Source organism: Salvelinus namaycush, chromosome 14, assembly GCF_016432855.1.
Source record: "Salvelinus namaycush isolate Seneca chromosome 14, SaNama_1.0, whole genome shotgun sequence".
NCBI classification, from domain to species: Eukaryota; Metazoa; Chordata; class Actinopteri; order Salmoniformes; family Salmonidae; genus Salvelinus; species Salvelinus namaycush.
In genome coordinates this window covers 23,190,670-23,331,660 of record NC_052320.1, presented here as the reverse complement: position 1 = coordinate 23,331,660, position 140,991 = coordinate 23,190,670, and the positions used below count along the sequence as shown (strand labels likewise).

General features: G+C 41.7%; 5 protein-coding genes across 10 annotated transcripts; 4 read left to right on the top strand and 1 right to left on the bottom strand.

Annotated features, from left to right (window-relative positions):
* Nucleotides 1-30,681: 30,681 nt before the first annotated feature.
* Nucleotides 30,682-32,252, top strand: LOC120058900 (heat shock protein beta-7-like). 4 transcript variants are annotated; one of them, XM_039007647.1, is made up of 3 exons: nucleotides 30,682-30,838; nucleotides 31,826-31,941; nucleotides 32,073-32,252. In XM_039007647.1, exons 1-3 carry the CDS (start codon nucleotides 30,685-30,687, stop codon nucleotides 32,250-32,252), a joined length of 450 nt encoding a protein of 149 aa, XP_038863575.1. In that variant the 5' UTR covers nucleotides 30,682-30,684. The 4 variants fall into 4 exon arrangements, with proteins under 4 accessions (XP_038863575.1, XP_038863574.1, XP_038863577.1 ...); XM_039007646.1 differs by having other exon boundaries at nucleotides 31,808-31,926; XM_039007649.1 differs by having other exon boundaries at nucleotides 31,808-31,941; nucleotides 32,115-32,252.
* A 5,022-nt stretch (nucleotides 32,253-37,274) lies between these two features.
* On the top strand, nucleotides 37,275-54,029 carry LOC120059285 (zinc finger and BTB domain-containing protein 17-like). The gene is made up of 15 exons (XM_039008221.1): nucleotides 37,275-37,423; nucleotides 38,551-38,756; nucleotides 45,296-45,475; nucleotides 45,682-46,011; nucleotides 46,098-46,187; nucleotides 46,371-46,588; nucleotides 47,595-47,737; nucleotides 48,030-48,330; nucleotides 49,119-49,206; nucleotides 51,064-51,180; nucleotides 51,594-51,714; nucleotides 51,800-51,930; nucleotides 52,764-53,036; nucleotides 53,196-53,285; nucleotides 53,374-54,029. The coding sequence occupies exons 2-15, from the start codon at nucleotides 38,552-38,554 to the stop codon at nucleotides 53,805-53,807; spliced, it is 2,721 nt and encodes a 906-aa protein (XP_038864149.1). The 5' UTR covers nucleotides 37,275-37,423; nucleotide 38,551; the 3' UTR covers nucleotides 53,808-54,029.
* A 2,034-nt stretch (nucleotides 54,030-56,063) lies between these two features.
* LOC120059284 lies at nucleotides 56,064-73,628 on the bottom strand. 3 transcript variants are annotated; one of them, XM_039008219.1, is made up of 7 exons: nucleotides 73,551-73,628; nucleotides 71,467-71,528; nucleotides 66,022-66,091; nucleotides 59,288-61,595; nucleotides 59,093-59,167; nucleotides 58,834-58,866; nucleotides 56,064-56,991 (listed from the first exon to the last, which is right to left on the bottom strand). In XM_039008219.1, the coding sequence occupies exons 3-7, from the start codon at nucleotides 66,064-66,066 to the stop codon at nucleotides 56,783-56,785; spliced, it is 2,670 nt and encodes an 889-aa protein (XP_038864147.1). In that variant the 5' UTR covers nucleotides 66,067-66,091; nucleotides 71,467-71,528; nucleotides 73,551-73,628; the 3' UTR covers nucleotides 56,064-56,782. The 3 variants fall into 3 exon arrangements, with proteins under 3 accessions (XP_038864147.1, XP_038864145.1, XP_038864148.1); XM_039008217.1 differs by having other exon boundaries at nucleotides 66,022-66,078; XM_039008220.1 differs by lacking the exon at nucleotides 66,022-66,091.
* Nucleotides 73,629-80,482: 6,854 nt separating this feature from the next.
* LOC120059283 (dolichyl-diphosphooligosaccharide--protein glycosyltransferase 48 kDa subunit-like) lies at nucleotides 80,483-85,008 on the top strand. The gene is made up of 11 exons (XM_039008216.1): nucleotides 80,483-80,738; nucleotides 81,342-81,452; nucleotides 81,563-81,649; nucleotides 82,392-82,495; nucleotides 82,729-82,823; nucleotides 82,963-83,056; nucleotides 83,184-83,332; nucleotides 83,475-83,622; nucleotides 83,837-83,957; nucleotides 84,068-84,174; nucleotides 84,327-85,008. The coding sequence occupies exons 1-11, from the start codon at nucleotides 80,504-80,506 to the stop codon at nucleotides 84,474-84,476; spliced, it is 1,401 nt and encodes a 466-aa protein (XP_038864144.1). The 5' UTR covers nucleotides 80,483-80,503; the 3' UTR covers nucleotides 84,477-85,008.
* Nucleotides 85,009-85,515: 507 nt separating this feature from the next.
* LOC120059280 (pleckstrin homology domain-containing family M member 2-like) lies at nucleotides 85,516-138,678 on the top strand. Its single transcript, XM_039008214.1, has 20 exons — nucleotides 85,516-86,257; nucleotides 87,202-87,308; nucleotides 87,390-87,499; nucleotides 87,932-88,031; nucleotides 101,701-101,788; nucleotides 102,029-102,203; nucleotides 102,643-102,696; nucleotides 103,725-104,001; nucleotides 104,350-105,198; nucleotides 109,296-109,365; nucleotides 113,147-113,237; nucleotides 113,502-113,566; nucleotides 114,250-114,338; nucleotides 114,615-114,747; nucleotides 116,279-116,469; nucleotides 129,840-129,905; nucleotides 130,237-130,396; nucleotides 135,036-135,215; nucleotides 135,931-136,047; nucleotides 136,200-138,678. The coding sequence occupies exons 1-20, from the start codon at nucleotides 86,198-86,200 to the stop codon at nucleotides 136,335-136,337; spliced, it is 3,120 nt and encodes a 1,039-aa protein (XP_038864142.1). The 5' UTR covers nucleotides 85,516-86,197; the 3' UTR covers nucleotides 136,338-138,678.
* Nucleotides 138,679-140,991: the final 2,313 nt, after the last annotated feature.

The following is a 140,991-nucleotide window of genomic DNA, read 5'->3' as shown; positions in this document are numbered from 1 at the left end:
TTTGAGTGGCCCAGCCAGAGCTAGAACTTGAAACCGATCTAAACATCTTTGGAGAGACCTGAAAATAGCTGTCCAGCATCGCTCCCCATCCAACCTGACAGATCTTGAGAGGATCTGCAGAGAGGAATGAGAGAAACTCTCCAAATACAGGTGTGCCAAGCTTGTAGAGTCAAATCTAAGACTCGAGGCTGTATTCGCTGCCAAAGGTGCTTCAACAATGTACTGAATAAAGGGTCTGAATACTTATGTAAATGTAGTATTACATTATTGTTTTTTATACATTTGAAATAAATTATATTTTCTTTGTCATTATGGGGTATTGTGCTTAGATTAATGATGAAAAAACAATTTAATCAATTTTAGAAAAAGGTTGCTACGTAACAAAACGTCAAGGGGTCTGAATACTGTCCGAATGCACTGTATATTGTAGCACTTAAATAAGTAACAATTGGGTTGTCTCACCTAAAATATCTAACTTGCTTTTTTTATTGTCATTATGCCATAGGAAGATCACATTTTAAATAAAATGATGCAGAAAGAATTATATTAATAATGATGAATTTAATTTGGAAAGGTATTGCCGAGCTTCAAGTCAGGAATACATTGAGTGTGTGCCTTTTTTCAAAGTTAGTTGAAAATACAAATGCCTAAAAAAGTAACATTTCGGAGGGTTAGAAATGCTTTTTGAGATTTCAGACAGTGTAATGTGTAGTTTGATATGCAATTTCAATGTGGCAGTAAAGTAGTATTTTCTTCTTTTAAAAAAAAATCAAAAATGAAATTGAGGTTTGGAATTCTTATTGGTCTATTAACTAGTTAACTGACCTTGTGATGTCACGAGGCAGGCCATAACTCCATCCCACCAGAACAGACAAAAATTTCAGGCGGTCTTTTCAAACAGCTCTTACACTAAATGGGCATTATCATTTTCAATGTCATAGTATTATTCCAACCACATAGTGTGGAAACATACACTGAGGATACCAAACATTAGGAACACCTTCCTAATATTGAGTTGAACCCCCCCTTTTTCCTTCAGAACAGCCTCAATTCGTCGGGGCATGGATTCTACAAGGTGTTGAAAGCGTTCCACAGGTTTGATGACCCATGTTGACTCCAATGCTTCCCACAGTTGTGTCAAGTTGGCTGGATGTCCTTTGGGTGGTGGGCCATTCTTGATACACAGGAAACTATTGAGTGTGAAAAACCCAGCGTTGTTGCCATTTTGACAAACCGGTGCGTCTGGCACCTACCATAACCAGTTCAAAGCCAGTTAAATATTTTGTCTTGCCCATGCACCTTCTGAATGGCACACATACACAATCCATGTCTCAAGGTTTAAAAATCCTTCTTTACCTGTCTCCTCCCCTTTATCTAGATTTAACAAGTGACATCAATAAGGGATCATTGATCACCTGGTCAGTCTATGACATGGAAAGAGCAGGTGTTCTTAATGTTTTCTCAGTGTATATAAAAAACAGGAAAATTACATTTTTGACTACTGGTTCTTTAAGCAGACAAATTAGCAGTTTCTTGATTATAAAGTAAACTACATTTTATACTTTATTGAACAGTCTATTTTTTTACTTGTCCTTTTTACACTGAGCTGGGATTTATTTGTAATTGAAAGTTGTTTTTCAGTCTCAATAAACTATTGCCTTTCATTCATATTTGGTATTTATTAGGATCCCCATTAGCTGCTGCAAAAGCATCGGCTACTCTTCCTTTGGTCCACATGAAGCATGACATAATGCATAGTACAGAACATTACTAGTCAAGGACTGAAATACATACATTTAAAATGTAACACACAGCCTACGTATCAGTACATACAGTGCATTCGGAAAGTATTCAGACCCCTTCACTTTTTCCACATTTTGTTACGTTACAGCCTTATTCTAAACTGGATGAATTTTTTAGAAATCTTTGCAAATGCATTAAAAATAAACTATCACATTTACTAAAGTATTTAGACCCTTTACTCAGTATTTTGTTGAAGCACCTTTGGCAGCCTCGAGTCTTCTTGGGAATGACTCTACAAGCTTGGTACTCATGTATTTGGGGAGTTTCTCACATTATTTTCTGCAGGTCCTTTCAAGCTCTGTCAGGTTGAATGGGGAGCGTTACTGCACAGCTATTTTCAGGTCTCTCCAGAGATGTTCGATCGGGTTCAAGTCTGGGCTGTGGCTGGGCCACTCAAGGACATTGAGACCTAAGTCATTCGCGGGTTGTCTTGGCTGTTTGCTTAAGGTCGTCCTGTTGGAAGGTAAACTTTCGCCCCAGTTAGAGGTCCTATGCGCTCTAGAGCAGGTTTTCATCAAGGATCTCTCTTTCTGTACTTTGCATCGTTCATCTTTCCCTCGATCCTGACTAGTGTCTCAGTCCCTGCCGCTGGAAAACATCATCCCAGCATGATGCTGCCACCATGCTTTACCGAAGGGATGGTATTGGCCAGGTAATGAGCGGTGCCTGTTTTCCTCCAGACATGACACTTGGGTTTCAGGCCAAAGTGTTCAATATTGGTTTCATCAGACCAGAGAATTTTATTTCTCATAGTTCTGAGAGTCCTTTAGGTGCCTTTTGGAAAACCTCAAGCGGGCTATCATGTGCTTTTTTACTGAGGAGTGGCTTCAGTCTGGCCACTCTACCATAAAGGCCTGATTGGTGGAGTGCTGCAGAGATGGTCATCCTTCTGTAAGGTTCTTCCATGTCCACAGAGGAACTATAGATCTCTGTCAGAGTGACCATCGGGTTCTTGGTCACCTCCCTGACCAAGGCCCTTCTCCCCCAATTGCTCAGTTTGGTGTGGCGGCCAGTTCTAGCAAGAGTCTAGGTGGTTCCAAACTTCTTCCATTTAAGAATGATGGAGGCCACTGTGTTCTTGGGGATCTTCAATGCTGCAGACTTTTTTTGTATACCCTTCCCCAGATCTGTGCCTCGACACAATCCTGGGCTCTATGGACAATTTCTTCCACCTCATGGCTTGGTTTTAGCTCTGGCATGCACTGTCAACTGTGGGACCTTATATAGACAGGTGTGTGCCTTTACAAATCATATCCAATCAATTGAATTTACCACAGGTAGACTCCAAGTTGTAGAAACATCTCAAAGATGATCAATGGAAACAGGATGCACCTGAGCTTAATTTCGTGTCTCATAGCAAAAGGTTCTGAATACTTTTATGTAAATAAGGTATTTCTGTTTTTCATTTGTAATACATTTTGCAACATTTTCTAACCTGTTTTCGCTTTGTTGTCATGGGTTATTGTGTGTAGGTTGATGAGGATTTTTTTTTAACTTAATCCATTTTAAAATAAGGCTGTAATGTAACAAAATGTGGAAAAAGTCAATGGGTCTGAATACCTCCTGAATGCACTGTACACACTATCTAGATCTAATACATAGTACAGTGCAAATTACAATACAAGATTTATAAAATGGCTGTGTCTCTTCACAGTACCCTTTGTGCAGTAATGTGTTGTTTATCTGTTTTTTGAAACTGGTTTTATTGCTAGCTTGAGTTACCTGGGGTTGCAGAGAGTTCCATGTAGTCATGGCTCTATTTAATACTGTGTGTTTCCCAGCCTCTGTTCTGGACCTGGGGACTATGAAGAGACCTCTGGTTGCATGTCTTGTGTTGTACCGATGAGTTTCCGAACTGTGCCAACTGATTGAATAGACAGTTCGGTACCTTCAAAACATCAATACCTCGCACAAAGACCAATAGTGATGTAGTCAATCTCTCCTCATCTTTGAGCCAGGAGAGACTGACATGCATGTTACTGACACTTTCCCTCTGTGTACATCTAAGTGCAATACGTGCGCTTTGTTCTGGACCAACTGCAATTTACCTATGTCCTTCTTTGCCGCACATGATCACAGAGCTGGGCAGTACTCCAGGTGCAACAAAACTAAGGCCTGCAGGACCTGTCTGGTCGACTGAGATGTCAAGAAGGCAGAGCAACGCCCTATCATGGACAGACCTCTTCCCATTTTAGCAACCATTGAGTCTATATGTTTTGACCATGAAAGAATTATGCTTTTAGTTTTTGAGATATTTAGCACCAGCCTATTGCTAGTTACCCATTCTAAAACTGACTGGAGCTCTATGTTAAGTGTCTCAGTTATTTATTTTACTGTTGCAGCTGACATGTATACTGTTGAGTCGTCAGCGTACGTACATAGACACAGAGGCTTTATTCAAAGACAGTAGAAGGTCATTTGTAAAAACAGAAAACAATAATAGCCCTAGCCGGCTGCCCTGCGGCACACCAACTGAATTTGCATGAAAGAGGCTTCCATTAATCAACATCTATTAGATATGTAACTCTCAATCCATGATAAGGCAAAGGATGATAAATCGATAACACCTACTGTATGTTTCTTCTGTAAAATAACTTTGTATTTCATCAAACACAATTTATTCCAAAATTTTGCTAAGCACTTGTAACAGGCTGATTGGTCAACTGTTTGAACCGTTAAGGGGTGTTCTGCTATTCTTGGGTAGTGGAATGACCTTTGCCTCTCTCCAAGTCTGAGGGTACACACGGTCTTCTAGGCTTAAATTAAAGATGCGACAAACAGGAGTCACAATGTATTCTGCCACCAACTTCAGCAATTTACCACCCAGGTTGTCAGTACCAGGTGGTTTGTCCTCATTTATAGATAGCAAAAAAAAATCTCCTTCTTTCACACCCACTTTGTGGAACTCAAAACCTCAGTGCTTGTCTTTCATTATTTAGTCCATTATGCATGAATATGAAGGCTCAGCTTTTGTTGTTTGCATGTCATACAGTACCTAAGTTTCCTAATCTTGTCAACAAAAAAGTTATTAAAGTGTTTGGCAATATCGAAGGGTTTTGTTATGAACAAGCCATCTGCCTCAATGGAAGATGGAAGATGGAGCCGAGTTTGCTTTATTGCCTAGAATTTAATTTAAAGTACTCCTGAGCTGTTTACTATCATTCTTTATATAGTTTACTGTATCTTTGTTCCATAGTATAGTTTCTTCTTCTTTTTGTTTAGTTCCGTGATTTCTCAATTTACTGTATCTTTGCCAGTCTACTGTGTTGTCAGACTTATTTGCTATTATTTCCTTTCCCTCATCCCTCTCAACCATAAAGTTTTATTTATTGAATTAATTTCTGTTGACTGATTGACACTCCAAAACACCACTTACCTTAACTTAAGCCTGATATTTGATTTAATTTTGCATTGTCCACTTGGTGATGTAGTTTACACACAGTACTGAGGATTTTGTTTTTCTGTATCAAAGTTTATTTGTATATTTTATAGGCTACAGGGGAAGGGATTTTAAAATTAAACCTGGATGTTATTATAATATGGTTGTTCATACTATATTTACACACATTTGAGTCACATGTGTTTGCTTATATTAAAGAGTTGTGTATTACATAAACTTAATTCCAGTTTTGGATAGATATGAATGCAGTTCCTGTGTCAACATACAGTCATTTAAATCATTTGAGATGGAAAGGGAATTAGATTCTCATAGCAAAAAAACTAACAACCCCTGAAATTGTGCTCCCGTGTGGCACAGCGGTCTAAGGCACAGCATCTCAATGCAAGAGGCATCACTACAGTCCCTGGTTCGAATCCAGTCTGTATCACATCTGGCTGTGATTGGGAGTCCCATAGGGTGGCTCACAATTTGGGCCAGTGTCGTCCAGGTTTGGCTGTGGTAGGCCGTCATTGTAAATAACAACTTCTTCTTAACTGACTTGCCTAGATAAATAAAGGTTAAAAATATATATATATATATATATATATATAAAAAGTTAGACTTTATGATTTTGTTTGTTTCAAAAGAGATGAGATCTTGATCTGCAATTAAATGACTTTTCCCTTTGGGAAATCCCCAACGTGTAGTATCAGAACGTCTCCCATGAACTTTAAGCTTATGTTAAACTTCACATAATAAGACCGGTCATCATCCATTTACTCAACTGGTAACACAGGCTTTTCGGGATTTAAAATCTGTAATGAGTCATGGTCAACATGCAGATGACAATGAAAACCGCTGTACAATGTATTCTAGCAAGCCCAGACCTGCCCTTTTCTTTAAATTGCACTTGGTGTTGACCAAGCCTCTCCTAATCTCATTCAGGCTGACCTTGTATTGAAAGTCACTTGGGTCTGGCACCATCTATTTTAAATGTATCAGCTGGGGTTGATTGATGCAGGTAACAAAGCATGTAATGCATTCCATAGATAAGACGAACATACAAGAAAAGGAATGTAAATATTTAGATAGACTTTAGTCTAGCTGGGAAAATGGGCAAACAAAGAACTAACAAGGAAATAGTACAGGTAGACAGAGCGTGGGCACAGTGATAGTCATGTAAGCATGACTTTGTCATGGTCTTTGTCCTTGACTTAGTCTAGGCCTGCAGTGTGTAATCTACGACACTTTGAGGTGAATGTGACACCTAGAAATAGTCACGGCTTTGTGTGAACAGAAAAGAAAGAAAGTCTTCCACCCTTCCAGTGTGTCTCAAATGAAGTGGAACCTTTTGTCTATGTTCCCAGAGGGAAAAACAAGAGCAGAACCACAATAAGCTATTTCCTTGCTAAATGTTTGTATTCAGTTTGTGTGGTAATCCATGTCAGAACATATGTAAGCCGACAGTTGTTGTATGTCTTGTCAGTTTATTTGTATGTACAGTAATTTCATTTTGCACACCTTTGGTGTGTGTTCGAGCTGGTGTGTGCCTATGTAACAGACGTCACACTGCTTGCTTAGTGAGTACCGCTTCCAACGCCACCGAAAGGTTAACAATTCAGCAGCGCAAGTGGTAAAACTTCAGGCTGAGAAGTGAGTTTCACACATTCCCACAGGGGTGCAACTTTCACTGGGGACTGAAATTGCATTTTTGTCCCCCCCACAGTTTTATCATTGGAATGTGATACAAAACATGGCAACAGTGTGCTTTAGGACCATGCGGCGCCTCTGAGCGGTCGGGTAGGCTGTTTGGAGTGTTTATCCGACTGGATAAAAATATACATGTCCCCCCACTTCTAAAACCAAAGTTGCGCCCATGTGCTTCATTTACCCCCCAAACTTACTCCACAGCAACCTTAGCGTTGAGCGCATATGCAGATATAACGTCCCTAGCACCATTTGTAACACTGCTTGCTTACTGAGTACCACTTCCTCCTAATTCGTCTCCCATCAAGACTCAAACTCAGGACTTCTGCTTTACTAGCACACATGACCACCCTCACAAAGCATCTTACCAGTCGGTGCCACTGAATAGTTAGCAATTTGGCAGCGCAAGTGGAGACACTTCGGGCTGAGGAGTTTCACACATTCCCATGTGCTACACATGCATGCAGTTGTGCGCTCACACGTCATACGGGGCTTAGCTGCAGTCCACAATAGCACATGCAGTGATTGTGTTGAAGGCTGTGAGTCAATGCCTGTGTCTGGGACACATGGTAAAAGTAAAGTCTGCCCTGTGGATTCTTCTGTTTGTGGGCCCGCTGTGGCTTTTACTCCTCCTTTTTGTGGCTTTGAAGATGTTCTATAAAAGAGAGGGGGAAAAGAAACGATCATGCCACTGTTCACATATGAATTCTCTCGTCCATTCCTTTTTTGTTCTAGGTAGGCTTGCAAAGGGAGGGTATATTAACTTTTGAAGTTTACCAGTAAAATACCAGAATTTGTATAACTTTCAAGTCTTTTGGGGAATTTTATCACATGACATCTAGTGGCCTTTTTGGTACTGTGTCTGTAATTATCTATGGCAAACTGTGTGGCCTTATCATATGTACAATGTATTAAATAATAAAATAAGATGATTTTACAATAAAAATAGAATAACAAAGCAGTAAAACATTATCCTAAATTTAAACCACCAACTTAGTGAATACCATTGGTGTTTAATATGAGGGTTTCAGCATGAAATATCCATTATATTTTTTACACACTTTTATTTATTTTACTATATCAATATGTCTTTGATGTCAATGTTTTTGTGCCAAACTGGTGCCAGTTGTGAAATATGTCAATAGTTGGAAATAGTTCATTGAAAATAATGCCATTGTTGATTATATGCTTTTTTTCATTAATTAGGCTATTTTCTCTTGAATCATATGGTCTATCCGCTAGAAACTCATGGACAATATTAACACCTACAAACAATTAATACTATATATGAATACATTTTTATTTCATGTTTTCAAGTAAAAATGACAAAAGTTAACATAGATTGCCATAGATGACCTGTTAATTACCAAAATTACAGAATTCTCGGTAGTTTTGCAAACCTAGTTCTGGGTAGCTCTCATTTTTATGTGTGGATTTAAAACCGGCAACACTGTGGAATTTAAATCCGTGCTAATTTTAGAGATGGGTTCCTGACCAAAAAACACATCCTCCAATTTGGTCTATATTGGTCTTCCTTCGTCTTTCAGTTCTCTTTTTTTCCCCCTTACTCTCAGGCTTTTAAAAATGGTTATCTTCCTAAGTCGTTCCCCCATGTTCCTGCTTTCATTGCGTTGTCATCTATAAAGTCCTCTCTCAGATATAAAAATATTGCAGTGTAATGATGTGGACAAGGTTTTAGATTCTTGTGAGAGAGATTGCTTGCCAAAAACAATGCATATAAATTGATGCTTGAATGCTGAAGGTAACGGCAACTTTTTTATTTGTTTTGTAGTACCAGGCTTGGTATAGAAAGGTTTATCTTATTTGGCATAATCACTAAATACTCTCACACATATTGCAGTGAAAGCATTTCAAAAGCTCTTGGTTGGTTGATCCTGTGAAGGATATTGCACAGAGTCTCGGTATTAGACCCCCCCAAGGTGACGTCCATGAGATTCTCAGCTTCCGTAATATAATGCCTTCAGAAAGAATTCAAACCAATTGACTTATTCCAATTCTACATTGTGTTATTACAGCCTGAATTAAAAAATTTATTAAAACAAAATAAATCTCACCTATCTACACACAGTACCCTGTAATGACAAAGGGAAAACATTTAAGACATTATTGCATATGTACAGTTGAAGTCGGAAGTTTACATACACCTTAGCCAAATACATTTAAACTCAGTTTCACAATTCCTGAAATTTAATCCTAGTAAAAATTCCCGGTCTTAGGTCAGTTAGGATCACCACTTTATTTAAAAAATGTGAAATGTCAGAATAATAGTAGAGAGAATGATTTATTTCAGCTTTTATTTCTTTCATCACAATCCCAGTGGGTCAGAAGTTTACATACACTCAATTAGTATTTGTTAGTATTGCCTTTAAATTGTTTAACTTGGGTCAAACGTTTTGGGTAGCCTTCCACAAGCTTCCCACAATAAGTTGGGGGAATTTTGTCCCATTCCTCAAGGCAGAGCTGGTGTAACTGAGTCAGGTTTGTAGGCCTCCTTGCTCGCACACACTTTTTCAGTTCTGCCCACAAATGTTCTATAGGATTGAGGTCAGGGCTTTGTGATGGCCACTCCAATACCTTGACTTTGTTGTCCTTAAGCCATTTTGCCACAACTTTGGAAGTATGCTCGGGGTCATTGTTCATTTGGAAGACCCATTTGCGACCAAGCTTTAACTTCCTGACTGATGTCTTGAGACGTTGCTTCAATATATCCACAGAATTTCCCCCCCTCATGATGCCATCTATTTTGTGAAGTGCACCAGTCCTTCCTGCAGCAAAGCACCCCCACAACATGATGCTGCCACCCCGGGCTTCACGGTTGGTATGGTGTTCTTCGGCTTGAAAGCCTCCCCCTTTTTCCTCCAAACATAACGATGGTCATTACGGCCGAACAGTTCTATTTTTGTTTCATCAGACCAGAGGACATTTCTCCAAAAAGTACGACCTTTGTCCCCATGTGCAGTTGCAACCCGTAGTCTGGCTTTTTTTTATGGCGGTTTTGGAGCAGTGGCTTCTTCCTTGCTGAGCGGCCTTTCAGGTTATGTCGATATAGGACTCGTTTTATAGATACTTTTGTACCGTTTTCCTATAGCATCTTCACAAGGTCCTTTGCTGTTGTTCTGGGATTGATTTGCACTTTTTGCACCAAAGTACGTTCATCTCTAGGAGACAGAACGCGTGTCCTTCCTGAGCGGTATGACGGCTGCGTGGTCCCATGGTGTTTATACTTGCGTACTATTGTTTGTACAGATGAACGTGGTACCTTCAGGCATTTGGAAATTGCTCCCAAGGATGAACCAGACTTGTGGAGGTCTACAATTTTTTGGCTTATTTCTTTTGATTTTCCCATAATGTCAAGCAAAGAGGCACTGAGTTTAAAGGTAGGCCTTGGAATACATCCACAGGTACACCTCCAATTGACTCAAATGATGTCAATTAGCCTATCAGAAGCTTCTAAAGCTATGACATCATTTTCTGGAATTTTCCATGCTGTTTTAAAGGCACAGTCAACTTAGTGTATGTAAATTTCTGACCCACTGGAATTGTGATTAAGTGAAATAATCTGTCTGGAAAAAAATTTTGGAAAAATTACTTGTGTCATGCACAAGGTAGATGTCCTAACCGACTTGCCAAAACTATAGTTTGTTAACAAAACATTTGTGGAGTGGTTGAAAAACGAGTTTAATGACTCCAACTTAAGTGTATGTAAACTTCCGACTTCAACTGTACATGCATTAAGTATTCACACCCCTTTGCTATGACACTCCAAATTGAACTCGGGTGCATCCAATTTTCTTTGATTATCCTTGAGATAGTCACTACAACTTGATTGGAGTCCACCTGTGGTCAATTAAATTGTTTGGACTTGTGGACCTTTGGACCTGTCTATATAAGGTCCCACATTTGACAGTGCATGTTACAGCAGAAATGAAGGAACTGTCCATAGATCGCCGCAATAGAATTGTGATGGCAGCATCATGCTACTGGGATGCTTTTCAGCTGCAGGGACTGGGAGACTGGTAAGGATAGATGAAACAATGAATGGAGTCAAATACAGGCAAATCCTTGATGAGAACCTTCAGAGTGCAACCGACCTTATTAAACTGGGGGCAAATATTTACGTTCCAACAGGACAATGCCCAAATCCAGATGTGCAAAGCTGATAAAGACATACCCAAGATGACTCAAAGCTTTAATTCTCGCCAAAAGTGATTCTACAAAGTATTGACTCAGGAGAGAATACTTAAGTAAATGAGATATATCTGTACTATTTTCAATAAATTATCAAAAATGTCAAACAATGGGTGAGTGTGTATTTATTTAATCAATTTTAAATTCGGGCTGTAACACAAAGTGTAGTAAGTCGAGGGGTATGAATATTTTGTCTGTGTGGAGTCTCATTGGTGCTTCTTAACAGGAAGAGTTTGCTCTGCAAAAGCTTTGAGTTTAACTACACACAGCCTGGGTGGTATAGTTGTACATGTGGGCCCCAGGTTTGGTCTAAATAATTCTAAATTTGGATGATGCGTTAAGCCACAATAATATTCACTCCAGTGCTGCTCCCTCCTCTGGATATACAAACCCTCAGGGTTAAACACATTTCACATTTCACAGAAAACAAAAACAAGAAGCTCATCATTCAATTGCTCTTGGCCCACACAGCAAGACATGTCTTTCCCAACTTTATTGTCCTTTTAGCCAATCTGCTATTCATCCACTGCTATGTTTCCTTGTGTCTACATGTTTTGTGGGCCTGTAATCGTTGGTGCACAACGTGAACCCCAGCAGATAATTAGTCCTTAAACCAATTAGGAGGCAGATGGAGGAGGCTTTGTCTTGCCTTGAGGCCTAGCCTTGTTATCCAGCTCAGGACTAGGCCTTGGCCGAGGTGGTTTCCCCCAGCTCTGGCATCGTTTTAAGAACCAAGTGACATTACTTCATCCCAGTTCTGGATTAATACAATTTCCTGTCAGTGTGGCTTTGGAAAGACCTTGCCAACTTAGCTGCAGGCAAGGCACCAAAGTCCAAAAGCCACGTTTTTGAGAACAAGGTGGCCATTTTAGGTTTGTCATCGTGACGTGTGGAGCTTAAAGTGCTACCTGTGGTTTTGGAGAGAAAGTGGAGAGAAAGGGATTAGGAGTGGCAGGGAAAAAAGAGTAGTGAATTCTGCAGACATTGGTTTTCAACATTTTCTGTCCATCCTGCAATCCTTGAGTCAATGTTTTGGTTTCATTGTGCTGGGAACAGTAGGAGGCCTAGAAGTGCGAGACACAAGGCATTGTGCATGTTTAGGCAGCATGGTTCTAAGCCATCATCGAGTCAGATGGGATAAAACTCTCCCGTAGCAATCCATGTTGGGAAAGCTACAGCCACCTCCCTGTGAAGTGTCATATGGTTACTGTGGTGGACACGTATTTGTACACTTCGTTCTTTCAGACAAATGTTTCCCAGTGGTCATATTGTTGTGCTTGGCCTATGTTGGTGAACTCTGAAAAGAGTGCAGTTGTGATTTTAGCAAATGTTAGAAACTCAGGTCTTAATGGACAGTTTTGAATGATGGATTTTCATCATTTAGAAACAACTTATGGCACTTTTTATTACAACTAAATAGTTCATCTTTAACTCAAACATTGACTCAATTGAAATAAATTGCTTATTAACAAGAAATCCCATTTTCTCCAGAGCTTTCACTTCCAAATCTGAAAGCGGGTCAAATCCATCAATGCAATTGTTGGTTGTTATTACTCTGCAAATTAGTCCGCAGTCTGATAAAGCAAATTCCATTGTCATTCTCCACTGATTGCTCTTATAATCAGGTTCATAGGTTTAATTGATTATCATTCGTGATCTATTTTTCTCCAAGGAAAGGAACAATGCCCTTACACAAACAATTACAAACCTTGCCAATACCTGTGAAACATTCAGATTCTATGCTCTAATAAAGTTATTATTGCCAACAAAGTCTCTAAAAACAGTACACTGTCTCATAATGGTCTCATGACATGAGTCCCTTGTTTACAGTATAATCACAAGGCGTAGAATCACCTCTTCGTGGTAGTTTTTATAGTATTGTGAAGTGTTGGAACAAGCTCCACATCAGACACCAAATGAAACAAAAAGCCTACTATAAACACCAGTATTCCACAAAGACATCCTATTGAATCTTTCACATGGTGCTACTCTGCAGATGTCTGTTTATCTGACTTTCCTGAGTTAAAATGATTAAATGTCTCCTTTAATTAGATTACTGATTTCATTTGTGTTCTTGCCGTCAAACATGTCAACACGCTGGAGACAGAGGAGAGGAAAGTGGAGAGTCAATACAAGCCTCAGTAATAACACTGACAATAGAAAGTTGTTGATTTAGACCCTGGATTTGAGAATAGCTGTTTATCTACACTCCCTAGAAAGAGGTTTACAGAAGGAGGGGGGTCAAGACAGGTTATGGGAGAGAGGGGAGGGGACATGAGGCGAGTTTAGGGCCAAGCTAGTTCACTCCAGGGAAGACAATGATTGGCACTTCTGGGAATACACCAGAAGACACATTTTCCCAGCGTATGTTTCATGCAGAAACCTTGACATAAAGTTTGGTGGTGTGTGTACATGTGATTGTGTGTGGTTATTTCATTTTAGTTATGGAAATGCTGCACTTGTATCTGAACACCAGTAGAGGTCAGCCTCCTCCTACATACTCTTCTTTCTCTTACATTCAGATCATACATGCAACCATAATCTGATTTCAACTTAGCCATATCAATTACATTCAAAGGGCTTTACTGGCATGGGAAACATAGATAATAAACAATCAGAAATTAACTGAAAACATTACACTCACAAGTTTCAAAACAGACATTTCAAATGTTTTTATTGGCTATGTACTGTCTTGTAACAATGTGCAAATAAACTCAGCAAAAAATAAACGTCCTCTCACTGTCAGCTGCGTTTATTTTCAGCAAACTTAACGTGTAAATATTAGTATGAACATAAGATTCAGCAACTGAGACATAAACTGAACAAGTTCCACAGACATGTGACTAACAGAAATTGAATAATGTGTCCCTGAACAAAGGGGGGGTCAAAATCAAAAGTAACAGTCAGTATATGGTGTGGCCACCAGGTGCATTAAGTACTGCAGTGCATCTCCTCCTCATGGACTGCACCAGATTTGCCAGTTCTTGCTGTGAGATGTTACTCCACTCTTACACCAAAAAAACCTGCAAGTTCGCAGACATTTCTGGGGGGAATGGCCCTAGCCCTTACCCTCCGATCCAACAGGTCCCAGACGTGCTCAATGGGATTGAGATCTGGGCTCTTCACTGGCCATGGCAGAACACTGGCATTCCTGTCTTGCAGGAAATCACGCACAGAATGAGCAGTATGGCTGGTGGCATTGTCATGCTGGAGGGTCATGTCAGGATGAGCCTGCAAGAAGGGTACCACATGAGGGAGGAGGATGTCTTCCCTGTAATGCACAGCGTTGAGATTGCCTGCAACGACAACAAGCTCAGTCCGATGATGCTGTGACACACCGCCCCAGACCATGACGGACCCTCCACCTCCAAATCGATCCCGCTCCCGAGTACAGGCCTCGGTGTAACGCTCATTCCTTCTACGATAAACGCAAATCCGACCATCACCCCTGGTGAGACAAAACCACGACTCGTCAGTGAAGAGCACTTTTTGCCGGTCCTGTCTGGTCCAGCGACGGTGGGTTTGTGCCCAAAGGCGAAGTTGTTGCCGGTGATGTCTGGTGAGGACCTGCCTTACAACAGGCCTACAAGCCCTCAGTCCAGCCTCTCTCAGCCTATTGAGGACAGTCTGAGCACTGATGGAGGGATTGTGCGTTCCTGGTGTAATTCGGGCAGTTGTTGTTGCCATCCTGTACCTGTCCCGCAGCTGTGATGTTCTGATTTATGGATCCTGTGCAGGTGTTGTTACATGTGGTCTGCCAATGTGAGGACGATCAGCTGTCCATCCTGTCTCCCTGTAGCGCTGTCTTAGGTGTCTCACAGTACGGACATTGCAATTTATTGCCCTGGCCACATCTGCAGTCCTCATGCCTCCTTGCAGCATGCCTAAGGCATGTTCACACAGATGAGCAGGGACCCTGGGCATCTTTCTTCTGGTGTTTTTCAGAGTCAGTAGAAAGGCCTCTTTAGTGTCCTAAGTTTTCATAAGTGTGACCTTAATTGCCTACCATCTGTAAGCTGTTAGTGTCTTAACGACCGTTCCACAGGTGCATGTTCATTAATTGTTTATGTTTCATTGAACAAGCATGGGAAACAGTGTTTAAACCCTTTACAATGAAGATCTGTGAAGTTATTTGGATTTTTACGAATGATCTTTAATAGATAGGGTCCGGAAAAAGGGATGTTTCTTTTTTTACTGAGTTTAGTTGAAGTACAAAAGGGAAAATGAATAGACTGATAAATATAGTTTGTATTTACAATGGTGTTTGTGCTTCACTGGTTGCCCTTTTCTTGTGGCAACCGGTCACAAATCTTGCTGCTGTGATGGCATAGATATGGGAGTTTATCTTAATTTGATTTGGTTTCAAATTCTTTGTGGGTCTGTCTAATCTGACTGAAATATGTCTCTGTTAGGAAGTGCAGCTCAGTTTTCACCTAATTTTGTGGTCAGTGGGCAGTCTTCTCTCGGGAGCCAGGTCTGCTTACGGTGGTCTCTCAATTGCAAGGCTAAGCATTCTCTACTTTTAGGTCAGTCACAGTGGTCAGGTATTCTGCCACTGTCTGCTCTCTGTTTAGGGCCAAATACCATTCCAGTTTGCTTTGTTTTTTGGTTAGTTCTTTCCAATGTGTCAAGTAATTTCATTTTTGTTTTCTCATGATTTGGTAGGGTCTAATTGTGTTGCTGTCCTGGGACTCTGTGGGGTCTGTTTGTGTTTGTGACAAGAGCTCCAGGACCAACTTGCTGAAGGGACTCTTCTCTAGGTTCCTTTCTCTGTAGGTGATGGCTTTGTTATGGAAGGTTTGACATTTGACTTAGAATTCTAGTAGGGTGAGGCCGGGTGCTGAAAACTGTTCTAGTGCCCTCGCCAATTCGTTGATATACTGTATATGTTGAAGAGGGTGGGGCTTAAGCTGCAGCCATGTCTCACCCCATAGCCCTGAGGAAGGAAATCAGTGTGCATGAATATTATGTTGTATGTTTTTTCCCCCAAAACTGCTTTCCATCAATTTATATAGCAGACCCCAAATTGAGTCAAAAGATTTTTTGAAATCAACAAACCATGAGAAGACTTTGCTTTTGTTTTGTTTGTCAATTAGGGTGTGCAGAGTGAATATGTGGTCTGTCGTACGGCAAATTGGTAAAAAGCCAATTTGACATTTGCCCAGGATGTTGTTTTCACTGAGGAAATGTAGAAGTGTGCTGTTTATGATAATACAGAGGATTTTACAGAGGTTGCTGTTGACACAGATCCCACGATAGTTATTGGGGTCAAATTTGTCTCCACTTTTGTGGATTGAGGTCATCAGTCCTTGGTTCCACATATTGGGGAAAATGCCAGAGCTGAGGATGATGTTAAAGTATAGCCAATTGGAATTTGTGGTCCGTATATTTTATCATTTAATGTAGGATACCATCAACACCACAGGTCTTTTTAGAATGGAGGCTTTGTATTTTGTCCTGTAGTTCATTCAATGTAATTGGAGAATCCAGTGGGTTCTGAGTCTTTAATAGCTGATTCCAAGATTTGTAGTTGATCATGCATATGTTTTTGATGTTTATTTGTTATAGGGCCAAAAATATTGGAGAAGTGGTTTATCCATACATCTCCATTTTGGTTAGACAGCTCTTTGTTTCGTTTGTTTAGTGTGTTCCAAATCTCCTTCAAAGCTTCACTGCTTTAATCCTGCTACTTTAAAGGATATATTTTCAGGCTCTTTTCAGTTAGCTGATCCTAGGATTGCAGGAGATTTTGAGTAATTACTCAATTCATCACAACTAATTTAATCCTCCATCTTCAAATACATGTCATCACACATTCACCTCCTTCTCTGCTTACCACATAGCAATGCATAGAGTAAGGGATTGTCATGGGAACAGGATTTTCCCAGTGATGAGGATTCGACCGTTTCAGGGGAGAGCTCCCGCTTGGAACTCTAGTTAAAACATTACTAGTGTTGAGGTCATTTTGATGTGTTGAGACAAAAATAATGTCGACCGATACACACAAATACTTGCTGTGTGTGCGCACACCTGAGTTGTGACAGTCCGAGTCGGCAAACCCAATGACACTACATTTCCATTCAGCAGCTTACATTGTGTCAAAATGAATGTATTTACAGAAGGCCCTATGTCATGTTCACAAGAGAGTGTTTAACAGTTAACTGTTGCCAGCCATCTTATCACCAGAAAGTAATGTATACATACTGTATGGCATGTGCGTCATGTTGGTCTTGTGTTCATTTTGCTCACTACATTTTACAGCTATGCAATATTTAGAGGCAGACTTGTCAGGATCTACGAGATTCACCTTGTTTAGAGACACCACAACTCAAGACGCATCTGGCAGCCAAGGCTACCGTCATGGTTGGATGTGTATGATCGCCAGTGGTGGAAAAAGTACTCAATTGTCATACTTGAGTAAAAGTAAAGATACCTTAATAGAAAATTACTGACGTGAAAGTCACCAAGTAAAATACTACTTGAGTAAAAGTATCTGGTTTTAAATGTACTTAGGTACAGTGGTGTAAAGTACTCAATCATACTTGAGTAAAAGTTAAACATTTAATTCCTTATATTAGGCAGTGGTGGATGTACTTCAGTATCAAAAGTAAGAAACGTAAATCCAAAAAGCAAAACAGCCAGACCTTTTATTTAGCTTGAGCTTTTCTGAAAGGTAACAGTCTTACAGCTGCAAGAAGAACAGATTTAAAAAAGTGGATTCTCAAATAGGCAACATTTCAAAATACATCTCTTACAGACAAAATATAATTACGCCTTAATGGAATATAGCCAGTAAACGTAAGCACTTAATCACTTTGCTTTAGAAAAAACATCCTATAATAGAACTCTATACATAATTTTTTTTTTTTTTTGAGCTAATCAAAAGTACACACCTCACTGTAGGAATATGAGGACATCACCACTAATGGAACTATTAGAAATCAGTGTGTCAGGTCATGCCATTGTAACAAGGACACCTATAACTTGTGAATTTTAAACATAAATTAACAAAACGCATACGGCATCCGTGTCCTTGGACTTGCTAGCATTAAGCTGTCATTACTTGAAGTTGAGGAATTTACATTTCATCTTCAGTAAAAGCTGGTTTTCAAAGTTTCTGGAGTCCAGCCTTGCTCTCCTGGGGCTGAAAACAAATCCTGCAATGCTGAACAGCCTTTCACAGGCAGCTGATGCAGGTAAAGGTGTGTTTAACCTCAGAGACAGCTTACAGACTGCCAGGAAGGACTTGAGCAACGCCATATGATCAGCTGAACAGGCTAGGTATCCGTCCAGCTGTTTGACACTTTCTTGTGTTTGAGATGTAACCATGGCAGAGAAGAAGTCCTCATCTGATGAACTGGTGCCACCACCTAGCTGCAGCAAGAGTTCTTCCAGGTGGTCCTTGATGTAGTCTATTCCTGAAACACAAGGAAGATGACAATAGAAATCATGCAGTTGTGAGCCTACATTAATCCATCCCCCATCTATATAAACCAAGCAAGAGGGCTAAGTAAGCTACCCATTTGACTGAACTCAAAGTCAGGAATGTAACTTAAATGGGTGTTTCTCAAATCTATGCGGTGTTAAAATGTACACTATACACAGTTGATTATGAAGAATATACTGTTAATTAACCCCATGTTGTCTTACCCATTCTGATGGTGGTGTCATCCTTTGTCCACGTTGTTTTGAATTTGGGGAGAAGGATTGTAGCTGCTATCAGCTCAGGGTCGTGAAACATGTGCTGAAGCGCTTCTTCAGTCCCAGTTGTAGCGCATCCACCAGAGGCTTACAGTACTTCAGGAACAACTTGATTCTGTCAAGTTCAGTGATCAGCAGGGTGATAGTTGGAAGTAGGCCCCCTATCTGGATATTGGTTTCAGCCTGCAGAATGTTGATGGCCTTTGCGACTGGGCTCATGGTGGCAGCATACTCTGAGAAAGGCGAGTTCAGCTGGATTGAACCTATGAACAAAATATATACAGTTGAAGTCAGAAGTTTACAAACACCTTAGCCAAATACATTTCAACTCAGTTTCACAATTCCTGACATTCAATCCTAGTAAAAATTCCCTGCCTTAGGTCAGTTAGGATCACCACTTTATTTTAAGAATGTGAAATGTCAGAATAATACTAGAGAGAATGATTTCAGCTTTTATTTTTTTCGTCACATTCCCAGTGGGTCAGAAGTTTACATACACTCAATTAGTATTTGGTAGCATTGCCTTTAAATTGTTTAACGTGGGTCAAACGTTTCGTGTAGCCTTACACAAGCTTCCACAATAAGTTGGGTGAATTTTGGCCCATTCCCCCTGACAGAGCTGGTGTAACGGAGTCAGGTTTGTAGGCCTCCTTGCTCACACATGCTTTTTCAGTTCTGCCCACAAATTCTATAGGATTGAGGTCAGGGCTTTGTCCATTTGGAAGACCCTTTTGCAACCAAGCTTTAACTTCCTGACTGATGTCTTGAGATGTTGCTTCAATAGATCCACATAATTGTCCTACCTCATGATGCCATCTATTTTGTGAAGTGCACCAGTCCCTCCTGCAGCAAAGCACCCCCACAACATGATGCTGCCACCCCCATGCTTCACGGTTGGGATGGTGTTCTTCGGCTTGCAAGCATCCCCCTTTTTCCTCCAAACATAACGATGGTCATTATGGCCAAACAGTTCCGTTTGTTTCATCAGACCAGAGGACATTTCTCCAAAAAGTACGATCTTTATCCCCATGTGCAGTTGCAAACCGTAGTCAGCCTTTTTTATGGCGGTTTTGGAGCAGTGGCTTCTTCCTTGCTGAGCGGCCTTTCAGGTTATGTTGATATAGGACTCGTTTTACTGTGGATATAGATACTTTTGTACCTGTTTCAGCATCTTCACAAGGTCCTTTGCTGTTGTTCTGGGATTGATTTGCACTTTTCGCACCAAAGTACGTTCATCTCTAGGAGACAGAACGCATCGCCTTCCTGAACAGTATGATGGCTGCGTGGTCCCATGGTGTTTATACTTGCGTACTATTGTTTGTACAGATGAACGTGGTACCTTCAGGCATTTGGAAATTGCATCCATGGATGAACCAGACTTGTGGAGGTCTACAGTTTTTTTCTGAGGTCTTGGCTGATTTCTTTTGATTTTCCCATGATGTCAAGCAAAGAGGCACTGAGTCTGAAGGTAGGCCTTGAAATACATCCACAGGTACGCCTCCAATTGACTCAAATGATGTCAATTAGCCTATCAGAAGCTTCTAAAGCTATGACATCATTTTCTGGAATTTCCCATGCTGTTTTAAAGGCACAGTCAACTTAGTGTATGTAAACTTCTGACCCACTGGAATTGTGATACAGTGAATTATAAATGAAATAATCTGTCTGTAAAATTAGTTGTGTCGTGCACAAAGTAGATGACCTAACCGACTTGCCAAAACTATAGATTGTTAACAAGAAATTTGTGGAGTGGTTGAAAAACAAGTTTTAATGACTCCAACCTAAATGTATGTAAACTTCCGACTTCAACTGTATATAATAATACTGTGTTTCCTAACCCTATACAAAGGGGACCACTAACCGTTTCACCTGATTTAACAACAGTAACCAATGGCTGGATGAGTAGTTGACTAAATGGATCAATGATAGTGTATGGCTACAACATGTGAAATAGTTATTAGTCCCCAAGCAAAGGGTCAGGAAACACTGAAACAGATTTAGACAACATTCAAGACCTTCAATTATGACAAAATAATGCATAATCCTTACTTACACTGGAATCTCAGTCTGTGCAAAAAACTCTGACGGCCACCTCTCCTTTGCTTCCGCTGCTTCCACTGTCTCGTTGTTTTAATCTTCTCCAAAAACTTGGAAAGCTTTGAAGAAGTTAGAGCCATTGTCTGTTGTTCTCACAATCTTAACCCGGATTTCAAACTCAGAATGGATGTCATTAAGGGCGCCTGTCAACAAATCAAAGGTGTGCGATCCTCTCAACCGTTGACAGGGATGCAGAGCATCTGTTGACTGTCAGGGTCTATCCAGTGGGCAGTAACACCAATGAAGCTCTGTCTTCTTGTAGACCAGCAGTCAGTGGTGGTGGCGATGTGGTCAACTCCTCTCATGGCCTCGGTCAACTTCTTATTTTCATTGGAGGCTTCATCAATCCTGGAGCACAGTGTGGGCCTTGATAAGATCTTTGAGTTAGGCTGCAGATCCTGGACAAACTCTCTGAACGGTTCTTGTTCTACAACAGCAAATGGTTGGAGCCCTTGGACCACATACTTCACCACAGCTTGGTCGATGGATTTTTGAGACACTGTCTTCAGTAATGTGCTCTGCTTGATGGTGGAGGGAGTCTTAGGGGCATGTTTTCTCTTCAGTGTGTTTGCCGTCAGTTCTCCATACTTCTTAAGATGGTGTACATGCTCTCTCTGAAATAAGAAAAGGAAAAGAGAAATACAGTTACTTAGCTAGATAAACCAAATACTTAAGGTATAGGATCCTAATTTTAAAGCTATAAACAACATTAGTTAAGTGAGTTTGCCCACCATTTAATATTACAATGAGAAAAAACTGTTAATTGATCTAGCTAGTAGGTTACGTCTAACTTAAGTCTATAGTAATTAGCAAGGTAAGAACAACTTTATCAACTAACACAAGGAATAAGATGGCTAGCTAACTGGGTGTTAGCTAGCTTGCTTGACCAGAGAAAAGGTACTGTACCTGATAGTGATAGAGCCCATCTGCCTGTATGGATGGATTTGCAAATATTTGATCCAGCTGGGAGATATTTGTGTGTGTTTGAAGTAAATTGATGAGGATCAAGGTCCTTCTATTGCTCCCACGTTTCCACAGCAACAAACAATTGTCTTCACAAAATCTCCTGGGGGGGGGATCTCAAATGTGTGTGTGTGTGTGTGTGTGTGTGTGTGTGTGTGTGTGTGTGTGTGTGTGTGTGTGTGTGTGTGTGTGTGTGTGTGTGTGTGTGTGTGTGTGTGTGTGTGTGTGTGTGCCTGTTTCCACCACCGGCTCATCTGATTACCCGGACCCCAGAGGAGACATGCCCAGATTGATGAATCTGTAGATGTTGTTCACAAGCTCTTTTTTGTTTTCATTATGAATCGTTCATTTGAGACGAAAAAGGCTATATTGTAAGAATTCATGAAAATGTGCTTTTATGTCTTAATTTAAGGTTAGCAGTGTGGTAAAGGTTTGGTTTAAAATCAGATTTTCTGACTTTGTGGCTGTGCCAGCTAATGCCCACTCTGCAGAGCTGATGAAAAACGGAAAAGCCAGTCAGTCTGGAAGATTGCTTATGTAATTTCACTCACCCTGTGTGTATGTGATATCGCTCTCTCTGCATGCATGTACACATGTACACACTCTCGCTCACTCTCTGCTTCTCTAGACTCTCTTCCTTTTGTTCTAAACTCCAGTCTCACTTTACCTTTTCACCTGATTCTAAATGCTTCACCACTCGAGTCTCTCTCTCTCTCAGCTGTAAATTAATAATTGTGGCTGTGTTCAGGCTTTCTGAACTTTTCCAGTAAGAGTAAGGGGGGAGGGGGGATTTGGTCATTAAGATGTGCAGCGGCCATGACTGAAGCCAAATGAGAGTTGACTTCGAGGGGGGGGGGGGGGGTTAATGTGGGTGTCTTTTTTGTGTGTGTGTGTGTTTGCACATGGCAAGCATTTGTACATTCACTCTGCCAAAACAGTTTACAGTTAGTCACTCACCATTCTAGATAACTTGCCAACTTCTTTCGCCAATTAACTTCAGCCGGCTCGTGTGCGACCGTGGCAAAATTGGTTTGACATAGGCTAGCCAATCTCTAGGGCTACTTAGGGAATGTCAATAATTTACACAATGTAAATGGGACAATATTATTCAATCTTTTAGTTTGTCTTTTTCAATATTTGTACATGAATTTCTAAAATGTGTAGTTGGTTTGAGGTTTTTAAGACATTGACATTTGGAGCTATTGGCATTTTTAAATATTGCTTGATTTACTGATGGTCCCTAAATTGCCCCATAGGGATATCGAATGTCAAACCAAATTGACCATGGGCATTATGATCAGGTCACATGTAGCTGCGCTCCGAATTTATGATTAATTGGGTGCTGCCAGCTGTGGGCATGTGGGCAGGATTGAAATAAACCCTACCCATTTATTTCCTATCATCTGACTGACTTTATGACAAATTATCCTATTTACATTTTGTAGTAAATTTTTACACTAGAATAAAAGTTTCTGACTCATGTCAATGCCACATCGGCGGTTTTCAAAACGAGAAGCTGCTTTTTAGGGGCAATTGCTTTTTAAAACTATAAGGAGGCTATATACCCATTGTCTTATTCCACATTTTGTTGTCTTACAGCCTGGATTCAAAATTAAATCAATATTTATTTTTCTCACCTATCTACACACAACATCCCATAATGACAAAGTGAAAAAAAAAAGGGATTTTTCTGGCAAATCTATTGAAAATTAATTCAGATCTCATTTACATAAGTATTCCCACCCCTGACTCATTACTTTGTAGAAGCGCAGCTGTGAGTCTTTCTTGCTAAGTCTCTAAAAGCTTTGCACACCTGGATTGTACAATCTTTGCACATCTTTTTTTTTTAAAGCTCTGCAAGTTGGTTGTTGATCATTGACATTTTCAAGTCTTGCCATAGACTTTCAAGACAATCTAAGTCAAAACTGTAACTAGGCCACTCAGGAACATTAAATGTTGTCTTTGTAAGCAACTCCAGTGCATTTTTGGCCTTGTGTTTTAGTTTATTGTCCTGCTGAAAGTTTGTCTTCCACTGTCTGTTGGAAAGCAAACTGAATCAGGTTTTCTTCTAGGATTTCGCCTGGGCTTAGCTCTATTCCATTTATTTTTATCCTAAAAAACTCCCTAGTCCTTGCCAATGACAAGCATACCCATAACATGAAGCAGCCACCACCATGCTTGAAAATATGAAGAGTGGTACTCAGTGATGTGTTGTGTTGTATTTGCCCCAAACATAACGCTTTGTACTCAGGCCATAAAGATTATTTATTTGCTATGTTTTTCCAGTTTTACTTTAGTGATTATTGCAGTTCTTATTGCAAACAGGATGCATGATTTGGAATATTTAATTCTGTACAGGTTTCCTTCTTTTCACTCTGTCATTTAGGTTAGTATTGTGGATTAACTACAATGTTGTTGATCCAACCTCAGTTCTCCTATCACGGCCATTAAACTCTGCAACTGTTTTAGAGTCACCATTGGCATGGTGAAATCCCTGAGCAGTTTCCTTCCACTCCGGCAACCGAGTTAGGAAGGACGTCTGTATCTTTATAGTGACTGAGTGTAGTGATACACCATCCAAAGTGTAATTAATAACTTCACCATGCTCAAAGAGATATTCAAGGTCTGCTTTTTTTTACCCGCCTACCAATACCCGCCTACCCTTCTTTGTGAGGCATTGGAAAACCTCCCTGGTGTTTGGTTGAATCTATGTTTGAAATTCACTGCTTGACTGAGGAACCTTACAATTATCTGTATGTGTGGAGTACAGAGATGAGGTAGTCATTCAAAAATCATGTTAAACCCTATTATTGCATGGAGAAAGTCCATGGAACTTAATATGTGACTTGATAAACACATTTTTACTCCTGAGCTTATTTAGGCTTGACTCCTGAGTTTATTTAGGGGGGAAAAATCACTGGATGATGTCTTTAAGTTTAGTATTTGGTCCCATATTGCTTGCATGCAATGACTACATCGAGCTTGTGACTTTACAAACTTATTGGATGCATTTGTGGTTTGTTTTGGTTGTGTTTTAGATTATGTTTTGCCCAATAGAAACTGAATGTGAATAATGTATTGTGCCATTTTGGAGTCACTTTTATTGTAAGGATATATAGAACATGAATTGTGAATAATGATGAGTAAGAAGGTTACAGAAGCACAAAGATCATATCCCTGAACAAATGCTAACCTCCCCTGTTATTGGTAATGGTGGGAGACATTCTTAATCATATCATTAGATGGCATGGCATTCGACAACATGGGTCCCATTATGCCTGGCGAAAACCAAACACTGCCTTCCACAGTAAGAACCTCATTCCAACGGTCAAGCATGGTGGTGGTAGTGTGATGGTTTGGAGATGCTTTGGTGCCTCAGGACCTGGACGACTTGCCTTAATAGAAGGAACTATGTATTCTGCTGAGGTCATCCGTCTGGTCATCCGTCTGTGGGCAGAAGCTGAAGTGCAGCTAGGTCATGCAGCAAGACAATGATCCAAAACAATGGCCTAGTCAAAGTCCAGACCTAATCCTAATTGTGGCAGGACTTGAAACGAGCAGTTCATGCTTGAAAACACACAAATGTCGCTGAGTTAAAGCAGTTCTACATGGAAGAGTGGGCCAAAATTCCTCCACAGCAACGTGAGAGACTGATCAAAACCTACATGAAGCATTTGGTTGGAGTCATTGCAACTAAAGGTGGCACAACCAGTTATTGAGTGTAAGGGGGCAATTACTTTTTCACACAAGGGCATTGGGTGTTGCATAACTGTGTTTATGAAATACGTATGTACTTGTGTTATTTGTTCACTCAGGTTCCCTATCAAAAATATGCAAAAGTAAAGACAATTAGAAAGGGAGGAAATACTTTTTCACAGCACTGTATGACTTCTTCACATGGGGGGGACTAGATACATAAAGGGCTTTCTGTTCTAAATGGTAAAACAGAGATGCATAATATATATATATATATCAAAAGGTGACATTCTACACTATAGACTCATAGGAAACATTTTATCTCAAATCCAAAATGCTGGAGTATAGAGCATATGTGGGAACTCCTTCAAGACTGTTGGAAAAGCATTCCAGGTGAAGCTGGTTGAGAGAATGCCAAGAGTGTGCGAAGCTGTCATCAAGGCAAAGGGTGGCTATTTCAAGAATCTCAAATGTAAAATATATTTTGATTTGTTTAACCTTTCTAGGACACACGTTCCGCTAGCGGAACCCCTCCACAACATTCCGCTGAAAAGGCAGCGCGGGAAATTCAAAAATATTTTTTTGAAATATGTAGCTTTCATACATTAACAAGTCCAATACAGCAAATGAAAGATAAACATCTTGTTAATCTACCCATCGTGTCCGATTAACAAAATGCTTTACAGCGAAAACACAACATATGATTATGTTAGATCACCACCAAGTCCAAAAAACCCACAGCCATTTTCCCAGCCAAAGATAGGAGTCACAAAAAGCAGAAATAGAGATAAAATTAATCACTAACCGTTGATGATCTTCATCAGATGACACTCATAGGACATCATGTTACACAATACATGTATGTTTTGTTCGATAATGTGCATATTTATATCCAAAAATCTCAGTTTACATTGGCGCCATGTTCAGAAATGCCTCCAAAATATCCTGAGAAATTGCAGAGAGCCACATCAAATAACAGAAATACTCATCATAAACTTTGATGAAAGATACATGTTTTACATAGAATTAAAGATACACTTGTTCTTAATGCAACCGCTGTGTCAGATTTCAAAAAAACTTTACGGAAAAAGCAAACCATGCAATAATCTGAGACGGCGCTCAGATAGAAACAACATTTCTCCGCCATGTTGGAGTCAACAGAAATACGAAATTACATGATAAATATTCCCTTACCTTTGATGATCTTCATCAGAATGCACTCCCAGGAATCCTAGTTCCACAATAAATTGTTGTTTTGTTCGATAATGTCCATTATTTATGTCCAAGTAGCTACTTTTGTTAGCACGTTTAGTACACATATCCAAACGCTCGTGCAGGTCCAGGGGAACGTGGGACGAAAACTTCAAAAAGTTATATTACAGGTCTAATAAACTTGTCAAACTAGGTATAGAATCAATCTTTAGGATGTTGTTATCATAAATATTCAATAACGTTCCAACCGGAGAATTCCTTTGTGTCCATAGAAGTAATGGAACGCAAGTCGATATCATGTGGAATGCGCGTGACCAGGACTTGGCACTCTGCCAGACCACTGACTCAAACAGTTCCCATCCGGCTCAACATCACAGTAGAAGCTTCATTCAACGTTCTACAGACTGTTGACATCTAGTGGAAGCCGTAGGATGTGCAAACAGATCCATATCCCACTGGGATTTCAATAGGCGATGAGTTGAAAATCGACCAGCCTCAGAATTCCCACTACCTGTTTGGATTTTTTCTCAGGTTTTTGCCTGCCATATGAGTTCTGTTATACTCACAGACATCATTCAAACAGTTTTAGAAACTTCAGAGTGTTTTTTATCCAATAGTAATAATAATATGCATATATTAGCATCTGGGACAGAGTAGGAGGCAGTTCACTCTGGGCACGCTATTCATCCAAAGTGAAAATGCTGCCCTCTATCCCTAAAAAGTTATTAACACTTTTTTGGTTACTACATGATTCCATATGTGTTATCTCATAGTTTTGATGTCTTCACTATTATTCCACAATGTAGAAAATAGTAAAAATTGTCTCCTCTGAACAGTTGATGTTGAGATGTGTCTGTTACTTGAACTCTGTGAAGCATTTATTTGGGCTGCAATCTGAGGTGCAGTTAACTCTAATTAAATCATCCTCTGCAGCAGAGGTAACTCTGAGTCTTCCTTTCCTGTGGCGATCCTCATGAGAGCCAGTTTCATCATAGCGCTTGATGTTTTTGCGACTGCACTTCAGTTCTTGAAATTTTCCTCATTGACTGACCTTCATGTCTTAAAGTAACGATGGACTGTCGTTTCTCTTTGCTTATTTGAGTTGTTCTTGCCATAATATGGACTTGGTCTTTTATCAAATAGGGCTATCTTCTGTATACCAACCCTATCTTGTCACAACACAACTGATTAGCTCAAACGCATTAAGAAGGAAAGAAATTCCACAAATCAACTTTTAACAAAGCACACCTGTTCATTGAAATGCATTCCAGGTGACTACCTCGTGAAGCTGGTTGAGAGAATGCCAAGAGTGTGCAAAGCTGTCATCAAGGCAAAGGGTGGCTACTTTGAAGAATCTCAAATATAAAATATATTTTGATTTGTTCAACAATTTATTTTGGTTACAACATGATTCCATATGTGTTAATTCATAGTTTTGATGTCTTCACTATTATTCTACAATGTTGAAAATAGTAAAAATAAAGAAAAACCCTTGAATGAGTAGGTGTATCCAAACTTTTGACTGGTACAGTATATAAATGTGCACACAAGTCTGTCTCTCTCTCTGTGTGTGTTTGCTGTGCACATTGCCTACTATCTAAAACACACAGCCTTGTGCTGGTCATAGCTTATGGTGTCAATGACCTCTCCAGAGGTGAGTCAATGTCACTGATGAGACATTGGGATTACTGGGCTGTGTGTATCAGGTTCACATTTAATGTGTGTTCTCTCTCTCTCTCTCTCTCTCTCTCTCTCTCTCTCTCTCTCTCTCTCTCTCTCTCTCTCTCTCTCTCTCTCTCTCTCTCTCTCTCTCTCTCTCTCTCTCTCTCTCTCTCTCTCTCTCTCTCTCTCTCTCTCTCTCTCTCAATGCCTTAGAACAGCACATGCTGGGAACAATAACACTCCCTCTTTCCCTACCAGTCTCTCTCCCTCCATGTCTTTCTCCTCTCTCTCTCCCCTGTCTATCTTCCTACCTGCCTCTCACTCTTCTCTGGCAACCTGCTCTCTGTTAGTTTATCTTCCTAAATCTCCCCCTCATTACATCTTTCTCCCTTTCTAGCAGCAATCTTTCTCTGTTGCCCCACACTCCCCTTTCCCTCTCTGTTGCTCTCTCTCTCCCCATCCCTGTCTCTCTCTCTCATATCTTTCTCTCTCCCCCTCTCTAACTCTCTTTCACTGCCTCATCTCTCTCTCTCTCTCTCCTTTCCTTATCTCCCTCTCTCTCATATCTCTAGAATAGAAGCCCACTCAGACATGGCTCTTGACTGGTGCCACGGTCACTCTCTGTGGGGAGGTGGTGAATTTTTGGGCCTGGATTTAGACAATTAGCAGTGGACTTTAGGATTTACACAGATGGGATGGAATATGATGTGTCACTGTGAGCCGTAAATCGGATAATTGGAATCACTTTTACGTGACCTTAAAGGACAGAGCAAGAGGCCATACAGAGCTTCACTTTTATTGCTCTTGATTCATCATTTATTTTTGGCTTCTCCTTGTGAATTAAGGAGCCTTGAAGCTCAGAACAGCAAGTCAATTGGTTAATTAATTGCAGACTGTTTGCAACACTGTCAGAGGACAATGTGATTTATCAGGCAAAGCATCATTAACATTGAAGAGTGGCTCAAAGAGACTCAAATCAAGAACATTCTCCATTGATGTCCTATATCCCATTTAGATATTAATAGCTACTGTGCCCTCCCAACCAATGTCAACCAGTCTCCAGTGCAAAGGTCAGCCCTCTACCGACGGCTTTGTTTTCAGACGCATTCTTTCCACCTTCCCTCTTCTCACCATATCGGAAGTAAAGAAAACAACAACAGCTGTTACGGATTCCCCCGGTACTGCTGCTCATTCCATTCACCAGCTCCGGAGGTCTATGTCACTGGCCTTCTAGGCATCGCTGAAGTGGATCATGACCACCAACCCCGGACTGTCTTGTCTCATTACGCACACCTGGTTCCCATTCCCCCTGATTAGTATGTGTATATATGTGCACTCTGTTCCCCATTGTCCTTGTTGATTATTGATCCAATGTGACAACAGCAAGTCATTATTGTAAGATATGATATTGAAATGGGTAGATGAAAAGTGTAGCCTACATACTAAGTTACTAGTTACATAATTTAGATATGAGCCTCTAAGCAGTAATCGGTTAAAATTTCTTACCTCCAGTTTTGTAATTAGTTTAAATAAGTATCCTAATACCAAATGTAACAATTGTTACCATGTAATATGTAAGTAAACACCAGGCAACAGATGTTTTATGGCTATGTTCCCTAAGAAATTAAAGAATATATGTTAAGTAACCACTGATCCACAAGATGATCAAATGTCATGACAAAAAAGGGAAACTGATGCTTACAGAGAAAAAAAACAGATAGGAAAGAAGTAGAGGAGTATAGCTATTTCAGGTATCGAGTGTCTGGAATGCCAACTGTTGACTCAACCCCTCTTGCCTTCCTCTCCCCGGCTCTCTCTCTCTCTTAACCCCAAACTTTTCCGACCACACCCCCCCCTTTCTCTCTTAATTTCGCTCTCTCTCTCTCTCTCTCTCTCTCTCTCTCTCACACACACACGGGAAGAAAAAAACATTTTATCTCCACATATATAAGGTCCTGTGCGTGTGACTGACTGGATATGCTCGTGGACACACTTAACCGACACACTTATCCAAAAGACGGACGCAGACACACACACACATCTTCAAACAGTGGGAAAGAAAACATAGCATCTTACAAACCACCTGACAGGAGGGAATATTGTCCAACTGGATCTGCCCATCCTTCACTTTCCCTCTGATGTAAACTGAGTGGACTGGGCCAGGACTGAACCACTAAAAGGATCTCCTCCGTTTTGTTCTCTCTCCCTTTAAAAAGTGGATATTTTTCCTACCTCTCCGGCAGACTTAGCCATCAATGAGTGTGACCAACTCCTCTGTATACCGATCAGAGTGCAGTTTCCAGCAGACCTCTTCATCCAGCAACCCATACATGGAGAAGAGCAGGGGGCTCTTTGCAGAAGACTTTGGCTCTTTCATGCATCCTGAAACGGATGTCTTGGGATTTCCCAGTGCGAAGATTTGACATGAATTCATAATTGTGGACCAGCATTATTATAATCTACTTATTCCATACATACAGTATCAAATACTATTTCTGAGTGAATTTGTCTGTGGATTCATACTGTATGAGATGTTCATGTATGTTGGTTTGAACATACATGTACATTAAAACCAATCATTCTAAAAGAGAGAGGTGTGTGTGTGTCTCTGTGTCTGTGCCACACACATGTATTCGTGTGTGTAGATTGCCTGCTGAACTCTATAAGCCTCTGAGCTTGTGCTTGATCCGGCGGCTTCGCAACAGGACAACACAGGGCAAAGGGGAGGGAGGTTTGGTTGTTAGGTAGTAGCAGTAGGGCAGAGCAGGGTATTTTGGTGCTGTGACTAGTATGCCCATGCCTCCGGGAAAAGGAGGAGATTGCTGGTGATGGAGGCAGGACAGGGTAGGATGGGAGGGGCTAGGGGGGCGTCCACCCGTCGGGAATATTGGACACAGCCAACGCTGTGATCTCACACAAAGAGAATGGCTGGAATGATGCCTTGGAGGTGACGGGCTAGACTGTTGCATAGCAACCAGCATACACACACACACTGCGACACTGGGCGTCATGTAGCCAAACAGACATATACCTGTATGTTAAGTAAGAATCACCCAGGCATCTCACACAGTGGAATGGTCATTTCCAATTTGGGGACACTCTTCCAACATTGCTTTTTTCTAATCAACACAGACAGTAAACAGACCCAGCAGGGTTCATAGACTAGACAAACCTTTGGAATGTGTATGAATGTATTATGCAAATACATGTATTTAAGGTGCATCTAAGTTTAAGAGTTATCATCTTAGTTATTAAGTAAGGATAAGACTGATTGGGCTGCACTCCCCATCTATAGAAAGACAAATAGTGTATAGGTCAAGAAAGGCTAGCTTTCAGTAAGCACCTGCTGAAACTTCCAAATATCTTGCTTGTTTCCAGGTCGGACGTGGACAGCAGGGAAGATCAAACCAATGGGAGACAGCTACCAGTTCACAGTGGACGTCCAAGACTTCTCTCCAGAGGACGTCATCGTCACCACCTCCAACAACCAGATCGAAGTCCATGCAGAAAAGGTGGGCAAAACCCTTTTTAGTGACAACTGAATTCTCTATAATTTTGAGAATGCTATCTAAAATGTCTGAGAACTATTTGAGATATTAAAAATATCTTGGTCCTTTTCTCATCTTTATCATCTCTTCAACAGTTGGCGGCGGACGGTACAGTGATTAACACTTTTACCCACAAGTGCCAGCTGCCTGAGGATGTGGACCCCACCTCTGTGACATCAACATTGGGCGCAGAGGGAACGCTGACAGTTAAGGCCCGCAGACACCCATCCAAGCATGAGCTCACACAGACCTTCCGCACCGAGATCAAGATCTAGGAAGACAGACTGGACTCTCTCATGACCTCTGCTCCCTCGCTGCCTGCAATTTGTAATGCCACAGTATATACTGTTTTTCACATTGCCTGTCTTTACTATTATACATGTCCATTCTGGATTTGTTTTAACGTATGTCTTCCTCTTCTGCCATACCACCTCCTCCCATATAGCTGCCTTGAATTGACAATAGTTAGCCTACTTTGTTCTTATGTTTTCCCACAGTTATCACACATAGGGTTGAAAAATTCCTGGAACTTTCCATAAACTCTCTGGTTTTCCAGAAAACCTGGTTGGATTCCGGATTTCCTGCTTACTCCCTCCTGTCCTGGGAATCGTCCAACTGTTGATTTCGGGAAAACCAGGGAATTTATGGAAAATTCCAGGAATTTTGCTACCGTAATCACACCCATTCTCATCAACGGGGCTGTAGTGGAGCAGGTTGAGAGCTTCAAGTTCCTTGGTGTCCACATCACCAACAAACTAACATGGTCCAAGCACACCAAGACAGTCATGAAGAGGGCACGACAAAACCTATTCCCCCTCAGGAGACTGAAAAGATTTGTCATGGGTCCTCAGATCTTCCAAAGGTTCTACAGCTGCACCATCGACAACATCCTGACAGGTTGCATCACTGCCTGGTTAGGCAACTGCTCGGCCTCCGACCGTAAGGCACTACTGAGGGTAGTGCGTACGGCCCTGTACATCACTGGGATCAAGCTTCCTGCCATCCAGGACCTCTATACCAGGCGGTGTCAGAGGAAGGCCCTAAAAATCCAGCCACCCTAGTCATAGACTGTTCTCTCTGCTACTGCACGGCAAGCGGTACCGGAGCGCCAAGTCTAGGTCCAAGAGGCTTCTAAACAGCTTCTACTGTTTACTACTCTGGTTAGCTAGCCAGCTAGTTTCGTCCGCCGCGCTGCCGTTCTCCTACCTAGTCAATACTGCTAGTCAACACTGCTAACACTGCTAGCTAGCCAACTTCTACCGAATAGCAGCACTGTAGAAACTATTACATTACAACGGAACGATTTGATTAGTGTAGTGTTAGCTAGCTAGTGTTAGCTAGCTACATAGTTGTCTTTGCTGTCCTTGTATCTAAGACATTTGTGTAGTTTAGACTAATTATCTGGCCAGTTACCGAGGTTACCTAGCCAGCTATCAAGGTTACCTAGCCAGCTACACTTTCAAACAAAGTCAACAACGCAGCCACTGCTAGCCAGCCTACTTCAGCAGTACTGTATCATTTTAATCATTTTAGTCAATAAGATTTTTGCAACGTAAGCTTAACTCTCTGAACATTCGAGACGTGTAGTCCACTTGTCATTCCAATCTCCTTTGCATTAGCGTAGCCTCTTCTGTAGCCTGTCAACTATGTGTCTGTCTATCCCTGTTCTCTCCTCTCTGCACAGACCATACAAACGCTTCACACCGCGTGGCCGCGGCCACCCTAACCTGGTGGTCCCAGCGCGCACGACCCACGTGGAGTTCCAGGTCTCCGGTAGCCTCTGGAACTGCCGATCTGCGGCCAACAAGGCAGAGTTCATCTCAGCCTATGCTTCCCTCCAGTCCCTCGACTTCTTGGCACTGACGGAAACATGGATCACCACAGATAACACTGCTACTCCTACTGCTCTCTCTTCGTCTGCCCACGTGTTCTCGCACACCCCGAGAGCTTCTGGTCAGCGGGGTGGTGGCACCGGGATCCTCATCTCTCCCAAGTGGTCATTCTCTCTTTCTCCCCTTACCCATCTGTCTATCGCCTCCTTTGAATTCCATGCTGTCACAGTTACCAGCCCTTTCAAGCTTAACATCCTTATCATTTATCGCCCTCCAGGTTCCCTCGGAGAGTTCATCAATGAGCTTGATGCCTTGATAAGCTCCTTTCCTGAGGACGGCTCACCTCTCACAGTTCTGGGTGACTTTAACCTCCCCACGTCTACCTTTGACTCATTCCTCTCTGCCTCCTTCTTTCCACTCCTCTCCTCTTTTGACCTCACCCTCTCACCTTCCCCCCCTACTCACAAGGCAGGCAATACGCTTGACCTCATCTTTACTAGATGCTGTTCTTCCACTAACCTCATTGCAACTCCCCTCCAAGTCTCCGACCACTACCTTGTATCCTTTTCCCTCTCGCTCTCATCCAACACTTCCCACACTGCCCCTACTCGGATGGTATCGCGCCGTCCCAACCTCCGCTCTCTCTCCCCCGCTACTCTCTCCTCTTCCATCCTATCATCTCTTCCCTCTGCTCAAACCTTCTCCAACCTATCTCCTGATTCTGCCTCCTCAACCCTCCTCTCCTCCCTTTCTGCATCCTTTGACTCTCTATGTCCCCTATCCTCCAGGCCGGCTCGGTCCTCCCCTCCCGCTCCGTGGCTCGACGACTCATTGCGAGCTCACAGAACAGGGCTCCGGGCAGCCGAGCGGAAATGGAGGAAAACTCGCCTCCCTGCGGACCTGGCATCCTTTCACTCCCTCCTCTCTACATTTTCCTCTTCTGTCTCTGCTGCTAAAGCCACTTTCTACCACTCTAAATTCCAAGCATCTGCCTCTAACCCTAGGAAGCTCTTTGCCACCTTCTCCTCCCTCCTGAATCCTCCTCCCCCTCCCCCCCCTCCTCCCTCTCTGCAGATGACTTCGTCAACCATTTTGAAAAGAAGGTCGACGACATCCGATCCTCGTTTGCTAAGTCAAATGACACCGCTGGTTCTGCTCACACTGCCCTACCCTGTGCTCTGACCTCTTTCTCCCCTCTCTCTCCAGATGAAATCTCGCGTCTTGTGACGGCCGGCCGCCCAACAACCTGCCCGCTTGACCCTATCCCCTCCTCTCTTCTCCAGACCATTTCCGGAGACCTTCTCCCTTACCTCACCTCGCTCATCAACTCATCCTTGACCGCTGGCTACGTCCCTTCCGTCTTCAAGAGAGCGAGAGTTGCACCCCTTCTGAAAAAACCTACACTCGATCCCTCCGATGTCAACAACTACAGACCAGTATCCCTTCTTTCTTTTCTCTCCAAAACTCTTGAACGTGCCGTCCTTGGCCAGCTCTCCTGCTATCTCTCTCAGAATGACCTTCTTGATCCAAATCAGTCAGGTTTCAAGACTAGTCATTCAACTGAGACTGCTCTTCTCTGTATCACGGAGGCGCTCCGCACTGCTAAAGCTAACTCTCTCTCCTCTGCTCTCATCCTTCTAGACCTATCGGCTGCCTTCGATACTGTGAACCATCAGATCCTCCTCTCCACCCTCTCCGAGTTGGGCATCTCCGGCGCGGCCCACGCTTGGATTGCGTCCTACCTGACAGGTCGCTCCTACCAGGTGGCGTGGCGAGAATCTGTCTCCTCACCACGTGCTCTCACCACTGGTGTCCCCCAGGGCTCTGTTCTAGGCCCTCTCCTATTCTCGCTATACACCAAGTCACTTGGCTCTGTCATAACCTCACATGGTCTCTCCTATCATTGCTATGCAGACGACACACAATTAATCTTCTCCTTTCCCCCTTCTGATGACCAGGTGGCGAATCGCATCTCTGCATGTCTGGCAGACATATCAGTGTGGATGACGGATCACCACCTCAAGCTGAACCTCGGCAAGACGGAGCTGCTCTTCCTCCCGGGGAAGGACTGCCCGTTCCATGATCTCGCCATCACGGTTGACAACTCCATTGTGTCCTCCTCCCAGAGCGCTAAGAACCTTGGCGTGATCCTGGACAACACCCTGTCATTCTCAACTAACATCAAGGCGGTGGCCCGTTCCTGTAGGTTCATGCTCTACAACATCCGCAGAGTACGACCCTGCCTCACACAGGAAGCGGCGCAGGTCCTAATCCAGGCACTTGTCATCTCCCGTCTGGATTACTGCAACTCGCTGTTGGCTGGGCTCCCTGCCTGTGCCATTAAACCCCTACAACTCATCCAGAACAGCGCAGCCCGTCTGGTGTTCAACCTTCCCAAGTTCTCTCACGTCACCCCGCTCCTCCGCTCTCTCCACTGGCTTCCAGTTGAAGCTCGCATCCGCTACAAGACCATGGTGCTTGCCTACGGAGCTGTGAGGGGAACGGCACCTCAGTACCTTCAGGCTCTGATCAGGCCCTACACCCAAACAAGGGCACTGCGTTCATCCACCTCTGGCCTGCTCGCCTCCCTACCACTGAGGAAGTACAGTTCCCGCTCAGCCCAGTCAAAACTGTTCGCTGCTCTGGCACCCCAATGGTGGAACAAACTCCCTCACGACGCCAGGACAGCGGAGTCAATCACCACCTTCCGGAGACACCTGAAACCCCACCTCTTTAAGGAATACCTAGGATAGGATAAAGCAATCCTTCTGACCCCCCCCCCCCCCCCCCTTAAAAGATTTAGATGCACTATTGTAAAGTGGCTGTTCCACTGGATGTCATAAGGTGAATGCACCAATTTGTAAGTCGCTCTGGATAAGAGCGTCTGCTAAATGACTTAAATGTAAATGTAAATGTCTACCCCCAAGCCATAAGACTCCTGAACAGCTAATCAAATGGCTAACCAGACTATTTGCATTGCCCCCCCCCCCCCCCCCCCACACACACACACGCTGCTGCTACTCTCTGTTATTATCTATGCATAGCCACTTTAATAACTCTACCTACATGTACATAATTACCTAAATTACCTCGACACCAGTGCCCCCTGCACATTGGCAGATTGACTCTGTACCGGTAGCCACTGTATATAGCCCCGCTATTGTTATTTACTGCTGCTCTTTAATTATTTGTTATTCTTATATCTGACTTTTTTAGGGATTTTCTTAAAACTGCATTGTTGGTTAAGGGCTTGTAAGTAAGTATTTCACTTTAAGGTCTACCTACACCTGTTGTATTCGACGCATGTGAAATCAAATTTGATTTGAACCACATTGGAGAAACATCCTGAGTACGACCAGGCATAGCGCGCCATCGCGTGGTCATTTTAAACACCATTCCATACGCAGGAATAAAACTGCGCGTGCGCAATATGTAACTATCCACCCGGCCACTATCAATCGATCAGAGAGTGGAAGATGGCGGTGAATCGAGTCTGTGGAGCTAGATCGATCACCGAAAAACTCGATTGAAGGAATTCAACGGATTGTGTTTAAATAGTACAAAACAACACCATAACAAGCGTTTGGAGCGGGGAATTCAGCGATCATCAAGAGGTATTTTGAATGTACTTCTTTTGAAAGATGGTGTATGCTTAAAGCACACAAAGAGGCTCTAAGGACGGGCAGAACGAAAGGCCCCAAAACATGTATGTCTAGGCAGGCTAAATTAATCCCGGATAGCGAATGTGCAAGGATATAGGATTCGTAATCAATCCGCTGCATCGTCAACTCAACAAAAATGCAAGACGTTCCTTGAAAACGACAAACATTATGTATCGTCGATTATTAAACTAGGACTTTGATATTAATAATCGGGAGGCCATATAGGTGGTATAGGCCAACTATTTTGATAAATAGAATTTTGCATTGCTATAAATTCAATATTTCAAAATCTTTATCTATAAAACAACCCCATATCTTGTGAGCCCCGATGATTTGGTTGTCAGGCTATGTCAAATTATTAAATTGCATGTCATAAATCAGCCAGGAATACAACTAGCTGTAGGTGATTATACTGTATCATCATATTAGTCACATTTTAAGTGAGAATCCCCTCCAGTCATGGCTTTTTACATTTCCAAACATTTAGATAAGTTTAACAGTGGTAATGTGTTACCTCATCTGATTGACTAAATCCAACACAACCCATATTTACTCAGTGGTGTAAAGCACTTCAGTAAAAATATTTGAAGATACTACTTAAGTCTTTTTGGGGTATCTGTACTTTACTATTCATATTTTTGACAACTTTTACTTCAATACATTCCGAAACAAAAATATGTACTTTTTACTCCATATATTTTCTCTGACAGCCAAAAGTACTTGTTACTTTTTGAATGCTTAGCATCCATGGTCATCCCTACTGCCTCTGATCTAGTGGACTCACTAAACACATGCTTTGTTTGTTAATGATGTCTGAGGGTTGGAGCATGTCCCTGTCTATCCGTATATGCAAAAAAGCAAGAAAATGATGCTGTCTGGTTTGCTTTATATAAGAAATGTGACATTATTAACTTCTGATACTATATTTGATAGTATATTTAAAACCAAATACTTTTACTCAAGTAGTCTTTTACTGGGTGACTTTCACTTTTACTTGAGTCATTTTCGAATAAAGCATCTTTACTTTTACTCAAGTATGACAATTGGGTACTTTTTCCACCACTGCCCACTCTCACCAGGATGGACTTTCCCTGGCACAGTGGCAAGGTTTTGGAACAGCTCAACCACCAGCGCCAGCTGGGCCTGCTGTGTGACTGTACCTTCGTGGTGGATGGAGTGGACTTCAAGGCCCACAAGGCCGTGCTCGCTGCCTGCAGCGCCTACTTCCACACCCTCTTCCTGGACCAGAAGGATGTGGTGCACCTGGACATCAGCAATGCAGCAGGTACATCCGACTGGGTACAATCAATGTTGTATCAACGTAAACATTTGAGGGTGAAATTTCAGCCACGGGATTATGTCATCATGGTGACTTAATTTCAACACAGACAAATCTTGGATAAAATGTTTTATTTGTACTTTTAAAACAATGTCATATTATCAACATTAGATTTTTTTATTTAACTAGGCAAATCAGATAAGAACATATTCTTATTTACAGGACAGCGGTTAACTGCCTTGTTCAGGGGCAGAATGACAGATTTATACCTTGTCAGCTCAGGGATTTGATCTAGCAACCTTTCGGTTACTGGCCCAACGCTCTAACCACTAGGCTACCTGCCACCCCAATATAAGAAAAAAATACCATAGGCTGGTCAGCACCTCCTACTGGAGAATAGATCTATCTACAGCTGTCCTTTGGTCTCCCATCCGATGTTTTAACCAAGCCCAGCATAGCTATATTAATTATTTGTCAATGACTATTACCAATGTGCTGTCGTGAGAATGATTGTTGAGAGATCTCCACTTAAAAACGACGCTTTTGCTATTGAAGTCATTCCAACGGGTAGATTTAACAGAGCAAATTAAATGTGATCATACATTATCAGTCATCAATGATGCTATTTAGGCCTACAGTATATAACATTTGCTAAGTCATCAACAGCAATTGAACCCATAATTCAGCTAAAAATAGACAATAAAATAGGACGGGTTGATTTCAAATGTAATGATATTTAGTGATATTGAATTGTGTTTGGTTGTGAACGCAACCAAATATCAACATTTGAAGGAGATCATTTGAAGGAGACAGTTTCATCTGTACCACTGACTTAGTCTTGCTCAGGGTTGGGGAGTAACGGATTACATGTAATCCATTAAATATGTTAAAAAGAAAAATGCTATTGCAACCACTTTGCAATAAGGAATTGAGACCAAAAGCTTAAGAGAAGTTTCAAGTGTTTAATAGCACGGATACAGTCAGCTGAGTGCATACATTTAGAAAACTCACAACACATTTTATACTCTTCCCTTGTAGGTGTCACCTCCCCAGCTATACATGTTCTGACCCCAATGAGTTTCCCTCTGTTTCCCCTGTGTAATGTCCATGGTCCACTCTTTGTTTAGCCAGATGTCAGAATCACACCCTGTCCATCTTCTGTTCTGGGCCTGACCCTGCTCGCTGATCCTAGGCAATTTCCTCTTATCTGATTAGGTCAACAACCTTTCTAAATTACTTTGAGGATTATTTTTAAATGCAGAAAGTATGTTTGCGTAAAAAAAATCTTTGTCACTTCTCTGTTTTCTCAATGACGTTTAATACAGCATAGAAAAGAGGCGCAAATGTAAGTTAGTTCCACCTGAGCGAGTCTGACCACAAGTCAGAGACCACTATAATGACACACCAAATGTGTTTGATGGATCGTGGGAAAAGAGCAGGAATAGGCTTTTGTAGGCTACAGTCCAAGCTATGTCTTCCAATGGTGTGACTGCTGTCAGCATCCAAAGATTATCCAACATGATAAACACCTGGAGGTAAGGATGACAGCAGATATCACTTATTATTGATATCTACATAGCGCATTGATGTGAATTACACTGCTGCTCTCTCATTTAGCTATTTGCGCCTTACGGATTGTGGTTGTTGTGTGGATGGCTGTTCACAAATCTAAATGTGTATTTAAACTAGGGTTGCACATTTTGGGGAATATTCAGAGGTGGAAACTTTCCGTGGGAATATATGGGAATTAACAGAAATATATGCAAATTAATATTAATTTAAATGTGAATGTTTTTTACATTGGATATATTTACCATATCATATGGAGACAGAAACATAAACCTTTTACCTTATCATAAGTAGACATAATTGCAAATCATTAAATCCTTCCAATATCATAAAAAAAAAAAAAAAGTTATGAATTTAATTAAATTAGTTGACTCTTCACATGGGATGATTTCACTGAACAACAAAAGAAAGGGAATATTGAATGATCCCCAATGATTCATCGCATCTCCCAAAAACGTTTTCAACATACATCTGTAAAATGATAATCTAAAAACTAAAGCTTTGGTTGTCTTCCTCTCAGGCTTCCATGTCTTCTCCCTGGACCTTCTCAATGTCCACCTCTTGAACATCAGACTCTGAGGCCTCATCTTCACTGTCAATTTCCAACCTTGTTGAGGATGGCTCGTTGTCAGGCTCAAAAAGCCTCAAATTTGCCCGGATGGCCACCAATTTTTCAGCCCTTCTATTGGTCAGCCTGTTGCGTGCTTTGGTGTGTGTGTTCCCAAACAAGGACCAGTTGCGCTCTGAGGCGGCTGATGTTGGTGGGATTTGGAGGATGATGGAGGCAATAGGGGAAAGAGCCTCAGATCCACAAGTTCCCATCCACCAGGTGGCTGATGAGATATGTTGGCATGACTGCCATAATTGCATCTCCATCCCAAAGCACTTGCTTGAAAGTGTACTTCGCAAGACTGCCAAGAAGCCCTCATCCAGGCCAAGGTGGCGAGACACGGTAGTGATGATACCATAGGCCTTGTTGATCTCTGCACCAGACAGGATGCTCTTGCCAGCATACTTGGGGTCCCAACATGTACGCTGCGGCGTGTATGGGCTTCAGACAGAAGTCTTCACGCTTTTTGATGTATTTCAGAACTGCAGTTTTCTCAGTGAAATGGGCAGGGCAGTACGGATTTCTTCTCTTACATCTGCAAGCAGAGTCTGAACATTAGACAGGATGGCATTGTCTCTCTCAATCCGTGCAATGGCTACTGCTATAGGTTTCAGGAGTTTCAGGCTGCTTACCACTCTCTCCCAAAATACATCATCCAGGAGGATCCTCTTGATGGGGCTGTCCATATCGGCAGACTGTGATATGGTCATTTCTTGGAGAGACTCCTTCCCCTCCAGGAGACTGTCAAATATGATGCCAACACCACCCCAACGGGTGTTTCTGGGCAGCTTCAATGTGGTGCTCTTATTCTTCTCACTTTGCTTGGTGAGGTAGATTGCTGCTATAACTTGATGACCCTTCACATACCTAACCATTTCCTTGGCTCTCTTGTAGAGTGTATCCATTCTTTTCACTGCCATGATGTCCTTAAGGAGCAGATTCAATGCATGAGCAGCACAGCCAATGGGTGTGATGTGAGGGTAGGACTCCTCCACTTTAGACCAAGCAGCCTTCATGTTCACAGCATTGTCTGTCACTAGTGCAAATACCTTCTGTGGTCCAAGGTCATTGATGACTGCCTTCAGCTCATCTGCAATGTAGAGACCGGTGTGTCTGTTGTCCCTTGTGTCTGTGCTCTTGTAGAATACTGGTTGAGGGGTGGAGATGATGTACTTAATTATTCCTTGCCCACGAACATTCAACCACCCATCAGAAATGATTGCAATACAGTCTGCTTTCTCTATGATTTGCTTCACCTTCACTTGAACTCTGTTGAACTCTGCATCCAGCAAATTAGTAGATAAAGCATGTCTGGTTGCAGGGGTGTATGCTGGGCAAAGAACATTCAGAAATCTCTTCCAATACACATTGCCTTTGAGCATCAGAGGTGAGCCAGTTGCATATACAGCTCGAGCAAGACATTCATCAGCATTTCTCTGACTACGTTCCTCCATTGAGTCAAAAAAAACTTCTGATTCCAGGAGGACCATGAGCTGTTGCTATCGATAAGGTGTCTGATTCATCATTTTCACCTCGAATAGAAGTAGAGGGACTTTTGTCAGAGGTTGCTTATTGTGAGCGCTAAGGGAACTTTATGCACTTGGCCAGATGATTCTGAAACTTTGGTGCATTCTTCACATATGATTTGGCACAGTATTTGCAAATGTACACAGCTTTTCTTTCTACATTAGCTGCAGTGAAATGTATCCACACACCGTGGCATTTTCCTGTAAAGATTAGAAAAAAATGTGTTAAAAAACCCCAAATACAATTCCATGTACAGATAGATAGTTAAGCAGTTAGATTAAACAACTCCTTTGTAGGATAAATGTTTTCAAATGAAACATGTATGGAAACAGGTGAATTAACACTCCTCAGTTAGCAGGCTCAAGCAAGCTAAAACCCACATGGTAGCAAAAACTAACTTGCAGAAATTGTTAACAAGTTAGAAATGATTTAAACACACTTTGCTGTAGGCTACTATTTACTAGTTAACAAAAAAGAATGTATGTCATATAAAATATATTCACCTCACCCAGTATTGTAATCAAAACTTACCAGAATGCATGTAGTCCTTGGCTCAGACAGTGTAGTAGTGTGGGCTCAATAGCATCTCATTAGTGTGCAAGATCTTGAGAATCAGCTGTACATGTGATGGAAGAGTGCACTGCACATGTGATGAAGAATGCACTGTGCATGCAATTCCATTGAATTGGGGATAGTTTATCCAAAATATGCCACAAGAACTGCAATTGCCATATGTGTATCCCACAAAAACGGTTCACTGTTATAAGCTAACTTTTTTTGATGAATTTAAGCAAAATTCCCCAAATTCCCATGCTTAACTTCCCATGGAAAATTTCCAGAAATTTTCTGGAAAGTTTTCCGACCCTTTGCAACCCTAATTTGAACTCAATAATGGTTGAATTCAAGAAGTTTAAGCTGCCTATAAATCATTGTTTTTTAAACCAGTGGACAGCCAGTGAAAAATGTGCTCTTGCAATACCTGCACAGTGCGGATCCCAGCCTATGGAATAAAAGTGGGGCTTTTAGTACTCAATCTAATTCATGCTGATAAAACATTTGAATCGATAGCCCTAATGGACACATGTTCAAACTCGCACACTTTTTATAGATTAAAGGGGCAATCTGTAGTTGATACATATATTTTTGGACTTATAAATGATATATATATATACATTGATTCTTGAAGAATATAAATTCTAAATGCCTCATGAGCTTAGTTCAACTGGCACACTCCATGATACCCCAAAATATAAGCTTGTTTTTTGGCAATGTTTATTAACATTGTAAATGTAAACAAACACTGTATAGCCTCAACACAGTTACAACAATCATTTTGATATCATGGATGGTCGGTCCTTGCATCCATAGCACTGTCTATTAATCTGAGAGGAGTTACATTTCTCCAGGCCCATCCCTCAGCTTTTTACCAAAACAGAGGTGGGGCAACCGTTTTATTATTGTTTCATCTATGGATTTGCCCTTTAAACAGCTGCATATTATCAAGATATCAAAGTGTCACCAACTAAAAGGTAAACAATAGGCCTATAGCAAATGCAGCATATGGCATTCATTTTTCACATGTAAATGGAACTTTTCAGTAGTGCCATTCCATGAGCGCAGCATTTAATTTTGAACTCGAATCAATGAGCCCAATCAGTCCTCCATGACAACAAAATCATAAACAACAGAGTTGGGCTGGATAATAAATCCTTAGTTTTGGGATTATGCTCAGGTGAAACAATATGGCTAATTTATACTTCCATATTTCCACGTCCTATTCTTGAAGATCAAAGGGTATAACATTTATTGGAATGACTGGAATTCTGATAGACTTTGGTTTTTAATGTAAAGATATACTTTAATGGTATTATTATATGTAGTAGAACGCGTTGGCTTAGAAGAAGCCTACATAACCAACCCATAAAGTAAAAATGTACATCCATATATGGCCAGCTATGTAAACTTTAACATTGATTTATCCTGCAATAGATGTCGTTCAATTGGTAACATTAATTTTTGTCTTCTTCTAATGCCTCTTAAGGGGAAAGTAATCTAAAAGTAACTGAATGTAATCAGATTACATTACTGAGGTTGGGTAATCTAAAAGTTACATTACTGATTACAGTTTTGGACAGGTAACTAGTAACTGTAACGGATTACATTTAGAAAGTAACCTACCCAACCCTGGTCTTGCTTAGTTCCAGTTTATCTACAAAATAATAATTGATATGTTGGATTTCATGTCTCCATCTCAACCAAAAATCAAAGTAAATAAATAGGGCTAAATTAAATCAAACTTGATTTAAAGTTTGATTTGATTTATAGTGTTCAAGATAGCATGCATAGGTCATCGCAGATCTGTGGAGATCTTCACAATTACTGTTATAATCTGTGCAGGATCTTAAACTGCATTGATAATTTGCACCATGTACTTTTAATGTAATCTAACTGCAATCCAGGTCATTTGGTTCTGCTATTAGATGAAGTAAAGTGATATCAAATTCATCTGAACTCTATTTGCTTTACCTTTATATCCAAGACCATGTTGAACATCATGCTTGAGCTCCCGAGTGGCACAGCGGTCTAAGCCACTGCATCTCAGTGCTCGAGGTGTCACTACAGACACCCTGGTTCGAATCCAGGCTGTATCACAACCGGCTGTGATTGGGAGTCCCATAGGGCGGCGCACAATTGGCCCAGCATCGTCCGGGTTTGGCCGGTGTAGGTCGTCATTGTAAATAAGAATTTGTTCTTAACTGACTTGCCTAGTTAAATAAATAAAATAAAATCTGCCAGTCACAGCAGGGCTCATGGATCCATCCCTGTGTGTATTCTGCAGGTCTGGGCCAAGTCCTTGAGTTCATGTACACGGCCAAGCTGAGTCTGAGTTCTCAGAATTTGGAAGATGTGGTGGCAGTGGCCACGTTCCTTCAGATGCAGGAGATAGTCAATGCCTGCTCTGCTTACCAGTCTCTGTCAGTCTCCACAACATTCCAGTCAATACAAGACTTAAATGACAGTGAGTACAGTACAGATCAGTACACAAACATTGGTTATCAGTACACAGAAATATCCATCAATAATTAGTATGCTTTCTTTAACAAGGCCACTAATGTTATCCGTCATAGCTTTGCACAGCTGAAGCAAGCACACTGATTTTCTTCAGGAAATGTACATTTTGCGGTTTATATTGCTCTCTCCCATAATCTCTTCCAAACCATAAAGACAAGATTGAGGAAGGAGAGCAGAACATAGAGAAGGAGCCATCAGAGACAAGGTCACATGACGAGGAGATGCTAAAAACAGCAGATGACGGAGGGTCAAAGGGCGTTCAGGAGGACCCGAACGAGACCACCCCAGACGATGGACAGATCAACAGTAAGACCCCCGACAAACCCACCCCACAGACCCCGGGAAGAGGAAGACCCTCCAAAACCTCCAACTACGCCGCACCAAGAAAAGCCGCAGCAGAGAGAGAGGAGATGGAGGTGGAGAGCCCTACTAAAGATGTGCCTGAGTGTCAAGATGACCACTCAGATGTGGACTACACTCCCAGTCAGTGAATTAGTCTTCATACTTTTCATTGGTGATCTGTATGTTTAATATTGCTGTGTGGATAAAGATGTATTTTGTTCTTACAGAGTTTCCATTCAAGTCTGCAGCCGGTATATCTTACATGAGTACCAGGAGAAGAAGGACAAGGAGAGCTCCTCGTCGCAACCACTCTCAGGGTAAACAAACAGCTTGACTGACCTTCCTTCCTAGGAGCAATCACTAATCTGCCATGCTTTCCCCTATCCAATCATGTTGGATCAGTGACTACTTCGAGGAAGGAAAGATGGACGGCTACATTTTCAAAATATTTGACTGCAGTGGGCCACAGTGTCTGATGGTTATACAATTCCTCTTCATAGATAATGACTCCGATGAGGGGAACAGCGCATCAAAGACGGTAAATGAAGAAAAAAAGGTTGAAGAGGGTGAGATGGAGGAGGATGAAGAAGACGAGGAGGATGAGGGAGAAGATGGCCAGGGGACGGAGAGCGGAGAGGAGAGGAAGCAGCTACAGTCGGGTGCCGTCACCGACCGCACCGAGTCACGGTCCTACGGCTCTGTGATGCACAAGTGTGAGGTGAGGACCGTGTGTGTTTGCTTGTGCTAGTTTGAGTGTGTGGTTACTTTGCACACTGCGATTAGAAATGTAAACGATTGAATGTTTTTGGATGACCCATTCCCTATTAGAGGAGGACTTATTGTTTTGAACTGTGTATGTATCTTTTCCTTTCAAATAAACCATCATATAGACACAATTGTCTTCAAAAAGAAAGGACCAAGGCACTCTTCATATAATTAATTAAAATTAATTTTGGAATGGAACCAAGATGTATTTTTAACTGACTTGTTTCGGTTGCATGGCCCTTGTCAGGGGGTACGATGATACAATGTCTCCTTGTGAACCAAGCATTTTACAATCAACCCTGATTAGAGGGAATAGTCAGTCATTGGAAAACACCTAGTAAAAAATAATATACACTGAACAAAAATATAAACGCAACATGAAAGTGTTGGTCCCATGTTTCATGTGCAGAAATAAAAGATCCCAGACATTTTCCATAAGCACAACATCTTTATTTCTCTCAAATTTTGTGCTCAAATTTGTTTACATCCATGTTAGTGAGCATTTCTCCTTTGCCAAGATAATCCATCCACTTGACAGGTGTGACATATCAAGAAGCTGATTAAACAGCATGATCATTACACAAGTGCACCTTGTGCTGTGGACAATAAACAGCCACTCTAAAATGTGTAGTTTTGTCACACAACACAATGCCACAAATGTTTTGAGGGAGCATGGAATTGGCATGTTGACTGCAGGAATGTCCACCAGAGCTGTTACCAGAAAATGGAATGTTAATTTCTCTTAAATAAGCATAGATTAGGGCTTAATTAATGTATTTCAATTGACATATTTCCTTATATGAACTGTAACTCAGTAAAATCTTTGAAATTGTTGCATGTTGCATTTATATTTTTGTTCAGTATACATTCAAAATTGTCTACTAGAGAATATTGCATTCACATTCATGTAATTTGGGGTTGGGCATATCTAACTCACTAAATTGCCATGTATTTTCTAGGACTGTGGAAAGAAGTTCACCCACACGGGTAACTTCAAAAGACACATCCGCATTCACACAGGAGAGAAACCTTTCAGCTGCCGTGACTGCCACAAGGCCTTCTCAGATCCGGCTGCCTGCAAGGCTCACGAGAAAACACACAGGTTAGTATCAACCTCATCACCGGTCTTTCTGTGTCTCTTTGGCCCAATGCCAAACAAATCCCTTAGTGTTCAATAACAACCCTTTGTATGACAGAGACGACATTTGTGCAACACGTCCTCTTGTAAAATAGTTACTAATTGATAATAACGATGATCAAATTGATAGTGAATTAAAAATCAAGACAGTCATAGTAATCACAGTTTCATAGCATCAACATCCCCTCGAACCTCAGCACCAAAGTAAGTAGCTATATCTTACTTAAATATCTTATGTTTCTCTCTCTCTGTGTAGCCCCCTGAAACCCTACTGCTGCTCCTCGTGTGGGAAGAGCTACCGGCAGATCAGCCTGCTCAACCTGCACCGGAAAAGGCACACAGGCAAGGCCCGATACAGCTGCAAGGACTGTGGCAAGCTCTTCACCACGTCTGGCAACCTGAAGCGCCACATTCTGGTGCACAGCGGCGAGAAGCCGTATCACTGCAACTATTGCGACCGGGCCTTCTCCGACCCCACCGCTAAGATGCGCCACCTGGAGACCCACGACGCAGACAAGGGCCACAGCTGTCCACACTGCGATAAGCGGTTCAACCAGGTTAGGACCACTTCTTGACCACTACATTGACCTGTATTGGGGATAGTAGGGAGAATTTGACCTGCATGTAAATAGTTTGGAGATAGTGTGGCATTGTGTTTGAGCAGTGGTGGGAAAAGTACTCAATTGTCATACTTGAGTAAAAATAGATACCTGAATATAAAATGACTCAAGTAAAAGTGAAAGTCACCCAGTAAAATACTCTTGAGTCTTTTTTTAAATTTTTTAAGTCAAAGTATCCAGTTTTAAATGTACTTAAGTACAGTGATGGGGAAAAGTACTCAATTGACATACTTGAGTAAAAGTAAATGCTATACATTAAATTCCTTATATTAAGCAAACTAGACAGTGAAAATGTTATTATTTTTTAAATTTACAGACGGGTACACTCAGACATCATTTACAAACTCAGTATTTGTGTTTAGTGAGTCCACCAGATCAGAGACAGTAGGGATGACAATGCGTTATATTGATAGGTGCGTGAATTGGACAATATTGCTGTCAAAATGTAACAAGTACTTTTGGGTGTCAGGGAAAATGCATGGGAGTAAAAAATGCATATTGTCTTTAGGAATGTAGTGGAGTAAAAGTCAACATTTTCAAAAATATAAATACCCCCAAAAAGTACTTAAGTAGTACTTTAAAGTATTTAAACTTAGTTACTTTACACCGCTGTGTTTGATTTAAGTAGCCCTATTTTGTACAATCCTGTATATAGTCGCTCTCTATCCTTGCATTGAAATGTTGAACTAACTGTATCTAACCTGGCTATTCCTCTGTCTGGACAGACTGGGAATCTAAAGGCTCACCTGAAGATCCACATCACAGATGGCCCTCTGAAGTGCAAAGAGTGTGGCAAACAGTTCACCACTTCCGGTAAAACCAGACCAGACATGGACTTCCGAGCCTGCATTCATAAAGCATCTCAGAGAGTAGGAGTGCTGATCTAGGATCAGGTACTCACTGTCCATGTAATCTTATTCATTATGATCTAAAAGGCAACACTGGTCCTAATAAGATTACATGGACAGGGAGGGGACCTGAACCTAGATCAGTACTCTTACACGCTTTATGAACACAGGCCCTGGTCTCTCGCTGTGTTGATACATAACTAAATCAAATCAAATTTATTTATATAGCCCTTCTTACATCAGCTGATATCTCAAAGTGCTGTACAGAAACCCAGCCTAAAACCCCAAACAGCAAGCAATGCAGGTGTAGAAGCACAGTGGCTAGGAAAAACTCCCTAGAAAGGCCAAAACCTAGGAAGAAACCTAGAGAGGAACCAGGCTATGAGGGGTGGCCAGTCCTCTTCTGGCTGTGCCGGGTGGAGATTATAACAGAACATGGCCAAGATGTTCAAATATTCATAAATGACCAGCATGGTCAAATAATAATAATCACAGTAGTTGTCGAGGGTGCAGCAAGTCAGCACCTCAGGAGTAAATGTCTGTTGGCTTTTCATAGCCGATCATTAAGAATATCTCTACCGCTCCTGCGGTCTCTAGAGAGTTGAAAACAGCAGGTCTGGGACAGGTAGCACGTCCGGTGAACAGGTCAGGGTTCCAGGCAGAACAGTTGAAACTGGAGCAGCAGCACGGCCAGGTGGACTGGGGACAGCAAGGAGTCATCATGCCAGGTAGTCCTGAGGCATGGTCCTAGGGCTCAGGTCCTCCGAGAGAGAGAAAGAAAGAGAGAATTAGAGAGAGCATACTTAAATTCACACAGGACACCGGATAAGACAGGAAAAGTACTCCAGATATAACAAACTGACCCTAGCCCCCCGACACATAAACTACTGCAGCATAAATACTGGAGGCTGAGACAGGAGGGGTCAGGAGACACTGTGGCCCCATCTGATGATACCCCCGGACAGGGCCAAACAGGAAGGATATAACCCCACCCACTTTGCCAAAGCACAGCCCCCACACCACTAGAGGGATATCTTCAACCACCAACTTACCATCCTGAGACAAGGCCGAGTATAGCCCACAAAGATCTCCACCACGGCACAACCCAAGGGGGGGCGCCAACCCAGACAGGAAGATCACGTCAGTGACTCAACCCACTCAAGTGACGCACCCCTCCTAGGGACGGCATGAAAGAGCACCAGTAAGCCAGTGACTCAGCCCCTGTAATAGGGTTAGAGGCAGAGAATCCCAGTGGAGAGAGGGGAACCGGCCAGGCAGAGACAGCAAGGGCGGTTCGTTGCTCCAGAGCCTGTCCGTTCACCTTCACACTCCTGGGCCAGACTACACTCAATCATATGACCCACTGAAGAGATGAGTCTTCAGTAAAGACTTAAAAGTTGAGACCGAGTCTGCGTCTCTCACATGGGTAGGCAGACGATTCCATAAAAATTGAGATCTATAGGAGAAAGCCCTGCCTCCAGCTGTTTGCTTAGAAATTCTAGGGACAATTAGGAAGCCTGCATCTTGTGACCGTAGCGTACGTGTAGGTATGTACGGCAGGACCAAATCGGAAACATAGGTAGGAGCAAGCCCATGTAATGCTTTGTAGGTTAGTAATAAAACCTTGAAATCAGCCCTTGCCTTAACAGGAAGCCAGTGTATGGAGGCTAGCACTGGAGTAATATGATCAAATTTTGGGGTTCTAGTCAGGATTCTAGCAGCCGTATTTAGCACTAACTGAAGTTTATTTAACTAACTTGCCTAGTCAGTTACTAGTCTCTGGTCTTCGCATTAATATATAACTGTAGTCTTTGATTCCCAGGGAACTTGAAGAGACATCTGCGTGTGCACAGTGGGGAGAAGCCCTATATCTGTATGCACTGCCAGAGAGCTTTCGCTGACCCAGGGGCACTGCAGAGACACGAGCGCATACACACAGGTAACAGTCCTGGATTTAAAGGAATATGTTCACATTGACCACTTTCTTTGTATTTTTTTATTAATCCTTTATTTAACTAGGCAAGTCAGTTAAGAACAAATTCTTATTTACAATGATGGCCAACCCCTAATCCGGACAACACTGGGCCAATTGTGCGGCGCTCTATGGGACTCCCAATCACGGCCGGTTGTGATACAGCCTGGAATCGAACCAGGGTCTGTAGTGACGCCTCTAGCACTGAGATGCAGTGCCTTATTCTGCTGCGCCACTCGGGAGCCCAAACACGTGTAGCCAAACATGTGTAGCCTAAACATGTGCAAAAAGAACAGGGAATGTCTGTGCATTGCATGATAGGTTGGAGACGGTCATGTAATTGTAGTGTCTGTGTGCATGCTTGTGTGTGGGTCCTGTAGGGGAGAAGCCGTGTCTGTGCCTGATCTGTGGGAAGGGGTTCACCCAGGCCAGTTCACTCATTGCTCATGTCCGCCAGCACACCGGAGAGAAGCCCTATGTCTGCGACCGCTGTGGCAAAAGGTAAACACACACACACACACACACTATAATCCTATTGATGTAACATAGGGCATCAAGACAAAAAAGGCTCTATCTCCAACTCCAGGTTTGTCCAGTCCAGTCAGCTGGCCAATCACATCCGTCACCATGATAACATCCGGCCACACAAGTGTCACAACTGCAAAAAGGCGTTTGTCAACGTCGGGGACCTCTCCAAGCATATCATCATTCACACAGGTAGGAAGACATGGAATGTACAACTATCTGAGTGAGAAAGTAAGGTTCGCTGGGAGTAGTGGATATTAATGGATAGTCAAAGAAGTCTATAATATGTCACCATCTTGTGGAATATAGGTATCTTGTGTATATTTATCTAGTTAAGAAAACAAAGCTGTTGGGTATCTGGGCACATTCTTTCCTCTTCAGCTTTAGTGTGCCTCCAACCTCCTTCCCCTGAGGTATAATATTAACTGCATTAGTCTACATTCCCCCTTCAAGTAATTCTCCCCCACGGGTGGTGTCTGAGATATCACCTGTGACTAACGTGGTCAAATAACACAAGTGTGTAACCTGGGCACTAATTTGATACAGTTGACAATTACCCACGCTCTAACCGCGGCAGGTAGCCTAGCGGTTAGAGCGGTGGGCCTGTAACCAAAAGGTTGCTAGTTCGAATCCCTGAGTCGACAAGGTGAAAAATCTGCTGATCTATCACTTAACCCTAATTGCTCCAGGGTTGCTGTCAATAATGGCTGATCCCTGGCCATGACCCGGTCTCAGAGGGAGCGGGATATGCAAATAACACAAATATAAGCACCCCCTATTAAAAAATAAATAAAATAAAGAGCATTAATCACATTTATTGTCCCCCATGATGAAATCAGGGGGGAGGGGGACAGACGGACTATGGATCTGTACATACGTAAGTCACGCGATATCAGACACCACTGGCCGGATTTTGACTAAACTTACAAAATTATAGTGATTGGCCTAAGGGGGATGCTGCGTCATTCTTGGTGGATGACATGTTTACTGTTGCCTTGTTCTCTTTTTTTTTTACCATCCCCTAGGAGAGAAGCCCTTCCTGTGTGACAAGTGCGGTCGCGGGTTCAATCGTGTCGACAATCTACGCTCCCACGTAAAGACCGTCCACCAGGGTATGGCTGGGATGAAGCGCCTGGTGGTTGCCGGGGGTGACAGTGACGACGGGGGTGACGGGTTCCATGGCGGGTCGGCCTCGGAGATGGACGAAAATGAGATCAACATAGTCACCGTCACCACTGAGGACATCGTCACCCTGGCGACGGAGGCCCTGGCTGGCAGCACTGTGTCCCAGCTGACAGGTCAGATGGAGCGCATGCTGGGTAATGTAGTTCAGACGGGTGGAAGAAGGGGACTATGCAATGGATGTGACTGTAAAAGGAATGGGATGAAAGGAAGGTGGCTGTGTAAGAGTAAGAAGGAAATGCCATGTGTTTATATGGGATTCTGTCTGTTTCCAGTGGTGCCTGTGGCTGCATCAGTATCAGCAGATGAGACGGAGGCTCTGAAAGCTGAGATCGCGAAGGCTGTGGAGAAGGTGCAGGAAGCAGGTGAGACTGGCCACACACAGCTTTGAATAGCTTTTACTATTCATAACTTCCTCATACATCCTCACTGTCCATCTCCTCTCCCTCCCAGACCCCAACACTCAGATCCTGTATGCATGCGACTCTTGCGGTGACAAGTTCCTGGACGCCAGCTCACTGGCCCAACATGTGCGAATCCACACGGCCCAGGCCCTGGTCATGTTCCAAGCTGACTCTGAATTCTACCATCAGTACACCGCAGCTGCCACCACCGTGGGGGAAGATGTTACCACAACCTGGCAACCCACTTCCGAGCAGGTCATCCAGGGAGGGGAGCTCGTCTTCCACACCCAAGAGGCTGAGGCAGAAGGGGATGAGGTGACTCAGGAGGTGGTGGCCCAAGCTGACCCCCAGCCAGAGGGGGAAGATGAGGCTGTGACAGAAGGAGAAGGACAAGGAGAAGAGATGGAGTGTGGAATATGCAGTGATGTGGCACTCAAGAATAAGAATAAAATGCAAAGCAGTCAAGATCTTACTGGGGTCTGACAATACCTCATACGAAGCTGCCTGTCAGTCTCTGAGTCTCTGCATCAGTGACATGAACATCTGTGTCCAAATTTTGGGAAGAAACCGTTTGGCTTGTTTTTTGGACATTGTATGAAGTTAAATTATATATATATATATAAATTTGAAAAAGCAAAACGCATTGCTATAGGCCTATCTGTGTGTTTTACCGTTACCTTGAAAATAAATGTGTTTAGAGTTAAATAAGTTCGTTATTTGGTGTGTTTTTTTATTTTTATGAGGCATGTGGCCCACGATGCACACTGAATTTCTCAATGTGGCAGCCCGGGGGAAATTATTGCCCACCCCCCCTGCTGTACAACATTCAAACTGGGGACCATTGAATGCACGGGTCGGCAACATGCAACAGCAATAGTTTTTGGCCCCCCATATTTCTTTTTTATGCAAAATGTCCCAAAAGTAATGTCCCAAGAAGGAAGTTACCCCATCTAAATCATGCAAAAGGTATTTTAACTTCAATTATTGAAGAGAGGGCAGGAGACAGTCAACTAAAAAGGTAAGCGGGCAGACAGCTTTGGAGTGCTGAAACGAAGCGGAGGTGGACTGCAAATGGTGTTGAAAGTAATTTGAGTAGCCTAATTCATTTCAACAATTGTCTTCATTAGACTTAACAAGAGGGCTTCTTTGGAGCCTATGTCTTCCTATTTAAAAAAGAGGTATGCTATCCGACGCCTCAGTTGTAATTAATTCATTGAAATAAGGCTATTGTTTAGGGGCACAAGGGGGAAGATGGATTCCAATCTAGATAACTGGCAAAGTGTATTTTGGGTCATATAAAATAAGTATATAGCTTTTCATGAACAATATGTTTTTAAGTTAATGTATTTATCCAGCTCAACTTCAAGAAAGAACCTGAAAAAATGTACTTCAAATGCCAGCAAGACACTGAGAAAGCACTGGACACAACCAGACCAAGTCAGTTCAGTGCTCTGAGCTTTGTCAATCAGCGGCCACTAAACTAAATCAAAACGAGCAGTCACCCACCTAATCCAGACAGCCATTTTTATTTTATTTAACTAGGCAAGTCAGTTAAGAACAAATTCTTATTTACAATGACAGCCATGAAGGTAATGGGTGTGAGTTAACACCATCCCTTCAGACTCTATGAACAGACAGACCGAAGATGAAACTGAGACACGCCAGTTATAATTCTTTAGGATTTGGGGCGGGGCCGTGATCTGGTCTGCTTATTGTCCTTGCCCCACGGAAAAGTTGCGCTTTAAACAAAATTTCTTGTCAAGGGAGCCTCCTCTGCGGGGTGGGATATCTTTGTTATCCATAATCTTTGAGACAATCATCAGACAGGCCAATCAAATCATCCCAGACCCCATCCAATATACTCCATCCAGAGTTACAGCCTCTCTCCTCAGTCTATGCAGTTCCTCTATGGAGACCCAGTATTCATTCCTTAGTATTTGATTTTCTGTTGGTAAATTGGTAAATCTAGGAAGTCTAGATATTGTTACGTATTCAGTACATAATATAGGTCATGCAAACAAATACTGCATTCAAGTCATCCGTGCACAATTCAAAGTTGCTTAGGGATTTGACCCTTTTCCCCCCAATTTTGCATAAAATGACATACCCAAATCTAACTGCCTGTAGCTCAGGACCTGAAGCAAAGATATGCATATTCTCAATACCATTTGAAAGGAAACAATTTGAAGTTTGTGGAAATGCAAAATGAATGTAGGAGAATATAACACATTAGATCTGGTAAAATATAATACAAAGAAAAAAACATGTTTGAAATGCAAGAGAAAGGCCAATATGACTTAGGAATATAGGCGCAATTTAGATGTTTGCCACTAGATGGCAACAGTATATGTGCAAAGTTTTAGACTGATCCAATGAACCATTGCATTCTGTTCAAAATGTTGTATCAAGACTTCCCAAATGTGCCTAATTGGTTTATTAATACATTTTCAGGTTCATAATTGTGCACTCCCCTCAAACAATAGCATGGTATTATTTCACTGTAATAGCTACTGTAAATTGGACAGTGCAGTTAGATTACCAATAATTTAAGCTTTCTGCCCATATTAGATATGTCTATGTCCTGTGAATTTTTGTTACTTACAACCTCTTGCTAATCACATTAGCCTACAGAATGCCTACAGTGTTCCTACAGAATGCCTTCTTGTTATGCTATTAATGTACTTGAAGATAAAACTCTGGGAAACGTTAAAAATAACTGCAGTAGTGAATAACACATGGTAAGGTTAAAAGAAAGCCATGTTTATTTGTACAACGGTTCTTGGCCTACATTTCACATTTCACGAGTGCATAAAATGTTTTATGTCACAGAGTGGCCAGGCTATGGGTGTAGTCTATACTCTCGTATATTCTTTACTGCAAAATTCACACAAATACATCAGTCTATACCATTTAGGAAGAAAAAGTAGTGACCAAGATGTTCGATTTTTTTAATGAGTTAGACATTATTAGTAGTATCTTTGGTAGAGCACGCATGGCTTGCCTCACTCCGTCTGACAGTCAAACAGTGAGGTTTTGAGACTGTTCATGAAAGTAACAAAGTAATATAATGTTACTTTCTATGCAAAGTAATATTGTAACATAACATTACTTTTGTTACATGTTCTTATAACTAATCACAACACTGCCTAGGACTAAATACCCTTTCAAAAAACCAACAAAAATCTGATAAATAAACAAACTGCAAATTAACTTTTACATTATTGGGGTAATTGTGTGAATATTAAACATTGTACATAATATCGTCTTGATTACAACTAGGGAATCTGGAGGCACTGCATTTCAGACAGGCAGAGGCACAGACTGACAGACAGGCAGGCAGAGGGACAGACAGGCAGGCAGGCAAAGGGACAGAGACAGGCAGGCAGACAGATATGCAGGTAGAGGAACAGACAGAGGCAGAAAGACAAGCAGACAGAGGGCCAGACAGACTACAACATTTATTGGTAGTCCGGCTCACATGTGCTGTAATTCTGTTCTTGACATAATACTTCACTGCCCGCCAGTCCTGCTCTCTGAGGGCTTGTGGCACTGCCTTGATGCATGCAAGAGTCTGCATTCCCTGGAGTAGCTCCAGAGTCCATGAATTGAATATATGTTTCTTCCACTGTCCCTTTCTCCTCCTCACTCCACTTCCTCTTCTTAGAACCTTGGGACAAGTAAACAACAATAAAAAAATATTTGAGGTATTTTTGCTGCGTCACCATACATCATGCTGTGTTTGAATTCTATGCATGTGCTTTTGCTGCTTAACTGAAGTCGTGTGTTATGTTGCATGCTGTTTACAAACTGGATACCTTTTTTTATTTTTATTTTTTACATTTCAGTCATTTAGCAGACACTCTTATCCAGAGCGACTTACAGGAAGGAGTATTTAGGGTTAAGTGCTCAAGGGCACATCTACAGATTTTTTCACCTTGGAGATTTGAACCAGCAACCTTTTGATTACTCACTTAACGCTCTAACCACTAGGCTACCTACCTCCCTTTATTGTGCTACGTCTCCTACCTCCACCCCAGTCTCCACCTGCTTTGGTTCTGCTCTATCCCTATGGGGAATGTAGATTATTCCATTCTCTACCTATTTTTTCATTGAATTGTGAACTTTGTTATGGTGCTTTTGTTGTAGGGAGTATCCCAAAAGGATCAGAGTCCATACTAAATATATTGCCATTTATATTTGATTCAATAAATTGTTAAAATGGCCAAATCTTCTAAGTTTCTTACAGAATTAAGTTTCAGAGCCTCTAGAGAGTTTTAGAGATCTCAGAATAGGAGAGACTATAGAGGCAGCCATGTCCTCCCGTATCCTATGACATGCCCACCCACCAGGGAGCCAGGGCCAGCCAATCAAAATGTGTTTTTCCCATCAAAAAGGGATTTATTACAGACAGAAATACTCCTCAGCACCCCCACCAGCACAAGATGCACCTGTGTAATGATCATGCTGTTTATCATCTTCTTGATATGCCACACAAGTCAGGTGGATAGATTATCTTGACAAAGGATAAACTGCTCCCTAACAGGGATGTAAACAAATTTGTGCATACAATTTCAGAGAAATAAGTGTTTTATGCATATGGAAAATGTCTGGGATCTTTTATTTCAGCTCATCCAACATGGGACCAGCACTTTACATGTTGCGTTTATATTTTTGTTCAGTGTAGAAACAATAATGTTTACTCACTCTCTTACTTTCATGTAGGCTATTTTTGCTTTGACCACATTGATTCGGATGGGGTTTCTCACGATCCGCAAATGCGAGTTGTAGTTGCCATTTACCGATGGGAAAACAAATGCTATTTGTTGAGTATTAGGAGTACAGTAATACTTCAGGCATTTCTGGAAAGCAGTGTTATTTACCCCCTTGATAGTTATGATGGGGAGAAAAATGACTGATGTGGGTGTCCCACCTAGCTATCTTAAGATGATTGCACGAACTGTAAGTCGCCCTGGATAAGAGCGTCTGCTAAAAGACAAAAAATTATAATAAATTGCTGTGACTAAAACTACACTAAAATTGTCCAGAGTTTTAGATAACTAAAACTAACGAGAGATGAAATTACTCAAATGTGACTAAGACTAAAACAGCTGCCAAAATGAACACTGGTCTCGCTGAGTCTCCCTTTAAGAAATTGGAACATTGCATGTAATTGTTGGAGCATGAGTAATGAAATCACAAGTGTGTGGATTACTTGTTCATTTTTAGAGCCACAATTTGAGACTCCTTCAGCAAAGTACCACTTACTAAAGAACAGAGCTCAAAGATCTGGCTTGGCAGGAAATATAAACCACTAATTCACCGACCACAGTCTACACGCAAGGACTAATATGTCTATAATAAAAATGTTTGTGGGAGTAAACAGAGAAACTATTTTGACATGACTAAGTGCTGGAAATGCATGCAGACATTTTAGAATAGTAGAGACTAAAGAGCCAAGTGGAAACAGAAACAAACACATCAATAAGATTAATCTGGGCAGGTTCCTTACCTGATCTTCCTGCCATGGCCTCCTGTGTCCTCTCTGGTGAGCCAATGGAAACACATGAATACAAATTCCTAAATCGCACGGGTCAGTATTGAAATCCTACAACATGCTGTTTGCATATACAGTATCAATTAAACTGTTGGCCCTAAGGTACAGTATGTGTGTGTCATTAATGAATATGTTATGGCTGGAAATTAAAATTGAACACGTTTCTAAAAGCTGCTGGGCCTTAAATGCTTTCATTTCACATCAAAATCTTTACCTTGTGGCTCACATGACCTTCCAGGAGTTTCTTCAGTCAAGTCTGTATCACTCTCTTCATCCAGCGCAACACACTCTGAAATACAAGCAAGCAAGAACATCTCTTAGCAAGGAGAGAGAAATAGACAGGTTGCTCAGAAAAAGTCACCATGACAGGGTTGAGGTACCAGGTTCAACTTGACAGATTGTTACATACCCACTGGACTGATGTGGATCTGGTCAAGACCTTTCCCCTTGAATTCGTTTAGCCTTCCCTGCTCCATCGCCATGAGGACTTTGGTGATTTTTGCCAGCTGAAGTGTTCCCTCAGGTAACCTGTAATATTTATTGTCCATCTGTAGATCATGTCCCAGGAAATCGGCGAGCAGGTCCATGTCGGTGTCATTTAAGTTGAGTACAGTAGACATCATGGTGATGTGTTTACGCAACTTGGTGGACGAGAGGGATTCTGGACATTTAGCCCCACACTTCTTGGCAAAGAGACGCAGGCAGTCTGATCCGCTGAATGATGTTGGACAGCCTGGAATGGCGAACATATAGATGTTCTCCTTCAGAACGCCGCAATGTTCACGCTTCTCTGCAAGCAGCTCCATTGAGTTGATCATTGTAGGGGATAGAAGCACTGCGACTTTCCTTGATCGCTTTCCACGTATTTCTATGCGACTAAAATGTTGGCATAGCGCCCGTTCAACATCTGAGAGGGAGTTCCTATAATCGTCATGTAAAGCAGTTTTGTCTCGAGACACGAATGAGGCCACTGTCATCAGGGAGGCATCCCCTAGTCTTTTTCGGTTAAAGACCGTCATTTGTGACAGAGTGACTTTAGCCAGCTGTGCCCACGTCTTCCTGTTAGGTTCTTTGGAAAGTTGGCTGTAGCATGTTTTCTGTTTTTCTTGAAGGTGGATATGCAGTTTCTTGACATCTTCAGCAAATGTCAAGATCAGTGGAGCATTGAACTTATTTTCTTCAAATGTTTTGTGAGCATGACACGAGATGTGCTCTCTCCAGCATGTCTTATAGATATGTTTGAAGTCCTCTACCTTCTGAGCCTTTTTCTTGTTACCGGAGACCCTAGCCTCACAACTAACTATGTCTGCAACCTTCTGAAGGTTATGGCCAAGTTTTAAGGCTAGTGAAGGTGTCTTTAGTGTATTCTTATCACTGTCAAAGCCACAAACAGCTTTCACAACACTGATTGTGTGGAGGAAGTTGGCTGGATCAATGTATTCCTCCAATCTCATGAGAGGTGATACCTGCTTCCCTTTCAAAACCAGTCTCCCCAGCTCGCGCATTTTCTGCCGTATCAATTCATGATTGGCACGTCTGTGTCCCATGATGTTGTAATGTTGCTCCCCGAACTGGATGATACATTTGTCTCTCTTTATGACATCTACCACCTCATCTTGTGTCATATCATTGACGAGTTTCCACAGTCCCTTGCTTATCCCATCTGGCACAGGTTGTGCATGGGCACAAATAGCCTGCACTCGTGTTTTACCAGGTTTCAGACGTACACCACTCAGTGGGCACCTTTTCATGTGTTTCCATAGGAATTTTCTTTTAAAGAGTCCTTGGCAGTTTGCACAGTGCAAGAAGTCTTTTGGATTTCCATTTGGGGAACTGGTTTGTTTACAAGGAACTATAACACCTTTGCCTTCTCTTATGACTTGCATGTTGTGTGCTCTGTCCCCTCGTTTTCTCAGTATAGTCAGTTGGAGCTTTCTGTCCTTGGAGTTCTTTGGGAAAGAAAGGGCCTTTGCGACTTCAGCTTCACTTTTATGAATCATTTCCAGATGCCGGGCAATTTTTGATTGTGGTTTCTCACAAAAGAGACAGTAATGTTTTTTGGTGTATCTTCTTGATCCATCTTTAGTCTTTGTAACGTGCATGACTTCAAGTGAACTTGTCGATTCTTGCACAGAGGTGTCAGATTCTATATTTCTATGTCTCTTATAAGTCTTTTTTGGACCATCTTTAGGAGCAGATCTTGCTTTGGTGTGGCCTTTGTTCTTCAATACAGTGCAGTGCTCCAAGCTGCTGTCACTGTCACTTTCTGTTCTTGACACACATTCATCTCGTGTTATTTCTGTGCTGCTGATTGAGTCAGCAGAATTATATCCAAGCCTGTCTTTGTCAAGTTGGCCATCTTTAGGTTCCAATCTTGTTTTAATAGGGCATTTGTCCTTCAATGCAGTAAAGTCCTCTAAGCCGCTCTCACTGTCACTTTCTGTTCCTGGCACATATTCATATTCTGGCACATATTCATATTCTGTTATTTCTATGCTGCTGATTGAGTCTTCAGAATCATATCCAAGCACGTCTTTGTCAAGTTGGCCATCTTTAGGTGCAGATCTTGCTTTAGTGGTGCATTTGTCCTTCAATGCAGTAAAGTCCTCTAAGCTGCTCTCACTGTCACTTTCTGTTCCTGGCACATATTCATATTCTTTTATTTCTATGTTGCTGATTGAATCTTCAGAATCATATCCAAGCATGTGTTTGTTGAGCTGAAATCATGAAAACAAATCAGAATTGATACATTTGTTTTACTAAATGCATTGCCTGATCACTGAAAACCTGAACTGTTTTACTCCAACATATCAACTAATTTACTAAACCAATAACTGTGTCCTTATTATTCTGAAAAGGCCTATTTCATGCAATCAAGTAATAAAATAAAACCATGCTCCTTTCTTATTTGTAATCATTCCATTACCTATTCTGTATGCTAGTGTACAGAGTAAAACATGTATCAGGTCTCTAACTTCCTGACTAACTCCACAGCTAAAGGGATGCTGGGATACGGAGACAGATTTGGTCCTTGTGAAAGGAATGAGACTAATTCCATCCCTGTATGACGACCACAAATCAGAGTGGCCCTAGAAATATGATATCCACAGTATCTTGGCCTGAGCTCAGTCTTGCTCGACCTCTTCGGACTCTATGTCACAGCCAGAAATATCAACTCAGGGATAATCTTCAGACCTTAAAGTTTCCGGAATGGTGACTTGCTCAGGTAGATCATTTTTAGAAAGCTAAATGTCTCATTAGGCCCATATAATACCTAGTCACCTCAAATTATTGGCACCCTTGATAAAGAAGAGCAATAAAAGACTATAAACTAAATACAAATACTGAGCTATATTGTTTGCTCCAAAAAGTGTTTAAATTATTATTTTATACTGATATAATTGCTCAGAGAAATAGATTGTTTCAATATTTTTTCTCTCTTAAAAAGATGGGTAAAGATAATTTTGACCCCTCTGTCAAAGTGGTCAAAAGTTTAGTATTTAGTTCCATATTCTTAGCGCACATTGACTACATCAAGCTAGTGACTACACAAACTTGTTGCATTCACGCTTTGTTTTGGTTGTGTTTCAAAGATCATATCCTTAAGACATGCTAACCTCTCACCATTAGCAATAACAGGGGAGGTTGGCATGTCTTGGGGGTCTGATCTTTGTTCTTTGGCCCTAATCTATGGATTTCACATGAGTGGGAATACAGACATGCATCGTGACACATCTCCTTCGCATAGAGTTGATCAGTCTGTTGACAGGATTGTAGAATGTTGTCCCACTACACTTGTTGCTTGATATTGGCGGGAACTGTAACACGCGTTCCTACACGTCGATCCAGAGCATCCCAAACATGCCTGGCGCGTATGCAGGCCAGAAACTGGGAAATGTTCAGCTTCCAGGAATTGTGTACAGATCCTTGCGACATGGGGCAATGCATTATCATGCTGAAACATAAGGTGATGGCTGCTGATGAATGAGCCTCAGGATCTCATCACGGTATCTCTGTGCATTCAAATTGCCATCGATAAAATGCAATTGTGTTTGTTGTCTGTAACTTATGCCTGCCATACCATAACCCCAACGCCACAATGGGGCACTCCATTCACAACGTTGATATCAGCAAAATGCTCGCCCACACGACACCATACACGTGGTCTGCGGTTGTGAGGCTGGATGCATGTACTGCCAGAATCTATAAAACGACATTGGAGACAGCTTATGGTAGAGAAATTAACATAAAATGCTCTGGCAACAGCTCTGGTGGACATTCCTACAGTCAGCATCCCTCAACTTGAGACATTGTGGCATTGTGACAAAACCGAACATTTTAGTGGCCTTTTATTGTCCCCAGCACAAGGTGCACCCGTGTAATGATCGTGCTGTTTAATTAGCTTATTGATACGCCACACTTGTCAGGTGGATTGATTATCTTGGCAAAGGAGAAATGCTCACTAAAAGGGATGCAAACAAATGTGTGCACAAAATGAGAGAAATGGGCCAGAATTCACCCAACTTATTGTGGGAAGCTTGTGGAAGGCTACCCTAAACATTTGACCCAAGTTAAACAATTTAAAGGCAATGCTACCAAATACTAACTGAGTGTATGTAAACTTCTGATCCACTGGGAATGTGATGAAAGAAATTAAAGCATAAATAAATAATTCTCTCTACTATTATTCTGACATTTCACATTCTTAAAATAAAGTGGTGATCCTAACTGACCTAAGACAGGGAATTTTTACTAGGATTAAATGTCAGGAATTGTGAAAAACTGAGTTTAAATGTATTTGGCTGAGGTGTATGTAAAGTTCTGACTTCAACTGATATATAAATATACACACACATATAAATAAATAAAACTCAGCAAAAAAAGAAACATCCCTTTTTCAGTACCCGGTCTTTCCTAGATACTCCAAATAACTTAACAGATCTTCATGGTAAAGGGTTTCAACACTGTTTCCCATGCTTGTTCAATGAACCATAAACAATTCATGAACATGCACCTGTGGAACGGTCGTTAAGACACTAACAGCTTACAGACGGTAGGGTAGGCAATTAAGGTCACACTTATGAAAACTTAGGACACTAAAGAGGCCTTTCTACTGACTCTGAAAAACACCAAAAGAAAGATGCCCAGGATCCCTGCTCATCTGCGTGAACGTGCCTTAGGCATGCTGCAAGGAGGCATGAGGACTGCAGATGTGGCCAGGGAAAGAAATTGCAATGTCCGTACTGTGAGACACCTAAGACAGCGCTACAGGGAGACAGGACGGACAGCTGATCGTCCTCGCAGTGACAGACCATGTGTAACAACACCTGCACAGGATCAGTACATCAGAACATCACAGGTACAGAATGGCAACAACTGCCCGAGTTACACCAGGAACGCACAATCCCTCCATCAGTGCTCAGACTGTCCTCAATAGGCTGAGAGAGGCTGGACTGAGGGCTTGTAGGCCTGTTGTAAGGCTGGACCTCATCGGCAACAATGTCGCCTATGGGCACAAACCCACTGTCGCTGGACCAGACAGGACTGGCAAAAAGGGGTCTTCACTGACGAGTCGCAGTTTTGTCTCACCAGGGGTGATGGTTGGATTCGCTTTTATCATCGAAGGAATGAGCGTTACACCGAGGCCTGTACTGGGGAGCGGGATCGATTTGGAGGTGGAGGGTCTGTCATGGTCTGGGGCGGTGTGTCACAGCATCATCGGACTGAGCTTGTTGTCATTGCAGGCAATCTCAACGCTGTGCATTACAGGGAAGACATCCTCCTCCCTCATGTGGTACCCTTCCTTCAGGCTCATCCTGACATGACCCTCCAGCATGACAATGCCACCAGCCATACTGCTCGTTCTGTGCGTGATTTCCTGCAAGGCAGGAATTCCAGTGTTCAGCCATGGCCAGCGAAGAGCCCGGATCTCAATCCCATTGAGCACGTCTGTGATCTGTTGGATCGGAGGGTGAGGGCTAAGGCCATTCCCCGCAGAAATGTCCGGGAACTTGCAGGTGCCTTGGTGGAAGAGTGGGGTAACAGCAAGAACTGGCAAATCTGGTGCAGTCCATGAGGAGGAGATGCACTGCAGTACTTAATGCATCTGGTGGCCACACCAGATACTGACTGTTACTTTTGATTTTGACCCTCCCCTTTGTTCAGGGACACATTATTCAATTTCTGTTAGTCACATTTCTGTGGAACTTGTTCAGTTTATGTCTCAGTTGTTGAATCTTATGTTCATACAAATATTTACACATATTAGGTTTGCTAAAAAATAAAAGCAGTTGACAGTGAGAGGACGTTTCTTTTTTAGCTGAGATATATATATTTATATATTTTTTAATGAAATCTTATTTACAAAAATCTGCAAGGAATAAGAGAAAATCCACAAATCCAGATGTACAAAGCTGATACAGACATACTCAAGACAACTCAAAGCTGTAATCGCTGCCAAAGGTCCTTCTACAAAGTATTGACTCAAGGTTGTGAATACTTATGCAAATTAGATGTTTATCCTTAATTTTCTATACATTCGCTAACATTTCTAAAAGCATGTTTCACTGTCATTATGGGGTTGTTTGTGTGTGTAGATGGGACATTTTTTTGTAATTTTATTTGTCACATGAGGCCGAATACAATAGGTATTACCGTGAAATGCTTACTTACAAGCCCTTAACCAACAATGTAGTTAAGAAAAATACGAGTTAAGCAAATATTTACTATACTAAAAAGTTACAAAATAACAATAACGAGGCTATGTACAGGAGGTACCGGTACAGAGTCAATGTGTGGGGGTAGAGGTTAGTCGAGGTAATATGTAAAGTGACTATGCATAGATAATAACAGCGAGTAGCAGCAGCGTAACAAAATGTGGAATAAGTCAAGAGGTATGAATACTTTCTGAAGGCAGAAGGGTTTTTGAAAATCAGGAAGGCAGAAGTCTCTGCAGAATTGCAGTTCACAGTCAGCCTAAAACATGACATAGTTGCTGCTGACACACAATGGAAGTGAAACAAGCTCCAAAATGGCTATTGTACAAGTATCCCCAAACATTTCTCCCAAAACACAAGTGGTTACAACTTTGCAGGACTTAAACAATATCAGCCATGTTGTGTTGTGATATACAATGATACTTACAAATACACTCTCCACTTCTCTGGTTGAAGAAGATGTATTGTCCATTTCTGAGCTTGACTGAAAAGAAAATCTAAAAATAACCATTTCAGGTAATGAAATGACAACACTCATATCAGTGACTTGCATCTTATGAGAGGTTGAACTGACAGTCTTCCAAAATAAAAAGGAAGCAAAGCTCCTTACTAGCAAAAGTGACACAGACAAACTGAAATCTTAGAAGACAACATCTAGGTTAGGGCTATTCAAATGGCGGCCAGCGGGCAAGATGCGGCCGTTTACCAATTTAGATTGGCCATTTGATCAAACATTATTATTTTTTTTAATTCATCAGCTAAAAATCCATGCAGAAATCCAATGTTTAGTGCCAAAATTAGCTCTCGTTCAATATTCTTCAATGGGAGAATCTGTTTTCCTATAGTCCTGCCCATTAAGTGCTGTCAATCAATAGCACTAAGATACCAGTTACAGCCAATCAGAGCTGCTAACAGGGGTACAGGGTCTGTCTGCCCGCCTATAGGTGGTATGGACTCTTTCACCGCAGATGTGACTACACTGCCTGAGCGTGCTTTGCGCTAAACTATGCGGTGAGTTAAAGAATGCAACGGACTCAGTTATGGCCATCATAAACTTTATCCGATCAACATGTAGCCTTCAACATTGCTTGTTTCTTAGTCTGCTGAAAGACATGTCTGCTGAGCATCATGATTCAGTGGTTAAATAAGGGTAGGCCTAACGCTCTCAAGAGAGTATGTGAGCTTAGGGAGGAGAGAGTTGCTTATCTCCGCGACTGCTGTCAGAAGAAACCCATCACATCCTAGCGAAAAATAGTTTTTTTGTGATATCTTCAATCACTTGAATGGACTTAATTTTGGACTACAGGAGAGGGACAAAACAGTTAATGACATTAATTAAAAATGGTCTGCTTTTCCAAAGAAATTTGGGTAACACTTTACTTGACACCCAATATCATAACACGTTATGGCACGGTCAAAACTAGAGGTCGACCGATTAATCGGAATGGCCGATTAATCGGGGCCGATTTCAAGTTTTCATAACAATCGGAAATTGGTATTTTTGGGTGCCGATTTGCCGTTTTTTGTTGTTGTTTTTTTACACCTTTATTTAATCTTTATTTAACTAGGCAAGTCAGTTAAGAACACATTCTTATTTTCAATGACGGCCTCGGGACGTTCTGCCTCGTTCAGGGGCAGAACGACAGATTTTTAACCTTGTCAGCTCGGGGGATCCAATCTTGCAACCTTACAGTTAACTAGTCCAATGCTCTAACACTGATTACATTGCACTCCACGAGGAGCCTGCCTGTGCCGCGAATGCAGTAAGCTAAGGTAAATTGCTAGCTAGCATTAAACTTATCTTATAAAAAACAATCAATCAATGACTATCATTGCTCCAATATGTACTTAACCATAAACATCAATGCCTTTCTTAAAATCAATACACAAATATATATTTTTAAACCTGCATATTTAGCTAAAAGAAATCCAGGTTAGCAGGCAATATTAACCAGGTGAAATTGTGTCATTTCTCTTGCGTTCATTGCACGCAGAGTCAGGGTATATGCAACAGTTTGGGCCGCCTGGCTCTTTGCGAACTAATTTGCCAGAATTTTACGTAATTATGACAACATTGAAGGTTGTGCAATGTAACAGGAATATTTAGACTCATGGATGCCACCCCTTAGATAAAATACGGAACGGAATAAACGTTTTGTTTTCGAGGTGATAGTTTCCGGATTAGTCAAAGGTATATGGTTTAGAGAGAAATAGTCGACGCGTTATAATTCCTGTAATAACTTGCGGCTGAACTTGACAGGGGTTCCTTCGTTATTTTACCGTTCATGTCTTCCATAGAGAATGTCTTGATCTACTTCAAATAAGGTCTGTGTTTCGTGCAGGCTTAAACCGCCTCGACGTTTTGATACCCGTGTAAATCTCACTAGGATAAGGTAACGTTTGTCAACATATTTTCATAAATCCACTCTACCAAAAAAAAAGATCTTCGCTTATATTTAGCCAATATTGATCAGAGTTACCTTGTCCTATGGATATCTACACAGTTATAAAATTGGCAAGGTGGTGTAAGCCTACACGAAACACAGACCTTATTTTAAGTGAATCTAATAATATCCTATGGAATAAATGAAGGAACCGCTTTTTAGATTTTGCTAGAAGGTGTCATGGGAATTATGACTCGCACTTTGGTCGTCAATTCTTACCATGCCCATTATTAAAATAGGATTTCCTGCATATAGAAATGACAGTTTTTGTTTTCAACATTCATCACAGGTAACTTAAACTCTATTTTTATTCAAACAGTTGAGAGTATTTGTCTCCTAAGCAGACTCTTCAGTATCATTGTCACTTCAGAGCTGTGTGTGTGTGTGTATTTATGTATTATATTAAGTTAAAATAAAAGTGTTCATTGTTCATTCAGTATTGTTGCAGTTGTCATTATCACAAAAATGTGTGTGTGTGTATGATATATATAAAACTTTTTTTTAAATAAATAAATCGCCGATTAATCGGCATCAGCTTTTTTTGTCCTCCAATAATCGGTATCGGCGTTGAAAAATCATAATCGGTCGACCTCTAGTCAAAACCATGTCAAAATATGTCATAACAGCTAACATAACTTTTCATAACATAGTCATAACAGTCATTGCATCATTTTATGGCTGGTTATGTTCAAATGTGTTTTTTTCCTGCCAATAGCTTTAATTTAGTTTGTTGTTGTAACAAATTCTTTAGTCATATTTTTTTCTCCATCATATTTTAAATAACTTGTCATAATAAAGCATTATGATCATTATGACCTTCATAATCATATAAGCCAGGTATGCCTATCACGTACTTTCCCTTATGTCAGTCATCAGTCAAATAGAGGGTGTCTTGTCCTGTTCCTTAAATCTGCTCCTGCATACATCCCAGTCATCAGAAACAAAGCATTTGGGTAGGTGCATGTCTGACATCAATGTGTGCACAATTACAATAATAATTTAATATGGTCAATTTCAGAAAATGTTTGGTAACATAAACATACTACTGACAAGTAGGCTATGGTGTAATGAAATGTTTTGCTTTGTGTGGTAGGTTGTGGGTTTTGACACTTATGTAGGTGTCATAACCAGCCATAAAATAATCTAATATGTCACAACAGGTGTAAATATGCCAGGTTATGGCAAGTTATGTCAGCTGTTATGACATATGACATGGTTATGACCGTTTCATGACGTGTAAGGACGCTGGGTGTCAAGTAAAGTGTTACCGAAATGTTGTATTTTCCCAAACAACTTTGCAACGAGATTTGGTGAGTTTAATCTCCCCACAGAGGTGATGCATTTGGTTAGGGACATGTTCGATACTGAAGGGGGGGGCACTTCTATGCGAAAGCTAAACAGGTGCCGACGTCACTCAATGAGGGTTCCCTCCAGCTGTAGACATGCAAACATCTTATCTGAGGCAGGCACTTAAGTCTGTGGGCTGTGCAATGTTTTGGACTGAGCATATTACTGCAGAGTAATTCCCAAACATGACAGCACTGGCGTTTTTTCTTTTAACGGTGTTTGGATCAACATACACAACATATAAATCCAGCTTCTCTCACATGAAAACAAACACTGTTCTTCTCTGTCAAATGTGCATCAACAACACTGCGGGTTGCCCTGAATTAATTTGTGCCAAATGTTTTGCTCTTTCACAATTTAAAAAGTGCATCCAACTTGGAATTCTAACTCGGAAACTCTGGCATCTTTCTACAGCTCAGACTTTCCAACCTGAAGATTACTGACATTGTGATTTGACCCTGTTTTTTCCCCAAGTTCCCAGTTGTCTTGAAAGCACCATTAATGTTTCTGCACTTTAATGTTCCATCATTATGCAGTTTTACATATTCATAAGCATGATCATTTCATACTTCAAAACATGTTCATAACAATTATCAGATTATCGTGAACCATCATAATAACATGGCCTGTGCATTGTAACAATTAATAACCCCTTACATTGTCAGGTTAATAATTTTACTGATAAAAGTCTTTACAGTTTGAGTAGAATACCTCTGACTTTTATTGACAAATATCTGTCAAATAGGACACAATGCGTGATTTCTGATTGTCTAGTTTTCTGGATATTACAAAAGGTGTACCGCAGGGATCAGTATTGGGACCCGTTTTCTTTCCCATTCATATAAATAATATTGGTCTCTGTTAAAACTTGTAATATTCATCTGTATTCAGATGACACTTATGTATGCCATTGTTCCAACTGTTGACAAGGCTATATTAGAGCTGCAATTTGACTTTGTTGCCTTACAAAACAGCCTGTTTGGTTTAAACCGTGTTCTTAATGCGGGCAAGACACAATATATGTTGTTCTCTAATCCTCGCAAACAAAAAACATTTGACTACATATTTATTCATTGGTTGGTTCTCCCATCAATCTGGTTCCCGGCAATAAATATCTGGGCATTTGGATTGACAAGATTTAATGTTTAAAAAAAGATATGAATGAGCAGGTTAAAAATCTACGATTTAATGTGGGCTCCTTTATAGAAATATATCTTGCCTCTCCCTAAATAGCAAGAAGCAGATTGTACATTGAACTTTTGTGCCAGTTCTTGATTACGGTGACACCATTTACCAGACTGCAGCAGCCATTACTGTTAAACCTTTGGATGCCATGTCTCCCATAGCACCCTTCACAGGTGACAGTTTCAATACTCACCACTGTATCAAAAGGTTGGCTGGTCCTCATTAAAGTCCCGTAGATCACTTAATTATTACCTTTTTGTTTACAAATTTCTACTACACAAGCTTCCGACTTATCTAACTTCACTGTTCAAATATAAAAACATGAGATACCAAACCCGTCCACAAGGTCGGTTGAATCTTAAGGTTCCTCGGGTCTCCACCGAACTAGGTAAATCCGCGTATAGTTTTAAAGCACCTCATAGCTGGAACCAACTATAAAATACATTACAATTGCATGTTCTGGTGCCACTGGCAATTTAAAATATTGATTGGGGACCTGCTTATTGAGGAATGTAATAGTTTTCCTTGAATATTTGTGTAGTGCTTTATTTTACTTGTTTCATATTGTATTTGATTTTTAGATTTGTCTTATGAAATTATATATAGAGGGCTCCCTTGTGAAAGAGAACCTCATCTCAATGGTGACTCCCTGCTAAAATAATGATACAATTAAATAAAATTAACTGGCAACATTGCCCAGCCCCTCAACCCAAAACAGAGAGAGGTAGGGAACTGGCAGTAATTAGACACTGAATGCATGTATTCACTAGGAAACAACATTAATACATGTAGCTAAGGATGCACAATAAATTAATTGGCTAGCAAGCCTACATGAAGCAGAAAACAACTAGCTGAATGTCGAATGTTTTTAATCAGATAATGTTACAATATCTTACCTCCACACCAGTCGGGAAAGAGTGCTTTGTCCTGCTAAAGCGTCAATTGGCCTGTTTAGTCCCTGAAAGAAAACGGATTGAAAAAGATGATTTGCAACATTTCCTGGCTAGCCAAATCACCAATTCAGGATTTAAAAAATAAGCGGTTCTTTGTAGTTGACACATTCCTGAATTTACAATTAACTAGTTAGTTTAACTTTGGTTGTTTATCTAAACACCGCCTGCTGGCGATCAGTAGGGACATAAACGTTCAGCCTGCTGCAGAGACCCTATCTATGGTCGCTCTAGTCTAGAGCCCTGGTTAAATTGTGTTTATGAGCATTTTTTACATCTCTAAATGGATAAACTTGTGAGAAATGTGATTATTGAACAAATCTGTGAGTTTGTGTAATTTATTATCATGCTAAATTAAGATATTTAATTATTTTGCCATATGAAAATAACAAATAAAATATAGGTTTATATCTAATTCATGTATATTACGCTACTTTCCATGACGTGGACAGTATATAAACTGTGTGTTACTACTACATTACACAAACTGACCACATCGAATGGGGGTAGGGTTACACATGCTTTTTACCTCAGATTGGTGATGTTAGTATAAAAGTTTATCGTCAACACGATGACAAAATATCAATTGCTTAAAACAGATCAATATATTTGGTGTTGTAATGTTGATTTTGTCATACAATCTGGGGGTAGCATAATTTAGAACGCTAATAACATTTTATTTCTCAAATGGCGCAGATAATTCGGGCGGTCTATATAAAAGTCGATGACTACACAACAATTGACGGAATTGAAAGTCAAACGATTACTTAAATAGCAGCCAACCGTTGTCAATGTTGATACTTTATGGCGGGTCGTGATTCGTTGTAAATGAACTAAACAGAAAAAGTGTTGTATTCCCTTTTTCATGATGGCAGCCTCCCGAAATCAACATCCGCCATTTCAAAATATAGATAGAAGCCTTATACAAATTCTCATCTAACCAACCATGTACAGGTTATTCCAAGTTAACGTGTGGCCTTTGAATAGCGTTAGTTTAAACAGCGCTACACCCCAAACGTTTACCCCCTGTTCTATTGATTTCAGTATGATATCGATGGAAGTGATTAACAGAAAGGTATTGTTACACTTACCTCGTTGGTGACCTACTTGAATCAAAATGCAACGCTTCAAATTGTAACTAGCGGTCTTCTACAAATTGTCCTCCAACCAGTGATATACACATTATTCCGTGTGATTTTTGAGTGTGTGAGATTTAACAGCACGTGCAACCTAATCTTCCCCCCTCTCGGGCAATTAATTTCAACATAACAGATTGGAGTGATTGACAAAACAGTGTTGTGTTTCTCTTTTTGTTTTGGTGACCCCCATATCCAAATGCAACATTCCAAAATGCAGCTGACTGTTGTGAAGGGTGTCCTCTAACCAGTAAAGTAAAATTATCCTCATTCCATGTGGTTTTTGAGTTGTGGTAGTTTGAACAGCGCATATTCCCCCATCGATTAATGATGTATTACCACTTGACAAAACTGGGTTTTGGTGAAGAGGGGTTTATAGGGTGCTCGTTTAAAAAAATACAAGTAATATGATTACTATTGTTGCACATGTAAGTATAGATAGTAAATTGTATGTTTAGGTTTTCAATATATCACGAACTGTTTCTGCATATTGGTTATTGATTTGGACACTTTAAAACTGTTGGACATTGGGCTATTTATTAATGTCTTGTCAACAGGAAGCAGCGGCTGCATCATTTTCAACTAAAGTTATATAAATATAAATTGAACTTAACATTTAATTTAATGGTATTGTACTGCTAAATGAGTCCAAAAACTTGCAGTGATTTATTTATTTTGATGATTTACCAAGAATCCCCAAAACGGGTTTTTCGTCCCTACATTACTAATCGGACGGTAGTGTCCAACAACGTAAGCTAACAGTAGTTAGCTAGATAGCTTGCTTGCTTGGCAAGTGGGCTGATGTTGAAAACACACTCAGCGTTGCATGCCCCAATGATCAGATTAAACATTCAAATGAAAGTAATTTGTTGAATAAATAAACGTTGTACTCACATTTCATGAAGTTGATCTTTGTTATTCTAGCGAGAAAGCGTTCTCCCAAGAAATCTTCTTCAAATGAGTGTGGCAGATCACAACTAACAGATAGGTGCTTATAGCGCCACCTTCTGTACTGGAGTGTGAGGCCTTCCTTATTAATCGAGGCTATTAAACTTCTTAAGGCTAGGGGGCAGTATTTTCGTTTTTGGTCAAAAAACGTACCCATTTGAAACTGCCTATTTCTCAGCCCCCGAAACTAGAATATGCATATAATTGTCAGATTAGGATAGAAAACACTCTAAAGTTTCCAAAACTGTCAAAATTTTGTCTGTGAGTTTAACAGAACTGATATTGCAAGCGAAAACCGGAGGAAAATCCAATCAGGAAGTGCCACTTTCTTTGAAACCTCTCTGTTCTTATGCATCCCTATTACCCATTTAAAGGGATATCAACCATATTCCCTTTTCTATGGCTTCCCTAAGGTGTCAACAGCCTTTAGATATAGTTTCAGGCTTTTATTTTGAAAAATGAGCGAGAACCATCACATTGCGTAAGTGGATAGGTGGGGGCTCTCAGAGTGAGTTGTGCGCAACAGAGAAAGGCAGCCATTGTTACTCCCGGTCCTAGTGAAAAACCAACACTCCGGGTTGATATATTATCGAATAGATATTTGAAAAACAACCTGAGGATTGATTATAAAAAACGTTTGACATGTTTCTGTGGACATTATGGATATTATCTGGAATTTTTGTCTGCGTTGTCGTGAACGCTTTTTCCTGTGGATTTCTCAGCATAACGCGCAAAACGAACGGAGGTATTTGGATATAAAAATATCTTTATGGAACAAAAGGAACATTTGTTGTCTAACTGGGAGTCTCGTGAGTGAAAACATCCAAAGATCATCAAAGGTAAACGATTAATTTGATTGCTTTTCTGATTTTTGTGACCAACTAACCTGATGCTAAGTGTACTTAATGTTTTGTCGAGCGATCGATAAATTTACACAAACGCTTGTATTGCTTTCGGTGTAAAGCATAATTTCAAAATCTGAGACGACAGGTGGATTAACAAAAGGCTAAGCTGTGTTTTGCAATATTGCACTTGTGATTTCATGAATATGAATATTTTCTAGTAATATTATTTGACTGTGGCGCTATGCTATTCAGCGTTGCTGATGACAATTGTCCCAGATCCGGGATGGGTTGTTCAGAAAGGTTAAAACTTCTTTGGGACTAGGTGGCAGTATTGAGTAGCTTGGATAATAAGGTGCCCAGAGTAAACTACCTGCTACTCAGGCCCAAAAGCTAGAATATGCATATAATTAGTATATTTGGATAGAAAACACTCTGAAGTTTCTAAAACTGTTTGAATGATGTCTGTGAGTATAACAGAACTCATATGGCAGGCAAAAACCTGAGAGAAAATCCAACCAGGAAGTGGGATATCTGAGGTTTGTAGTTTTTCAAGTCATTGCCTATCGAGTATACAGTGTCTATGGGGTCATATTGCACTTCCTAAGGCTTCCACTAGATGTCAACAGTCTTTAGAACCTTGTTTGAGGCTTCTACTGTGAAGGGGGAGAGAATAAGAGCTGTTTGAGTCAGGTGTCTGGCAGAATGCCATGCGCTCAGTCAGGCGCACGCCCGTGAGAGTTAGCTGCGTTCCTTTTCCTTTCTAAAGACAAAGGAATTGTCCGGTTGAAACATTATTGAAGATTTATGATAAAAACATCCTAAAGATTGATTCTATACATCGTTTGACATGTTTCTACGAACTGTAATATAACTTTTTTGACTTTTCGTCTGAACTAAGCGATCGCGCATTGAGCATTTGGATTACTGGGCTAAACGCGTGAACAAAAAGGAGGTATTTGGACATAAATGATGGACTTTATCGAACAAAACAAACATTTATTGTGGAATTCCGATTGTGCATTCTGATGAAGATCATCAAAGGTAAGTGAATATTTATAACGCTATTTCTGACTTTTGTGACACCTCTCCTTCTTTGGAAAATGGCTGTATGTTTTTCTGTGGCTAGGTGCTGACCTAACATAATCGCAAGGTGTGCTTTCGCCGTAAAAACCTTTTTGAAATCTGACACAGCGGTTGCATTAAGGAGAAGTTTATCTATAATTCCATGCATAACACTTGTATCTTTTATCAATGTTTATTATGAGTATTTCTGTAATTTGATGTGGCTCTCTGCACTTTCACCGGATGTTTGTTTGAGACAATGCATTTCTGAACGTAACACACCAATTTCAAATATGAGGTTTTTGGACATAAAGATTAACTTTATCGAACAAAACACATTTATTGTGTAACATGAAGTCCTGTGAGTGCCATCTGATGAAGATCATCAAAGGTTAGTGATTAATTTAATCGCTATTTCTGACTTTTGTGAGCCCTCTCCTTTGCTGGAAAATGGCTGTATGGTTTTCTGTGACTAGGTGCTGACCTAACATAATCGTTTGGTGTTCTTTCGCCATAAAGCCCATTTGAAATCGGACACTGGCTGGATTTACAAGAAGTTTATCTTTAAAATGGTGTATAATACTTGTATGTTTGAGGAATTTTAATTATGGGATTTCTGTTGTTTTGAATTTGGCGCCCTGCAATTTCACGCTAGCGTCCCACATATCCCGGAGAGGTTTCTCTTATCTAGGCCCTGTGTATCTGCCTACTTCTGGATTGTGAATTCATTGCACTTTGAGACAAAAATGGAAGGGAAAAGGATGGGGAATAGGGAAGAAAAATTGCCCTACCAACTAACCCTACACCCCAAAAAACGCACCACTATTCCACTACTTGGTCCTATCTGATCCTACACCAAGCCGGCAGCCTGGGAGAGCCTGGGAGAACCCGGGACAACTATTGCTCAACATTAGCGTCCCGGAAGCGTGTGTGGGTTTTGTAAGGGAAGGGATAAAGATTTTGTCAAAATTGACTTTTCGTAGCGGGTTTAGGAGAAATAATAAAAAATACGAGGTCAAATCATGAAGTCAGTAATCTTCAGGTCGGAAAGTCGGAGCCTTAGAAAGAGGCCCGAGTGGGAATTCTGAGTTGGATGACCCTTCAAAATGATTTTTTTCCAGGCGGAGCTCGTTTTCCAAGTTCCCAGTTGTCTTGAACGCACTGAATTCGGAAGTCGGAGATTTCCGAGTTCTCAGTTGTTTTGAACAAGGCATTCAAAACGCCACCAGAAAGCGGTGAATGAGCGAGATTTCTTGCACGTTATCGTCACAAACCTGACATTTTTAAAGAGACGGTGTACAATGTAATGCGTTTCAATAAGAATATAGTGCTTTACACAATGTAGAAACAACTTGTTTTGATATTTCAATGACAGGTATTCGTTTAAACATTTTAGCTTTTATAATAAGCTGATGTATTTACAGTGTTACACATTCGTTTCTATAGCACAACATGTGCTTCAAATGTAGCTAGAATTCATATAGTCCCAATATAGACTGTATCTCCCCCCAAAATTCTGGCGCTCCTAAATTTCATTTGGGGGCTCCTAACTTTCTTTAAGAAGGGAGTACCAGTGCTACCAATATTTTCGTTTTAAATTTAAAGCCTTGAACGCAGCTATAATTTTCTTTCTCATATAACACGGTTAATTCGGGCGGTCTCTATAAAAGTCACTAGCCACACACCAATAAGACAGTCACACTATCGCTTAAATAGCAGCCAACAATTGTCACTGTTTTTTGTTTTTTTAACCTTTATTTAACTAGGCAAGTCAGTTAAGAACACATTCTTATTTTACAATGATGGCCTACCCTGGCCAAACCCTCCCCTAACCAATTGTGCACCACCCTATGGGACTCCCGATCACGTCCGGTTGTGATACAGTCTAGGATCTAACCAGTGTTTGTAGTGATGCCTCTAGCACTGAGACGCAGTGCCTTAGACCGTTGCGCCACTTAGATATTGTATGGCGGGTTGTGAAAATGTGTTTTGTTCCCTTTTCTCTGATGGCAGCCTCCCGAAATTAACATCAGCCATTCCAAAATATACACAGAACAAAAATATAAACTGGACTTGCAACAATTTCAAATATTTTACTGAGTTACAATTCATATAAGGAAATTAGTCAATTGAAATAAATGATCCCCTAATCTTTGGATTTCACATGACTGGGAATACAGATATGCATCTGTTGGTCACAGATACCTTTTAAAAAAAAAGTAAGGGTGTGGATCAGAAAACCAATCAGTATCTGGTGTGACCACCATTTGACCACATCTCCTTCGCATAGAGTTGATCAGGCTGTTGATTGTGGCCTGTGGAATTTAGCCCCACTCCTCTTCAATGGCTATGCGAAGTTAATGGATATTGGCGGGAACTGGAGCATGCTGTAATACACGTTGATCCAGAGCATCCCAAACATGCTCCATGGGTGACATGTCTGGTATGCAGGCCATGGAAGAACTAGGACATTTTCATGCTGAAACATGAGGTGATAGCGGTGGATGAATGGCACGACAATGGGCCTCAGGATCACGCCACGGTATCTCTGTGCATCAAAATTGCTATGATAAAATGTAATTGTGTTCATTGTTAGTAGCTTATGCCTACCCATACCATAACCCCACTGCCACCATGGGGCACTCTGTTCACACTGTTGACATCAACAAAACGCTCGCTCACAGGACGCCATATGCTGTCTGCCATCTGCCCGGTACAGTTGAAACCGGGATTCATCCGTGAAGAGCACACTTTTCCAACATGCCAGTGGCCATCGAATTTGAGCATTTTCCCACTGAAGTCGGTTATGACGACGAACTGCAGTCAGGTCAAGACCCTGGTGAGGACGACGACCACGCAGATGAGCTTCCCTGAGATGGTTTCTGACAGTTTGTGTCTAAATTATTTGGTTATGCAAACCCACAGTTTTATCAGCTGTCCAGGTGGCTGGTCTCAGACAATCCCACAGGTGAAGAAGCCAGATGTGGAGGTCCTCGGCAGGCGTGGTTACACGTGGTTGTGAGGCTGGTTCGATATACTGAGAAATTCTCTAAAGCAACGTTGCAGTCAGTATGCCAATTGCACGCTCCCTCAAAACTTGAGACATCTGTGGCATTGTGTTGTGTGACAAAATGGCTTATTTTAGAGAGGCCTTTACTGTCCCCAGCACAAAGTGCACCTGTGTAATGAGCATGCTGTTTAATCAGATTCTTGATATACCACACCTCAGGTTGATGGATTATCTTGGCAAAGGAGAAATGCTCACTAACAGGGATGTAAACAAATTTGAGCTTATGGAACATTTCTGGGATCTTTTATTTCAGCTCATGGAACATGGGGCCAACAATATGTTGCACACTTCCCTGAGATCAAGTAGCACAAGAACCATCTTGTGGTGGGAGAGATCAGAAGCAATCAGGTCAACATAATTTACTTTTAGGACTGACTGAGATATCTGTTCTGTTTACAGAGATCTGTTGTGTAATTATCTAATCAAAGAGATATTGCATTATTGCTCACTTTATAGGCAGCTCAGATCCGTGAGCCAGTAATAGAGATAGAGATGCATATTGAAAAATGTGCATTGGCTGGTGCTAGGAAAGTGAGTGAAGTCAGACACATCTCCATCTTTGTATCTTGAAATGTTCAGAGGAGGTTTTACCCCCTAGATAGAGACATCGGGAACATAGTCAGGAAGACAAAGGACAGTACGAGGCAGTTAAGCATTGACCACGTCAATCTGCAGGTAACCATAGCTTTTGGTAGGAGATTGTTTTTTAGGATTGAAACAACATTGGAGAGAATGGATCCTTGCCTTCTGGCTGATCCATTTGTGGTGTCAGGATGGGTGAAGAAGAGGTTGGGGACTGTTGAATCGGTGAAGTAACTTGAAGTGGACTCGTGAATATTTTTTTTGTGTCTTCCATCCTGAAGGAGCAGGTGTCCCAGGACAAGACCTGTGACTTGCTCTGCTATCTGGGCGCCATTGAAAGGAGTGATAATTGGAGTGATGTTAAGTGTTGAGGAGGACCAACTGAATTTGGAAGATTCGTGGTGTCTGTAACACCTGCTGTTTAGTGTGACGCAGACCCGGTGGAGAGTGTGGTGAAGCAGAGAAGACACTGTCTGTCCTGCTCTGTTTTGATGCAGAGTCTTTACCCGACAAAGTCAAGTTGGGATGTCACTTATCCCGTGAGAGTTTTTATCCTGAAGCCATTATGTTTTTTTAGGTGCCAAGCTTATTGTAATGTTGCAACAGTGTGTAGGAGGGAGATTCCTAGATGTGAGAAGTGTGCAGGAGGGCATGAGACAAAGGAATGTGTAGTATTGGTGGGAAAAGCTGTGTGTGTTAACGGTAAGGGTGCCCATGGTCCTGGAGATCAGAAGTGTCTGGTGAGAGAAAGGCAGGTTGAGGTTGCCAGGATCAGAGTAGTTCAGAAGGTGTCGTATGCTGAGGCAGTGAAGAGAGTAGCAGAGGAAAGGGGTCCAGTGTAAGGGATCCTAAGAAGCTCTCTGTGAGTAGGCTGAGGCCAATAGAGAGTGATAGGAATAAAATGTGTTTCAGTAAGGTTGGCTCCTTATCGTTCATAGCCATGGATATCAACTGTACTGCAGAAATGGAAATGGAAATCACAGAAAATAGATGTTGTGGTGGCAGCTGCAGAGAAGTACTTGGGTGTATGAGATTTTACTGCAGAGGAGTTACAAGGTGTGTTGAGCGATAGTATGGGATCAGATAGGATAGGTTTTAATGGGTGTAGGGTTAGATGGTAGGGCAATTTCCCCCTTCCCTTTTGTGTCACAAAGTGGAATGAATTCACGCTCAAAAACAGTAGGCGGAAACACAGGGCTAGATACAACAAATAGATTAATAGGGCCTCACACACTCCAGTGTAGTAGATGGCAGTGTATGCGCCTTTCAGTTGGTTGCGATCAGCCAGTACACATTTTAAAAAGAAGAAGAAGAACGCTGACGTTGACTTATTCTTCAAAATGGCGAAGTGGACCTCAGACATGCAAATGAATTGTTGCAGTTCTACGTTATTGATAAAACAACGCACTGTAAGCATGGCTCAGACAAAATCCAGATTGTTGGGGAACTATTTTATTTTATTTTTGATGATATCGTCCATGATGCACATGGCATTGGCTGACGGAAAGACACTCGTTTTGTTGGACAACCTCAACATCAGAGATACCCATGCAATCTTCTTCCGCAGTCTGGCAGGTGGAAGAAATACGTGTTCTTTTCTCAGCCATTGGTTCGCTAGCTAGCTAGCTACAATTATACGTTTCTTTTTATCCATAACGAAGATTTGTTTTCATTAATTTGTTTTCCGTTCAGTTAGTAAGCTAACGTTATCTTAGTTAGCGCTCGGAACTCCACCAACGTTAGTTTGTTAGCTAATCTTAGCTAGCTAGGTTGCCAAAGCAACGTTGCATAGGATAGGAATAGGTGTCACTACTGGGGCATGTGGCATTGATTTTGGTAAAAAAAAAATAGTAACTAGTTAGCTATCATTGTCGATGTTAAAGGCAAAGAAAGGTCGTATCTGTCCACTTGCACAACTACGTGTCCGGGGCACCTGAGAATGTTAGCTTTTGCACTGTGATTGTACTACTGTACTTCATACACATTTTTCAGACCCTACTGCGCATGTACTGTTACATGATGTTTATCCCAAAATGATACATAAGTGTGTGTTTTTATGCACTAGAAATGCTGTGTTAACCCATCCTGTGCATCAAAATGGTTTAAAACAAAGTAACTTAGCTGACTTATTTCCAAATCAATTTCCACCAGGCTGATGTAGTTTTATGTCCTTTGCAGATCGTGGCTTTGACCTTTCATTCAAGACTGCAGATGATCCTTCTCTTTCCCTGATCAAATATGGCCAATTTCTCTATGACCACCTCATCATCTTCTCCCCATCCGTGGAAGGTTAGTTACCTAACATTGCAGTTCTAATTTTTGACATTTATCTTGCATCAATCATTTTTGTTACAACAAACAAAGTACTAAATATTTAATGCAACTTTTATCCTTTTAAGACTTTGGTGGCAACATCAATGTTGAGACAATCACTTCCTTCATCGATGGTGGAGGCAATGTCCTGGTTGCTGCAAGCTCTGATATTAGTAAGTGAAAAATAGATTATTCTTACTTGTGTAAAAACCACAGATGTTGTTTCTACAACATTTATGTGCTGACCAAAATAACCAAAATGTTGCAAAGTAAATGTACACAGGTTTTCATCATTTCATCCAAACTGCTTGCACACATCAACAAACTTGGTTCCATTTTAGACGATTGACCCGCTGCAAGTCCTGCCTCTCCATCTACTCATTGGTTTTTAGGAGCATACTAACCCACGTGGTTGATTGAAAGATTAACAAGATCCACCCACCAGTCCAGTTGGTGGTGGTAATGCACCTTAAAGTTGGTTGCCAACCGCCATATAGAATCCACAGAAGAATAAGAATGGAGGAAAGATTAATCAAATAAAACTAACTTAAAAACTAACTAGGGTTCCCCTTTTCTGTGGATTAATTGTCAGAGTAGAGAACACATGCTTTTGTGACTCAAAATTCAACAAAGAAAAAAAGGACCATGTGCATTTCAAGTAAAATAACAATCCAATGTTTATCACCCCGGACAAATTAGCTAGCAACAGCAAGCTTGCTAAATATCCATGAATGTTTCATGTGTGTTTCGACCTGTCCCCAAATGAATATAGTTCATTCAGTTGGTTTGGTATTTAAACCTGCATGTCATGAGCACTTCTGGTGGGGATAGACAAAACATGCGCGCACTGAGTCGGTTTGGTCAGAATGTTACACAGTAACTAATGCCATTGTCCTGTAATCTCCTTTGCCCTAGGTGACCCTCTGAGAGAGATAGGCAGTGAATGTGGGATTGAGTTTGATGAGGAGAAGACTGCTGTCATTGATCATCACCATTACGATGTGTCAGACCCTGGTGAGGTAAACAGAAGAAAGAACATTCTAATGTAAACCTTTTAGCATTAGGTTTTGCAATTGCTTACAGGGGCATGTGTCAATGCACTTCTGTCTAATGTAGAATTCCCAAGTTAAGTCTCAAGAAAAGGTGTGAAATGGGTATTGAGTGACCATTAAAATTGCAGAGCACTTGAGGTAGGTGAATCATAAGAGGTAAACTTTCTTCCTCTTTTTTCCCCCCCTATTCCTTCCCCTAGCATACCCTGATTGTTGCTGATCCAGGCAATCTTCTGAAGGCTCCCACTATTGTCGGGAACCCCAGTGACAAACCCATCCTCTTCAAGGGTGTTGGGTGAGTCTACCATTACAGTTGAGAACAAGTATTGTCAGTTCTAAACAAGGGAGTTACTACACTGGTATTACGTTGTTATACCCCTATGGACAAATTTTCTATGGTAAAGGATTGTTGTCATCCACTCCCCTTCTCCCAGCATGGTTGCAGACCCAGATAACCCCCTGGTCCTGGACATCCTGACTGGCTCTTCCACCTCCTACTCCTACTTCCCTGACCGACCCATCTCTCAGGTAATACCAGCACTGTTTCCTTCCTTATCAAACATTCTCCTTAGAAATTTGACTAACTTATGTGTGTAAGGTGTTTATAACTGAAACTTTATATTTTGGTTGACACTATGCTCTCCTTTCTGGACAGTACCCCCATGCTGTTGGAAAGAACACTCTTTTGATCGCTGGGCTCCAGGCCAGGAACAACGCCCGAGTGGTATTCAGTGGCTCACTGCACTTTTTCAGCGACGCCTTCTTCAACGCTGCTGTTCAGAAGGCTACACCTGGCTCCCAGAGGTAACCCTCTTTCATAATGCTTTTCATCATCTGCTCTGTAGTTGCCTGCCCTACTTTTATGATTTTCATTGTCCAATAATAACCTTTATATTTTAAGAAACGGAATAACTGTGTTTTAATTCCAGTCTTGGATCTCTTGTAGGTACGCTCAGACTGGGAACATGGAATTGGCCGAGGCTCTGTCCCGTTGGGTGTTCAAGGAAGCCGGTGTACTCCGGGTGGGAGCCGTTACACATCATCCTGTGGGGGAGAGCACCCCTCCTGCAGCTTACACCATCACAGACCTTGTGGTGAGTCACTATTTAATCCATCAACATCTCGTGGTAAGACATTTTTGCTGTCCATTATGACAGTATTTAGCTATTTTTCTTATTTAACGAAACATTAAAATGTGAAAATATGCCAATTGAGCTAATGGGAATGAAAAAAGGCATGAAGATATTTGTTTTTTTACTCCATGAACTGTGGCCATTATGTTGTTTCTGTCCTTTTCCTCCGACACAGGAGTACAGCGTTGTAATTGAGATGCTGTCCGAGGGCAGCTGGATTCCCTTTGATGGGGAAGACATCCAGTTGGAGTTTGTGAGAATTGACCCCTTCGTCAGGACCTACCTCAAGAAAAATGGTATGAACATTTCAGAGATTACTCTTTTTTTTTTTTCATGATTATTTACATTGGGGAAATTGATTGAACAGTTTTCCATGTCAATCAAATAATTATATTTACCTGAATAGGAGATAAATACAGCGTCCAGTTCAAGTTGCCTGACGTGTATGGAGTGTTCCAGTTCAAGGTGGACTACAACAGGCTAGGCTACACACACCTGTACTCCTCTACTCAGGTGAGGGAACTGTTTCATGTTTTCATTTGTTTTGAAATGGAAGGCTCTTGAGTATATCAAGGGCTACACTAGCTAATTAATTGTACGTGTCACACTATAAGCAAACAAAGTATAGTACTCAATTGCTAATGTATACATGTCCTCTCCCATAGGTGTCGGTGCGTCCTCTGCAGCACACCCAGTATGAGCGCTTCATCCCCTCAGCGTTCCCTTACTATGCCAGTGTCTTCTCCATGATGGGAGGACTCTTTGTCTTCAGCATAGTCTTCCTTCACATGAAAGAAAAGGAAAAGTCAGACTAGGGAGATGAAACGTTTAGAGAAAAGCTTATTAAATTAGGAGGGAGGGGTGATAGATTAAGAATTTGCCTTATTGGGGTGAAGGTTCTTGGTTGCTTAAATCATCTGGCAGAGCCTGCAAGAAGAGTTGGTGAGAATTGAACATGTTGCTTCTCTATTGGTTGTGGGGGAATTTAATGAGGGCTTTGCAGGCAAACTAATTCACCTGTGTCTGAGATTTTTTGTAATTCTGAAAAAATACACTTGTGTAAAATAATCACTCAAATGATCTGTGCACATCTCTGAATTCAGTCAGCAATTGGATATGGTTGCTTCACGATCTCAATAGCAGATGGAACACTTGTTTGGAAAAATCCCATGAATGTATGTTTTTCCCACCCACTTGTATGAGGATAAAAACATCTTGATGCGGTACATGCACTGAATATTTTTGTTTTGTCTGATCAAATAGTCTTGCCAATAGAAACACTAACATGTTTGCAACAAACGTTACACAAATCCTTAAACTACAATAAAATGTTGACATTCCACTCTGTTGAAGTCTTATTAGTATCCTTAATGTAACTTAGTAACCTGCAGCTGGATCAATTGTGTGTGTGTGTGTATATATAAATCAATGAGCTGGATAGGGTAGAGAACATGTAGTTAGTTAAAAAAAAAAAAAACTACAGCAAAAAAAATCAGTTACCCACATTTGTTGGAGGTGATGTTAGTGGGTCACGAGCTCGTTGACAGGCATTTGGTGACGTATCAGTCAATTCTATAACTTCAAATGGCTAGCTGCTAAACTTAACCATAGACAGTACAGTATGAAGATGGGCAGAAACTGCTTCCCAAATGGAAATACCCGATCACGCTTCTAGGCCATGTCATGGAGACGTTGGCTAGTTAAGCTCATGCGCAGAAACACTTCTTCGGCTCTAATGATGGTCTCGCGCCGGAATGCGCATGTGCAGGACGTCAAGTTAAAGGCACTCCTTCGATATAAAGTAATTTTTGACAAAGAGGAAAACGTGTCAATTTCACGAAGTTGGAGTAATAACATGTTCAATTACTTAAGACATGGGCTCGAATTTAGGTTGTGTATTGACATTTCTAGAAAATTAACTATAGAATACCTTTTCACTTCTATAATTTAATTGTTAAATCCGAAACCCTGGTCTGTTCTGCTTGCTCTGTTTCGCAAAAGCGTTCCCGGAAGCCTCGCGATGTTGCACCTCTGGCTTTAGAAACTGGGTTAGCATCGTCTTGAATGTATTCCTCCGGACTAAACATTGAGCTTGTTAAAACTTGGTCATGGTTTCTACATTTTACATCATAAAGTTGAACTACAACATAAGTTTGAACAAGTTGAGTGCTAACTACAAAAAGTAAAAGCTACCGGCTACGACAGCAGGAGATTTATTCCCTACTAGCGCTGACGCCAACTAACGTGCTGGCCAATTCGGTTGACTAACGACGTTAGCCATTCGAAACATAGTTGGAGGACTAGCATGAGGGAGGACGACGTTGCCAGTCAACGTTAGTAGCTATGGCCATGTTGTCTTATGCTAGTTGTTACATTACCTAGCCAGCTGCTTGGTTGATATATTGTTCGCTTCGCTAGCCAATTATCAGTGTTGAAAATATATGGCTGGCTAGCTTTGAGAACATCGACAGCAGACCACATTGAGACCTCTGGAAATCAGCTGACAGCTGCAGGCAGCCAAGGAGACCAGTCAGTGATGGATCAACTCAAAGTCAAGGACCGAATATTGGAAAACATTTCTTCGTCTGTCAAGAAGGTAAGACTGATATAAAGGCTATACACATACAGTTAGCTAGTTAGCTCAAAGTCATGTTAGTAAGATCAGCTAGCTAATTTATTTGAAGACGGTAAACACCAGTATTATCCTGCTTGCCATGATAAGTGGGCCTGACTCATAGTAGAAAACAGTTGCTGACTATCTGAGGTCTTTGAAGATTGTTTAACTAACGTTAAACACATGGATTACGTTTGTAATGTCATGGGTGTTTTGTCTAGCTAGCTGACACTGTTGTATTGGCTAATGCTGTCATGTAAACAAACACTATTTATTGCTTCTAAAATTCGGAGTCACGGCCAATTCAATTTGAAGGCCAAAATAACTTTTTTTGCTTATTTTCCAAACACATTTCAATATGCTTGCTTAAGATAGGTATAGTTACGCATACTGTGACCACATTCAATTTAACTTCTGGGTTACTTAATAATCAATTAGGCTAAACCCTGGTTGAATGTTTGTTGACGTTCATCCTTTGCATACAGTGTTAACGTTCAGTCCCATCCTTCCAAACTATTTGCACTGTGCCAGACTGACAGTCAGTGCTTAATAGACCTTGCCTGGTATGATTTTCAAATCCTCTCCAGTTTACATTCCGTTTGTTCCTGTTCCCAGTCACATGATCGTCATCAGGTGACTGGAATTTAAGATCCCACATTCCTTTATATTCAGTCAGTCCTGTTAAACTAGTCTTTTCAGAGGTTACGAACAAAAGTCTGATTAATGCTTTTTAGTCAGTCATAGTAATACCATTTAGTGCGTCAGATGTACAGTAGCAATTATCCAATTTCAGGCTCCATGCTTGCAGATATCTGTCACTGAGGGACTCCTGTCAACATCTCATGAAGAAGATATCCCTATATTTCTAGTTTGGCTGTGGGCCTAGTACTCTTGTCAGCTCCACATGTTTTGTGCTCTGACTGCAGTTGCAGAGTTACTTTGCTGCCTGTGAGGATGAAACTCCAGCCATCCGGAATCACGACCGGGTCCTACAGCGATTGTGCGAGCACCTTGACCATGCTCTACTCTATGGGTAAGAAGACTGAGAGCCAAATCTGCTCAGTACTTTAATACATCCTAACTCAGTTAAACTCTCATGGTCTGTGCATTGCAGGCTGCAGGATATCTCCTCAGGTTACTGGGTACTGGTTCTACACTTCACCCGCAGGGAAGCTGTCCGGCAGGTAGACGAGCTCCAGCACATAGCAACCAACCTTGGGCGAAGTAAGAACACCATTTTTACTGCTTTCTTACGCACACAACCACATTCATGGTCAGTCTTGTGGGCAACTTGAGAAACAAATGTTTCACAGCAGTTAACCCTAAAACACGCATACATGCCATTTCTGTCAATCAATTCATACACCTACATTTACTGTGATAAAATGAATGACATTTGTTAGCCAGTGGTTTGCCAATTGTAAGTTCCTCTTGTGCCACATGACAGAAATGTAGCATAAGATAATGTTGTTATTTGAGGTCAGGATTACAGTAGTTACCATTGGTGTTTGCACATATGTTTCTCCTTTTACAGAGGTTTCTTTGCAGGCCTACTTATTTGCAAGTTCAGGCAGGAAATAAATAATACATGGTACTAGTAAATATGACCTACATATGCCCATGTTTGTCCCTTGTTTATATTTATTTTCTGTGCAGGTCGTGCCTGGCTATACCTAGCACTGAGTGAGAGCTCCTTAGAAAGCTACCTCCGTCTCTTCCAAGAGAACCAAGGATTGCTGCAGAAGTATTACTTCAAGTGAGTGTTCTGACCCAAAGAGCACTAAATTATGCATTTAGACTAAAATCAAATATAATTTTGTCACATGCACCGAATACAACGGGTGTAGACTTTACTATAAAATGCTTGCCTACGAGCCTGTCCCAACTATGCAGAATCAAAAGATAATAAAAATAGTAACACAAGGAATAAGAAAATACAATATTTAATATATACATACATGCATGCATACAGTGCATTCGAAAAGTATTCAGACCCCTTGACTTTTTCTACATTTTGTTACGTTACAGCCTTATTCTAAAATTGATTACATTTGTTTTTCCCCCCATCAATCTACACCCCCCCCCCCCCCCCCTCACATTTACATAAGTATTCAGACCCTTTACTCAGTACTTTGTTGAAGCACCTTTGGCAGCGATTACAGCCTCGATTCTTCTTGGGTATGGGTACGCTACAAGCTTGGCACACCTGTATTTGGGGAGTTTCTCCCATTCTCTGCAGATCCTCTCAAGCACTGTCAGTTTGGATGGGGAGCATTACTGCACAGTTATTTTCAGGTCTCTCCAGAGATGTTAGATCAGGTTCAAGTCCGGGCTCTGGCTGGGTCACTCTAGGAGATTCAGAGACTTGTCCTGAAGCAACTCGTGTTGTCTTGGCTTTGTGCTTAGGGTTGTGGTCCTTTTGGAAGTTGAACCTTTGCCCCAGTCTGAGGTTCTGAGCGCTCTGGAGCAGGTTTTCATCAAGAATCTCTCTGTACTTTGCTCCATTTATCTTTGCCTCGATGCTGACCAGTCTCCCAGTCCTTGCCGCTGAAAAACATCCCCACAGCATGATGCCTCCACTACTACCTTGGTTTTTGCTCTGGCATGCACTGTCAACTGTGGGACCTTATATTGACGGGTGTGTTCCTTCCCAAATCATGTCCAATCGATTGAATTTGTCACAGGTGAACTCCAATGAAGTTGTAGAAACATTTCAAGGATGATCAATTGAAACAGAATGCACCGGAGTTAGATTTCGAGTCTCATAGCAAGGGTTGTCGTGGAAATACCACACATGGGACACTGTGGGACACTAAATGAATCATTGTTTATTAACAGTTAACTGGAGAGGTTCCAGCAAACTTGATGCACCATAGTGAACATCTGTCAGGAGCTCTACCAGGGCAGTCCCGTTAGTTCTTTTATTCTGCAAACAAGTTATAGATGCATGATTTTAGCTTATTCTTCATTCATAATTAATTCATCATTAACGTTTGCTTCATTCATGTGACCGACCAATACTGGTTTATGCATGTGACAGACCAATACCTCACAACACTTCTTCTCTCGAAGCTGAGACCTTGAAATTGACATCTTTCGTTCTCAAAGCAATGGTCTGGGCGTACTGCCGAATTGCAGATAGTGAGGATTTGTTCAATCGGTCACTTGCATGATCACAAATTAGTTATTAGAAAAGCACAAGATTAAATGTTTCGTCACAGTTTCTTAACCTCTCTAGGGTACGTGGGACGGTAGCGTCCCACCTCTTCAACAGCCAGTGAAACTGCAGGGCCACAAATTCAAAACAGAAATCCCATAATTAAAATTCCTCAAACATACATGTATTTTACACCATTTTAAAGATACACTTGTTGTAAATCCAGCCACAGTGTCCGATTTCAAAAAGGGTTTACGACGAAAGGAAACCAAACGATTATGTTTGGTGAGTGCCTGTTCACAGAATAACACAGCCATTTTTCCAGCCAAAGAGAGGATTCACAAAAAGCAGAAATATAGATCAAATGAATCACTAACCTTTGATCTTCATCAGATGACACTCATAGGACTTCATGTTACACAATACATGTATGTTTTGTTCGGTAAAGTTCATATTTATATCCAAAAATCTGAGTTTACATTGGCGCGTTACGTTCAGAAGTTCCAAAACATCCGGTGATTTTGCAGAGAGCCACATCAATTTACAGAAATACTCATTATAAATGTTGATGAAATACAAGTGTTATGCATGGAATTTTAGATGCACTTCTCCTTAATGCAACCGCTGTGTCAGATTTCAAAAAAGCTTTACGGAAAAAGCAAACCATGCAATAATCTGAGGTTGGCGCTCAGAGCCCCAATCAAGACAAAAATATATCTGCCATATTGTGCAGTCAACAGAAGTCAGAAATAACATTATAAACATTCACTTACCTTTGATCTTCATCAGAATGCACTCCCAGGAATCCCAGTTCCACAATAAATGTTTGTTTTGTTTGATAATGTCCATTCATGTCCATATTCCTCGTTGTTCTAGCGTTCAGTACACTTTCCAAACTCACGACGCGCGGGCAGGTCCAGCGGAAAGTACGGACGAAAAGTTAAAAAAGTTATATTACACTCCGTAAAAACATGACAAACGAAGTATTGAATCAATCTTTAGGATGTTTTTAACATAATTCTTCAATAATGTTCCAACCGGAGAATTCCTTTGTCTTCAGAAGTGCGATGGAACAGAGCTCGCTCTCACATGAACACGCATGGTCAGCACTTGTTCAGGTCATGATAGACCCCTCTCATTCGGCCCCACTTAACAGTAGAAGCATCAGACAAGGCTCTAAAGACTGTTGACATCTAGTGGAAGCCTTAGGAAGTGCAACATTACCAATATCACACTATCTTCAATCGGAGCTGAGTTCAAAATCGACCAACCACAGATTTCCCACTTCCTGGTTGGATTTCTTCTCAGGTTTTTGCCTGCCATATGAGTTCTGTTATACTCACAGACATCATTCAAACAGTTTTAGAAACTTCAGATTTTTCTATCCAAATCTGCTAATAATATGCATATTCTAGCTTTTATGGCTTTGTAGCAGGCCGTTTACTCTGGGCATGCTTTTCATCCGGACGTGAAAATACTGCCCCCTACCCCAAAGAAGTTAAAGATACACTTCTTGTTAATCCAGCCGCTGTGTCAGATTTCAAAAAGCTTTACGGCGAAAGCAAACCATGCTATTATCTGAGGATAGCACCCCATCAAACAATCATAATTCAACTTGCCAGGCACGACACGAAACTCAGAAATAAAGATATAATTCATGCCTTACCTTTGACGAGCTTCTGTTGGCACTCCAATATGTCCCATAAACATCACAAATGGTCCTTTTGTTCGATTATTTCCATCGTTATATATCCAAAATGTCCATTTATTTGGCGCGTTTGATCCAGAAAAACACCGGTTCCAACTCGTGCCACATGACTACAAAATATCTCATAAATGACCTTTAATCTTTGTCCAAACATTTCAAACAGCTTTCCTAATACAACTTTAGGTATTTTTTAATGTAAATAATCGATAAAATCTAAGACGTGATAACTGTGTTCAATACCGGAGGAAAACAAAGTGTAGTGAGCTTTCAGGTCGTGCGCCTCTATCAAACAGTACACTTCACTCGACCCTCGTTCTGGACAGCCTTACTTCTTCATTACTCAAAAGAAAAACATCAACCGATTTCTAAAGACTGTTGACATCCAGTGGAAGCGATAGGAACTGTAAGCAACTGCCTTAGAATTCTGGATTCCCAATGAAAACCCATTGAAAAGAGTGACCTCAATTTTTTCCCCTGGATGGTTTGTCCACGGGGTTTCGCCTGCCAAATAGGTTCTGTTATACTCACAGATGTAATTCAAACAGTTTTAGAAACTTCAGAGTGTATTCTATCCAAATCTTCTAATAATATGCATATCCTAGCTTCTGGGCCTGAGTAGCAGGAAGTTTACTTATGACACGCTTTTCATCCGGACGTGAAAATACTGCCCCCTTGCATAAGAGGTTAATACTTATGTAAATAAGTAATTATGGGGTATCGTGTGTAGGTTGGTGAGGATTTTGAAATTAATTTAGAGTATGGCTGTAACGTAACAATGTGGAAAAAGGGAAGGGATCTGAATACATTCCGAATGCACTGTACATGCATATAGATGGAGTACCAGTAACGGATCGACTGGGATATTCTGTAATGATGATCATTTTGCAATTGCTTGTGTTAGAAATACAAAGATGACCAAAGCCAAACCCTGTTATATTTTTTAAATATGTTTTATGAGCAAGCGTTCTGACATGATCTGTACCATTTAATATTGCCATGTCTGATTCCCGATGTTGACACTGCCTGGGACTATTTTTATATGACATTTCTGTCCATCTGTGATCAGCATGTCCCTTTGAATACATTTAGAATCAGTGGAAGGGTTTTCAAGTAACTTGGCATAATTCATCAGAAAGATAAATGTCTCTTGGGCTCAAGCTAGACATACAAATGCTCCTGTTGACTGGGCCTCCTTCAGAACTCTAATAAACAAATGTACAGGATTAATCAGGAAGTCTAAATCTGATTTCTATCTAAATGCAGTCACAGAGAATCTAAACTACCCGTCCAAGTTCTGGAAGCGAATCAAAAGATGATGGTGCCGGAGGGGACGGCTGCTGTTTTTATGGGCTCTTAACCAACCGTGCACATTTTTTTTTCTCGCATTGTTTGTAACTTATTTTGTACATAATGTTGCTTCTACCGTCTCTTATGACCGAAAATAGCTTTTGGACATCAGAACAGCGATTACTCACATTGAACTGGATGAATAATTTTTCTTTAAAGAGTCGAGCGAGAGGGATTTACTCCAGACACGTGAACAGGCCCTCATCCCTGCCATTCGCAGGAGAAAGAGGGAGGTTTCGCGGCAGGAGATCGGGGTGCCTTGTGAGGATCCGGTGACGAGGGGCTTTCGCCATCGGTATTATTGGCCAACGTACAATTGCTGGATAAAAAAGTGGATGAACTACAAGCACGTATATCCTACCAATGGGACATTAAAAACTGTAATATCTTATGTTTCACTGAGTCGTGGCTGAACGACGACATGAGTAACATACAGCTTGCGGGTTATACACTGTATCGGCAGGATAGAACAGCAGCCTCTGGTAAGACAAGTGGTGGCGGTCTATGTATATTTGTAAACAACAGCTGCTGCATGATATCTAAGGAAGTCCTGAGGTTTTGCTCCCCTGAGGTAGAGTATCTTATGATAAGCTGTATCTACCTAGAAAGTTTTCATCTGTATTCTTCGTAGCTGTCTATTTTCCACCACAAACCGATGCTGGCACTAAGACCACACTCAATGAGCTGTATACAGCCAAAAGCAAACAGGAAAACGCTCATCCATGGGCGGCACTCCTAGTGGCCGAGGACTTTAATGCAGGGTAACTTAAATCCGTTTTACCTCATTTCTACCAGCATGTTAAATGTGCAATCAGAAGGGGAAAAAACTCTAGACCACCTTTACTCCACACACAGAGACGCATACAAAGCTCTCCCTCGCCCTCCATTTGGCATATCTGACCATAACTATCCTCCTGATTTCTGCTTACAAGCGAAAATTCAAGCAGGATGCACCAGTGACTCGGGCACTGCCGCTTTCAAGGAGCGGGACTCTAACCCGGAAGCTTATAAGAAATCCTCTTATGCCCTCCGACAAACCAGCCGATGTAAGACCTTTTTAAACAGGTCAACATTCACATGGCGAGACGGATTACCAGGACGTGTACTGCGAGCACGCGCTGACCAACTGGCAAGTGTCTTCAATGACATTTTCAACCTCACTGTCTGTAATACCAACATGTTTCAAGCAGACCACCATAGTCCCTGTGCCCAAGAACACAAAGGTAGCCTGCCTAAATGACCACTGACCCGTAGCACTTACATCTGTAGCCATGAAGTACTTTGAAAGGTTGGTCATGGCTCACATCAACACCATTATCCCAGAAACCCTAGACCCACTCAGTTTGCATACTGCCCCAACAGATCCACAGATGATACAATCTCTATTGCACTCCACACTTCCATTTACCGCCTGGACAAAAGGAACACCGTTGTGAGAATGCTATTCATTGACTACAGCTCAGCGTTCAACACCATAATGCCCTCAAAGCTGATTACTAAGCTATGGACCCTGGGACTAAAAACCTCCGACTGCAACTGGATCCTGGACTTCCTGACGGGCCGCCCCCAGGTGGTAAGGGTAGGTAACAACACATCTGCCACGCTGATCCTCCACACGGGGGCCCTTCAGGTGTGCGTGCTCAGCCCCCTCCTGTACACCCTGTTCACTCATGACTGCACGGCCAGGCACGACTCCAACACCATCATTAAATTTGCCGATGACACAACAGTGGTAGGCTTGATCAACAACATGACAGCCTATAGGGAAGAGGTCAGAGACCTGACTGTGTGGTGCAAGGACAACAACCTCTCCCTCAACGTGATCAAGACAAAGGAGATGATTGTGGACTACAGGAAAAGGACTGAACACGCCCCCATTCTCATCAACGGGGCTGTAGTTGAGCAGGTTGAGAGCTTCAAGTTCCTTGGCATCCACATCACCAACAAACTAACATGGTCCAAACACACAAAGACAAGTCGTGAAGAGGACACAACAAAACCTATTCCCCCTCAGGAGACTGAAAAGATTTGGCAATGGTCCTCAGATCCTCAAAATGTTTTACAGCTGCACCATCGAGAGCATCCTGACTGGTTGCATCACTGCCTGGTATGGCATCTGCTCGGCCTCCGACCGCAAGGCACTACAGAGGGTACTGCGTACGGCCCAGTACATCACTGGGGCCAAGCTTCCGCCATCCAGGACCTCTATACCAGGCGATGTCAGAGGAAGGCCCTAAACATTGTCAGTCTCCAGCCACCCTAGTCATAGACTGTTCTCTCTGCTACCGCGCGGCAAGCGGTACCGGAGTGCCAAGTCTAGGTCCAAGAGGCTTCTACCACCAAGCCATGAGACTCCTGAACATCTAATCAAATGGCTACCCAGACTATTAGCATTGCCCCCCCCCCCCCCCCCCCCTCTTTTACGCTGCTGCTACTCTCTGTTATTATCTATGCATAGTCACTTTAATAACTCTACCTACACATACATATTAACTCAATTACCTCGACAAACCGGCGCCCCCACGCATTGGCTCTGTACCGGTACCCCCTGTATATAGCCTCGCTATTGTTATTTAACGGCTGCTCTTTAATTACTTGTTACTCTTAATTTTTTTGTTGGTATTTTTTTTTAAACTGCTTTGTTGGTTAAGGGCTTGCAAGTTAGCATTTCACTGTAAGGTGCATGTGACAAATACAATTTGATTTTAAATCAGTGTCAGGTTCTAATGTTTCCTCTGGTCTTCCTGACCAATTAATGATGGATTCTAATAAAGTGAAGGATAAAGACCATATTGTAGGCGTTTTTAACAAGCACTTCGAATACAGTTGAAGTTACATACACCTTAGCCAACTACATTTAAACTCAGTTTTTCATAATTCCTGACATTTAATCCTAGTAAAAATTGCTTGTCTTAGATCAGTTAGGATCACCACTTTATTTTAAGAATGTGAAATGTCAGAATAATAGCGAGAATTATTTATTTCAGCTTTTATTTATTTCATCACATTCCCAGTGGGTCAGATTACATACACTCAATTAGTATTTGGTAGCATTGCCTTTAAATTTGTTTAACTTGGGTCAAACGTTTCGTGTAGCCTTCCACAAGCTTCCCACAATAAGTTGGGTCTATTTTCCTCGTGACAGAGCTGGTATAACTGAGACAGGTTAGTAAGGCCTCCTTGCTCCCACACGCTTTTTCAGTTCTGACCACAAATTGTCTATGGGATTGAGGTCAGGGCTTTGTGATGGCCACTCCAATACCTTGACTTTGTTGTCCTTAAGCCATTTTGCAAAAACTTTGGTAGTATGCTTGGGGTCATTGTCCATTTGGAAGACCCATTTGCGACTAAGCTTTAACTTCCTGACTGATGTCTTGAGATGTTGCTTCAATATATCCACATAATTTCCCCTCATGATGCCATCTATTTTGTGAAGTGCACCAGTCCCTCCTGCAGCAAAGCACCCCCACAACATGATGCTACCACCCCCATGCTTCACGGTTGGGATGGTGTTCTTCGGCTTGCAAGCATCCCCCTTTTTCCACCAAACATAACGATGGTCATTATGGCCAAACAGTTCCATTTTTGTTCCATCAGACAGTACAATCTTTGTCCCCATGTGCAGTTACAAACCGTAGTCTGGCTTTATATAGGACTCATTTTACTGTGGATATAGATACTTTTGTACCTGTTTCCTCCAATATCTTCACAAGGTACTTTGCTGTTGTTCTGGGATTGACTTGCTCTTTTCGCACCAAAGTACGTTCATCTCTAGGAGGACAGAATGCGTCTCCTCCCTGAGCGGTGTGACGGCTGCGTGGTCCCGTGGTGTTTATACTTGCGTACTGTTGTTTGTACAGATGAATGTGGTACCTTCAGGCATTTGGAAATTGCTCCCAAGGATGAACCAGACTTGTGGAGGTCTACAATTTTTTTGTGAGGTCTTGGCTGATTTCTTTTGATTTTCCCATGATGTCAAGCAAAGAGGCACTGAGTTTGAAAGTAGGCCTTGAAATACATCCACAGGTGTACACCTCCAATTGACTCAAATGATGTCAATTAGCCTTTCAGAAGCTTCTAAAGCCATGACATTTTCTGGAATTTTCCAAGCTGTTTAAAGCCACAGTCAACTTAGTGTATGTAAACTTCTGAATTGTGATACAGTGAATTATAAGTGAAATAATCTCTGGAAACAATTGTTGGGAAAATTACTTGTGTTGTGCACAAAGTAGATGTCCTAAGTGACTTGCCATAACTATAGTTTGGTAACAAGAAATTTGTGGAGTGGTTGAAAGCGAGTTTTAATGACTCCAACCTAAGTGTATGTAAACTTCCTACTTCAACTGCATGCTGTAAGTTTTTGTAAGTTTTTGATAATGTTGGGGCTCAGGCTTCTAATGTAAGCTCTGTTTCAGTAAATTATATGCCCTTGTGAACCATTTACATTTTGAGCCTGTTTCTTATGCTAAGGTCTGTGAAGCTCTAAAGGCAAGAGACACTAAAAAGTTTGCAGGTCCAGACAACCTGGATCCCTCCTACCTCTTAAAGATACCAGCTGGTATTATTACTGAACCTGTGGCTCACATTTTCAACTTGAGTCTCTTGACCAATTCCATACCCAGCATTTGGAAATCCACTTATGTCCTCCCACTGCTGAAGGGTGGAGATTCCTCAGATGCTAATAACTATGCTCCTATCTCTAAACTCCCTATCCTGGCCAAGGTCTTTGAATCCCTGATGAACACAGTTTAAAAAAAACGTATTCATTGAAAGGAACATACTGAGCGCAGTTCAGTCTGGCTTTAGATCAGGGCACAGCACCAAAGCTGCAGCTATGCCAGTGGCAAGTGACACCATTTGGGAAATGGGATGCAACCGGCAAAGTTGCATCTATATGTAGATGCTAGTTATATATTAATGTTCTCCTTCTCTGGTTCAGGCTGTTGAAGATCTCCAGACTGCTTTTCAGTTACTGCAGGCCTCCTTTTATGGTCTCCAACTGGTCTTGAATGTACAAAGAAATTAAATTCATGGCCTTTACCGGAGCTCACACTCAGCCAGAGAAGGTTAGCATTGTCACATCTAGTGGCTTATTTATTGAAAAAGTGTCATCCTACAAATACCTAGATAAACGCAGCAACATTAAAAACGTCCTCTCACTGCCAACTGTTTTATTTTCAGCAAACTTAACATTTGTAAATATTTGTATGAACATAACAAGATTCAACAACTGAGACATAAATTGAACATAAATTTAATAATGTGTCCCTGAACAAAAGGGGGGTCAAAATCAAAAGTAACAGTCAGTATTTGGTGTGGCCACCAGGTGCATTAAGTACTGCAGTGCATCTCCTCCTCGTGGACTGTACCAGATTTGCCAGTTCTTGCTGTGAGATGTTACCCCGCTCTTCCACCAAGGCACCTGCAAGTTCCCGGACACTTCTGGGGGGAATTGCCCTAGCCCTCACCCTCTGATCCAACGGGTCCCAGATGTGCTCAATGGGATTGAGATCTGGGCTCTTCGCTGGCCATGGCTGATCACTGGCATTCCTGTCTTGCAGGAAATCACACACAGAACGAGCAGTATGGCTGGTGGCATTGTCATGCTGGAGGGTCATGTCAGGATGAGCCTGCAGGAAGGGTACCACATGAGGGAGGAGGATTTCTTCCCTGTAATGCACAGCATTGAGATTGCCTGCAATGACAACAAGCTCAGTCCTATGATGCTGTGACACACCTCCCCAGTCCATGACGGACCCTCCACCTCCAAATCGATCCCGCTCCCGAGTACAGGCCTCGGTGTAATGCTCATTCCTTCAACGATAAACTCGAATCAGACCATCATCCCTGGTGAGACAAAACCGCGACTCGTCAGTGAAGAGCTCTTTTTGCCAGTCCTGTCTGGTCCAGCGACGGTGGGTTTGTGCCCATAGGTGACATTGTTGCTGGTGATGTCTGGTGAGGACCTGCCTTACAACAGGCCTACAAGCCCTCAGTCCAGCCTCTCTCAGCCTATTGAGGACAGTCTGAGCACTGATGGAGGGATTGTGCGTTCCTGGTGTAACTTGGGTAGTTGTTGTTGCCATCCTGTACCTGTCCTTCAGGTGTGATGTTCGGATGTATCGATCCTGTGCAGCTGTTGTTACACGTGGTCTGCCACTGCGAGGACGATCAGCTGTCCGTCCTGTCTCCCTGTAGCGCTGTCTTAGGTGTCTCACAGTACGGACATTGAAATTTCTTTCCCTGGCCACATCTGCAGTCCTCATGCCTCCTTGCAGCATGCCTAAGGCACGTTCACGCAGATTTGCAGGGACCCTGGGCATCTTTCTTTTGGTCTTTTTCAGAGTCAGTAGAAAGGCCTCTTTAGTGTCCTAAGTTCTCATAACTGTGACCTTAATTGCCTACCATCTGTAAGCTGTTAGTGTCTTAACGACCGTTCCACAGGTGCATATTTTTATTTATTTTTTGATTTTTACGAATTATCTTTGAGAGACAGGGTCCTGAAAAAGGGACATTTCTTTTTTTTGTGGAGTTTACATAAACGCAGGGTTTAGTGACTAGGCGTAAGGATAGTTAATAAGAGTAAAATGATGAACAGAGTAGTAGTAGCAGCATATTGAGTAGTAGCAGCAAGAATTGACCTGGCCCGGGTATCCTGGAAGGATATTGACCTCATCCCATCAGTTGAGGATGCCTGGTCATTCTTTAGAAGTAACTTCCTCACCATCTTAGATAAACATGCCCCGTTCAAAAAATGCAGAACTAAGAACAGATATAGCCCTTGTTTCACTCCAGACCTGACTGCCCTCGACCAGCACAAAAACATCCTGTGGTGGACTGCAATAGCATCGAATAGTCCCCGCGATATGCAACTGTTCAGGGAAGTCAGGAACCAATACACGCAGTCAGTCAGGAAAGCAAAGGCTGGCTTTTTCAAGCAGAAATTTGCATCCTGTAGCTCTAACTCCAAAAAGTTCTGGGACACTGTAAAGTCCATGGAGAACAAGAGCACTTCCTCCCAGCTGCCCACTGCACTGAGGCTAGGTAACACGGTCACCACCGATAAATCCATGATAATCTAAAACTTCAACAAGCATTTCTCAACGGCTGGCCATGCCTTCCTCCTGGCTACTCCAACCTCGGCCAACAGCTCCGCCCCCCCCCGCGGCTACTCGCCCAAGCGTCCCCAGCTTCTCCTTTACCCAAATCTGGATAGCAGATGTTCTGAAAGAGCTGCAAAACCTGGACCCATACAAATCAGCTGGGCTTGACAATCTGGACCCTCTATTTCTGAAACTATCCGCCGCCATTGACGCAACCCCTATTACCAGCCTGTTCAACCTCTCTTTCATATCGTCTGAGATCCCCAAGGATTGGAAAGCTGCCGCGGTCATCCCCCTCTTCAAAGGGGGAGACACCCTGGACCCAAACTGTTACAGACCTATATCCATCCTGCCCTGCCTATCTAAGGTCTTCGAAAGCCAAGTTAATAAACAGATCACTGACCATCTCGAATCCCACCGTACCTTCTCCGCTGTGCAATCCGGTTTCTGAGCCGGTCACGGGTGCACCTCAGCCACGCTCAAGGTACTAAACGATATCATAACCGCCATCGATAAAAGACAGTACTGTGCAGCCGTCTTCATCGACCTGGCCAAGGCTTTCGACTCTGTCAATCACCATATTCTTATCGGCAGACTCAGTAGCCTCGCTTTTTCTGATGACTGCCTTGCCTGGTTCACCAACTACTTCTCAGACAGAGTTCAGTGTGTCAAATCGGAGGGCATGTAGTCTGGTCCTCTTGCAGTCTCTGTGGGGGTACCACAGGGTTCAATTCTCGGGCCGACTCTTTTCTCTGTATATATCAATGATGTTGCTCTTGCTGCGGGCGATTCCCTGATCCACCTCTACGCAGACGACACCATTCTGTATACTTCTGGCCCTTCCTTGGACACTGTGCTATCTAATCTCCAAACGAGCTTCAATGCCATACAACACTCCTTCCGTGGCCTCAAACGCTAGTAAAACCAAATGCATGCTTTTCAACCGTTCGCTGCCTGCACCCGCCTGCCCGACTAGCATCACCACCCTGGACGGTTCCGACCTAGAATATGTGGACATCTATAAATACCTAGGTGTCTGGCTAGACTGTAAACTCTCCTTCCAGACTCATATTAAACATCTCCAATCCAAAATCAAATCTAGAATCGGCTTTCTATTTCGCAACAAAGCCTCCTTCACTCACGCCGCAAAACTTACCCTAGTAAAACTGACTACCCTACCGATCCTCGACTTCGGCGATGTCATCTACAAAATAGCTTCCAATACTCTACTCAGCAAACTAGATGCAGTTTATCATAGTGCCATCCGTTTTGTTACTAAAACACCTTATACCACCCACCACTGCGACCTGTATGCTCTAGTCGGCTGGCCCTCGCTACATATTCGTCGCCAGACCCACTGGCTCCAGGTCATCTATAAGTCCATGCTAGGTAAAGCTCCGCCTTATCTCAGTTCATTGGTCACGATAACAACACCCACCCGTAGCACGCGCTCCAGCAGGTATATCTCACTGATCATCCCCAAAGCCAACACCTCATTTGGCCGCCTTTCCTTCCAGTTCTCTGCTGCCTGTGACTGGAACGAATTGCAAAAATCGCTGAAGTTGGAGACTTTTATTTCCCTCACCAACTTTAAACATCTGCTATCTGAGCAGCTAACCGATCGCTGCAGCTGTACATAGTTCATCTGTAAATAGCCCACCCAATTTACCTACCTCATCTCCATACTGTTTTTATTTATTTACTTTTCTGCTCTTTTGCACACCAGTATCTCTACTTGCACATGATCATCTGATGTTTTATCACTCCAGTGTTAATCTGCTAAATTGTAATTATTTGCTCCTATGGCCTATTTATTGCCTACCTCATGCCTTTTGCACACAATGTATATAGACTCTTCTTCCCCCCTACTGTGTTATTGACTTGTTTATTGTTTACTCCATGTGTAACTCTGTTGTTGTCTGTTCACACTGCTATGCTTTATCTTGGCCAGGTCGCAGTTGTAAATGAGAACTTGTTCTCAACTAGCCTACCTGGTTTATTAAATTAAGGTGAAATAAAAAAAATATGAGTGAAAGTGTGTCTGTATGACTAATGCGTATAACTAGTCCCCTTATTGTAAATAAACCATCTGCTTTGAATCTCTTCCCAGAAATGCATTGGTGTGCAGCCATGATCACCTCACACTCTTCCTCACGTTGGTGTCGGGACTGGAGTTCATTCGCTTTGATCTGGAGTTGGTCAGTTATTAGACAGTGCTTTAAAACCATTATAATTCATATTAATACACTTCATTTACAAAAGTCCAACAGTTCAGGCTTTATTGTAAGACAATAAGAAAAAGTACCATCAGGTTTAACCAAATAATCTAAACATAGTATTTGGTTTGTGTGTAAAACTAATAAATAGTTCAGTCAAAAAGAGATGTGTAATGTAACATCAAGAACACTCTCAAACCCCAATTGTTTTCTGGATGTTAGGATGTCCCTTACTTGGATGTGGCACCCTACATGCCGGAGTACTACAAGCCCCAGAATCTGCTGGACTTTGAGGAGCGCCTTCCCAGCTCGGACAGCCTTTCTTTGCTTTCCTTCACTTCCCTCACCTCTACCAACCTGGAGTGGGACGACAGCGCCATCGCCCCGTCCAGCGAAGGTCGGGCTTCACCTATCCATCTCTTTCCTTTTCTCCTTCTCCACCTCTGTCTTTTCTCTCCTCCCCGTCTGTCTTATGCGGTGTCACTAGCCTAATTCATAGGCTGGTTTGTCAAGTAATGAAGTATTGGTGCTGAAGTTGGATTGATCAGGAAGACACTTGTGGCTCATGGTTTTTAATGTAGAAATAGTAGCTTAGCACTCACATTGAAGTGCTCTTCATTGATCACATAGCACAGTATATGAACTCCAGGGTGTGAATGCTTTATCTCCTGTCACTTTCCATAAACCATTGAGCCCCCATTTATTTGTAATTTTCTTTACCTATCCATACCAGTAACTGTTCTCATCAAGTGTATCATATTTCTGTCATATGTCACATTTTCTACCTCTGTCTCGGGCCTTTCGTTCTAACGTTGAGTCTCATCCCTCCTTTTTAGATTATGATTTCGGGGACATCTTCCCCGTGTTGCAGCCAACTGCAGACTGGGAAGGTGGGACATGGTTACCCCTCCCCTATCCTGCCTTCCTCCCCGCTCACAGCATCATGCATGTCCTCCATCCCACAGTCAATGCATTCTGGTCCTCTGTGTAGTCAGCGATTTAATTGGAGTATCTTAATTGCAATATCAATGCTGAGAGGGAAATGGTAGAGAAGTCAATGAAGGGGCTTCTGTTTTATGCACTTTAGTTTATTGGGAAGTAGGCTAGATTGATTCGTAAGCATATTAAAATCCACTGTTGCTGTGCTTTTACACTTATCTTTTAAGACACTACTGAATCAAATGTCAATTGTCCTCAATATCATTACATGTGTAGAGTATTAAGGGATGAATTGCATAATGATGCCTAGTTGTAAAAATAAATATAATTTTAGGGGAATTTTTTGCTCACCTTTATGCAAGAAAATATGTGGCACTATTGCAACATTTTCATACGATTTTATTGCCAAGTAAGTTATTTTCTAAGCAGACATTTCTATGCACTGGTGAATTGTTAATGTTGTCTATCATGTTTTAATGTACCACGCAACATGTTTATTTTACAAGACGTGATCTTGAAGCGTACGCAGCATTGATGTGGGAATAATACTCGAGAACTGCAATGCCTGATGTAGCTGGTACTCACTCTGTTTGGTGTCTGCCGGCATATATGTGGTTTATCTATTTCTTATTGGAACCATTGGATTGCATGGCTTTGTTCTAGGTTCAACTCTGCCTTCAAAGCTTTTGTCACCAACTGTAGCATGTACTATAGCACTGTCACTGCATTCATTTGACATAGTTTCACCAATGCCTGTGTCACTCAACAAGCTTGTCTTTTTTTTCTGCCTGCCTGTCTTTGTCCTGTGCATCCTGTGGGAAATGTGTGGTTGTGTGCCCTCATCCCTGTCCCAGCCAAAGCCCCACCAGTATCCATTCTCATTATTTGGATCCAGAATGTGTACACTATCTGTAGCATACTGTATGTGTGATTGTTCTATTTTGTTAACTGTGTGTGTTCCTCTCCCGTCCTGCCGCAGAGGGTGACCTCACCGACCCGGTTATCTGTCCGCGCTCCAGCGCCTCAGACCCTCAGACGGTCTTCAAAGACTCTGTGATTCTCCGGGCTGCCATTATCCCAGTGAGGGGAACTTCCCCGCCCCGCAGCCCCACCAGACACAACCCCTTCAACAAGGATTCGGACACCAACACCTCGGCCGACATCACCCCCGTCCACACTGCTAGCCGCCACCCCCACGACACCCCCACCACCGTGGATGACATGGAGAGCACCAGCAACGAGCTGGAGGTTATCAGGTACAGCACACACTCCTAACATTAGCCTCTATGGGTAAAACTACATGAGATTTAGGCTAGTTAGCTGCTTAGCCACTAACTGGTTATCAGGTTTATGTTGCCCACACTTTTTTTCAGCCTCAACACACAGAGCTTAGAGTTATTGAATCCAAATGGCATGTTCCATCTTCATTTTAGCTCACAGACATCGAGGTTATCAGATCAAGCGAAGCCCTCATTTATTGGCACACTCATACAGGTCAGCAAGTCCCCTAGCTTTTTGGCTTGTGAAATGTTATGAATTCTTATGGACCTAGGAGGAGTACATATGGACTAACTATGATGACATACTGCTTTCCTTTCCACCAGGATGGCCAGACGAAGGAAGCCAGCCAAGAAGCGCCATGTCGTGAAGGGCTCCAGCGACTCCACGGTGAGCAGTGAACAGAACACAACGGCCTCCGAGCAAGCGGAGGTAGAAGACGGAACCCAGGTGAGAGGGGGAGAGGGGCTGGATGGAGACTCCCGTAGCCCCTCTGTGGGGCCGCCGCAGGGCTCAGGGGCCGAGACAGTGAGGAGAAGGAGAGGGATGGGGGATGAGGAAGGCCAGGAGGAGAATGAGTCAGAGGGTCTCCTGCGGCTGCCGGAGATGACTGACACCTCCATGGACAGTGTGGGCCAGCCCCTACGTGATGTTATGGACCGGCTCAATGGAGCTCTGGACGGGGGGCAGGCCTGGTGGCGACCAGACAGAGAGGAAGAAGATAAGGGGGAGAAGACCCATCAGAGTTCCCTCCCCAGAAGGTCCTCCTCTGGCAGCCCTGAAGCCATCTTCCAGCCCCCGGGGCAGCAGCCCTTTCGAGGGGATCCGATTATTGAGCCACCTGACCCGGAAGCTGGGGCCCCCCTCCTGCTGCGCCCTGTTCTGGCCCCGAGCCCCAACTTCCTGCAGGCCCCTCCGGCCCCTGCAGACTTTTACTGCTTTATCCCCCACAATCCAGATGCTGCTGCCACGCGTGGTGGCCACCATGACACTGCAGGGCATGGCCAGCCGCAGGCTCTTCCTGGTGGCCATGAAGATGAGAGAGAGGCAGAGGCACCACCAGGACAGGACCCCTTCTTAGAGGAGGCAGTGGTGGTTGAGAATGGATTGCCTGCTGGAGAAACTGAAGAGGACAGTCTCAGTCCAACAGAAAACTCCCATTCTGCAGAATTCAAGTGAGTTGGGAGATTAATTACACATGTTTGGGTGAACCATGAATGGAACCTTTTTAATCATTGTCTAAGCTGGGGGGGGCGTTCTACCCTGCTAACATATAGATTTGTTTTAAGATGGTCATACCAAGGATCATTGAGCTATTTTATTTAGAATTTTAGAACCCATTTAGGTATCAAAAAAATATATAAAACATGTATTTGAAACATTGAATTTGGCATTACTGCTATTAGCCCATAGCAACGCATTGAATAATATATTCATCCACTTTTAAGTGTCTGTCCTATATCTGAGCGATTATTTAAAAAATTAAGAAATTATTACATTTTTTACCCATATTTAACCAATTTTTTGGGGCACTAAACTACTTCCATAATACACTAAGTAAAAACATTAGGAACACCTGCTCTTGACCTGGGGAATCCATGTGAAAGCTATGATCCACTTCAGTCAGTGTAGATGAACGGGGAGGAGACAGGTTAAAGAAGGGTTTTTAAGACTTGAGACATGGACTGTGTATGTTTCAAGTACAGTGAAATGCCTTTCTTGCAAACTCAAAACCCAACAGTGTAATAATCAATAATAATGTAATACTAGTAAAACACACAATAAATATGAAATATGAAGAACACAATAAGTAAGCATACTATATACATGGTGAAGTTCCAATAGCATATTTACAAGGTGCAGGGATTTTGATATATATATATTATTTAACTAGGCAAGTCAGTTAAGAACAAATTATTATTTACATTGACGGCCTACACCGGATACTGGAGTGATGGAGGTAAATATGTATAGGGGTAAGGTGACTAGGCAAAATGATATAAGATGAACAGAGTAGCTGCAGCTTGTATGTGAGTGTGTGTGTAGAGTCATTATAAATGTATGTACATATTATGTGTGAGTGAGCAGATGATGGAGTGAGTGTAGGGCCTGTCAGTGTGCATATACACAGTGTAAAAATACAATTTCAATAAAGATACAAGGTTAACTCGGTCTGTGTAGCTATATTGTTAGCTATTTCAGTCTTATTGCTTGGGAAGAAAGCTTTTCAAGAGCCTGTTGGTGTTAGACTTGATGCACAGGTCCTGCTTGCCGTGCGGAAGCAGAGAGAATAGTCTATGGCGGCTTGGGTAGTTGGAGTCTTTAACGATTTTCCAGGCCTTCCTTCCACACCGTCTGACATATACAGTGCATTCAGAAAGTATTCAGACCCCTTCACTTTGTCCACATTTTGTTACATTACAGCCTTATTCTAAAATCGATTGATGAGGATTTACTTATTTAATCTACACACAATACCCCATAATGACAGTGAAAACAGGTTTTTAGAAATGTTTGCAAAACATAAGTATTCAGACCCTTTGCTATGAGACCTGAAATTGAGCTCAGGCACATCCCTTTTCCATTGATCATCCCTGAGATGTTTCTACAACTTGATTGGAGTCCACCTGTGGTAAATTAAATTAATTGGACATGATTTGGAAAGGCACACACTTGTCTATATAAGGTCCCACAGTTGACAGTGCATGTCAGAGCAAAAACCAACCCTTGAGGTCAAAGGAATTGTCTGTAGTACTCCGAGACAGGATTGTGTCAAGGCATAGATCTGGGGAAGGGTACCAACACATTTTATGCAGCATTGAAGGTCCCCAAGAACACAGTGGCCTCCATTTTTAAATGGAAGAAGTTTGGAACCACCAAGACGCTTCCTAGAGCTGACAGCCTGGCCAAACGGAGCAATCGGGTGAGAAGGGCCTTGGTCAGGGAGGTGAACAAGAGCCCGATGGTCACTGACAGAGCTCCAGAGTTCCTCTGTGGAGATGGGAGAACCTTCCAGAAGGACAACCATTTCTGCAGCACTTCACCAAGCAGGCCTTTTATGGTAGTGGCCAGACGGAAGACACTCCTTCGTAAAAGGCACATGATAGCCCGCTTGGAGTTTGCCAAAAGGCACCTAATGGACTCTCAGACCATGAGAAACAAGATTCTCTGGTCTGATACAACCAGGATTGAACTCTTTGGCCTGAATACCAAGCGTCACGTCTGGAGGAAACCAGGCACTGCTCATCACCTGGCCAATACCATCCCTTTGGTGAAGCTTAGTGGTGGCAGCATCATCTTGTGGGGATTGTTTTTCAGCAGCAGGGACTGGGAGAATATTCAGGATCGAGAGAAAGATGAACAGAGCAAAGTACAGAGAGAACCTTCATGAAAACCTGCTCCAGAGCACTCAGGACCTCAGACTGGGGCAAAAGTTCACCTTCCAACAGGACAACGACCCTAAGCACACAGCCAAGACAATGCAGGAGCGTCTTTGGGAGTCTCTGAATTGCCTTGAGTGGCCCAGCCACAGCCCAAACTTGAACCTGATCGAACATCTCTGGTGAGACCTGAAAGTAGCTGTGGGGCGACGCTCCCCATCCAACCTGACAGAGCTTGAGAGGATCTATAATCGTTGCCAAAGGTGCTTCAACAAAGTACTGTGTAAAGGGTCTGAATACTTAAGTAATTATGATATTTCAGTTTAATATTTTTTTTAAATTAGCAAAATGACCTGTTTTTGTTTTGTCATTATGGAGTATTGTGTGTCGATTGATGGGGATTATTTATTCTTTAATAATTTTTAGAATAAGCCTGTAATGTAACAAAGTGGAAAGAGTGAAGGGGTCTGAATACTTTCCGAATGCATTTTAGATGTTCTGGATGGCAGGAGCTCGGCCCCAGTGATGTACTGGGCTGTCCGCACCACCCTCTAGCACCATACCAGGCAGTGATGCAACCAGTCAAGATGCTCTCAATGGTACTGCTGTAGAAGTTTTTGAGGATTTAAGGGCCCATGCCAAACTTTCTCAGCCTCCTGAGGGGAAAAAGGCGCTGTCGCGCCTTCTGTACGTGTGTGCTTGGACCATTTTTAAGTCTTTAGTGATTTGAACTGGAAGTATGTGTGCTATTCAGAGGGTGAATGGACAAGACAAAAGTTTGTTTCTTTGAACAGGTTATGGTAGTAGGTGCCAGGCGCACCGGTTTGAGTGTGTCAAGAACTGCAACGCTGCTGGAATTTTCACACTCAGTTTCCCGTGTCTGTCAAGAATAATCCACCACCCAAAGGAAGTCGAGTCAACTTGACACAACTGTGGGAAGCATTGGAGTCTCACCAAATGCCAGTATCACTGTGGAACGCTTTCGACACCTTGTGGAGTCCATGCCCTGACGAATTGAGGAAGTTCTAAGGGCAAAAGGGGTTCAACTCAATATTAGGAATGTGTTCCTAATATTTTGTACACTCGGTTTATACCTCCATTTTCCGACATGTACGTGCTAGTGAGAGTCTAACCTTTCCATAGAGGGGTCATATTAGTGCGTAGCTCAAACTGTTCGGACGCAACAGACAGAAGTTGGCAGATAAGCGGTACAAACTTCAGTCGAGTTCCGTGACGCTTTTGGCCGTAGAGCGAAACGGAGAACACCATCGTGTTCATGTGTCTCATCTCTCCGTAGAGTGGTCAGATGATTCGTTTGTAGGCCAAACCATTCAGACGCTACAGACACTTTAGTGAGAACACCGATTTTCGGGATGTCACACTGACAAACACCGCTCTAGCTCGGCCACGTTCCAACGCAGATGCGGAAGGCCGCCGTTGGTGGATGTGGCGGATTGAGGTGCTGCCCATGCAACAACAAAAAATAGACTGATTTTGATGGTGATTTTTGTTATTATGCAAATTAGATTGCCGCAAGGCGGACATCGACTCTAGCGGTTTTTAAAGGCACAATATCTGGGAAATATTTTTTCTTAAATGTCCACCTGATTTCAGTTTGTGACATAACAAGCAATGTATAGTGTAGAGAATCATTGTACCATCTTTTTCAATAACAAAAAAATCTATCTTGGGCGAAATAGCTTGTTTTTGTAGCTGTATGAGTCTGATGTACAAAACTGAAAGTAAAAAGAAACAACTGAAACTTACTGAAGGGAAGCAATCAGAATGACAGATCTATTACTAGCATTTCTATCGGAAATCTATCAGGTCTGGCACAATTACATAACTGTTAAGCCTTTTTTGGGGCAATTCTGATTGTGTGGCTGTTTCAGGGTGGACAACAATCACCTGCTACTGCTCATGATCCACGTCTTCAGAGAGACTGAGGAGCAGCTCTTCAAGGTAAGCCTAGTATATTATGTTGGGTGGAGGGGGTGTAATCAGGCTGTGTGCTCAGGGTTGTTGTCCTGTTGTAAGGTCAACCTTCGCCCTGTTCTGAGCACTCTGGAGCAGGTTTTAATCAAGGATCTCTCTGTACTTTGCTTCATTCTTCTTTCTCTCGATCCTGACTAGTCTCCCAGTCCCTGCCGCTGAAAAATATCCCCACAGCATGATGCTGCCACCACCATGCTTCACCGTAGAGATGGTGCCAGGTTTCCTCCAGACGTGACCCTTTTTATTCAGGCCAAATAGTTTAATCTTGGTTTCATCAGACCAGAGAATTTTGTTTCTCATGGTCTGAGAGTCCTTTAGGTGCAAGCGTGCTGTCATGTGCCTTTTACTGAGGAGTGGCCTCCGTCTGGCCACTCTACCATAAAGGCCTGATTGGTGGAGTGCTGCAGAGATGGTTGTCCTTCTGGAAGGTTATCCCATCTCCACAGAGGAACTCTGGAGCTCTATCAGAGTGACCATCGGGTTCTTGGACACTTCCCTGACCAAGGCCCCTCTCTCCCGATTGCTCAGTGTGGCCGGGCGGCCAGCTCTAGGAAGAGCCTTGGTGGTTCCAAACTTCTTCCATTTAAGAATGATGGAGGCCACTGTGTTCTTGAACCTTCAATGCTGCAGATTTTTTTTTTTTTTTTGGTACCCTTCCCCTCATGGCGCGGTTCTGAAACATAATCTTCAGTACGCCATTACATTTGCGCCTTTCCCTATATGTTGCTATGTGCATAATATCGAACTTAACCAGCATATTGGTGTTGAGAACAATGCTGCTGAGGCAGCAGCAGAGTGAGGTAATGAGGAAACCACCCTTGGTTTAATTGTTTAAGAAAATTGAAGAGAGAGTATACCTTAAGTAGGTCTATAAGTAATAATAGTCTAACTTTTAAGTGTGCCTGGATTTAGGAATCATCCATAATATCTACAGAAATAAGACAGATCCTGCTTCTGTTGCCAGTTTGAGTGATTAATAGCCTACTGAATCCGTGAGTATGCATGTTTCACGTAAAGAGAGCAGGGATGGAGGGAATAGGGAATGTTTTTCCACAAAAAAAGTTATATTTCGGTAACAGAACTTTTCACTCAGAGAAACAAGTAAGAAATTAAATGGCTATAATGATGTTGCAGCTTCAGCATGGAACGTGTGACAAACACTTGCATATAGTTGATTTTATTCAAACACATAGGATGTGTCTATATATGGAAAAGTACACGATTGAAAATGTTGACCGATTTAACTCTCGGTCGACCAATATATATATATATATATATATTTTTAGTCTGGGACAGCCCTAGTATTGGTATTAGCCCTCAAATTATATTGAAGAGCCAGATGTGCCACTCTGTTCTGGGCCAGATGCAGTTTTTCTAGGTTCTTCTTTTCAGCACCTGACCGGGCAATAATCAAGACAAGATAAAACCACAGCCTGCAGGACTTGCTTTGTGGCGTGTGGTGTCAAAACAGAGCATTTCTTTATCATGAACAGACCTCTCCCCATCTTCAACCATTAAATCAATAGGTTTTGACTGACAGTTTACAATCCAAGGTAACACCAAGTAATTTAGACCCTTCAACTTGCTTAACTGCCACTTTATTCATTATCAGATTCAGATGAAGTCTAGAATTTAGCGAAGGATTTCTACCAAATACAATGCTCTTAGTTTTATAGATGTTCAGAACTAGTTTATTACTTGCCACCCATTCTAAAACTGACTGCAACTCTCTGTTTCGGGTTGCAGTGATTTCGCTAGCTGTGGTTGCTGACACGTATTGGGTTGAATCATCTGCATACATAGACACACAGGCTTTGTTTTAATGGCAGTGTCAGGTCAGTGATAAAAATAGAAAAGAGTAGGGGACCAAGAGAGTTGCACTGCTGTACACCACACTTTACATGGTTAACATTAGAGAAGCTTCCATTAAAGAAAACCCTCTGTTTTATTTGACAGATTGCCATATCGTAGATTCAGAGCCGAGGTTGAAAAGCCATAACACAAGTTTTTCTTTTTAACAGGTTATGGTCAATAATATCAAAGGCTGCACTGAAATCTAACAGTAGGGCTCCCACAATCATCCTATCAATTTCTTTCAACCAATTATAAGTAATTGGTGTCAGTGCAGTACATGTTGAGTGCCCATCTCTATAAGCATGCTAAAAGTCTGTTGTTAATTTGTTTACAGAGAAATAGCATTGTATCTGGTCAACATAAAAATGTATCCAAAAGTTGAATAAGAGTCGGCAGCAAGCTGATTGGTTGGCTGTTAGAACCAGTAAAGGGTGCTTTATCATTCTTTGGTAATGGAATGACTTTGTGTCCTCAAACCTGGAGGGAAGCCAATTTTTTTTCTTCTCCAGACTCAAATTAAAAATGACATAGGAGTGGTGATATAGTTCTCTACCATCCTCAATAACTTTCCATTCTAAGTTGTCAATACCAGGTGGTTTCTCATTATTGATGGACAACAATACCTTTTCTACCTCATCCACACTAACAATACACAATTTTGAATTACAATGCTTTCCCTTCATTGTTTGGTATTTTATGCATGAATATGATGGCTCACAGTTGTTGGCATTTCATGCCTAAGTTTGCCTACTTTGCCAATGAAATAGTCAATAAAGTAATTGGCAACATCAAAAGGTTTTGTGATAAATGAGCCATCTCATTCAATGAAAGATGGAGTTGAATTAGTCTTTCTGCCCCATTTCATTTACATTATACCAAAGTTTTTTCAGTCATACTTTGTCATTTATCTTGGTTTCATTAATACAATTTATTATTTTTGTTCAGTTTAGTCACAATTTCTCAATTTACAGTAAGTTTTGTCATTCGGATGTGGGGACAGACTTATTCGCCACTCCTTTTGCCTGGTGCTTCTCAACCATACAGCTTTTCAATTCCTCATCAATTCCCAAGGCCTTATCAGTTCTAACAGTCTTCTTCTGAAGTGTGCATTTAAATACTCCCCGTTATGGATTTTACAATGGTGGAAATTCCCTCCAGCCAATGCTTTCCTTCAATCGAATGCATTTAAATCCATGACTGAGTGTGTGCAAGCACACACTTTAGCAGAAGCATGGATAATCGGGATGCTGCCAGGGCCTCCCAACCATCTCTACTCTGAATGCATCTTTATACACATAATTGAGTGTTCAAAACATTAAGAACACTTGCTCTTTCCATGATGTAGACTGACCAGGTGAATGATGATCCCTTGTTAAATCGAATTCAATTAATGTTAATGAAGGGGAGGAGATGGGTTAAATAAGGATTTTTAAGCTTGAGACTATTGAGACATGGATTGTGTAAGGGTGCCATTTTAGAAGGTGAATGAGTAAGACAACGGGATATGGTAGTAGGTGCCAGACACACCGGTTTGTGTCAAGAACTGCAACGCTGCTGGGTTTTTCACGCTCAACAGTTTCCCGTGTGAATCAAGAAGGCCCCACCACCCAAAGGACATCCAGCTAACTTGAAGCATTGGAGTCAACATGAGCCAGCATCCATGTAGATGTTTCGACACCTTGTAGAGACCATGCCCCGACGAATTGAGGCTGATCTGAGGGCAAAAGAGGGTGGGTGCAACGCAATATTAGGAAAGTGTTATTTATTTGTACACTATATCTGGAACAAATTGATTTCAAAGGTATTGGTAAGTAAATCAGTGAGATTAGTATGCTTTGCAGTGTATATGAAAAGGTGCAGTCCTGAGTCTTTAGTTATTTTTGTCTGTTCCCAGATGGTGAGGATGAGCACGGGTCACATGGAGGGAGACATGCAGCCTCTCTACCTGCTGCTGACTGACTGTTACATCTACCTGCTGAGGAAAGGTGAGGGTATACTGCTCACCACGCTCTCAGATACTCTTTATTTCCGTCTCACTCTCTCTTGCTCACTTGGTAGAGCATGGGTTGTGGGTTCAATTCCCACAGGGGGAACAATAAAAAAAAAATGATGCACTCACTACTTACTGTAAATTGCTCTGGATAAGAGCATCTGCTAAATGACCAAAATGTAAATATATTAGATTAACATTTGGTGGTGGCTTTTGACTTTGCTTGTCACTCTCGCGCTCCCTTCTCTCGCTCTTTCAGGTGCAGCAGAAAAGCCCTATACAGTGGAGGACGCCATCTCTTACAATGAGTTGGACTATGTCTCTGTGAGTTGTCTATACTGCTGGGATATGTTGTCTACTGTCAAGATTGTCTGTGACTGGTTTCTTGTAATGCCACACGGTTGTCTTTTCTGCAAGGGTGCAATAGGTTTTCTTCAAGGTTAGCTTGAAGGTTGTCTTGGTCAATGTTTAGCATCAGGGTCATGCAGGATCCTTAAATTACAAGGTTCATGAGGTCAGATGGTTCATGAGTTTACTAGGTTCACGTCCTTCTAGTTGTTGTTTATGTGAATTCCAATATGGCCGACAATCACGCAGCCAATTTGAAAGCCATTGTCCCTGTAACTGTCTTTCATTCGACTTCAACATGTGCAAATACAAATTGTCGGTCTTATATGGACAAATGTGCAGCGGCTGGAATTTAAGAAAGTGAATGCCCAATTCTTATTTTATGGACTACAGTTATGTAATGGATTTGATTTTCCAGATAGTGTGGATGCCACCATATCATTTTAGGCTATGAAGCACTTTGGGCTGTTTAATGGAAGTGATTGAAGGAAGCCTTAACAATTTTCATAAAAATTTAAAAGTTGGTTTTATATAGCACATTTGCTTCACGACCATCACCTAAAAAGCTGATGGACAGAAGAGGGAAAACAACAAGAAGGAAGAGTTATTGTTTATGTCCATTCCACTAAGTTGTGATATTGTCCCTGTCCGTCTCTCAGGTGGGCGTGGACCAGCAGACGGTCACGCTGGTCTGCACAAACCGAAGACGCCAGTTTCTCCTGGACACATCCGACTCCTCGTTGACTATGTGAGTGCTTCCTCTCCTCTGCCCTGCTCTCCCCTTCTCCCTGGCGGCATCTTTATAGTCTAAGGTGGCTTCCGCTCCCATTTCCTTTCCTCCAAATGCACGGACACTAAAGGGCTGAACTGAGAAAGCAAGTTCCTAGTTGGCATGCCCTCACTTAGATCATGTTTTCATATCAGTATGGATGAAGGAGAGGAGACCAGTAGAATAAATCACTCTTTATCCCTCCCTCTCTTTTCTAATCCAGTATGCTCTTTTTTCCTTCTCTCTATCCTTCAGCTGGTTCCTGGCAGCCCTGAAGTCGGCCATGATTAAGGGGTGCAGGGAGCCTCCTTACCCCTCGGTGCTGACCGACGCCACCATGGAGAAACTAGCCCTCACTAAGTTTGTCTCCCAGGAGTCTCACTGTGAGGTGAGGAACACAGATATCTAGCTAGGCCTGCACAGTAACATCATTTCTCAGGCACTGTCATGTAAATGAAAGACAAATGTCATGTTTGAAAATGCCTGGATACTGATTTATGCTCAAGAAGTGAAGTCTAAATTTGATTGGAATCAAATTACAATAGGAACTTAACCGTCATAAATTATGGATTACATCTGATGGAGTGGTTATCCATTTGTCCATTTAACATCAAATTGATCAGAAATACAGTGTAGACATAGTTAATGTTGTAAATGACTTGTAGCTGGAAACGGTAGATATTTAATGGAATATCTACATAGGCGTACAGAGGCCCTTTATCAGCAACCATCACTCCTGTTCCAATGGCATGTTGTGTTAGCTAATCCAAGTTTATCATTTTAAAAGGCTAATTGATCATTAGAAAACCCTTTTGCAATTATGTTAGCAGAGCTGAAAACTGTTGTCCTGATTAAAGAAGCAATAACACTGGCATTTGAGGGTTTGATTACAGGCTCAAAATGGCCAGAAACAAATAACTTTCTTCTGAAACTCGCCAGTCTATTCTTGTTCTGAGAAATGAAGGCTATTCCATGTGAGAAATTGCCAAGAAACTGAAGATCTTGTACAATGCTGTGTACTACTCCCTTACCAGAACAGTGAAGAGGCATCTCCGGGATGTTGGCATTCTAAGCCAATAAAAATATAAGATTAAGATGGGCAAAAGAACACCGACACTAGGAACTCTGCCTAGAAGGCCAGCATCCCGGAGTCGCCTCTTCACTGTTGGTGTTTTGCGGATACTATTTAATGAAGCTGCCAGTTAAGGACTTGTGAGGTGTCTGTTTCTCAAACTAGACTCTATAATGTACTTGTCCTCTTGCTCAGTTGTGCACTGAGGCCTCCCACTCCTCTTTATACTGTGGTTAGAGCCAATTTGCGCTGTTCTGTGAAGGGAGTAGTACACAGCGTTGTACGAGATCTTCAGTTTCTTGGCAATTTTTCGCATGGAATAGCCTTCATTTCTCAGAACAGGAATAGACTGACGAGTTTCAGAAGAAAGGTATTTGTTTCTGGCCATTTTGAGCCTGTAATCGAACCCACAAATGCTGATGCTCCAGATACTCAACTAGTCTAAAGGAGGACAGATTTATTGCTTCTTTAATTAGAACAACAGTTTTCAGCTGTGCTAACATAATTGCAAAAGGGTTTTCTAATGATCAATTAGCCTTTTAAAATGATAAACTTGGATTAGCTAACACAACGTGCCACAACGTGCCACATCACAGGAGTGATGGTTGCTGATAATGAGCCTATGTAGATATTACACTTAAAAAACAGTCATTTACAACATGAACAATGTCTACACTGTATTTCTGATCAATTTGATTATTTGACAAAAAATCAGCTTTTCTTTAAAAAACAATGACTTTTCTAAGTGACCCCAAACTTTTGAATGGTAGTGTATATGCTCAACACATATAACAATGAGTAATAGACAAATGATAGAATTGTTTATTGACACTGTGTGTCTCTGTAGGTTTCTGAAGTGGTCATCCGCCTGTATTCTTTGGTCCACTGGGAGGACCCCATGGATGTGACTCTGGCCCCCCAGACAGCCTTGGTGGGTGCTGGAGATTCCTCCAGCACTAAAGAGGGAGCCTTACTCTACAGAGCAGGCACCACCTACCTGGGCAAGGAGCTGTGGAAGAGCTGTTACCTCGTACTGAGGTATGTATGGGCAGCCATAGGCTTTTAGTGGCACAATATGCAGAAATCCCTCCACCATTGCCTGGTTGCTAAAATTCTGAACTGTTTCCATTATTTCAGTTTGTGACAAAACAAGTAATGTAGAGATTCATTGTACAATCTAAACCGCTGTGAAATATATTTTCAATAACCAAAAATAGTATTTTTAGCTATTTGAAGCCGGTGTACTATACTTAAGGCTGGGGAGCATAGAAATAGCGCACATAGAACGGATCTACCGCTTATCAGACTTTCAGTCAGAATGACAGATCTATAACTCACATTTCTATGTGAATTTGGTCGGGTCGTCCACAAAGCTACACATTACGCCTTTTAATATAACCAATCAAATTTCAATCAATCAATTATAAAGCGAACCACTCGAGGTGAAAGAATGGCTAGACCTCCTCAGCCATTGCACCAGCTGTTGTCATCGGCTGTTCTATTGTAAGAAACATCTTGGTTCCCGGGGCAAAAACCCTATACTATCCTGGAGCACAAGTACAGGGCATTACAAGGCTGCTTCTGACCGTTCTATGACAGATGCCGGGAGCTGATGCTGTCGTCATCCATGTGGGGTCAAATGACATTAGGAGTGCTAGCTTGGAACTTCTGAAAATGGATTATGAGGAACTTATTCTAGTACTGAAAGATTCCAAGAAGCGCACAATTATTTCACGTCCGGTACCATCGTTGAGACCGAGTCTGCGTCTCTCACAAGGGTAGGCAGACCATTCCATAAAAATTGAGATCTATAGGAGAAAGCCCTGCCTCCAGCTGTTTGCTTAGAAATTCTAGGGACAATTAGGAGGCCTTGCGACTTGTGACCGTAGCATACGTGTAGGTATGTACGGCAGGACCAACTCGGAAAGATAGGTAGGAGCAAGCCCATGTAACGCTTTATAGGTTAACAGTAAAACCTTGAAATCAGCCCTTGCCTTAACAGGAAGCCAGTGTAGGGAAGCTAGCACTGGAGTAATATGATCAAATTTCTTGGTTCTAGTCAGGATTCTAGCAGCCGTATTTAGCACTAACTGAAGTTTATTTAGTGCTTTATCCAGGTAGCCGGAAAGTAAAGCATTGCAGTAGTCTAACCTAGAAGTAACAAAAGCATGGATAAATTTTTCTGCATCATTTTTGGACAGAAAATTTCTGATTTTTGCAATGTTACGTAGATGGAAAAAAGCTGTCCTTGAAACAGTCTTGATATGTTCGTCAAAAGAGAGATCAGGGTCCAGAGTAACGCCGAGGTCCTATAGCTAAAAGTAGAACGTTTTCAGCCATCCACTTCCTTATGAATGATTTATTTCAGCTTTTATTTCTTTCATCACATTCCCAGTGGGTCAGAAGTTTACATTACACTCAATTAGTATTTGGTAGCATTGCCTTTAAATTGTGTAACTTGGGTTCAACGTTTCAGATTACCTTCCACAAGCATCCCACAATAAGTTGGGTGAATTTTGGCCCATTCCTCCTGACAGAGCTGGTGTAACTGAGTCAGGTTTGTAGGCCTCCTTGCTCGCACACACTTTTTCAGTTCTGCCCACAAAATGTCTATATGATTGAGGTCAGGGCTTTGTGATGGCCACTCCAATACCTTGACTTTGTTGTCCTTAAGCCCTTTTGCCACAACTTTGGAAGTATGCTTGGGGTCATTGTCCATTTGGAAGACCCATTTGCGACCAAGCTTTAACTTCCTGACTGATGTCTTGAGATGTTGCTTCAATATATCCAAATACTTTTCCTACCTCATGATGCCATCTATTTTGTGAAGTGCACCAGTCCCTCCGGAGGCAAAGCACCCCCACAACATGATGCTGTCACATGCTTCACGGTTGGGATGGTGTTCTTCGGCTTGCAAGCATCCCCCTTTTTGCTCCAAACGTAATGATGGTCATTATGGCCAAACAGTTCTATTTTTGTTTCATCAGACCAGAGGACATATCTTCAAAAAGTACGATCTTTGTCCCCATGTGCAGTTGCAAACTGTAGTCTGGCTTTTTTATGGCGGTTTTGGAGCAGTGGTTTCTTCCTTGCTGAGCAGCCTTTAAGGTTATGTCGATATAGGACTCGTTTTACTGTGGATATAGATACTTTTGTACCTGTTTCCTCCAGCGTCTTCACAAGGTCCTCTGCTGTTGTTCTGGGATTGATTTGCACTTTTTGCACCAAAGTACTTTCATCTCTAGGAGACAGAACACGTCTCCTTCCTGAGCGGTATGGCGGCTGCGTGGTCCCATGGTGTTTATACTTGCGTACTATTGTTTGTACATATGAACGTGGTACCTTCAGGCGTTTGGAAATTGCTCCCAAGGATGAACCAGACTTGTGGAGGTCTTACATTTTTTCCCCTGGTTGATTTCTTTTGATTTTCCCATGATGTCAAGCAAAGAGGCACTGAGTTTAAAGGTAGGCCTTGAAATACATCTACAGGTACACCTGATGTCAATTAGCCTATCAGAAGCCAAAAAAATCTACTTTAGTAGTACTTTAAAGTATTTTTACTTAAGTACTGTACACCACTGGTAATAGATGACATTCTCTGGAACTCGCTTAGATAATACCTTTGATACAGTGGTAGCAATACATGGTTATAACATCTACAGAAAAGATAGAAATGCCAATGGCGGCAGTGTTGCAGTCTATATTCAGATCCACATTCCTGTAAAGCTTAGAGAGGATCTCATGTTAAATACTGTTGAATTATACTGAACAAAAATATAAACGCAACCTGCAACAATTTAAAAGATTTTACTTACTTACAGTTCATATGAGGAAATCAGTCAATTGAAATGAATGAATTAGTGCCTTGCTATGGATTTCACATGACTGGGAATACAGATATGCATCTGTTGGTCAGATAGCTTAGGAAAAAATGGGCCTTACATTGGGCCTCAGGATCTTGTCACGGTGTTTCTGTGTATTCAAATTGCCATCAATAATACGCTATTGTGTTCATTGTCCGTAGCTTATGCCTGCCCATACCGTAACCCCACCGCCACCATGAGGCACTCTGTTCACAACGTTGACATCAGCAAACTGCTCGCCCACACAAGGCCATACACATGGTCTGGTGTTGTAAGGCTGGTTGGATGCACTGCCAAATTCTCTAAAACGACATTGGAGGCGGCTTATGGTGGGGAAATGAACATTACATTCTCTGGCATCAGCTCTGGTGGATATTCCTGCAGTATGCATGTCAATTGCACACTCCCACAACTTGAGACATCTGTGGCGTTGTGTGACAAAACTGCACATTTTAGTGTAATTTTACTGTCCCCGACACAAGGTGCACCTGTGTAATGACCATGCTATTTAATCAGCTTCTTGATTATGCCACACCTATCAGGAAGATGGATTATCTTGGCAAAGAAGATATGGGATGTAAAATGTTTGCACAAAATTTGAGAGAAATAAACTTGGGTGTGTATGAAACATCTAGGATCTTTTATTTCAGCTCATGAAACACAGAACCAACACTTTACATGTTGAATTTTCTTTTTTTCTTAAGTGTAATATGGTGATTTTAAATATGGCTTTCATCAAGTTGGCTTTCATCAAGTTGACCTCAACCTGAACCAGGTTGCAGCTTTTTCTTATCAGTCAACCTACCAGAGTTATTACAAACGAAATCATCAAGTATTGATCACATCTTTACTAATGCTGCAGAAATTTGCATTAAAGCAGTATCCAAATCCATCGGCTGTAGTGATATCTAGGATAATCAAAGAGTCTAATATAGTAAACTCAACAAAAAAAGAAACGTCCCTTTTTCATGACCCTGTCTTTCAAAGATAATTTGTAAAAATCCAAATAACTTCACAGATCTTCATTGTAAAGGGTTTAAACACTGTTTCCCATGCTTGTTAAATGCACCATAAACAATTAATGAACATGCACCTGTGGAACGGTCGTTAAGACACTAACAGTTTACAGACGGTAGGCAATTAACTCACCGTCGCTGGACCAGACAGGACCGGCAAAAAGTGCTCTTCACTGACGATTCGCGGTTTTATCTCACCAGGGGTGATGGTTGGATTCGTGTTTATCGTTGAAGGAATGAGCGTTACACCGAGACCTGTACTCTGGGACGGGATCGAGGTGGAGGGTCCGTCATGGTCTGGGGCGGTGTGTCACAGCATCATCGGACTGAGCTTGTTGTCACTGCAGGCAATCTCAACGCTGTGCATCACAGGGAAGACATCCTCCCTCATGTGGTACCCTTCCTGCAGGCTCATCCTGACATGACCCTCCAGCATGACAATGCCACCAGCCATACTGCTCGTTCTGCGCGTGATTTCCTGCAAGACAGGAATGTCAGTGTTCTGCCATGACCAGCGACGAGCCTGGATCTCAATCCCATTGTGCACGTCTGGGACCTGTTGGATCGGAGGGTGAGGGCTAGGGCCATTCCCCCCCAGAAATGTCCGGGAACTTGCAGGTGCCTTGGTGGAAGAGTGGGGTAACATCTCACAGCAAGAACTGGCAAATCTGGCAGTACTTAATGCAGCTGGTGGCCTCACCAGAAACTGACTTTTGATTTGGATCTGTTAGTCACATGTCTGTGGAACTTGTTCAGTTTGTCTGTTGTGTAAATATTTGTTTAGTTTATATAAGAGGTCATGGAATACATTTTGTAGTGATTCCTATGTTGATGATGTTAAGAATATTTGCTGGTCTGTGGTGTAATGAGGATCAACCAGACGCTGCACTTATAAAATTGCTTATTCCAGTTACTAATAAGCATGCACCTATTAACCTCTCTAGGGTACGTGAGACGGTAGCGTCCCACCTCTTCAACAGCCAGTGAAACTGCTGGGTGCCAAATTCAAAACAACAGAAATCCCATAATTAAAATTCCTCAAACATACATGTATTTTACACCATTTTAAAGATACACTTGTTGTAAATCCAGCCACAGTGTCCAATTTTAAAAAATAAAAATTACAAAAAAAGGCTTTACGACGAATGCAAACCAAACAATTATGTTAGGTGAGTGCCTATTCACAGAATAACACAGCCATTTTTCCAGCCAAAGAGAGGATTCACAAAAAGCAGAAATATAGATAAAATGTATCACTAACCTTTGATGATCTTCATCAGATGACACTCATAGGACTTCATGTTACACAGTACATGTATGTTTTGTTTGGTAAAGTTCATGTTTATATCCAAAAATCGAGTTTACATTGGCGCCTTACGTTCAGAAGTCACAAAACATCCTTTGATTTTGCAGAGAGCCACATCAATTTACAGGAATACTCATAATAAACATTGCTAAAAGATACAACTGTTATGCATGGAATTTTAGATGCACTTCTCCTTAATGCAACCGCTGTGTCAGATTTCAAAAAAGCTTTACGGAAAAGCAAACCATGCAATAATCTGAGTCGGTGCTCAGAGCCCAATCAAGACACAAATATAGCTGCCATATTATGCAGTCAACAGAAGTCAGAAGTAAAATTATAAACATTCACTTACCTTTGATGATCTTCATCAGAATGCACTCCCAGGAATCCCAGTTCCACAATAAATGTTTGTTTTGTTCGATAATGTCCATCATATCATCTATGTCCAAATTCCTCCTTGTTCGCGCGTTCAGTACACTTTCCAAACTCACGACGCGCGGGCAGGTCCAGCGGAAAATACGGACGAAAAGTTTAAAAGTTATATTACAGTCCGTAAAAACATGACAAACGAAGTATTGAATCAATCTTTAGGATGTTTTTAACATAATTCTTCAATAATGTTCCAACCGGAGTATTCCTGTGTCTTCAGAATTGCGATGGAACAGAGCTCGCTCTCACGTGAACGCGCATGGTCACCTCATGGCAGACCTGACTCATTCCTCTCTCCTTCGGCCCCACTAAACAGTAGAGGCATCAGACAAGGCTCTAACGACTATTGACATCTAGTGGAAGCCTTAGGAAGTGCAACATTACCAATATCACACTATCTTCAATCGGAGCTGAGTTCAAAATCGACCAACCTCAGATTTCCTACTTCCTGGTTGGATTTTTTCTCAGGTTTTTGCCTGCCTGATGAGTTCTGTTATACTCACAGACATAATTCAAACAGTTTTAGAAACTTCAGATTTTTCTATCCAAATCTACTAATAATATGCATATTCTAGCTTTTATGGCTTTGTAGCAGGCCGTTTACTCTGGGCATGCTTTTCATCCGGACGTGAAAATACTGCCCCCTACCCCAAAGAAGTTAAGCAAAGGACTGTAAAAACTGTTAAATCCCCTTGGATTGATGAGGAATTGAGAAATTGTATGGTTGAAAGGGATGAGACTAAATAAATGGCAAATAAGTCTGGCTCCGCAGCCGTTTGGCAAATATACTGTACATTTGAGAAATCATGTGACTAAACTGAATAGTAAGAAGAGACTATACTATGAAACAAGAAGATAAATCGTATAAAGAATGATAATAAAAAGCTTTGGAGCACCTTCAATTAAATTTTGGGCAAAAAGGCAAACTCAGCTCCATCGTTCATTGAATCAGATGGCTCATTCATCACAACACCCACTGATATTGCCAACTACTTTAATGATTTTTTATTGGGCAAGATTAGCAAACTTAGGCATGACATGCCAGCAAAAAACGGCGACCCTACACATCCAAGTATATCTGACCAAATTATGAAAGACAAGCATTGTAAATTTGAATTCTGTAAAGTGAGTGTGGAATAGGTGGGGGAAAAATTCAATGACAAGCCATCAGGGTCTGACAACTTGGATGGAAAATTACTGAGGATAATAGCGGATGATATTGCGACTCCTATTTGCAATTTCTTCAATCTAAGCCTACTAATCAAATGTATTTATAAAGCCCTTCTTACATCAGCTGATATCTCAAAGTGCTGTACAGAAACCCAGCCTAAAACAGCAAGCAATGCAGGTGTAGAAGCACGGTGGCTAGGAAAAACTCCCTAGAAAGGACAGGTCAGGGTTCCATAGCCGCAGGCAGAACAGTTGAAACTGGAGCAGCAGCACGGCCAGGTGGACTGGGGAAAGCAAGGAGTCGTCAGGCCAGGTAGTCCTGAGGCATGGTCCTAGGGCTCAGGTCCTCCGAGAGAAAGAAAGAGAGGAGAGAATTAGAGAGAGCATACTTAAATTCACACAGGACACCATATAAGACAGGATAAATACTCCAGATATAACAGACTGACCCTAGCCCCCCGCCACATAAACTACTGCAGCATAAATCCTGGAGGCTGAGACAGGAGGGGTCGGGAGACACTGTGGCCCCATCCGACAATTCCCCCAGACAGGGCCAAACAGGCAGGATATAACCCCACCCGCTTTGCCAAAGCTCAGCCCCCACACCACTAGAGGGATATCTTCAACCACCAACTTACCATCCTGAGACAAGGCCGAGTATAGCCCACAAAGATCTCCGCCACGGCACAACCCAAGGGGGGGGGGGGGCGCCAACCCAGACAGGAAGATCACGTCAGTGACTCATCCCACTCAAGTGTCGCACCCCTCCTAGGGACGGCATGGAAGAGCACCAGTAAGCCAGTGACTCAGCCCCTGTAATAGGGTTAGAGGCAGAGAATCCCAGTGGAGAGAGGGGAACCGGCCAGGCAAAGACAGCAAGGGCGGTTCGTGGCTCCAGTGCCTTTCTGTTCAAAGAAACTGTGTGCCCACTAGAAAGTGTGTGCCCTCAGACCTGGAGGGAAGGGAAGCAAAAGTCATTCCCCTACCTAAGAATAATGAAGCCCCCTCGACTAACTCAAATAGCAGACAAATCAGCCTGTTACTAACCCTTAGTAAACTTTTGGGAAAAATTGTGTTGGCCAGATACAATGCCATTTTACAGTAAAAGAAAATTGACAACTGACTTTCAGCTTGCTTAAAGGGAAGGACATTCAACAAGCACAGCACTTACACAAATGACTGATGATTGGCTGAGAGAAATTGATGATAAAAAGATTGTGGGAGCTGTGTTACACTTCAGTGCAGCTTTTGAAATTATCGATCATAGTCTGCTGCTGATAAAACGTATGTGTTATGGCTTTACACCCCCTGCTATATTGTGGATAAAGAATGACATGTCTGACAGAACACAGAGGATGCTCTTTAATGGAACCTCTATAACATAATCCAGGTAGACTCAGGAATTTCCCAGGGCAGCTGTCTAGGCACCTTTTTTTCAATCTTTACTAATCAAATCAAATGCTTGTGCTTCTAGTTCCGACCATGCAGTAATATCTAACAAGTAATCTAACCTAACAATTTCAAAACTACCTTATACACATCCAAGTGTAAAGGAATGCATAAGAATATGTACATAAAAATATATGAATGAGTGATGGCCGAACGGCATAGGCAAGATGCAGTAGATGGTATAGAGTACAGTATATACATATGAGATGAGTAATGTAAGGTATGTAAACATTATATAAAGTGGCATTGTTTAAAGTGGCTAGTGATACATTTATTACATAAGTTTTTCCATTATTAAAGTGGCTAGAGTTGAGTCAGTATGTTGGCAGCAGCCACTCAGTGTTAGTGATGGCTGTTTAATAGTCTGATGGCCTTGAGATAGAAGCTGTTTTTCAGTCTCTCGGTCCCCGCTTTGATGCACCTGTACTTACCTCGCCTTCTGGATGATAGCGGGGTGAACAGGCAGTGGCTTGGTTGGTTGTTGTCCTTGATGATCTTTATGGCCTTCCTGTGACATCGGGGGGTATAGGTGTCCTGGAGGCACTAATGACATGGCTTTGAGTAAAGTCAGTGTGTCTGTATGCGGATGACTAAACACTATATACGTAAGCTACTACAGCAACTGAAATGACTGCAACACTTAACAAAGAGCTGCAGTTCGTTTCAGAATGGGTGGAAAGTAAAAAGTTAGTCTTAAATATTTCAACAACTAAAAGCATTGTATTTGGAACATATCATTCACTAAACCCTAAATCTCAACTAAATCTTGTAGTTAATAATGTGGAAATTGAGCAAGTTGTGGTGACTAAACTGCTTGGAGCAACCCTGGATTGTAAACTGTCATAGTCAAAACATGTTGATACAACAGTAGCTAAGATGGGGAGAAGTCTGTCCATAATAAAGCGCTGCTCTGCCTTCTTAACAACGCTATCAACAAGGCAGGTATATTATGTACTGTTATCTTTTGTTTTATGTGTGATGTAAGTGCCTTATTGTGTTTGGACCCCAGGAAGAGTAGCTGCTGCCTTGGCAGCAGCTAATGGGGATCCCTAATAAATACAAAGGTCAAGAATCTGCGTCTCTCACATGGATAGGCAGACCATTCCATGAAAATGTAGCTCTATAGGAGAAAGCCCTGCCTCTGGCTGTTTGCTTAGAATTTCTATGTACAATAAGTAGGCCTGTGTTTTGTGACTGTAGCATACGTGTAGGTATGTACGGCAGGACCAAATCGGAGAGATGGGTAGGAGCAAGTCCATGTATGCTTTGTAGGTTAGCAGTAAAACCTTGAAATCAGCCCTAGTCTTAACAGGACGACAGTGTAGAGAGGCTAGCAGTGGAGTAATATGATCAAATTTTTTGTTTCTAGTCAAGTCTATTTAGTGCTTTATCCGGGTAGTTGGAGAGTACAGCATTGCAGTAGTCTAATTTAGAAGTGACAAAAGCATGGATTAGGTTTTCTGCATAAATATTTGGCAAAACGTTCAGATTTTTTGCAATGTTACGAAGATGGAAAAAAAGCTGCCCTTGAAATATTCTTGATATGTTCATCAAATGAGAGATCAAGGTCCAGAGTAACACCAAGGTTCTTCAGTTTTTTTTTGTTGAGACTGCTGTACAACCATCAAGATTAATTGTCAGATCAAACTGCAGCTCTCTTTGTTTCTTGGACCTAGAACTAGCATCTCGGTTCCTTATGTCTGAAGCACAGGCTTCCAGGGTAGGCAATTTTCATCAATGTAAATCTGTGTATCATCCGCATATTAGTGAAAATTGACATTGTGTTTACGAATGACATCACCAAGAGGTAGAATATAGTGAAAACAGTAGTGGTTCTAAAACAGAACCTTGAGGAACACTGAAACTTGCGATTGATTTGTCAGAGGACAAACCATCCACCGAGACGAACCCATATATTTCCGACTGATAAGATCTAAACCAGGCAAGAACTTGTCCGTGTTGATTTAGAGTATCCAATCTCGCCTAAAGAATGTTGGGATCGATGGTGTCAAGCGGCATTAAGGTCTAGGAGCACAAGGATGGATGCAAAACCTTGGTCTGACGCCATTGTAAGGTAATTTACCTCCTTCACAAGCGTGGTCTCAGTACTATGATGGGGTCTAAAAGAGACTGGATCCTTTTGTATTTTTTTTTTTCAGGATGGCAGGAAGTAGATTCGATATAGGCCGGTTTTTAGTTTTTAACATTTTCCGGGTTAAGGTTTGGCTTTTTCAGGAGAGGCTTTATTACTACCACCTTTAGTGAGTTTGGTATACATCCGGAGGATAGGAAGACGTTTATTATGGTTAACACAGGAATTAGTTATTTCAGTAGTTTAGTTGGAATAGGGTCCAGTAGGGAGCTGGAAGGTTTAGAGGCCATGACTATTTTCATAAATGCGTCGAGAGATACAGGAATTTTTTTTTAACTCCATCTCCATTGATCCTAGGTCTTGGCAGTTCTGTGCAGACTCAGGACAAATGCGTTTTAGAGAAATATGCATGTTCAAAGAGGAGTCCTTAATTTGCTTTCTAATGATCAAATCAAATGTTATTTGTCACATGCGCCGAATACAACAGGTGTAGGTAGACCTTACAGTGAAATGCTTACTTACAAGCCCTTAACCAAAAATGCAGATTGAGGAAAATACCTAAAAAAAGAAGTAAGAGATAAGAATAACAAATAATTAAAGAGCAGCAGTAAATAACAATAGCGGGGCTATATACAGGGGGTACCAGTACAGAGTCAGTGTGTGGGGGCACCGGTGTTGAGGTAATTGAGGTAATATGTATGTGTAGGTAGAGTTATTAAAGTGACTATGCATAGATAATAACAGAGAGTAGCAGCAGTGTAGAAGGTGGCGTGGGCAATGCAAGTAGTCCGGGTTGCCATTTGATTAGCTGTTCAGGAGTCTTATGGCTTGGGGGTAGAAGCTGTTTAGCCTCTTGGACCTAGACTTGGCGCTCAGGTACTGCTTTCCATGCGGTAGCAGAGAGAACAGTCTGACTCGGGTGGCTGGAGTCTGACAATTTTTAGGGCCTTCCTCTGACACTGCCTGGTATAAAGGTCCTGAATGGCGGAAGCTTGTCCCCGGTGATGTACTGGGCCATTCGCACAACCCTCTGTAGTGCCTTGCGGTCGGAGGCCGAGCAGTTGCCCTACCAGGCAGTGATGCAACCTGTCAGGATGCTCTCGATGGTGCAGCTGTAAAACCTTTTGAGGATTTGAGGACCCATGCCAAATCTTTTCAGTCTCCTGAGGGGAAATAGGTTAATGAATTCATTACTGCTGAAGTGAAGGCCATAACTTGGGCTTTGCGACAGTATAACATTTTTGGGGGGGGATTTTTTTGTTTTTATTCTCCTCAATCCGTTTGGAAAAGTAGGCAGATCGAGCAGCAGTGAGGGCTCTTCGATATTGCACGGTATTGTCTTTCCAAGCTTGTCGGAAGTCTTCCAGTTTGGTGGAGCGACATTTCCGTTCCAATGTAAACTTAACGCATGTTGGACAAAACCCACTGGATCAATGATGGCTCTGAAAGCCTTTTAGTGGGTCTGTGGACTTTTCCATGTGAATATTGAAGTCACCAAAAATGTTAATATCTGCCATGACTACGAAGTCCGATTTTAGAATTTCAGGGAACACTGTATAAAGTGATTGACAATAGCTATATAAAGTGATTGATGAGGCTCCATAGATTTCATGAATTGAAGCTCAGAAGACAAATGCATTCTTTTTTTCTAGATCGATGCACAGAAACGGGGGTCTCAATGGGTAAAGCTGTTAGGCTGGCTAACATTGTGGCGTTAGTGCCCTGTCTATGTTGATAGAGAAGACGAGAGCACCCCTCCAACTTGAATGGAGTCAGCACCCCCAGCAGGCCAGGCTTGGTCCTGTTTGTGGGGGAGTCCTAGAAAGAGGGCCAGTTATCTACAAATTCTATCTTTTAGGAGGGGCAGAAAACAGTTTTCAACCAGCGTTTGTTGTGCAAGTCTGCTGTAGAGCTCATCATTCCCCTTAACTGGGAGGGGGGCAGAGACAATTACTTGATTCCAACACATCTTTCTAGCTAAGTTACAAGCTGAAGTTATGTTGCGCTTGGTGACCTGACTGTTTCATCCTAACATTGTTAGTGCCGACGTGGACAACATACCCCTATGCCATCTACACGCGCCAGTTTCAGCCTTAGCCAGCACCATCTTCAGATTAGCCTTTACGTCGGTAGCCCTGCCCCCTGGTAAACAATGAATGATCGCTGGTTGATTATTTTTAAGTCTAATATTGCGGGTAATGGAGTCTCAAATGACTAGGGTTTTCAATTTGTGGGAGGGAGGCTTCGGCAGCTCAGACTTGGGTAGAGGAGAGACATGAGAAGGCTCGGGCTCTGACACAGTGGGGAAAACCGGGTGAAAGTTAATATCGCCTGAGTGAGCGGCACCGGTGTGGCATGCCGACAGCATTGATTTCCAGAAGCCATGAGAAAATGATCTGGCTGCTGGGACTGTGCAGGGGGATTAACACAACTACCTGTATTTATTGGTAGCACAGACGCTGTATCATTCTTTCCTACACTTAAATTCCTCTTGCCTAACGATTTGCGTCTGATGCAGAGCTTACAACTCTGCTATCCTCACCATAACATGATAGTTCTCCTGTATATTATGAGTACAGCGAATGCAATGAGAAGGCATAATGTTACTTAGCTATTTTTCGACTGGAGGAGGTCCTGCAGATCTATGTCCAGATAAAGTGTCCAGGGTGAAAAAGTTGTGTGAGGACAAAGCTAAGGCGTTGATAAATTTGTTTAATACAGTTTGATTAAATAGTTATTAAGAGTAAAAAGCCAAATATCAACAAGCAGTATGGAGACAACACCTTATTAGACATTATGAAGGCTCATACATGCTTAAAACAAGTAATAAAGCATTATACCTGAATGCTTTAAGTGTTACCGATTTTACATATCTGCCTCTTACATTTGTAATAGAATGTTGTGCAACTTTACTTTAACAGGTTGAAGAATGGCTACAATAACCATTTAACATGCTGTTCTTATTTTAATGAAACTGCAATATTAAATGTAATAATATAATGCCAATCATACATTTCATATGAATAGCTTTTTCATACATTACATACAATAATATATTTCAATAATGTGATCCTCTTGTTCAGCAATGGGAATCTGTACCAGTATACAGACAAGAGTGATGCGACACCACTGATGTCCATCACTATGGGGTAAGTCATACTGTGTTACTGCTCATACTCGTGTGTGCTGTGTATGTTTATGGTGGGGTAATTTTCACAAGAGAATGGATTTGTGGCTAGAGCTTTTATGGATCAAGTGGTTAGAACAAGTGGACTGGGTTCAAACATAGTTGATCACACTTATTTTGCTGAATCATCCGAAGTCATTATTTGAGAAATACCCATAGATACTATATCTATTGCTATGAAAATAAAATGTTTTACCCTCTCTTATTTAATTGGAAATAGTAGGCTATGGTTGACTTCATCTTTTAATTGTTGTTTGACCATCTATGTGTACTCTCTCTTTTTCTTAATCCAGGGGTGAGCACTGCGGAGGTTGCCGGCGCTCCAACAGCACAGAGCTGCCTCATGCCTTCCAGGTGATCCTCACAGAGCGGCCTCCTCTGGTGCTGAGCGCTGACAATGAGGGAGACATGTCCGACTGGATGCTGGTGCTCTGCCAGTCAGTCTCCAAAGGGGTGAGGACACACACGCTGCACTCTGACACAGATGCACTTTGACTCACACACACCGTGTACACACACTCACATATCACCTACATACTTCCCAGCACATGTTTAAAACTCACCTCATGGCTGCTTGGCTTTGCTCACAGCCCTGTGGGAAAATTAGTGACCATGCATGGCTGTACATGCAGATTTTGCCATGTTATTGGCATGAGGAGCAGAATACCCTAGTAGTATTCAAAACCTTTGTATGCATGAACTGTCCCACACCATGTCGTTCCTTCTCTCCCACCTTTTGAGTACAGTTCCTCCAGATTAAATCGAAGATTCACTGCAGAAAAGTGATCTTTCCATGATTTTAAATCTTGAATTCCAGATTATTTTTATTTTGTTTATCTATAGCTCTTAACTTCTTGCCGCACGGATCCCTTTTACGGGATCATTTTCGTAAACAACCGCTGAATTGGCAGCGCGCCAAACTCAAAAATAATACTAAAAATATTTATAATCATGGAATCACAAGTGAAGTATACCAAAACACAGCTTAGCTTGTTGTTAATCCACCTATCGTGTCAGATTTTGAAAATATGCTTTACAGCGAAAGCAATCCAAGCGTTTGTGAGTGTATCAATCACTGCTAGAAAGGCTAGCCTTAAATTAGCTTGGTCACGAAAGTCAGAAAAGCAATAAAATGAATCGCTTACCTTTGATAATCTTCAGATGTTTGTACTCACGAGACTCGCAGTTACACAAATGTTCTTTTTGTTCGATAAAGATTCGTTTTATAACCAAAAATCGCCATTTGGTTTGCGCGTTATGTTCAGAAAACCACAAGCTCGTTCTGGTACTGAAGGGCAGACAAATTCCAAAAAGTATCCGTAATGTTCGTAGAAACATGTCAAAGGTTTTTTATAATCAATCCTCAGGTTGTTTTTAACATACATAATCGATCATATTTCAACCAGACGGTAAACTGTTCAATTCTACAGAGATAGAAAATGTAGAGCCAAATCTCTCCTGCGCAGGAACCAATCAAAGGACACCTGGTCATCCACTGACGCGTTTTGATAAATCTCGCTAATTTTTCAAAATAAAAGCCTGAAACTATGTCTAAAGACTGGTCACAGCCTGAGGAAGCCATTGGAAAAGAAATCTGGTTGATACGCCTTTAAATAGACGGGCAAGCAATGGAACAAGGATTATTTATTTTTTTAAGCACTTCCGGGTTGGAGTTCCTCAGGTTATCGCCTGCAAAATCAGTTCTGTTATACTCACAGACAATATTTTGACATATTCTAATATCTGAGCCTGAGAAATAGTCCATTTACCTTGGGAACGTTTTTTTTCCCAAACATAAAAATTCTGCCCCCTAGCTTCAAGAGGTTTTAAGTACATAGGCTAAATACAGTTGAAGTCAGAAGTTTACATACACACATTTATATGTGTGTATTTCAAGGCCTACCTTCAAACTCAGTGCCTCTTTGCTTAGCCAAATACATTTAAACTCAGTTTTTCACAATTCCTGACCTTTTAATCCTAGTAAAAATTCCCTGTCCTAGGTCAGTTAGGATCACCACTTCATTTTAACAATGTGAAATGTCAGAATAATAATAGAGAGAATGATTTATTTAAACTTTTATTTCTTTCATCACAATCCCAGTGAGTCAGAAGTTTACAGACACTCAATTAGTATTTGGTAGCATTGCCTTTAAATTGTTGAACTTGGGTCAAACGTTTCGGGTAGCCTTCCACAAGCTTCCCACAATAAGTTGGGTGAATTTTGGCCCATTCCTCCTGACATAGCTGGTGTATCTGAGTCAGGTTTATAAGGCCTTTTTGCTCGCACACGCTTTTTCAGTTTTGCCCACAAATTTTCGATGGGATTGAGGTCAGGGCTTTGTGATGGCCACGCCAATACCTTGACGTCGTTGTCCTTAAGCCATTTTGCCACAACTTTGGAACTATGCTTGGGGTCAGTGTCCATTTGGAAGACCCATTCGCGACCAAGCTTTAACTTCCTGACTGATGTCTTGAGATGTTGCTTCAATATATCCACATAATGTTCCTTCCTCATGATTTCATCTATTTTGTGAAGTGCACCAGTCCCTCCTGCAGCAAAGCACCCCCACTACATGATGCTGCCACCCCCGTGCTTCACGGTTGGGATGGTGTTCTTCGGCTTGCAAGTCTCCCCCTTTTTCCTCCAAACATAACGATGGTCATTATGGCCAAACAGTTCTATTTTTGTTTCATCAGACCAGAGGACATATCTTCAAAAAGTACGATCTTTGTCCCCATGTGCAGTTGCAAACCGTAGTCTGTCTTTTTTATGGCGGTTTTGGAGCAGTGGCTTCTTCCTTGCTGAGCGGTCTTTCAGGTTATGTCGATATAGGACTCGTTTTACTGTGGATATAGATACTTTTGTACCTGTTTCCTCCAGCATCTTCACAAGGTCCTTTGCTGTTGTTCTGGGATTGACTTGCACTTTTCGCACCAAAGTACGTTAATCTCTAGGAGACAGAACATGTCTCCTTCCTGAGAGGTATGACGGCTGCGTGGTCCCATGGTGTTTATACTTGTGTACTATTGTTTGTACAGATGAACATGATACGTTCAGGTGTTTGGTAATTGCTCCCAAGGATGAACCAGACTTGTGGAGGTCTACAATTTTTTTTCTGGGGTCTTGGCTGATTTTCTTTTGATTTTCCCATGATGTCGAGCAAAGAGGCACTGAGTTTTAAGGTAGGCCTTGAAATACATCCTCAGGTACACCACCTCCAATTGACTCAAATTATGTCAATTAGCCTATCAGAAGCTTCTAAAGCCATGACATAGATTTCTGGAATTTTCCAAGCTGTTTAAAGCCACAGTCAACTTAGTGTATGTAAACTTCTGACCCACTGGAATTGTGATACAGTGAAATAATCTGTCTGTAAGCAATTGTTGTAAAAATTTCTTGTCATGCACAAAGTAGATGTCTTAACCGACTTGCCAAAACTATAGTTTGTTAACCTCTCTAGGATACGTGAGACGCCCTGTAGCGTCCCACCTCTTCAACAGCCAGTGAAACTGCAGGGCGCCAAATTCAAAACAACAGAAATCCCATAATTAAAGTTCCTCAAACATACATGTATTTTACACCATTTTAAAGATACACTTGTTGTAAATCCAGCCACAGTGTCCGATTTGAAAAAGGCTTTACAACGAAAGCAAACCAAACGATTATGTTAGGTCAGAGCCAAGTCACAGAAAAACACAGCTATTTTTCCAGCCAAAGAGAGGAGTCACAAAAAGCAGAAATATAGATAAAATGAATCACTAACCTTTGATCTTCATCAGATGACACTCATAGGACTTCATGTTACACAATACATGTATGTTTTGTTCGGTGAAGTTCGTTTTTATATCCAAAAATCTGAGTTTACATTGGCGCGTTATGTTCAGTAGTTCCAAAACATCCGGTGATTTTGCAGAGAGCCACATCAATTTACAGAAATAGTCATCATAAATGTTGATGAAAATATAAGTGTTATACATGGAATTTTAGATCCACTTCTCCTTAATGCATCCGCTGTCAGATTAAAAAAAAAAAAAAAAAACTTTACGGAAAAAGCAAACCATGCAATAATCTGAGTACGTTGCTCAGACGACAAATCAACCCAAAGAGATATCCGTGATGTTGGAGTCAACAGAAGTCAGATATACCATTATAAATATTCACTTACCTTTGATGATCTTCATCAGAATGCACTCCCAGGAATCTCAGTTCCACAATAAATGTTTGTTTTGTTCGATAATGTCCATCATTTATGTCCAAATTCCTCCTTGTTGTTCGCGCGTTCAGTACACAATCTAAACGCGCGTGCAAGTCCAGCGGAAAGTATGGACGAAAAGTCCCAAAAGTTATATTACAGTCCGTAGAAACATGTCAAACGAAGTATAGAATCAATCTTTAGGATGTTTTTAACATAAATCTTCAATAATGTTCCAACTGGAGAATTCCTTTGTCTTCAGAAATGCAATGGAACTCAAGCTAACTCTCACATGAACGCGCATGGTCAGATCGTGGCACTCTGGGAGAGACCTTGCTCAATCCCCTCATTCGCCCCCACTTCACAGTAGAAGCCTCAAACAAGGTTCTAAAGACTGTTGACATCTAGTGGAAGCCTTAGGAAGTGAAACATGACCCAATTTCCACTATCTTGGATAAGCAAAGAGTTGAAAATCTACAAACCTCAGATTTCCCACTTCCTGGTTGGATTTTTTCTCAGGTTTTTGCCTGCCATATGAGTTCTGTTATACTCACAGACATCATTCGAACAGTTTTAGAAACTTCTGAGTGTTTTCTATCCAAATCTACTAATAATATGCATATCCTAGGATCTGGGCCTGAGTAGCAGGCAGTTTACTCTGGGCACGCTTTTCATCCGGACGTGAAAATACTGCCCCCTACCCACGAGAGGTTAACAAGAAATTTCTGGAGTTTTAACGAGTTTTAATGACTCCAACCTAAGTGTATGTGAACTTCCGACTTCAACTGTATGTCTGTATTTTATAATTAAATTAGACTGGTTTCCCTAGACCCCCCCCCCCCCCCCCCCCTCATATAAATGTTTTCATTACTTAGCCCTCTCTCTCTCTGTGACTGCAGGTGATCCCCCAGGGAGTGGCGCCCACGCCATGTATCCCCTGTTGCCTGGTGGTGACGGACAGGGAGCTGCTGACATGCCACCAGGACTGCCAGACCAGCTTCTTCCGTTTGCTGGGCGGAGCTGAGCTCTCTGACATTAGTTCTGTTAGCCTGGAGGACGACAAGGAGTACTGTGTTGTTGTGAGTGACCTCACGCCTGCCTAACCTCTGACCAAATGGCACTTGTCCTCACTTTCCTGTGCTCTCTGGTCTTTTCTTTCTGTGTCTCAATTAAATTCTCAGAACAAATTGAATTTGTTCTATTGAACATGCCGCCACTATAAAGGCATTTTATTTACATGAAGAATATTGTAGATAATAGGCTGAATCTACCGCACACCCAAAAATGATTAGTAAAGGTGCTGGAGGCAAAATGCTAAACTGGAGAAACAGGACAAAGTCTCTGCATACTTCCAGTCCGATGGAAATGTATTTTAAAAGTAGATGAGCTATCATGAAGGTCGACTGACTGAAAGCTCAGCTACTATTAAAATACATTTGCATCTGACTGGAAATGTGCAGACACTTTTTCCTGTTTCTCGAATTATATGAAGAATGCCTTGGGTCCTCGTGTTTTGATTATCAACTAACCCCTTAACCAAAGAGCACCTTCAAACTGGAAAGATGCGCTTCCCATCCATTTTTCTTCTTAATTAAATATTACTATTAATCCCTGAGGGGAAATTAGAAAGGCATTGACAGGTATTGGAGTTGACTGTTTATCTTGCCCCATACTCTTTTTCTCTAACATTATTTCATTCTCCCTTTCTCTCACTCTCTACTCTCTCCCTCTGTATGTCTCTTGTCTTGACCTCTCCCTCACATTCTCTCCCCATCGCTCTTTCTTTGTGTGTAGGAGTTTGCTTTGGACCGAGCTCAGTTCCTGCCTCCCTGGGTGCTGTACTTCAGTGGCTGTGAAGAGAGAGACCGCCTGCTGGAGGCGCTAGAGAGTGCCTGGAGAGACATTTTCCAGGTAAGGTAGAGAAGAATGGAAGAAGAAAGGATTTGCTGTGACAGTAAAAGCATTATATCAATAACATGATTTCCTGTGTCTCTGTCTCATTCTCAATCTCTTTCTCACACTTTTTTTCCCCACCCCTCTTTCATTTTCTTATGATGATCAAGGTGTGTCTGCCTCGTAGGAGGGTGTCAGAGCCGTTGGTGCAGAAGCGTTGTGGCGATGCCCTGGCTCTGATGAGGAGCGCCTGGCAGAGGAGTGACAGCCTTGCCCGAGGACGTGCCCAGAGAGAGCCCTGGTGCTGACGGACAAACAGACAGCAAAGCGACAGATAGGTGGACGGACATATAGGACAAAAGGCTTTCACTAGCACTCCTACTCTAAACACCAGGATTCGGGTCAATCGCATTCAAAATTTGTCAATTCTGGAAGAGGATAGAAAATGGACCATTATTTTCTATGAGGCTTTTTTTCGATCATTTAATTGAATTTGATTGGGAGATGGTACCAAACCTGTTAATTATGACAATAGCCAAATAGAGGGAAACACACACTCCGTTTGGTGTACATTATGAAGATTATAAGTTAGGTATACGAGGGGTCGCATCATCACTAGATGTAGCGAGACGTACGTCAGTTTGAATCTCAGTTCACACTCCTGGCCTTCACAAATATGTATGTTCTGCATGACTTTCCTCTTGTCATTGAGACGGATTTTAGGGTAGGAAGTGCACCCCTTACCCTATAGAATAAGACGTTGTTCGCTAACAGCTTTAAGGTGTTATTTTGAACCTTAACGACTGCACCACGTTTATAGTGTGGTGTACGGCGCAGTATAGTATTGACTTATATTATAATCAATCCGTTCTCAAATGTACATTGCCCATCTCTCCATGGATCCAGACAGACATTGGTTTCCACTTATATAGGTTTGTCTATTGAAAAATACCTCACAAAACTCAACCCTTCTCTCCAATGCACAGGTTGTGATGGATATTTTGCTCAAGGATCGACGGTCACTTGAAGTGGCCTAAACTATGAAGGATGTCTATGGAGAGTTTCCCACTTGGACTGTGACGTTAACAGCACTCATCTATTGCCTTTGTCAGCCATGTTGGTTTACCATTGGGTTTTCCACTTTTAGTTATGATGGTTTGGCAGGTCAAAGTCAGTATTGGAGTATCATAGCGGGGAATTGTCTAACCTAGCATGGATACACTTTTAACAAGAAGGATGAGAGGAGAGACTAACTTGCCATCAAATGCGAGATTGCACATTGCACATGGGTTTAGTCCATGTTGTTCGATTTTGAGGGGACTGATAAGTTCATTGGGGTTGTGTGCAAAGTTCATGTTCAGTGTTGCTTTTTAATTTTAAGCAAATAGTTGTTTATTAACACGACTTGTTATGGTAGTGTAATTGTGTGCGATTTATAAAGGGGATATGTTTACTTAAATTTTGTTTTTGTTCTAGTCTTTGTTATTTTGAGTGAGTACTCCTTTATCAGGTGAGTGTCTGTCATTGCATTTTAGATGTTGAGAGTGGCCTGGTCAAGATGTGGGAAATGTCAATGTCGTTATGTTCTATGACTTGTGGAGGTATCAGTGCATCCCTACTTTATTATACTCCCTGTAGTTTTAATATTGCTCAGAAGAGAAGGTAGTCGTTTGTGTGTTCTCCCAATGGGACAAAATAACTATGAAGTGGTAATATCACTGTTGAGCCAGAACAGACCATTGCTTGTAGTTATACTACAATCAATCCATATGCATTAGGGAAAAAATCTAGTTGACTAGTGATTATACTACTTCATTCATATGGTTTGTCATTGCATTAATCCAATTTACCCCTAAAAAAATCTATCCCCCACCTCATATTCTATTCATACATAAGTAAAAGCAAATCATCCTCACAAATATTATTTTGACAATGTAGCTAATTACTGATGTAGACATGTCAAAATTCGATTTTTGTGTTGCTATTGGCGAGAGGGGAATTTATCCAATGCCATTGCTATCCTGGAATTGCTCTATCATCAGGAGAAGGTTTCTGGAGGCTTTCAGTTTCATTGCCAGTTGCTCCTGATAATCATGTGGCCTTTTTCATTACCTTAATTTGATTGGAGATAATGGCCTCAGGCCCAATTTTTACCAAATAAAGCATTACTCTTGAATGTGGCCTTATACTGCTGTTGAGAATTGGGCTTCTGACAAGTCATAATACACACACTGTTTAAGTGTCAGTTTAAGACCTCCTTGTCTAACCGTTTGCATTATAGTAATAGTAGTAAATATATTCTCTGCTTTGAGCATTGTGGTCTTGCCTCTATTCTGCTTTTTCTGTAGGCGTGGGAAGCCAACATCCTAGCATTTTGCATCTCAGGTTAGAAATGGTACAAATAATTTAGATGTAGTAGCCTAGATCCCATGCAGAAAAGACCCAACACCTCAAGCCAGGGTAACCGTGTCCTACATTTTAGTTTCAACTGACTTGTCATTTTATATCCCTTTTCGTCTTTTGTTGGTACCTATCCTATACCTAAGTCTATTTTAGAGAAATGTACAATTACGGTACATATACACTACCGTTCAAAAGTTTGGGGTCACTTAGAAAATTCATTGTTTATGAAAGAAAAGCAATATTTGTTTGTCCATTTTTAAAATAACATTAAATTGATCAGAAATACAGTGTAGACATTGTTAATGTTGTAAATTACTATTGTAACTGTAAACGACTGATTTTGTATGGAATATCTACATGGGTGTACGGAGGCCCATTATCAGCAACCATCACTCCTGTGTTCCAATGGCACGTTGTGTTAGCGAATCCAAGTTTATCATTTTAAAAGGCTACGTCATCGTCAATAGTGTAGAGGCGACTCGGGGATGCTGGCCTTCTAGGCAGAGTTGCAAAGAAAAAGCCATATCTCAGACTGGCCAATAAAAAGAAAAGATTAAGATGGGCAAAAGAGCACAGACACTGGACAGACGAACTCTGCCTAAAGGCCAGCATCCCGGAGTCACCTCTTCACTGTTGACGTTGAGACTGGTGTTTTTGCGGGTACTATTTAATGAAGCTGCCAGTTAAGGACTTGTGAGGTGTCTGTTTCTCAAACTAGACACTATAATGTACTTGTCCTCCTGCTCAGTTGTGCACTGGGGCCTCCCACTTTTTCTATTTTGGTTAGAGCCAGTTTGCGCTGTTCTGTGAAGAGATTAGTACACAGCGTTGTACGAGAGCTTCAGTTTCTTGGCAATTTCTCACATGGAATAGCCTTCATTTCTCAGAACAAGAATAGACTGACGAGTTTCAGAAGAAATATCTTTGTATCTGGCCATTTTGAGCCTGTAATTGAACCCACAAATGCTGATGCTCCAGATACTCAATTAGTCTAAAGAAGGCCAGTTTTATTGCTTCTTTAATCAGAACAATAGTTTTCAACTGTGCTAACATAATTGCAAAAGGGTTTTCTAATGATCAATTAGCCTTGTAAATAATAAACTTGGATTAGCTAACACAACTTGCCATTGGAACACAGGAGTGATGGTTGCTGATAACACGCCTATGTAGATATTCCATAAAAATATCTGCCGTTTCCAGCTCCAATAGTCATTTACAACATTAACAATGTCTACACTGTACTTCTAATCAATTTGATGTTATTTTAATGGACAAAAAATGTGCTTTTCTTTCAAAAACAGGACATTTCTAAGTGACCCCAAACTTTTGAACGGTAGTGTACGTATTTGAAAAGTTTGTCAATATTTGATTGAAGAAAGGAAATATGAAGCATCTTGAAATCGTATGCAGAGTTAAGTGAAGTTTGTTGTTATGAACAGTAATTTGAATGTTGTACATTGCTGGTCAATGGTGGATTACATATTTTTATTGACTAGTTCTTACATTTAGTTTTTATATCTACAGTACCAGTCAAAAGTTCAGACACACCTACTCATTCCAGGGTTTTTCTTTATTTTGACTGTTTTCTACATTGTAGAATAATAGTGAAGACATCAAAACTATGACATGACACATAGGGAATCATGTAGTAACCAAAAAAGTCTTCAAAATATATTTGAGTCTTCAAAGTAGCCACCCTTTGCCTTGATAACAGCTTTGCACGCTCTTGGCATGCTCGCAACCAGCTTCATGAGGAATGCTTTTCCAACAGTCTTGAAGGAGTTCCCACATACCCTGAGCACTTGTAAGCTTTTTTTCCTTCACTCTGTGGTCCAACTCATCCCAAACCATCTCAATTGGGTTGAGGTCAGGTGATTGTGGAGGCCAGGTCATCTGATGCAGCACTTATCACTCTCTTTGGTTAAATATCCCTTACACAGCCTGGAGGTGTGTTTTGGGTCATTGGCCTGTTGAAAACCAATGATAATCCCACTAAGCACCAAACCAGATGGGATGGCGTATCGCTACAGAATGCTGTCGTAGCCATTCTGGGTGTGCCTTGAATTCTAAATAAATCACAGTGTCCCCAGCAAAGCACCCCCACAACATCACACCACCACCTCCATGCTTCACAATGAGAACCACACATGCGGAGATAATCCATTCACCTACTCTGCGTCTCACAAACACTGCGGTTAGAACCAAAAATCTCAAATTTGGACTCATCAGATCAAAGGACAGCTTTCCACCGGTCTAAAGTACATTGCTCGTGTTTTTTGGCCCAAGCAAGTCTGTTCTTCTTATTGGTGTCCTTTGGTAGTGGTTTCTTTTCAGCAATTTGACCATGAAGGTCTGATTCACCCAGTCTCCTCTGAACAGTTGATGTGTCTGTTACTTGAACTCTGAAACATTTATTTGGGCTGCAATCTGAGGTGCAGTTAACCCCAATGAACTTATCCTCAGCAGCAGAGGTAACTCTGGGTCTTCCTTTGCTGTGGCTGTCCTCATCAGAGCCAGTTTCATCATAGCGCTTAAGGGTTTTTGCGACTGCACTTGAAG

Bases quoted from the DNA above. Each gene is read 5' to 3' on its own strand.
- LOC120059280 (XM_039008214.1), top strand. From the start codon at position 86,198: ATGGATCAACTCAAAGTCAAGGACCGAATATTGGAAAACATTTCTTCG. The intron at 86,258-87,201 runs GTAAGACTGATA...CTCTGACTGCAG, and splicing joins TTTCTTCGTCTGTCAAGAAG to TTGCAGAGTTACTTTGCTGC. The intron at 109,366-113,146 runs GTAAGCCTAGTA...GTCTGTTCCCAG, and splicing joins CTGAGGAGCAGCTCTTCAAG to ATGGTGAGGATGAGCACGGG.
- LOC120059285 (XM_039008221.1), top strand. From the start codon at position 38,552: ATGGACTTTCCCTGGCACAGTGGCAAGGTTTTGGAACAGCTCAACCAC. The intron at 46,188-46,370 runs GTAAACAAACAG...TCCTCTTCATAG, and splicing joins TCGTCGCAACCACTCTCAGG to ATAATGACTCCGATGAGGGG. The intron at 51,715-51,799 runs GTAAACACACAC...CTCCAACTCCAG, and splicing joins TGCGACCGCTGTGGCAAAAG to GTTTGTCCAGTCCAGTCAGC.
- LOC120059284 (XM_039008219.1), bottom strand. From the start codon at position 66,066: ATGGACAATACATCTTCTTCAACCAGAGAAGTGGAGAGTGTATTT. The intron at 61,596-66,021 runs GTAAGTATCATT...TCATGATTTCAG, and splicing joins GAGAAGTGGAGAGTGTATTT to CTCAACAAACACATGCTTGG. The intron at 58,867-59,092 runs GTAAAGATTTTG...TTGGCTCACCAG, and splicing joins AAGGTCATGTGAGCCACAAG to AGAGGACACAGGAGGCCATG.
- LOC120058900 (XM_039007645.1), top strand. From the start codon at position 30,685: ATGAGTGTGACCAACTCCTCTGTATACCGATCAGAGTGCAGTTTCCAG. The intron at 30,839-31,807 runs GTGCGAAGATTT...GCTTGTTTCCAG, and splicing joins GGATGTCTTGGGATTTCCCA to GTCGGACGTGGACAGCAGGG. The intron at 31,942-32,072 runs GTGGGCAAAACC...TCTCTTCAACAG, and splicing joins TCGAAGTCCATGCAGAAAAG to TTGGCGGCGGACGGTACAGT.
- LOC120059283 (XM_039008216.1), top strand. From the start codon at position 80,504: ATGGCGAAGTGGACCTCAGACATGCAAATGAATTGTTGCAGTTCTACG. The intron at 81,453-81,562 runs GTTAGTTACCTA...TATCCTTTTAAG, and splicing joins CTTCTCCCCATCCGTGGAAG to ACTTTGGTGGCAACATCAAT. The intron at 83,958-84,067 runs GTATGAACATTT...TTACCTGAATAG, and splicing joins GACCTACCTCAAGAAAAATG to GAGATAAATACAGCGTCCAG.